Consider the following 124,125-nt stretch of genomic DNA (forward strand, 5'->3'; position numbering starts at 1 on the left):
CCTTTGGGGTCATCCCTGGCTCCTGGTCTCAGGAGGCCCCCTCCTACCTGAGTAAATCCCCAGAGAGTCACTCTGCTGCTACTGCCGCCGCCGCCACCACCAACAGGTACCGCCATTGCTACCAAAAGGCAACAGGTACAGAGGGCCTAAAGGATCAGTAGTGGGTCATTCCGAGGGCCTCAGGGAGCTGTCCAACGACATCAACCACTGATGCCAGCTCTGACTTGATTTCCCAGTGTGCTGGAAGCCAAAAGTGTATTGGTCACATGACTAACTGAACGGTCATCAGGTTTATTAAGGTGCTGTCTAGCAGTGAAAGCCTCATAGTTATGGTGCATATGGTACACAGGTGTAACTGGAACACTGAAGAGGATTAACAGCATTCATCAGATGTAACAATAAGGCGTAGACTCACTCTTCCAGTTTGAAAACTTTAGTAGTAAAACTAGGCAAAATATTTCCCTACACCTTGTTCATGTATGGTAGGACCCCAAAAGCATAATGCAATGGCTCTGGGGGCCCAAACATGGCCTCTGGGCAACCATTTGGCCATTCCCAATTATAGACACTTTCATTTCGGACTGATGTCCCAGAGAGAATCTAATTCTGCTTCAGAACAGAACTGACCAAGTTTCATCCCATTTTGCCTTTATATGACATGCTATCGTAGATGGTACATTGGAACAGAAGGAGAAAACATCAGTGGCTTGATGTTCCAAATGGAAATGTTTAGAGTGGTAAAAATACCTGTCACAGTGGTTCTTAATCATTTCTCCATGTTCCAGTAGGTGGCACCATGGCCTTCAAGCCACATCTGATCCTGGCCTTAGGTGGCACCATGACCTTCAAGCCACATCTAATCAGACTATGCAATATGTTAACCCTGTTTTAGTATTAGTGGTTCATGTGTTATATATGGCTGACAATAGCATTCCAGGCCTAGCACCATTTCCTTATGAAAACTCACATGTGCAGTATAATAAGGAAATATGACCATCTGGGACTGGGGTGGTCATAACTACCACAAGCAGCAGGTGTGCACAATAGAATCCCCCCTTCAGAAATGTCCCTCTGGTTTGTAATATGTAGCACCCACTAATATTCGCATCTCCCTTCTCCCCCACACCCCACATCTGCAGCTACTATCTCCTCCAAGAATGAGGAACTTATCTGGGGGGGCGGGGGGGTAGCCGTAGCAAGCATCTGGCTTACCAAGCATTCTAAGTTTCACTTGTGTTTCTCTCAACTTGAATTGTTGTCCCTTATTACGGCAATTTAATAAGGCAAAGAAGGCAGCATGTGTCTTGCAAGCAGCTGTATGAGGACAACAAAATCAGCAAAAAAGACTACAAGCAGAATTAAATAAGATTCTCAGGGAGGGGAGGCTTAATTCTTTTCAGACGGCTTGAAAGCATTTGATGTAGGATCTTCATCACCTGCCTTACAGCTGTCATATTGTTCAAAGAATTCAATAGCTGGCAGGTTGTTCATCCCATTTAATGGCAAGTTGAAAAGAAGTGCAAAATAATCTTCTGTAGGTAAGGGACAATTACATATTTCAGGCATTACAATGAATAACTCACCTGCACTTAGGAATTAATACAACCATCTGACAAATTATCCATTTATTAAATATCTTAACAGAAATTATATTATGTTATATTTATTGGATAGCATCCACAGTGGTGCTCACAGAAGGACTTTTTGCAGTTGTAGCACTCAGCAATGTTTACCACTAGCAAAAGAGGAACCACTGGGATGCATGTTGTACAAAGAACTCCCTTAATACATATGGATATGTGCTAGAGGTTGTAATAATAATAAACTTTATTTGTTAGCCACCCCATAACAAATTGTTCTCTGGGCAGCTCACAACACAGCATTAAAACAGAAAGGTTTTTACCTGGCATCTAAAAGAACAAAATGGTGGTGCCGAGTGAACCTCACTGGAGAGGCTATTCCATAAATGGGCTATACTAGTACTAGCAGAAGAACTAGTCTGGAACAGAGATGAATGTCTTCATGCAACTACTATGAGCTACCTCCTTACGTTAGCATGGCAGCATTTATGCTATTGCAAGACTAGTCTGGATGCTGCCCATTATTTATATACCCCACATGACATGACTGGCACTTTATAAAGTAACAAGACAACAGGTGCCCACCCCAAGGACTTGCAGTCTAAAATTCAACACTGGAGGATGCAACAGATGGGAAGAAGATGGAGGTGAGCGTAACTAGGGAAGAGTTTTATTGAATTAAGAAACTGATCCTGCTTTGCAGTAAAATAATTTTAAAAAAACTTCTAATGGTAGCTAACAACAATTTAAACAAGCAATCTATTTAAACACACATACAGCAATACATGCAACAAATTTAAAATTGGTTAAAATTTAAAATCAACATCTGTCAAATTAGATGAGATGAGGGGAGTTCATGAATGTATCTCCAGTCTCTTTACATTGTATGCAGATAGGAGCCATAGGGAGCCCAATCTGCTTAACCCTTTCCCTATTTAAAATCCTTCCCAGCTGCCGTTTGTTCCATTATGGCACAGGTTCTCAAACTTGGATCTGCAGATGTTGGACTACAACTTCCATCATGACCTCTGCTACCTTGGCAAAGAGGCACCTTTTAACGTGGTGACTCTATTTAGCAGGGGGAGAGTAACTGGCCCTATCCACTCCCCAGCACAGTACCTCCAGTGACTGATGCTGGTGTCTATCTGATGTTTCTTTTTAGAATGTGAGCCCTTTGGGGACAGGGATCCATCTTATTTGTTTGTTATTTCTCTTTGTTAACCGCCCTGAGCCATTTTTGGAAGGGCAGTATAGAAATCAAATAAATGATAATAAATAATAATCATCCCCAGCCACAAAGGCTTTCTGCAGAGCCAAGTTTGAGAATTCCTGAATTAGGGGGCTCGTAGCTTTAGGACTATAGCATAAGAGTCAGCGTGGTATAGTGGTTAGAGTGCTGGACTAGGACCAGGGAGACCCAAGTTCAAATCCCCATTCAGCCATGATACTTGCTCGGTGACTCTGGGCCAGTCACTTCTCTCCCAGCCTAGCCTACTTTCACAGGGTTGTTGTGAGGAGAAATTTCAGTATGTAGTACACTGCTCTGGGCTCCTTGGAGGAAGAGCAGGATATTAAATATAATAAATAAATAATAAATAATAAATAAATAAGAAAAACATTGCAGGAGAAAAGGTAAGCCCCTCTCTCCCATGTAGTTAGGATCATTTTACAGCTGAACTAGAATCATTTGGAAGAGTTCAAAAGAGAAATCCATATACCTCTGAAGAGAAATCCATATACCTCTGTTGTCTTGTTTAGCTCAGCCCTCAGTTACACACTTAGTCTTTACGTTGAGAAAGAGGATTATGAGATTTAGCTAAAGGTGTGTTGAAAAAGTGGATCTGAAGGAAGGGAAAAGGGCATCCTCATGAAGGTGTTCAGGGGACTAGTACAAGTGCAGAAAGGACAGAATCATTTAAAAGGAGCAAGAGACCTTGGGTGGCTGGAGATGCCAAGGCCCCTGGTGTATCAGGATATGAAAGGAGTGAAGTAAGGCCATGGAGGGCTTTGAAAGGAAGGATGATGGGGAAAGTGTGCTGAGACAACAGATCAGTGCAGGAACTGATGGGATAACCATTTAGTCAGAGCTGAATGGTTTGGCAAAGATCTGGCTAGAGGACTTGAGGAAGACAGGAGAGGAAAAGATTGCAATAAGGTGGGAGATGATCAGAGATGAATTAGAGGTTTTGCTGAGCAGATAGACAGGCTTTTTTTGTTTGTATGATGCTGAACATTCCCAACCTTAGCTTTAATTGCAGATGTTAAGAACAACTTGCAAAAGAGGTGGCGGGGAGAGCATTCAGAAAGCTTCCAGATGCAGAAGATGTTCATAGTTACAGTTCCAGAACTGAAGCAGTTCAAAAAAAAAAAAAAACGTTTGTTGAAACTGGTAATCTTGAACAGTTTATGCATTTGATTCAGATATATCATATTGGAGAATGTAATTTTTAAAAATATAATTCTAAACTTTATTGAACCTGCTTGCTCTCAAAATGCAAGTGGGGGGGGAGTTATTATTATTATTACATTCATATCCCGCTCTTCCTCCAAGGAGCCCAGAGCGGTGTACTACATACTTGAGTTTCTCTTTCACAACAACACTATTACTTTTTTCCCATTTTCCATTTCTGATTAGAACAGTAGACAACATTTTTGTATCAGCCTCTGTCAATGCAGGCTGAATCCGACCCTCTGCCAAACTCTCCATAAATCCTGGATAAGGGAGAGAAGCAGACAACTACTACTTCATGGTTGCAACTTTAACACAGTTCTACACTGTGTCAGGTTCAGTTAGAACTGCATGCAGAAGCAATCAGCAGCCTCTGATCACACGAGGAGAAAAGCATTACAGCACATGCCTCTTCCCTGGATTTCAATGCAGCTGTGGGAGTGTGGCAACACTTACCTTGTCACACATCCAGAGCCTGCTGCTGAGAGGCTCTCTCCACATGGCCACTATGATGGACATTTTAAAGCAGCAAGCACATGATAAACGGTTATCCTAAATTGACAGCTAGAGGCAGAGGAGGCTCATCTCTTAGTGCAGAGTTGGCAGCGCCCCCACCAATTTTAACTTGCTTTGTGGTTGTGCTGCCCTCCTGCCCTAGCCAAGCTGCAATGTTTACATAGAGTGGGCAATGGTAGTAGGATCCATTGAACAAGCTGAGCACCTGTCAATCATAATTTACATATTAATAAGGCAGCCGCCAATGGCAAAGCTTGGCTTTGTTTTCAAAAGGTGGACTGGGCTTAAAATGACCTAGGACATTCTGAAGGCATCATGCTGATCGACAGCTCGGACCGCCAATCAGAGTGGCCTGGGGGGAAGTCTTTTTCCTCATTTCCAAAGGAAGAAGGCGGCAGCTGTTTTCTCACACAGCAGAGTGAGTGCTAGTGTTTCCTTCACTCTCACATGGCTGGGCAGTAGGCTCTGAATTTCCCTCTGCCCCACTCTGCAAGAAAAGGCTGCTATGTTTGCTGTAGCCTGCAAAAATAATCACTTTCTTACTGTGTAGAATTATGCTAGCTTTGTGCTGGTAGTGATGCATAAAGTACTTGGCTAACTCGCAAATTTATAAAGATCCAGAAATAAGAAACAGTATATTAATTTGTAACAGTGAAGTACTTGGCTGAATCACAAGCTTATAATGATCTAGAGATAAGAAACAATATACTAATTTGTAATAGCTCATTTCTGTAACCCTATGAGCCATGTGATCTTGACAAATTAAGAAACTTAGGTAGTGCTTACAAACAGTATGTATGGAGGAATGCATGAGTGAGCAACATCAAGTGTGCCCCAGCCCCACTCCCTCTCGAACACGAACAATGTTGGGAAAGATGCCAAAGGCCTGAAGAATCGGTGAAAACCGGGGAGAACTGTCAAAGACATTGTAAAGGAGAAAGAACTGGGAATAGAACAAAAAGATAAGATGAGTACATCTTGTGATCACGGAAATGGAAGTGGACTGCAGATGTACCAGCCGGAGTGGAAACATCCCTTTATAAGTCAGGCAGGAAACCAGGAGATCCCTGAGAAGCATCACCACCCAGAGTGAGGCCTCCACGCTTCTTCCAACACCCCTTCCAAAGACTGATCATCTTTGGAGTGGGGCTGGTGAGTGTGTGTGTGTGTGTGTGTGTGTGTGTGTGTGAGAGAGAGAGAGAGAGAGAGAGAGAATTAGGAGCTAGCTTGCTGTTTAACTGACTATAATAAACATGAATCATTGACTGACTAAAACCAGCTGGCGTCTGTGTCCGTTTTCCTGGGGCTACCTTGTTGTTGGGCCGTGCAGTGCTAGAGGACTTAGAGTAAATAAAGGGTGGCACAACTGTGTGTGTGTGTGAGAGAGAGAAAGCAACAACAACAACAAAGGGAAGAGGTTGTTTGCTTGCCTTAACTTGTTTCTCTTGGCTTCTGGCTGAGGGGTCTTTATTGTTTTGTGGGGCAGGCAGAGTGAGAAGGGGCAGGTTGCTGCCTAGCAGAACACTTTTTCTTTATCAGGCTCTGCTGCAAGATTTTTGGTCTGATGAGAGGAGAGCTGGTCTTATGATAGCAAGTGTGAATTGTCCCCTTTGCTAAGCAGGGTCCATCTCCCTGGTTTGCCGTTTAATGGGAGACTGCATGTGAGCATTGTAAGCTATTCCCCTTAAGAAAGAGCATCTGAGGTTCCCAGTCCGCCCCCCCCCCCCCGCCGTAGCCTCTCCAGATAGGGCTGAGAGAGATGCCTGCCAGCAACCTTGGGGAAGCTGCTGCCAGTCAGTGTAGGCAATACTGTACTGAGCTAGAGGGACGAAGGGTCTGACTGTATTGCTTCTTGTGTCGTATAGCAATGCAGCCCAAGAGGTGGTGCTGCTAGTGACATGAAACAAGTGGGGAGAGGAAAAAGGTGCTGGGGGCGGGATTTTGGTGGTGAGGCAGCAGGAATTGGTAGGAAGGAGTTGCTGGGGTGCAGTTTTATTTTGTGGAGTGAAGGACAGAATAGAGGGGGAAGTTGATGTTTCTTTAAACTTAAAGGAGAAACTATGAAGGGACTTTGAATTCTTGGCTAGGGAGTTGCTACCTGTACTTATTCCCATAATAAGAAATGGGTCCCTGGCAGGACAGGCGGTTGAAATGCAATCAATAAGAAGCCTCTTTATCCCAGCCCCTTTGCTTTGGGGGTGGATGGCAGGATTGTGTGTGTATGTTCTGGTTTTGTATGCACTTTGCTGTGTTATATCGTGTATTAGACAGGGCTTATAAGACAGAACACAAAGGGGAGAAGTGTGACTAAGAGCAAGCGACCCCAATAAGAGGCTTGTCTGATAATGAAGTAATTCTTGGCATAGCTTGCAGCCCTGCAGTTCTAAAGGCTCCTGTCATTGCTTCTGCTCCATTCATGTCCTGCTCCTCTTCTGATATCTGACTCTCTTCTCTGAGATAGTCAAAATTGTGTAGTAGTAAGAGTTGGAGAGGAGAGCTGGTCTTGTGGTAGCAAGCATGACTTGTCCACTTAGCTAAGCAGGGTCCACCCTGGTTGCATATGAATGGGAGACTAGAAGTATCAGCACTGCAAGATATTTCCCTCAAAGGATGAAGCCGCTCTGGGAAGAGCATCTAGGTTCCAAATTCCCTCCCTGGTGGCATCTTCAAGATAGGGCTGAGAGAGATTCCTGCCTGCAACCTTGGAGAAGCCATTGCCAATCTGTGAAGACAATACTGAGCTAGATAGACCAATGGTCTGACTCAGTATATGGCAGCTTCCTATGTTCCTAGTGTTGGACTGGGGAGACCTGAATTCAAATCCATGAAACCACTGGGTGACTCTGGGCCAGTCACTCAATACATCTTGTGTATTGCTAATGTTGTCCTTGAATATAGAGTGCTGAGGAAGTGGGGGGTGGGATGGGGGGTTGATACTGCGCAAAGGGTAAGCAGCAGCCCATCTCTCTCTACTGCCACCCTAACCCCTATAAGCTTTTTTCAGTGGCCTGGCCATCTGATGTCCATTGCTATGCCAGCAAAGAGCCAAGTTCCAAGATGACAGCAAATTGCCCCCTTGAGATTGCTGTACAAAAGTCTATATACTTCTTCAAATGTTATATGAGGGCTGCTTCCAGTGGATTTGACACTATGACATGAAATACACAGGTTTTCAATCAAACTTAGTTGACTTTGTTGGGTACCCTGTTCCCTGGCTCACTCTTAGACCTCTTGAATTGTTTTTATGTGCCCTTTCATTTATCCCTTGAGTAATGTGTTAACTATGCTTCATATTGTGTCTTGGCCATCCTGACTTTGACTCTGCTTATTTGTGCTTTGTGTAAGAGAGAGTGTCCACTGTTCCCTCTAATCTTTCTCATCTGTGTGCAGAATGCACTTTGTCCTGGGCAGCAGTATCAAGGCAGTGTGTGTGCAAGTGCATTCAGGGTAGGGCCTTCTTGATTCATCCTGAGCGGAATCTAAAATTAACTGAGTGGACAAACATCAAGAAGCTTGTGAGCATGTGAGCCACCTAATGGCACAGCAGGGAAATAACTTGACAAGCAAGCCAGAGATTGCCAGTTCGGATCCCCACTGGTACCTATATCGGGCAGCAGCAATATAGGAAGATGCTGAAAGGCACCATCTCATACTGCGTGGGAGGAGGCAATGGTAAACCTCTTTTTCTTATGAAAGCTTCCAACATACTACAGTATGGAAGGGAAATTTCTCTGATCTTTGAAAATGCCCTGCACCATCCAAAAACATGCCCCTGAGAGTTGTGCAGCCCTCAGCTGTGCTGAGGAAACTTTTTCTCACACCACCCTATGCACTTCATGCTGCACAGCCAAGAAAGCTTCCCAGAATGCAGGCTTGTCCTCCCAGTATGTGGATGCTTCCTTAGTATGTTAGCCAATTATTTTGCTTCTGGAGTTTACTAGCAAACATAGCTGAGCCCCTTATTATCTGGACTTCCATAATGATCCATCCATCATTATGGACTACATACTGCCCATCTAAGCCATGCATCATTACCCCAAGAGAAAGGAACTGGATTTTGGATTTATCTATCTGTGTGCCACCCTTCTTTTTAGGAGCTCAAAGCAGCATACGTGGCCTCTCCCTTTTCTCCTCACAATAAGATAGTGACCCAACATCACCCTATAGGGTTAATGGCTGTATATGCTGCATCATGAGAACAGCCCTGCTGGATCAGGTCTATCAGGTCCAGTATCCTGTTTCACACAGTTGCCCACCAGGTGCCTCTGGAAAGCCCACAAGCAAGAGGTGAGGGCATTTCCTCTCTCTTGCTGTTGCTCACCTGCAACTGGTATTTTAGAGGCATTGTGCTTCTGCAGCTGAAAGTGGCCTATAACCACCAGACTAGTAGCCATTGGTAGACCTTTCCTCCATGAATTTGGCTAAGCCCCTTTTAAAGCCATTCAAGGTATTGGATGCCTAGCTTCTATCAATTTAAGATTGTGCATATTGTTCTCAAAATCATGTAGACTTAAAAACAAAACAAAACCCTAATGTCTTTCTCTGCAATAAAACCAATGGGTGGGAGCCCATCTGGGCACCTCTGACAAAATTTAGAATTTTTTTTGACTGAAAGCTTTTGGGCCCAGACAAGTGATTCTCTAGGGGCCCAGGTTAGATGTTACAATGTTCTACTTGCTGTGAAAAGCCATAGCAGCTGGTGTCTTCTTTCGTTCTCCTTTCTCCAGTCATTATGACAAAGGGACAGACTTGAAAGCTTGTTGCTTGAATTGAGCTATCAAAGCAGAGCTGTGCAGTGAACTTTCGACACAGGGTCACAGCGCTGATGAAATGGTTGAGCAACATTACAAGGGTTTATTATCATAATCATTATTAATCTTTAGCTAAAACCTTCCTAAAGTCCTAGGGAAAACAGCCTTTTAGCACGCGCACACACATGCGCGCGCACACACACACCCCTCCACTTGCCATCAAAAAACGTAACTTTTCACATTGAAACCATCATAACATTTTCATGTTTACAGTTAGGAACCTTTGACCACAAACCATTTCCTTCAGCTCAGAGGGCTATCTTTTTCTGGCAAGATGCTTGTCCCTGACAGGCAGTCATTCAATGAGTGAAATGTTCATCACTGCATTCCCCTATCAGGGAAACATTGCACCTGTTAGCTTTCTGCCTGTCACAAAATTGTTAAAGGTATGAGAGCTCTACTGGGGTGGGTGGGAAGAGGGGGGCAATTCTAGGGTCCCACTGACCTTTTGACTATTTGGAGCGTGTGGAATTTCTCATTAGTGTGCTCATTATGCTATGAAAAAGAACTCAAAGTAGTGAATCTTATACTGTCTTCAGAGAAGCTGAACAGTAGTACCCACCAAACACAAACATTCATTTTGCCTTGTCTGCTCTGTGAAGAGAAACAGCTGTCAATTTCCTAAGACACAGAGCCAATAAATTATACTCTACCACTCAGGGCTGGTAAAATTTCAACATTTTTATCCTCTATTTTAAACAGGAAGAACTAGATATGTATTATTATTCAAGGACTGCAAAAGCTAATCAGTTATTAGCAAATCTGAACCCTCTTCCACCCATGGAGATCTCCCTTTCTTGAAAGGAGTGAATATAAGCTACAAATACAACTCTTAGCACAGACAAAATGAAAAATAATTTGATTGTAATACAGAAAGGATATTCCTTTCCTGCTATACCATTTACAGGTTCTTATTGTTTTCTAGGTCCTGCTTCCTGTCAAAAGTCTGTTACCCATTCAAATAATTAATGTTTTTCAAAAAGGGGAAACAAAAAGTTTTGTTCCCGCTAAAAATTATGCAGTAGCATCAGCCCCATCGAGAGCCTGCCAGATGACCTGCTTGTCGCATTCATAATTGCATGCCATCTGGTGTCTGGCATACACAAAGCCTGGCCATTTGCCAGAACAGGACAAATGCTCACAAGTCAATTTGGTTCGCTTCTGGTGTGGCAGGCTCTGGGAAATGTTGCCATCCTGCTATTAGTGCTACTGAGTACACTGCGCTGACTCAGAAACTTCTGTTGACTTGATAAATAAAGGCTATGCTACCCTCTTTTAGAAACACTTCCAGTAGTAGTGAATTACACTTAGATGACAAACATCTGTAGACTCTTTTGTTCCTTGCAACCTGAGAAAGTTTGCATTGATCTGTCACATAATACTTTTAAAATACAATAGAATTCATTGAATGAATACAACTTCATTGTATAATCTGTGCAATTGCAACCAGATTAGAGACCAGGAGCCATCCAAGGAGTCATTTTTCCTTGCACACCTGGTGGAACTCATATGTACTATTTCCCAAGCCAATTCAGAGGTAATGTTTCTTGCTTATAGGCCAAGACTTTGATGTGTTCCTGTGTATGTCCATGTAGTCTGAGGGCATGGTCTGAAAACACATGATACAGCCACCTTCCTGAAAGAAGAAGAAACAGGAAATAATTGCTGAAGTCACAGCAAAACCAATTGCCAAAAGACCACTACAAGTAATCATAACTTGGATGGGGACATACACATACACACACACAAATCTGTTCTCTTTCTGTTTCATGCATCTGTACAATAGCAGGCAGCAGTCCCACCAGGGCACTTTCCAAATTAAACCCTACAACAGCGTCACTACGGATCTCCTAAATGTGCTTCCGTACTTCCTGTGTTGTGGCACCACAGTCAATATGGCACCGAGGGCAAGATGCCATTTGCATTTCTGATGCCAAATAGCTGTATTTTCCCATTTGAGATTCTGGGAATCGTTTTCAATATGATCCTGCCAAGTCAAAGCATTTTACCCCTGTTGTAAGTGCTATTGCTATTGCTATGTGTCACAGATGCAGAGCAGAGTGGTTTTGCTATCCATACTGGGTTAGCAACTAGTACTTTAAGTTTCCTTAAACTGCCAGGCTCTTTACTTCTGTGAGAAGAGAATGATCACCATGTGTACACTGTAGAGTATCCAAACAAGTCCAACACAGGGAGCAATGATAGTGAACTTTACAGGTGTACACATCTTACTAGAGATTTGTTTATCCGGGGCTCTGTCTACTCTACTAGGGGCTTACTATTCATCTGAGGCTCTACTCTAGACATATACGTATGTAGTGTGATCCCACATGTTTCAGAAAACACTTTTTAGTTCAACTGAACTTATTCCCAAGTATTGAATTCTAGAGTTGGAAAAGACCCTGACAGTCTTCTAGTCCAAGCCCCCTGCCCAGTACAGGAACTGCTAGAACTTCCTTGACAGATGGCTGTCCAACCTCTTTGATAACCTCTCATGAAGGAGAGCCCATGGCAACAAGAAAGCAGACTGTTCCACTGCCAAACAGTGCTCAAAAATTCTTCCTAATATCTAGCCTAGTCTGCTTCCTTGTAATTTCAATCCATTGGTTCTAGTTCTGCTCTCAGGAGAAACAGAAAAGTTTGCTCCTTTTTCTGTTTAACAGCTGTGACAAAATGGGGGTTACTCTTATGTTTTCTGGGAATCTACCCTCAGTAGAGAGATTGATCTGATCTCAGTTTAGCAACATGCCACTCTTTCAAGGTAAGCTGCCACCAGTTGAAGACTGATCTAAAGCCACTGACCGGGCTTAGACATGGCTTCAACAACCTAGAACTGTCTGGCTTGGGACTTGCAGGTACTCTCCACACAACGCAGCTCTAGACAACAATATATAGTTCAGAGAACAACTCAAGCATAGTGAATGACTTTATGAGGCACATGGGGGAGAGTTTTGTAAGTAGCCCTCCAGAACCTTTCAAATCAGACTGAAGCCACTTCTAAGTATATGAACTTTATTAAGAAACAAGGGTTGCTCACAGAATAAGGAATTGGGGGAAACAGGGGAAACTAGAAGTAAAGAAAGGTGCACAGAAATTCAAAAAGAAATACAAAAACACTAATTAACTAAAATAAAGTTATACCCTAGAGTCAGTGGCAACTCCTGGCGACCACAGAGCCATGAAGTTTTCTTTAGAATACAGGAGGGGTTTGCCATTGCCTCTTCTCATGCAGTGTGAAATGATGCCTTTCAGCACCTTCCTCTATTGCTGCTGCCCAGTATAGATGTTTCCATCAGCGGGGATTCAAACCAGCAACTTCTTGCTCGCTAGGCAAGTCATTTCCCCACTGAGCCATTAGGTGGCTTCAACTAATTATCTAGCACTGAGTTTTACCTTAGTCTAGCAGTAGGCAGGTTCTTGGCAGAGAGAGAGAGAGAGAGAGAGAGAGAGAGAGAGAGAGATCTACAGCTTCTCCTGGCACCCATTAGTAGATGGAAAATGGTGGACACTGGCCAGGCCCTTGCTGTCTATTTTTATAGCCCTTACGGGGGAGAGGGAGTGAGAAACCTCGCTGGGTCAAGGCAATTGTGAGTCTTGCACCTGTCCGTAGTTCAGAGTATTCCAATTACCTCCCCTCTGGGTGGTGAGATGCAAAGTGTTCCTATCTCCGGTGTCAGATAAAATTAGGGAATTGGTGAAGGGCGTGTCAGTTAGACATTGTGAACAAGATGCTTTCACTTCAAGGTGATGGAGGTCTGTGTTTTGTTACAACAGCCCTTCAGATATCTAAAGATATCTGTCATATCTCCCTTTAGTCTTCTCTTTTCCAGGATAAACATACCCAGCTGCTTGAACTTGATTTCCAGATCCGTCATCATCTTTGTTGCCCTTCCCTGAATCCATTTCTGTTTATCAATGCCCTCCTTCAAATGCAGTGCCCAAAACTGGACAGTGGCTGACATCTAAGAAAGTACATGGGCAGCAAAATAAGCACACGTATGGGGGCTATATTCCAGACTAAAGCAGCACAAGCGCTTGCTTGGGGTGGACAATGTTTTGCTGATCTCCTTTACCCTCTGAAGCACTCTGTGCCACCCAGAAGATATGTCCCTGAGGACTGTGCAGGTCAAGTCAGTGTTCACAAGATTAAGTCTGCAGCCTTAGCCCAGTGATTAAGCAAGTTCTGTCTGCACCATCTCAATTGACTAGGCTTGCATACACCTTTCATGGCCCCTGTGCCTTTAACAGCAGCTTAATCTACATAAAATATGGAGGCAGTTATGCTAACCGCCATGCTTTGCAAAGCTCTACAGATCAAGCTGCTGTTAGAAGGAACAGAAAAGGCAAGTTGCTTACCTGTAACAAGTGATCTTTAGGGGGATCCATTGTTGTTCACAACTGGGTAATGCCCATGCGCAGAAGCCTCCACAGAAGAGTTGCAAGGTTCCTTGAGGGTTCTCACTCTCATCAGCTCACGCTTGTGGCATGCCGTTTTTTAGGCAGGAGAGTGCCTATTTCTCTCAGTTCCTGAGTGGTAAATGCATAGATCGAAGATGGAGAGATAATGGTAAAACAGGTAAGCTAGTATTTCCATCACCAAACTCCCACTGTGTCATCATTTAAAAAAACCTGCACACATAGGCAGCATCCCAGAAGTGGGGCAGGCTGGGTGGGTGAGCGACCATGGATCACCTGTTACAGGTGAGCAATTTGCTTATCTTTAAGGGGATCCATGGTTCCTCACAACTTGGCGAGTAGCAAGCTCAGTAGAGCTGGGGAGGGAGCTAGGATGCAGTAACAAAACTTTATTAAGTACCACCTGACCAAAATATCCTTGAGCAACAGCTGTGTAATTAGCCTGACAAAGGGTTGGCCAGATGACTAGGTAGCAGCTTTACAAAAATGTCCTGCATGGAGATTCCAGACATGTGAGCTTCTAAAGTTGCCATAGCACGTGTGGACTTGAAAGGGGGCTCACAAGGTGTTGGAAAACCAGCAGCTGAAGAGTGTCCACTCCTTGCATAATGGATGGAATGTGCTGGCAACAAAGCTGGAGAAGAGGTGATTCCACCGGTGTTGTTTATGTCTGAACAGGTCTTGGAACCAACCAGAGAGAAGGCGACCTTGGACTTAATCCTGAGTGGTACCCAGGAACTGGTGCATGCTGTCAGTGTCATAGACTCCTTAGAGAACAGTGACCATAGTGCGATCAAATTCATCATACATGCAGGGAGAGAATCACCAAAGAAGTCTAACACAGTCACTTTGAATATCAGAAGAGAAAACGTCTCCAAAATGAGAAATATGGTGAAAAGAAAACTGAAAGGGGAAATCAAGAGAGTCACTTCATTCCAGAATGCATGGAGTTTACTCAAAACCACAATACTAGAAGCTCAGTTAGAATGTATACCAAAAAGGAGAAAAGGTATCACTAAGTATAAGCCGCTGGGTGAGGTCATAAGGAGATTTGGAGCTGGGTGTTATCAGTATGCTGATGACACCCAAATCTACTTCTCTCTTTCATCTGCTTCATCAGGAAATGGTGTTCATTCCCTAAATACCTGCCTACAGGCAGTAATGGGCTGGATGAAGGATAACAAATTGAAGCTGAATCCAAGCAAAACGGATGTGCTCATTGTAGGGGCTCAGAATCTGAGGGATTAGTTAGATCTCCCTGTGCTGGATGGGGTTACACTCCCCCAGAAGGAGCAGGTACGCAGCTTGAGGTACTCCTGGATCCAGGTCTCACTCTGGTATCTTAGGTGGAGGCTGTGGCCAGGAGTGCTTTTTATCAGCTTAGGCTGATTCGACAGTATGCGTCCATTCCTCGAGGAGGATGACCTCAAAACAGTGGTGCACCAGCTGGTAACCTCCAGGTTTGACTACTGTAATGCACTCTACGTGGGGCTGCCTTTGTTCGTAGTTCGGAAACTTCAGTTAGTTCAAAATGCGGCAGCAAGGCTGGTCTCCGGGGCAACCCGGAGAGACCATATTATGCCTGTTTTGAAACAGCTGCACTGGCTGCCGATATGTTTCCGAGCAAAATACAAAGTGCTGGTTATTACCTTTAAAGCCCTGAACGGCTTAGGTCCAGGTTACTTTAGAGAGCGCCTTCTTCAGTCTGATCCCCACTGCACGCTAAGATCATCTGAGGAGGTCCGGCTCCAGTTGCCACCAGCTCGTCTGGTGGCAACCCAGAGGCGGGCCTTCTCTGTAGCCACTCCTGGACTGTGGAATGCACTCCCTGCAGACATCCGTAATTTGAATTCTTTATTGGAATATAGGAGAGCCCTAAAGACCTACTTGTTCGGCCTGGCCTTCCAGTGCTCTTAAATTGTTAAAGGGTCTTTGATGTTTGTGAAACGCCCTGAGCTATTTTGTAAGAACGGTCAGTATGGCTAACAAGTAATGTCAAGGAAACCATAAAGGAGAAGAAGACTTCTTTCCAAAATTGGAAGGCCTGTCCAAATGAGGACACAAACTCTGGCAAAAGAAATGCAAGGTGACAATAAAGGGAGGCAAAAAGAGTTTGAGGAACATTTAGCTAAAAGCATCAAGGGGAATAACAAAAACTTCTTTAAATACATCAGAAGCAGGAAACCTGCCAGGGAGGTGGTTGGACCATTAGACAATGAGGGAGTGAAAGGGATTATTGAGGATATGGAGATTGCAGAGAAGCTAAATGCCTCCGTCTTCATGGCAGAGGATACTGAGCATATACCTGTTCCTGAACCAGGCTTTTCAGGGATGGAGGCTAAAGAACTGAGTCAGATAAAATTGACAACAGGATGTTCTAAACTGTCTGGAAACATTCAAACTAGCAAATCACCAGGATCAGATGGATTCCATTCAAGAGTCCTTAGATAACTCAACTGTGAAATTGCTGAGCTCCTTGCAAAAATATATAACTTATCCCTACAACCAGGGAAATGTAACACTGAATTTCAAAAAGGGATTCGGGGGTGATCCAGGAAATTACAGGCCGGTTAACTTAACATCCGTTCCAGGCAAATTGATGGAAAGCATTCTCAAGTATAAAACTGTGAAGCACATAGGAGAACAGGCCCTGCTGAGGGAGAACCAGCATGGCTTCTGCAAAGGTAAATCTTGCCTCACAAACCTTTTGGAGTTCTTTGAGAGTGTCAACAGGTGTGTGGATAATGGTGACCCAGTTGACATAGTATACCTGAACATCCGAAAAGCTTTCAACAAAGTTCTTCATCAAAGACTCTTTAGAAAACTTAGCAGTCATGGGATAAGGGGACAAGTACATGTGTGGATTGCTAACTGGTTGAAGGACAGGAAACAGGGGTTATGTATAAATGGAGAGTTTTCACAATGGAGGGAATTAAGAAGTGGGGTCACCCAGAGATCTGTACTGGGCCAGGTGCTTTTAAATTTATTCATAAATGATCTAGAAGCAGGGGTATGAAGCGAGGTGGCCAAATTTGCAGATGATACCAAACTCTTTCAGGTAGTGAAACCCAATACAGGTTGTGAGGAGCTCCAAAAGGATCTCTCCAAACTGAGTGAGTGGGTGACAAAATGGCAAATGTGGTTCAAGGTTGGCAAGTGTAAAGTGATACACATTGGAATGAAGAACCCTAACTTAAAGTATACGCTGATGGGATCTGAGCTGTCGGTGACTGACCAGGAGAGGGATCTTGGGGTCATGATGGACAGCTCGTTGAAAGTGTTGACTCAATGTGTGGCAACTGTGAAAAAGACAAATTCCATGCTAGGGATCATTAGGAAGGGGATTGAGAATAAAACTGATAATATTATAATGCCCTTATACAAAACTATGGTGCATCCACACCTGGAGTACTGCGTACAATTCTGGTCACCACATCTAAAAAAGGACATTGTTGAACTGAAAAAGGTGCAGAAGAGGGCAAGATGATCAGGGTGCTAGAGCACCTTCCTTATAAGGCAAGACTACAACATCCGAGGCTATTCAGTTTAGAAAAAAGACGACTGTGGGGAGAAAAGAAAGAGGTCTATAAAATCATGCATGGTGTGGAGAAAGTGGATAGAAATTCTTCTTCCTCTCACATAACACTAGAACCAGGGGTCATCCCATGAAATTGATTGCCAGGAGGTCTAGGACAAACAAACGGAAGTACTTTTTCACACAACACATCATCAACTTGTGGATTTCTCTGCCACAAGATGTGGTGACAGTCAACAGCCTGTATGGCTTTAAGAGGGGTTTGGGTATCTCCATGAAGGAGAGATCTATCAACGGCTACTAGTCGGAGGGCTATAGGCCACTTCCAGCCTCAGAGGCAGGATGTCTCTGAAAACCAGTTGCAGGGGAGTAACAACAAAAGAGAGGGCATGTCTTAAACTTTTCTCTGTAGGCTCCCAGTGGCATCTGGTGGGCCACTGTGTGAAACAGGATGCTGGACTAGATGGGCCTTGGGCCTGATCCAGCAGGGCTGTTCTTATGCCTCGCTAATCAACACTTTCTATTTTTATTGCAGTGCTTAGAGTCAGACTTCGAAGGCACTGCCAGCATTTTGAAAGCTGAATTGCCACTGTCCTTTGGATGAGAGATGGACATAGATGTCGAGCATCAATGGTCGGTCAACATTGATGTCGATGGAATCGGGGACCTCAGTCTTTGAGTCGAAGGGTGAAGCACCATTTCATGAAGGCCTGCTCTCAAGCAGAGTTCCCTGCTCTTCTGCGTCTGCTTAGAAAACATCAGATTTTGCAGACTTGCATGTTGTGGCAATGTCTCCCTACAGGAGGTACACCTCTTAAAGGTTTTCTTAGAGTCCATAGGGAATAGACAAAAAAGAGACAGCCAGCAGAATAAACGTTTAACAGACCATGTCCAAGCCGAGAGTTCATCTAATGAAGAAGTCATTTTGACGAAGCTAAAATGAGTCCAGTAGAGTAAACGCCAAATGGTCTGAGGTCAAAACTGAAAGTCCACTGACAAAACTAAAGTCCATTAGAATAGTTTAAAACGTCTGGAGGTCAAAAAAGCCAAAGAATTCATGAAAAAGCATAGTCAGAAATAGTCCGGAGTAAAAATCCAGAAGAAGTAACAGAAAAACACAATCTCTCTCCACATGAACAAAAAGCAAAAGTGTGGAACCTTCCTGAGACATCTAATGCGGCACTCACGAAGGAACTGAGAGGAATAGGCACACTCCCACCTAAAATAACGATACGCCACAAGTATGAGCCGGCAGGACTAACAGCACCTCAAGGAGCTTGGGATTCTTCCGTGGAGGCTTCTGCACACGCGCACATTCCAGTTGTGAGGGGCCATGGATCCCCCTTAAAAATTTAACAGATTTTTCCCCTCAGCAATTGGCAACCTTACTATGGGCTGTGTGCAATTCAGAAAACTCATGGGCATGCCATAATCCAATTGTAATCAATAGCATTAAGCTATAGTGTAAAGCACTTAACTTCCACTATTTTGAATATGAGCTGGATGCAATCATGTCTTGCTTTCTCTGATAACTTCTAACTCTTCCTAGTTTGCTTTCTATATGTCTCTCAGACCTGCCCTTCTTTCTCTCTTATACATGCACCAACCCCCTCCATCCATTTGCTTTGCATTTTTAATCCTCCGTCTATTGGCTTCCATGTTCTCAGTCCTCGCTTCAACCTGGATCCTAATTCTTTGCTTTCTTCCCCATTCTGTTTCTCAGTCCACCACCACAGCATCCCCAATTCTGGTTCTCTCCTATCCCTGATCCTTTCTTCTCCTTCACATCTTGCAGCTCTTTCTTACAATAAGCCCTCATATCTCCTTTTAGGTAAGAATAGGAAACTAGGTAAGAACAGGATTCCCACCAAGATCACATAAAACTGTTTAATGTGGCTTCTTCTGTTAGCTCAAAGCATCAACTGTGGAACTTAAAACTACTTATCCCAATGAATGTAGAAGTCTTCACACATCTTTGAACAGGCCACTGATCTATAGGAAAGTGTGCAGCATGTTCTGAGACATGAAAACAAAATACCAACATAGATTACACTTAAAACAAAGTGAAAGCCCAGAAGTGTGTACATAAATGTTTTATTTCTGGTGTTAATGTGGGCCTGCATTGTATGCAAAAATATGCTGAAGTAAAAGAAACAAAGTCAGCAGTACAATAAAAACACAACAGAATTTCACCAAGATATTCATCTTATAATTAAAGTTAAAACTTTAAAACAAAACATAAGTTTTAACAAATGCTGTCATTTTCCAACATGCATGTTTGGCTGCTGTAGGTATATTCGACTTAAAACACAAAAAGTTGCAAATGCACCTAAAACTGAAAAAAGTATCAAAAGGTATCTAAAATGTCAAAGGTTTAAAACCTCCCCCCCCTACCCGCCCAGCTAATGCAATACAAAAGCTTAACTGAAAAATTCAACCAATACCAACTCCAGTTTGTACTACTTACCAGAGACCTATGTTAAACCTTGATACTGGTGGCTTTGGTACCATTTTATTTCTTATTATCGAGTTATTTACATACCTCCTGCAAAGATCTTTTTAGGCATGAAAAATGAAGGCATGGAATGAGACCCAAAGAGCTGCAGGCAAAGCTTATGTGTGCACTGCAGAGCTTGAGTCTCTCCACCCCAACCCCACTGCTATTCCCTGTCTAGAGTAGCCTCCAATGCAGTATGGGAAACTGCAATTAGAAGACAAAAATTCAAAAAGTGTTGATGCACACATAAGACTCTAGATCTTGGCATATTGGCAACAATCCAGAAACCTCATTTTGGTACCGCTAAGTGCTTGTATACACTCAGCAGGACAGATGATTAACACACCCACCCATACAACCTTGCAAATAGCGATCAAGCTTTGGAAATGATTTGCCATGTAATGGGCATGTCAGTAGATAAATGGTCCTCTGGATTGTAGCCTTTCTATGTAAAAGAGTTAAGTGATGGCATTCACTTAACTCCTTTACGCTTCAGGTAGGAAGCCTTCAGAAGAAGCTTACTTAAAGAGTGAACACACCAAAACCAACAATGCTAAAGAGAGTTCCAAACTGACTTCTTACATTCTGAAAAAGAGGAATAATTCTCTTTTCTTCAGAGTTGTTCTGAAAAAATTAAAACAGTTTTTAAACTGGATAAAACCTTCTGTGCCTATTAAAAGGCAGCTAGGTGAACATTCTATATATAAATATTCCTTTAGAATAATAAATAAATAACTATGGTATGGGGGCTTGAGCTTTTTTTTAAAAAAAGAAGTATGCTATAACCATAGATTGCTTTACATACCACACAAAATATTAAAATAATGAAATTAATTTTAGAGTTTGTGGTGTTACGTGGTATCAAGTTTTTTGGCTAGTAATTGTTACTCCCCACACAGCAACGGTTGATATCAAGTTAACTTGAGAACATGCCATCATTCTATTTGTCATTTTACATACAGTGCATATGATGCTCGCTCTTTCCATCTCTCATAGCAGCAAGCAGATTCTGCTACTATCTATAGCAGCACACCCAGGAGTGGAGAGGAAGAGTGTCAGATTTATAAATCGCTAACATCTACAGTATACAATTCTATTTACCTGTCAGTATTTAAGTTGACAGCACACCATTATGTTCTGCAAGAAATCAACTAAAAACAGCTACAACAAAAGCAAAACCAAGACATTCCTTCAAATAGGACAAAAATAAGTGCAAATGTCTAAAGCAGGTAAACTGAAGCAACTGCTGCAGCCTGTGAGGATTGGAAGCATGGAGAAAGCTTAAATATCATACTTGCTTTGGGGTGGGGTGGGGTGCTTCTAGGGACAGATATGTTTTAGAAGCAGTTCATAACCTCAGTGTAAACAGCCATAACCCATGCCCTCATGAGGAAATGTTAATGTGACTGGGGCTGCAGAGAGATACAGCCAACAGCAAATTCTGTGACTGTGGCAGCACCTTTTCTCATCTACCATGATCACAAGAATAACTGACTGTAGCAGCCTACAGCCTAGTTTACAACAGCTTCTCCCCACAGGAAAGCAGCACAAAAGTGGCAGAGGAAGGCTCATGGAAGCAGGCACGTTGAGGGAAGCAACTGTGTGATCTGACCCTTACTTTCTCTTGGATGTGTAAATGAAATGCATTTGTATTAATTCCTGTATAGGGCCACAAGAAGCCACATAAGTGAGTCATCAGGCTCCATCCCTACATAAATATATCCCTTTATAACCAATTTAACTGGCATACTTGTAGTATAACTTAGTTGAACTTTTGAACTACTACGTAGACCAACATGATTTAAAAAGGGGATAGTGCAATCTTTAAGTAGATGAAATAGACATTTATGTACTTTGCAGCCTCTAACGTTGCTGCTATTCTATGCACCATTAAAATTTGCCTTTTCTCATTTCAGCTGGAGTTACTTTAGCAGGAAAACATCAGCTTCTATACAACCTGCATACATATAAATATCTACAAGTTAAGGCTGCAATCTACATATCATTTGCACCACATAGACATGCTTCAGGTGGTGGCATTTGCAGAGCAACTCAGACACTTCAAGCATCCTGCCACAGCAGATGATCCTCCCTCACTATCCTTCACAGAGAGGACACACATTCTTCCTTTTTCTTGGAGATTACACAGTGAAAGTGGGCAAACATCCTAAGCTTAAAAATGAGCAGGTCCACAAGTCTCCCGCACTATGGAATGTGATTATGCCCAGACCTGTGTTTCTTCATGAAAAAAAGACAATATTCATCATAATAATGAATTAAAATTAATATTCCTGCTCTGATCCAATCTGATAGCAGTAGGACAAGATCAGCTGCAACCATTTCAAAGACACCCTTCTTCAGTCAGCCAGTTCAGGTACCACACCTATTCCAATCTGTCTCCTTAAGTTACATGCATTTGTGGAAACAAGAAGAAAAACTAGAGCGCTTGCTGAAATATCAACAATAGTTGTCCTCTGTCCCCATTTTCTAGTTTGTAAACATCTCTTGTAGACAGTACAGTGTTCTACGACCCTTCCATGATAGTGTCAGCTAGGATGCCTTATGTGGTGCTGAGTTTACTCTCCTCTCCCTATCTGGACAAGTTGTAGAACTGGCAACCACCAGCAGCTTGCTCCTAGTTTTTCTAAGACACATATGTTAGTATATATGAGGTAGCAAGATGCTCTCACAGTACTGGCAAGAGTCCATTCTGCAGTCTTTCATTTCCACAAGCTGCTCACATCCCGTCACCTAAAGAAAGTCCCTTCATTTTTCCCCATGAAGCTGTGTCAGGACTAATACCACTCCATTCTTCTTTTGCTCTCTGCTTCCTTTAAACACAAAAGCAACTACTACAGAGTGTTTTTCTTGCTGCTCTTAATTGTAGAATATGGCAAAGTTCTTAAAGGCCTTACTACATGAAGACAATGCATGGGTCCCCAAGACTTAAGCAAGGTAGCTTCAAACTTGTCAGAGAAAACCAATGACCTTGTTAGGACTGATAGGCTGCTGCTTCTACTGTACAGTTATTGAGATGTATGGATATGTGGGGGGTGGGGGTGGGAAGGGATGTGGGAAGGGATGATGTGGGGTGGCCAGAAGGAAGATGTAGCTCATCTCAAGAAGCACTAGAACGGGCTAAGTGTGAAAACATTACACAAGGCAGAGGTCACAATCAAGGAAGTGGGAGGTGACACTATGTATCCCTGTTCATCTCTGAGCAGTGGGTGTTAGAATACTCCTACATCTCTCCCCCTCTACAAGCAAAGAACTTTCACCTAAGGTTCATGGTGCTTTGTAGAGCAGCAGGAACATGTGGGCACTTGGTGAGATTGCAGCCTTAACCTTTAAAAATGAAAAATAAATAAAACACAAACGCCCTTCCAATTTACAAAAGCTTTCCGATCCCTACATGCTGTACAATACATTCAACAATGGTCTCAGATTGAGATCCATGAATACTGATGCTTTACCCTAATAAAAATTAAATTGATCCCTTTGCCTACTATCTTATTAAAAGTACCATTCTCAAATAAATACATTTAACACTGTAGTTAATTTTGTGCAGCATACCTAGAACTAGTAGTGCAACCTTCTATTCCTTTAGTTTCCTTTCTTTTGTGTTTCTTTATAAAAATTGCTACATAAGCAAATAAGCATTTCAAAGAATTGTGTAGGTTATTCTTTCATAGATCACCAAGTACCTATAAACCTATTCTACAGTAAAAATTTCTTCAAAGGAGTGTAGATGTGTTTACTAAAGAACATCACAAAAAATGGCTTAAAAGCAAAAAAAAAAAAGTCAGTTATTTCTTTCACCGTTTTCTTTAGATTGTTTTAAAATATTTAAAATTTCAGTTTAAAAAAAGGTTTACATATGACATTTGTCATTTTCTAAAAAGAGACAAGTTCTTCCTTATAAGGTAGTCTCAAATCTAAAAAAGTATCAGCACACACATCACTGAAAAAAAAAAATCAGCATAAAGTCCGTAGCAAAAAGGAAAAATAGATTGGTACATGTGTGACAATCACAATATCAGAGCCCTTGAAGTATTGCCAGTTGCTGCATAGGTGCTCAGGTATCTTCTTGCTTGCTCAGTCATGATAAGTTGATCTTCTGTCTTCCCATAAACAACAGCTTCCCATTCACAATTTGCCTGTAACATATGATTCAGTTGATAATTACTTTTGTCAAGAATCAGTGTTCCTTAACTCTGCTAGACAGTGTCAAACAAGCAGCTGTTCTCACCCTCAATATCCCCACCACCATCAATAATATGGAGTTAATGCTGGCCGATAATAGTTTTTAGTATAATATAATATATAATAAATTTATTATTATAGTTTTATAATCATAAAACTCTTTATAATAAGAGTTTTTATAACTCATTTTTTAGCTTTTAAAATAACTTTTAATTTGAAACGTAATACTGATTGTGGTTTTCAGCCTGACTTTTAACTTGTTTACTTAATTTGGTTAATTTTATTACTTTTATTTTACATTGTATCTATTTATATTATCTATATCTATGTTGTTGTGAGCCGCCCCAAGCAGTAGTGTACTGGAGGGGCGGGGTATAAATTTTTTTAAAATACAATACAATACAGGCCATTATAAACACTGCTGATAATGTATGTGAAGCACTTTTAACACTCCAGTCCACCAGAGGCACAGTCCTTATATGCTGAAGACTCCCAGAGGTTCAAGAGAGTTTTACCCCCACAGATATATGTGTAGGAAGCATGAAAAGCCATCACGAAGGCGTCTGTGCATGCCTCCCACATCCTCATCCAACACTCCCTTACAAGTTCCTTGAAAGTAATGGGACTTACTTTGTTGTGTCTCTAGGTTTCAATTGAATTTAGTCATATGTGACTCTATCAGTATGGGACTGGTATTGTTTTAAGGATAGATAAGGAAGCAAACAGCATTCCGTTATCTAGGATTCTTTACCTAGGGCCAGTTCATGTGGCCTTAGAAGTGGCAGGGGAAGGGGAGTCCCTTCCAGCCAATTCTTTAGTGAGGGCCTGTGTGATCATCCAGAAGTTTACGTATCTTGGCTGCACAGTTTCCAAAATCGTGGCAGTTTGTTGCCACCAGGATAAACAGGTTGCTCATCTGTAACTTTTGATCTGGAATCATTCACAACATGGGCTTTGCACCTGCAAAATAGTCTCAGCTGAAGGATTTCAAGCTCCTCAAATCGCTCTGAAGCTCCACCTTCGCTCATGAAGCATGCTTGGTATCCTTGGCTACAGAGTGCTTTCTAGCTTAGTTCCTGAATGACTGCTGTTAGAAGAAGGACCTGGCCAAGTCATTAAGCTAAGGAAGGTAAGTACATGCAAAGAGAAGGGAGGTGTTGTGAATGATAACAGATCACCAAAAGATCAACAGTTACAGGTGAGCAACCTGTTTATCTTAGTGGTGATCTGGTATCCTTCACAACATGGGCAACTAGCAAGCTCTCCTCGGAAGGAGGTGGGCTTGAGGATGCATTAGAGAACTTTCTTTAGCACTGCCTGCCGAAAGGTGGCCTCAGCTGCAGATTGGATGTCTAAGGCATAATCTTAACAAAAAGGTACATTCAATGACCAGGTAGCGGCTTTCTTTATCTCAGATAACCCCGCACCAGAGAGGTGAGTGACGGAGGTGGCCAAGGCCCTAGTGGAATGGGCTTTAACACTGTCAGCACACTTTATACCTTGTATAATTGTTTGTTGCTAACAGGTGTGGATCAGCTGGATTAACCATTCTGAGAGACTTTGCCAGGAGTCCCTTGTTGGCTCCTTCAAAGGCAACAAAAAGTCTACTGGTCTGTCAAAAGTCTTAAGTCCTATCCAGGTAAGAGAGAAGAGCCCTATGAACATCCAGGGAATGGAGGGAGCGTTCCAAGGGTGAGGCAGGGTCCATGAAGAACATAAGGAGGACAATGTCCTAGTTAATATGGAAGTCCGTTACCACCTTGGGGTAAGAATGCAGGGTCAGTCCGCATGACAACCCTATCAGGGGAGAAGGTAGTAAAGGAAATGTCAGCTCTTAAAGCAGTCAGTTCACTAACCCTCCTAGCAGTGGTTAGCATGATTAGGAAGGCTGTCCTTTAGGGAGAGCAGTTTAAGAGAGGCCATGGACAATGGTTCGAAGGAGGCCTCAGTGAGGGTGGAGAGTACGAGAGAGAGACTCCAAGGTACAACTAGCGGCTGTACTGATGGAAAAAGATGGTTCTGTACTTGTGTACTGGTGGTCGTACTTACAGAAGAAGAGATTGTTCAGCCCTTTTTGAAATCTTTTGCAATCTGGATGGTAGAACAATGTTTTAGCATCCCACCCCAAGGGCCAACATATTAAATTTTATGGACGAATTAGAAAGGCCCAAATCCTTCAAGGAGGTCAAGTATAGTATACAGAGGCTGTGGTTGGTTCTAAGCCTTTTGACTTCCCATAGTTGATAAATCTCTTCCATTTGCAGGAGTAGTTATGCCTGGTGAAAGCCTTCCTCTTGTGCAACAAGATCTGATCTAAAAATTCACCCTCCAGGCTGTCATGTTCAATGTGCAGAGGTTGTGGTGAATGACCTTGTCACTGTTCTGCAAGAGGAGGTGTAGGTGCTGATTCAGGCGATGATGAAGGCTGCCAGAAAGGGAAACCACGGCTGTCTTGGCCACCAAAGTGTATTATGCATTTTGTTTTTTGCTCACAACACAGGACAGGAGCGGGAAAGGTGGGAAGAGGTAATATAGGTATGTGTCTCAGGGGATCTGGAAGGTATCCCCCATGGACCCCTTCCCCACTGCCACCCTTGAGCAAAAGAGTGGACACTTTTTGTTGAAGTGAGTAACAAAGAAGTCCACTTGGGGAGTTTCCCATGGATGGAAGAAATCGGAAAAAGCACCGTCGTCAACTTCCTACTCATGTTGGGAGTATAAGTCGATTTCTCTGCTGAGGCTGTCTGCCAGAGTATTGTCGGTGCCCCTGATGTGAATGGCTGGAGGGTAAATGTGGTGTTTTATGTACCAGTCCCAGAGTTGCATGGACAGGTTGCAAAGGGACCTGGAAACTGTGCCGCCCTAGTGAATGTTCTAAGCAATGGTGGTGATGTTGTCTAGTAGGACCAGCAGAGGCGTAACTAGGGAAAATGGCGCCTAGGGCAAGCACTGAAATTGCCCCCCCCCCCGCATGCTAATGTTGTCATCTGAGCTAGATGTACCTATGGTCTGACCCAGTATATGGCAGCGTCCTATGTGGGCCTACCAAGTCTGGGGGCAGAGCAGAGACACTCTTACCCCTGGACTTCAGGGCTAAAGTCCAGGACTTTCACACCTCCTGGGGATGCCCAAATTTTCTTTAGTGTGTCCTGAGTGGTGTGATAGCCACACCATGGCGCTGGCCCATGATGTGCCAGGTGGCCAAGTGCAATTGTGAACTGCGCTGGGTGATTTAGAGACAGAGGGAGGAGTGGGGAAATAAATATGTGGGACTAGGATTGATTCTCACAATCAGCTCCATAGAGCTCACTAATCCTGACTGACTGTTTAACCAGGATCCTTACAGTTGTGAAGATGCAGCCAGAGTTACATTTTACTGGTATAGCAGATAATCATACAATTACGTTAGTTGAATATATGTTTAACCAAAAGAGCAAACACCCTCTTCGCTTTTAAATCAGTGGAAGGCTGGGCTTTTGCAGAATAGAATGTTTCAAGCATGTCTCACTACAAGCATTTATTTTATTTTATTTATGTTTACATTTTATATCCTGCTCTTCCTCCAAGAAGCCCAGAGCAGTGTACTACATACTTAAGTTTCTCCTCACAACAACCCTGTGAAGTAGGTTAGGCTGAGAGAGAAGTGACTGGCCCAGAGTCACCCAGCTAGTATCATGGCTGAATGGGGATTTGAACTCGGGTCTCCCCGGTCCTAGTCCAGCACTCTAACCACTATACCACGCTGGCTCTTTGTGAAATAGTGGAAGGTCTGCAGCATGGATTCTTAGTTGGCTAGGTCTGATTTTAACAACTGAAACCTTTAATATTCTCCCCCCATTTGTTCTGGTACATCATTGTTTTACTTCTGATTACAAGCATACATATATATTGAGTCATGATGCTTATTTTTTGTTTTGTTCATGTATTTATGCTTTGTTTTATGTTATGATTTCAAAGTTAGAAAAACTATAAAATGGCCATTTTAGAGAAGATATGCACTGCCTTAGTTGCAAATCCTGCTTTTTTGAGATTCCCTGCAATTGAATAAAGCTATACTATACACCTTTGCTATTTAAATTGGTTGGAGATTATTTATGTCAATAAAAAATGAGAGGGAGAGGCAAGCATACTAAGAAGACCTCTATCTGAGCAACTCTGGTCACACCTTTCCGCTTCTGTGCTCCCTCCTCCTTTAAGATATTTGAATCTTCCTCATTTAGATTCCTCATGTGAAGGAGTGTTTGAAAATCCCCCATCTGCTCATTTATTTGTGTCTCCCCTGTATGTCCAGAGGTGCACCCAGGTGATTTTGGAGCCTGGACCCCCACTACCCTGCTGGAAATTAAGTATCATCCCCCCCACACACACACTTTGAAACAACTGAACTCACAAGAATGTAAGAATATAAAATAGGTGTATTAGTGCAAAGATGCATTAGCAGAAACATTTCAAAGGGAACTCCAGATATCCCCATCCCACCTCTTTCTTTCCCCCCTCTGGCTCTAAAGCACCTCCTGGCACAGGTCCTAATCATCCCACTGGGGACAACCACACCACTCCGGACAGGCTCAAGATGATCTGGGGGCCCAGGACTTGGGCCCCGAAGGCCAGGGGTAATCATCATCACCGCCGCCGCCACCCCAGTGGCAGGCAAGGGGGCTTCCCGAACTTGAGACGGGCTGTAGCCGTCCCGCAACATCTAGGGACCCAAGCCAGAGAAGAAGCCCTGCCATGGGGGGACGGACTGCTGAAGAAGGGCAGAGAGCTGGCGCCGTCCCCGAGGGAGGCAGCCGGACACCCCGCCAGTTGCTCACGGCAGTGGCTGCCCACTCGAGTCGGGCGCAAATGCGGAGGAGACAGACAGGGAAAGCGCAGCTGCCGCCGGTCACTCTGTCCAGCAGATGGCAGCCCGCCCGACAGGCACGCGCGATCCTTGGGGTGGGGAGAAGAAACCCGAGCTGGCCAGGCAGACACTCCCCTGGCTTGGATCTGCCGCGGGGGGGGGGGGGGGGAGCGAACAGGGAAGCAGGAAACACGAGCTGCTGCTTCGCTCTGGCGAGGCGCTCTCCTCCTCCTTCTCCCGAGAGCAGCGGAGGAGAGTTCAGCTTCCAGGAAGCTGAGGTCCACACAACTTAACAGCCCAAGGGCCCAGCCAGGTGCAATGCCAAGCCCGCCCGCCCGACCAAGTTCACACACACACATCAATCATCACACACACCTTGTCCACTCCTGGTGCTTTATGTTGCTTGTGTTATGCGGCCGGCCGTTAACTGAATCCCCTAGTGCTTGTGCTCAGCAGCCTCAGGCAGCAGCAGAAACGCTCCCATCGCTTCGAGTCCGACTCCCTGCCTCATCGCCGACGCACGTGCTGCAGACGGCGAGCTGGGAGGAGGACACCAGCACTACGCATGCGCGACTGGTGGCGGGGCGGGGTGAGCAGCTGCAGAGTACTTGCTGTTCCACAGCTTATGCTGTGACGAAGATTGAGTGAGTCGACGAGGTCGAAGGCAAGCAGGCAGGCACTGCAGTGCAGTGCAAACTTTAGGCACCCGCGCGCCGGAGCCGAGCAATGGGGGGGCGGGGGCGGCACCGGGGGAGGGGGCACCACGCCACCACGCGGACCGGAGCGGTCGAACTGCTCTTCACTTGACTGCTGCACTTAAAAAAAACACCGGGAAAGGCAGGGGATCGGCGGGGGCACTTTTTGGCACCCCCCCCACATGACTAACCAGGGTGGTGCCCAGGGCACGTGCCCTGCCTGCCCCCCCTATCGTTATGCCCCTGTGGACCAGGAATGTTTTGCCCTTCAGTATTGGTAGAAAAAAGACTTCATAGCCAGTAGTATGGCTAAGAGTTCCAGAAAATTTATATGAAGAAATGACTGATGGTGGTTCCAGAGGTCTTGGGCCCAATGATCCACACAATATGCATCCCATTCTATCAAGGAAGCAGCCGTTGTGACAGTAAATGTGGCAACAGGAAGATTATTATTTGTTTGATTTCTATACTGCCCTTCCAAAGATGGCTCAGGGCGGTTTACACAGATAAATAATAAATAAATAAGATAGATCCCTGTCCCCAAAGGGCTCGCAAGCTAAAATAAACATAATATAGACACCAGCAACAGTCACTGGAGGTACTGTGCTGGCGGTGAATAGGGCCAGTTACTCTCTCCCTGCGAAATAAAGAGAAACACCACATTAAAAGGTGCCTCTTTGCCAAGTTAACAGGGGTTAGCAGACGGAATGGGACACTCATTGTGAAGTTCTCCGTAAGGGTCTACCACAGCAAGGAGTCCAGTACTGATTGTGGCAGCAGAGTTGCATGCACTGGCTATCCACATTTGGTCTGAAAGTTGAGAGGAGTCATATCTAGGAACATAGGAAACTGCCATATACTGAGTCAGACCATTGGTCTATCTAGCTCAGTATTGTCTTCACAGACTGGCAGCGGCTTCCCCAAGGTTGCAGGCAGGAATCTCTCTCAGCCCTATCTTGGAGAAGCCAGGGAGGGAACTTGAAACCTTCTGCTCTTCCCAGAGCAGCTTCATCCCCTGAGGGGAATATCTTGCAGTGCTCACACATCAAGTCTCCCATTCATATGCAACCAGGGCAGACCCTGCTTAGCTATGGGGACAAGTCATGCTTGCTACCACAAGACCAGCTCTCCTCTGGTAGGCATCACATGCAAAGCCTGGCATGCTGGATGGTGGCCATGCAAGAAGCCATCAGACCAAAGAGGAGTTGGATGGGCTGCGCCTCCTGAATGGGTTTGGAACAGAAAGAACAAACCATATGTCAGTGGGAGGCCTATCTTTCTTCTGGAAGAAAGGAATGCTTCAACGTAGCATCCAACACTGAGCTGATATATGTCAGACATCTGAAGTATCAGGACGGACTTCTTGAGATTCACTTGGACACTGATATCCTCTAAGAATGTGAGCACTAGTTGGATGTGGCTGATCAGCAGGTATTTGTCTGGGGAGCTGATCAGCTAGTTGTTCAATTACAGGAAGCCCAAGATGCCATTCATTCTGAGGTGGGCGATGATGGCACTCATATATTTGGTAAAGATGCATGAGGCCATGGAGAGACGAAAAGGAAGAACTGTATACTGGTGGACTTGATCTCGCACGGTGAACAAAAAGGTTTTTCCTATGTCTCGGCTGAATCCCCACATGAAAGTAAGCTTCTCTGAGGTCCAGTGTGGTGAGCCATTTTCCTTCTGCTAGAAGGGGAAGGAGCTGGTGGAGAGTCAGCATCCAGAATTTGTTCGGAGAACTTAGAACTAGAATTGGCCAGAGACCACAATCTTTTTTTGGTACATCAAAGTACCCGGAGTAAAAGACTGCCCATTAGTTTTTTTGTGAAACAAAAATCTAGAGAGCGCCTTGTCTAAGAGAGTGTCTTCTTTTACATGATCCCCACTGCACCTTAAGATCATCTGAGGAGGTCCGTCTCCAGTTGCCACCAATTCGTCTGGTGGCGACGCAGAGGCGGGCCTTCTCTGTAGCTACTCCTGGGCTGTGGAATGCACTTCCGGCAGAAATTCGTAATTTGAGATCATTGCCGTCCTTCAGGAGAGCCCTTAAAACCTACCTATTTGGCCTGGCCTTCCAGGGTTTTAAATGATTAACTGTTTTTAATTGTTGCCCTGATTTTCAGGGCTTTTCGCTGTTTAATTGGTTTTATTGTGTTTTAATAGTTTTTAATTGTTAATTTGTTTTAATTGTTTTTATCATGATGTGTCCTGCCCTCTGCCATTTTGGAAGGGCGGTATTTATTTATTTATTTATTTATTTGATTTTATTAGATATAAATCTAATAAATAAATAAATAATAAACAGATGCTATTGCTCTTTTGGACAATGGTTATTGGACTTCCACTAGCAATGCAGAAATTGCTGGGGTGGATTTTATCCCTAGGAATAAAATAAAATAAAAAGGTATGGAACTCTATGGCATACCCAGTGGAGATGATTCTTAGCACCCAGGCATCTGATATGATAAGATGCCAAGCTGGAAGAAAGGGTACAAGTCTTGTGGATGCTGAAAGTCCAATGGGCAGGGTAGCCAAGAAGTCAAAGGCCCTGTTTGGGTTGGACTTGGTGTTTGCTCTTCAAGTGTGGTTTGTTCCTTTGTGGGAAAGTGTGTTTTCGGGAAAATGGCAATTGTCATCTCTCCGGTCAGAGCAGACATATGGGTATCTGGGTCTGTCTTACTGCTTAAAACAATGAGAGTAGGCTTGAGCAGTTGAAGACAAAGTACACGTTTTGGCTGTAAGCTTTGATCTGGTGTGGCCAGTTGAACAGGCAGTAATGGTACAGGAGGTAGGTACAGCAAGCGTTTGAGTGAAGTGTCTGTAGGGGGCATAGGATTTTGTGGTGTAAAGGATGACTAGAAGTGTGAGCACTGTAAGATATTCAGGTATATCCCTGAATAATATAATAAACAAACAAACAAACAACAAACAAACAAAGATATTCCCCTCAGGGGATGGAGCCACTCTGGGAAGTGCAGAAGGTTTCAAGTTCCTTCTCTGGCTTCTTCAAGATAGGTCTGAGAAGGTTTCCTGTCTGCAACCTTGGAGAAGCTGCTGCCAGTCTGTGAAGACAATACTGAGCTAGATAGACCAATGGTCTGACTCAGTATATGGCAGCTTCTTATGTTCCTATGACTTGAGCTGGAATAGTTTCCAGAGTTGAAATTCTTGATAGTCATGCGCGTAGGGATAGTGAAGACATGAAGGTGAGATCCTTGAACCTCTCCATCCTTCTCACACAGCCTGGGTCTAAAGCACATGGGGAGCTCCAGTAATCAAAGCAGTTGCGATAGGGTTAGTATGCAGGCAATGAAGAGTAGAGCCTTAGCTTCCATGGTTGGGTAGAGAGTAATGGCAGTGGTGCGCACACCGACGGGGGATGCTAGCGGGAGGCACCTTTAACTGTAAATTACTAGGTGCTTATCTCTCCTCACACCGCACCTGAAAGCTGTTTTGAGCAGCAATGCGCTGCCCAGCACCCAATGCGGCAGAGGATTGGCTCCGCTATTCAGCAGGCGGAAGCCATTTGCATGGCTAGAGAAGTAAGCACCTAGTGATTTACAGCTAAACGTGCCTCCCACCACCGGCATCAGCCGCGGCTGGTAGAGAGACGAGATAGTGAGCAATGAGGGGTTTACTATCTCTGGAGACGTTGATGGAGTCTTTGGGATGACCATCTCACTGGAACTGTTTATCTTTGCCAGTGTTGAAGCCATGGAGTGAAACACTTTTAAATGTGGACCCCAATGGCATCGTTACTGGAGAGGCCAGGACAGAGTCAATATCTTGGAAGATAGGGTATTCCCTCGACATCGATGAGAAGTACCTTCAAAGACTGGTGTTGAATGAGCAGCTGAAGGAACGGGTGCATTCTTGGGCTGAGAGTAGTAGAGTCACCAATGTCAATGAAGGACCAACACTGGCAGAGACTGACAGCATCGGAGGCTCTATGGTCAATGTCGAAGATGCCACCAGCTGAGAAGGTGAGGCTGTTGAAGCCTCTTTGATAATCTCAGGTGAAGGGGACAATGAATGTGAACAGACAGCTTGGACAACTGACAAATGGCATCTGGAAGGCAATCAGTGTCGATGTCAGCAATTGACCACAAAGTCATGTCAAACACGATGAGTGCCCCGACACCAAACTGGATGTCGAGGATTGTGTCGGCGATGGTGTGGGTGCTGGAGAGCCAGATTTTGACAGAGTTGAGTGTGTCAACATCAATGATCCAATTGTGCAATGTCTGGAATGAGAGAAGGTTCCTCTTCCTGATGTTTTAGCTTCTTCTGGAGAATACATCCATCTTTTGACACAGCACGAGGCTTTTTGAAAGTAGCATCTATGATCATAGTAGACAAAGTTGATGGAGCCAATCCTGGCTTCAATATGGTCGATGTTGATGGAGTGAGCGATGTTGGTGAATGTGACATTGATGTCGATGGTTGAAAGGCCTATTCATAGAGAGCTGCTCTCAAATGTAACTCTCTACTTTTCCGTGTTTGCATGGAAAAAGATAAGCAAATCTTACAGTCATGGATGTTATGGCCTCCCCTCAGGCAAGAACAGATACTGGTCGAGTTTGTCTGAAGAGGGGAGGGTTCCACAACAAGTAGAGCAACTTTTCAAGGTCTTTTTAGAGTCTATTAGCAGCCAAGATTAAGGAGTGAGGCAGAGAATTGTCAGAAAACAGTCTGCAGTCAGATAAAACAAGAAAACGGTAATTTTCCTTTCAGAAACCAAGCACGAGGAGCATAAATCCAAGGGAACTGTCCACAACAGCGCTCGGAAAAGAACTAAGCTGGGAAGCGTTCTACTGCTGAAGATACCAAGCACGCTCCATGGGGCACACTCCATGGGGCTTAAAGGGCTTCAGAGCCCTTTAAGGAGCTTAAAATCCTTCCAGGCAAACGTTACAGGTGAGCACCCTTTTTATCTGTCTATGAGTACCTGGCTCAACACTTGGGTATGGACTATGGAATTCTCTGCCATGGGAAGTGGCAATAGCCACTAGCTTGGGAAGCTTTAAAAGGGGCTTAGCCAAATTCACGGAGGACAGGCCTATCAATGGCTACTAGTCTGGTGGCTACAGGCCACCTCCAGCCTCAGAGGAGAGATGCCTCCAAATACCAGTTGCAGGGGAGCAACAGCAAGAGAGAGGGCATGCCCTCACCTTTTGCCTGTGGTCTTCTCTGAGGCATCTGGTGGGCCACTGTGTGGATAGGCCTTTGGCCTGATCCAGCAGGGCTATTCTTATGTTTTAAAGACTCAGAGGCTGGGGGAGGGACTGGGAATTAAGGTAAGACTATCCTGTTTGCCTGCTCCCAACTTGTTTTGTCCACCTTCCAAGAAGGGAGAGATGCTGCTCTGCATGCTGACTCCAGCAGAAGCATGTGCATTCTATGAGATTGCTGGGGGTTTTGCTGTTGCTACTGCCTGTGTTTAGTGTTTTAATGTTTTATTTTATATATGTTTTTAGATTTAAATAGAGATATATTTTTATATTTTAATTTAATATTTGTACTTTTATTGTGCATTGTTTTAATTGTGCATTGTTTTAATCATATTGTAAACCACTTTGGGACTATTTTAATGAAAGGTGTATAAAGCCAATGTGGTGTAGTGGTTAGCGTGCTGGACTAGGTGGGGAGACCAGAGTTCAAATCCCCAATCAGCCATGATACTTGCTGGGGGCCGGTCACTTCTCTCTCAGCCTAACCTACTTCACAGGGTTGTTGTGAGGAAAAACTTAAGTATGTAGTACATTGCTCCGGGCTAAATGTAAAAAAAAATAATAATAAAATTAACAATCAACCAAGTTTACCAGCCGGAGCCAAATACAAAATAATGGTTGGAGGGAAAGTGAATGAAAAATGGGATATCAGGGGCAAAACCAAATACCTACTTGCCCCATACACAGTAATGTTCTGCATATAGGAGTACAAATGTACATTTGAGTTTATCGAGCAGAGCAGAGATCCTAACTCTACTATTGTGGAAGGAAGTTTTTGTTGGTGTGGTTTTGAGTTTCCATGACTAGGAAATTGGGACCAGTCTTGCCAACCGCAACCCGAGTATCCATGGTTTGGCAAGATTTTTTTGTGATGGGGGTTTGCTATTTGGAGGAGTTCAGAGGTTTAATCTGCTCATTCCTCTTGCTGACTCTGCTGACAACTCATGAAAGTTATTTTTACCAATTTGGGGGTGGTGGTGGTTCAAAAGTACCTTTTAGCTTTTTGGGGGGGAGGGGTTAAAAATGTCCAGAGGTTCAATCTGTGCACTTCTCTTGCTGACTCTTGGCAATTTTAAGGAAGTTTTGGGGATTTTTAAGCATTTTCCCCTTTATTTTTCAGTCTTTCACAACTGCAGTTCTCCTAACCCCGTTTCCCATAGACTTTAATGCCTCTCCAACCACGAATTTGCCAATGGCAAGGTTTTGCCACAATGAAACCCTCACAGCTGGCGAGGGATGACAGTATCAGCTAGGCTTACTAGCCAAGTCTCTTTATTTACTAGCCAAGCATCGATCTTTCCCCCCATGCCCCTTACTTCAAACTTACTCCAAACATACATAAACCAATAGTTTCCCCATACTCACAACCTCTCACTCTCTCTCACACACACCATTTGTCTACCAAGCAACGCCCCACACACACAGGGCTCCATGGCTGTGAAATCTAATTCCACCATGATCCTGCAGCAAGTAATTTTCAAAATGGGTAGCAGTCACATCAAAATGAGTATAGTATATATTAGCTCAATCTTTATTTTAATGAACACATAAAAATATAAGTATTTACTTCTAAAACTGTAATTTCACAGCTTTTTACTGATTCTTTCTCCTCTAATTTGCAAGGCTGATATCTTATCCCTGCCAATATATTTACATAATAATAAAAGCTTAAATATTGTTCAATGTTTACAATTTATGGTGCAAAAAAGCAGGTTGCTCACCTGTAACTGATGATCTGGTAGAAATCTGTTGTCCATAAGAATGGGTTCTGCCGCAGGAGTCACGCGGTAGCCATGCCTGAGCTTGTCGAAGCGCCTAGGCCATGCCCCCATGCTAGAGCGTGCTATATAAGGCATGCCCTTGGCACGAAGTCCCTCAGTTCTTGGACAACCACCGTGGAGGACGACCATCCAGGTAAACCAGGTAAGTTCATCCAAGGTAAATACTAAATGTCAATGCAAGGGGCTGCACACCTGAACACACATAGAGTCAGTACTACTGCAGGAGGAGGCCGGGAGGGTCTTATGGACATCGACGGATCTCTACCAGATAAACAGGTTGCTTACCTGTAACAGATGATCTGGTAGTGATTCCACGACATTCATAAAAATGGGTTCTGCGCCTGCGCAGACCTGCTTCGGGTAGCTATAGCTAGCTCCTCGCGACGCCTTCAACCGCCTGTGCGCGAGCATGCAGTACCTCAAATTGGCGGTTAGGCGTCTCCATATTCAGTTTCTAGCTTACTGACGAAGCCCCTAGTACCGAGGCCTAGTGTCCACTAAGATGTCCCTAAAGTGTCCAACAGTGTATTCTCTGCTGAAGAGTGTCAACATGTAGTATGCAGCTTGCAGGGGGGCTGGATGGGCGGGTTTTATGAATGTCATGGAATCACTACCAGATCATCTGTTACAGGTAAGCAACCTGTTTATCTGGATAGTGATTCCGACGACACTCATAAAAATGGGTGAGTAACGAGCTGCCAACCTAGGTGGCGGGCGCTGCATGCTACTGTAACACCCTTTTCAAAACTTCCCTGCCAAATTTAGCCTCCGCTGCAGACCTCAGGTCTAAAGCATAATGTTTCACAAATGTGTCTTCTGTTGCCCAAGAAGCAGCCAAGCAGATGTCTGACATTCTTAGGCCTCCCAAATGAGCAGCCGAAGTTGCGTAGGCTCTCGTCGAGTGCGCCCTAATAGACTGTGGGGCAGTCTTGCCCTGGTAGCTATATGCGTTTCTAATGGCCTCTACCAGCCAGGCAGACATATTCGGGCGAGAAGGTTGCTCGCCCTTGTGGGGTCCTTTGATTGCCAAGAAAAGGCGGCAAGTTTTCCGGAAGGGCTGTGTCCTTTTTAAGTAGAAGAGGAGAGCTCTTCTGACATCTAAGGTATGCATTGTTTTTTCTAATAGTGACGTTGGATTTCTAAAGAAAGTTAGTAGAACCACATCACAGTTGACATGGAAGTCCGACACAATCTTAGGGCAGAAATCCAGATCTAAGCGCATCACCAATTTCTCTAGATGAATTCTAGTATAAGGCTCATCTATACGAAGAGCTCGGAGCTCACTCACCCGTTTTGCCGAGGTGATGGCCACCAAAAACAGTGTTTTCAAAGTCACAGGTTTTAGGGTAGTGGTCGCCATAGCTTCAAATGGTTCCTGTGTCATAGCAGAAAGCACAAGTGATAGGCTCCACTTCTCAACTGGATGCCTGACGGGGGGATATAAATTATTAATTCCTTTCATGAAGTCTTTAGTGCGTGGATGCGTGAACAGTTTTACCATACCATCCCTGGTGGTGAAAGGAGATGGCTGCCAGGTGAACCTTAATCGAAACATTTGCCAATCCCTGCGACTTCAGAGATGTGAGGTATAGGAGGACCTCCCTTAAAGTGGCATCCCTCGGTCGAAACCTCTTGGATTTTGCATAAGCAATAAACCTTTTCCACTTCGCATCATAATTCTTTCTAGTGGATTCCTTCTTGTTGTTCACAAGAATGTGTCGCAGAAGCCTACCCTCCACGCCATCAGCTTGAGGGTGGATAGGTTTGAGTGAAGGGTTGCTCCGCCATCCTGACTTATCTGATCTGGCCGTTGAGGTAGTCTCTTGTAATTGAGGCCTGCTAGATTTCTTAGTCTTGGAAACCAGGGTTGCTGAGGCCACCAAGGGGCAATGACTATTGCCTTGGTCTTGTCCTGTAGCAATTTGGCCACCACCCTGTTCAGGAGTGGGTATGGTGTGTATAAATAGAAGACACTCTGAGTCCATTGGAATTGGAAAGCATCTCCTTTGGAATTCTTTCCCAGACCCATCCTTGAACAGAACTGTGTACACTTTTTGTTGTCGGCTGTTGCAAAAAGATCCACTGATGGAGTGGTCCACGCTTGAAACAACTCGCTCACCAGAAGTGAGTGTAGTTCCCACTCGTGTTGAAACAAAGTCTTGTCCCTGCTCAATGCATCCGCTATAACGTTATCTCGGCCTCTTATGTGGATGGCCTGTAGGTGGATCCTTCTGGCAATGCACCAATTCCAAATCTGTAGACTTAGTTGGCAAAGTGACATGGACACCGTGCCCCCTTGATTGTTCACGTATGCCACTGCCGTAGTGTTGTCCATTTGTAACAAAACTGTAGCACCGTGCAACATGTCTTGGAAGCCCTGCAGCGCCTTGAACGCGGCCAAAAGTTCCAGAAAGTTTATATGAAGGAGTTGCTCTTGGCGACTCCAGTGCCCCAACTTTTGACGTCCATGCAAGTGAGCCACCCATTCTTGCTGAGACGCATCCGTGGTCAGCTTCAGTGTTGGACTTGGTAAACGGAAGGGTTCTCCTTCCAACAGATTCGCAGCCTTTGTCCACCACAGAACAGACGTCAACACCCCTTCCAGGATTAGCAGCCGCTTGTTCTGCGGGTCCAAATGTGGGTTGAACAGCTGAAGAAACCACATCTGAAGCTTCCGCATGCGTAGTTTCGCATATCTGACCATTGTAGTGCAGGAGGCCATCAAGCCCAGCAACACCTGGATGGATCTGGCCCCTTGCAGCGGCTCCAACCAAAAATGATGTGCCATATTGTGGATGCATAGGTACCTGTCCATTGGCAAAAAAGCCCTCTGTACCATCATGTCCAGTATCGCACCGATGTAAGGCAACCTCTTGGCGGGCACAAGGTGTGACTTTTTCTGGTTGACCCATATTCCCAGCTGTTCTAGAAGCGTTGACACCGCTGACACATGAGACAGGAGTTCTTCCTTTGTCTTTGGTGTCAGAAGCCAGTCGTCTAAATATGGAAAAATAGAAATTCCTTGAACCCTGAGATAAGCTATTATCACTACCATACATTTAGTAAATACTCTTGGCGCAGTTACTAGCCCAAAAGGCAGCACATTATATTCACAGACCTCAGAACCAAGCGTAAAACGCAAGAACTTCCTGTGGTTTACTTGTATGCCGATGTGAAAGTAAGCATCCTTTAAATCCAACGTTGCAATCCAGCCCTCACCATGAAGTAGAGGGAGGATAGCTTGCAAAGTAATCATACGGAATTTCTTCACATCAACATACTGGTTTAGCTCTCTGAGGTACATGATAGGGCGTATGCCTCCATCCCTTTTAGGAATTTGGAAGTATCTGGAGTAGAACCCACGATGGCACCGTGACCATGGTACTGATGAAATTGCTCGCTTTTCTAGCAAGGAGCTGACCTCCTCTCTGAGAGTATCAGTCTCTGGGGTATACTTAACTCCTGTGAACTCTGGCACAGCAATGAACTCAATAGCATAGCCTGTTTGAATTATGCGCAAGACCCATCTGTCAGATGTTATGTTGCGCCATGCAAAGGCATGACTTGCCAGATGGATGGTATTATCGGCTATGCGCAGGGCGATGTTAGGCCCTGGCGTGTGCAAGGCAATGTTGTGCCCTACAGGGACCGCTAGTCGGGTCTGTGGATTTTGAGGGTCACCCAAGGGGGCTGCAGATCTCAGCGCCCTTTGGGATCACAGGTGTTGCTTAGTTTGCGTGCCAGATCTATTTTTATTTTGCTGATCATTTCTATTCTTGTTAGCATAGGCCTTCTTGTTGTAACGATTCCAGGGCCTGCAGAAATCTTTGCGTTCCCCATGCTGGTAGTTGTTTTGGCGTCTGTAATAAGGCTGGTACCTATTCTAATTGTCCCTTTGAGATTGTGTCATAAAGGTTCTTGCAGTGGTTTTTGACTTCCACCACTGTTCCATTGTCTCATCAGTAGCCTCCGTGAAAAGGCCCTTGCCATCAAACGCCAGAGACTCTATTCGATCACGCATGTCCTGCTGAAGGGATGTGGAGCGGAGCCAAGCATGTCTCCGTAGCATTACAGCCGAGGTCAGAGTTCTCGACTCCGACTCAGCCAGGTGTTTCGCACTGGCCAACTGTTGGCGCGCTGCAGTCGTCGTTTGCTGGAAAGTAGTCTCAAACTTCTGTTTAAATTCCTCAGGCGAGAGGTTAGCTCTTTCATCATACAACCTCTCCCACAAGCAATGTGTGTATTTTGCCAAACATGCCACGTAATTAGTGATTTTAATTGAGAGGCACACAGTTGAATAAGTGCGCCTCCCAAGGACGTCCAGCTTCCGACCCTCTTTATCCACTGGTGTGGTATGATGCCTCCCTGATTTAGAAGTAGAGGCGCAGTCTATCACCAGGGAGTTTGGAGCCGGATGTTTATGCAGATAGACATTGTCAGCTTCTTGGATCCGATATAATGTCTCTAGCTTCTTTGATGTAGGAGTAGAGGTTTGCAGTATTTCCCATGCGGACTGAGCCGCATTGGTAATAACTGGCAGCATTGGAAGATAGACCGGTTGCAGACCTGGAGTCTTTTTCATAAAATTATAGACAGGGTCATCCAGGTCTGTGGTCTTTGGGCGCAAGTCTAGTCCTAGAAGTTCCGCCATCTCAGTCACTTGTTGCTGATATGTTTTCAATTGTTCGTTTGGCGAGACTGATAACGGAGGAGCGACCTCTAGTGGTAGATCTGGTAAGGATGGGTCTGGTAAGGAGGGTTCCGAGTCCCCCCTGGTGGAGTCAGAGTCGTAACTTTCATCCTCAGATGAATCAGGCAGGACAGTCCTTGGAGGATGAGAAGCAGAGGTGGAGTAACCATGAGTGTCTGATCCCCCTGCAGTCCCTGCGTTTCCTAAGATGGGCCGTGGAGGAATGTTAGTCTGTATAGACACAGTCCTCGCAGAAAGAGGCATAGTTGCTTGCACTGCCACGGTTTTTGCCTGCTGGGGTTGCGTCATAGTAGCCTGCACTGCCACGGTTTTTGCCTGTTGGGGCTGCGTCCTGGAGTCGCGGGTGTGTAGTAAAGGTTCCTGAAAAGGTGTGACTTGCGTGGCCACAGTATTGCACTGCTGTCTTTGCGACTGCCACTGCCTAAATAAAGCGCATTCCTCTGGTGATACAGTTAAATTTGGTCCCCATCCACCAGTGGGCAGTAACCCCCCGGGCACCCGGTGTCACAGGGATACCTGGCAGAGCAGGGTCATCATCCACCGGATCATCCTCCTCCAGGTCTAGTCCGGGGTGCAGAAACCCTTGGAATGCTGAATTGGAGGGAGTAGTCTCTTCCGATCAGAGAAGGTGTGCCATTATGGGATCTTCCTGGATGTCGATGGGGGAGCAAACGGCTTCAGAGACTCCGTCGGGTGGCATCACCTCGACCTCCACAGCATCTTGTCTGTTTGCATTCCAGGCACTTTCAGTCGATATCGAAGCCACGTCCCTCGATGTCGACGCAAGGCTTGTCGATGTCGTAGCCTGAGTTTTCGAAGTCGAGGTGTTGAGGAGTGCCCCCTCGAAGTCGAACGTTTACCGAGGGCAAGCTCCCTTGAAGTATCCTCCCTCGTGGTTTGCACCTTCTGTGTCGAGGGAAGCGAAGGCAAGAGCTGCGGTGTTGGAGCAGGAGACAGCGAGACCGCCCAATGTCGCAGGCAAGTCTGCTGTAATCCAGATGGAGAGGGAGTAGCCTCATTTGGCTTTAAATGATGAGTCTTTTTCTGTTTCTTTGGCGGCTCGCCGGTTGACTGTGAACTCAACTGTTGTTTAGAGGCAACACTTGGCTTTGATGCCGATGTCAAGAGCATCCCCTTTTCACCTGGGAGTTTAGACTGCGCATATGTGGCAGTTCCCTGGGTTAAGCTTGAGGTAGACGGGCGCAAGGCATCCTCCATCAGGGCAACCTTGAGGCGTGCCAATCTATTCTTAAGGGTCTGTTTGGAAAAACCTGCACAGATGTCACAGGCTGTGGCAGTATGACCCTTGCCCAAACAAAGGAGACAGAAATTATGGCCGTCATTCGATGGAAGCTTGCCGCGACAGCCCTGGCACCTCTTAAAAGTTGTCTTTTCACGAGCGCCACCTTTGTCTCCTTTAGAGCCAGTACCTCTTCCTGAGGCAGCAACAGTAACAGTCCTGTTGCTCATGGGGTTGAGGGATATCGGAGGGTAGAGGGAAACGCTAAGCAAAAGCCGTCGCCGTTAACCGTTTCCGTAGTCTGCTAACGAAGCAAGTGTAGGGGTTGTTTTTTTTGTAATTCTGTTTTAAGCTTTGTGTAAAGGGATATTCAGAAGAAGTTGTCAGTCAGTCCGAAGTCTTTAATTAAACCAATTAAATCAGTCCGTGAGCTGAGGAGCAGAAAGTCTTTCCGAAGCGTCTGAGCGCATAGGCAGTCAGAAAGAAACTGAATATGGAGATACCTAACCGCCAATTTGAGGTACTGCACGCTCACGCACGGGCGGTTGAAGGCGTCGTGAGGAGCTAGCTATAGCTACCCGAAGCAGGTCTGCGCAGGCGCAGAACCCATTTTTATGAGTGTCGTCGGAATCACTATCCAGACCATCAGTTACAGGTGAGCAAGCTGCTTATCTGGAGCGAGATCCGTTGATGCCCATAAGAATGGGTGTTTAGCAAGCTCCATAAGGAGGAGGGGAGCAGTAGAAGTTATTGCAACACCCTTTTCAAAACGCTTCTCCCGAATGTAGCCTCTGCTGCAGAATGCACATCTATGGCATAGTGTTTAATAAAGGGGGACTCGGAAGACCATGTGGCTGCTTTGCAGATGTCCATGAAAGTCACCCCTGCAAGGTGTGCAGCTGATGAAGCGTGGGATCTGGTAGAATGGGCCCTTATAGATTCAGGAGGTGTCTTGTTATGCAGTTTGTATGTGAACAATATCAGCTCAACTAACCATCTTGACAACCACTGTCTGGAGACTGGAGTCTCTTTGGAGGGGCCCTTGTAAGATATAAAGAGCTGATTGGAAGCCCTAAAACCCCTTGTGTGGGACATATAGAATAACAAAGCATGCCGTACATCCATGGCATGCAATGATCTCTCCAGGGCAGTCGAAGGATGTCTGAAAAACGTAGGGAGGATAATATCCTGGTTGAGGTGGAAGGAGGACACCACCTTAGGCAAAAAAGAAGGATCCAGGCGCATTTGGACCTTGTCGGGGTAAAAGACAGTGTAAGGTGAGTCAACCCTAAGAGCCGTGAGCTCACTGACATGCCTAGCCGTAGTAACGGCTATCAAGAAAGCAGCCTTCAAGAGACCAGTTTTAATGAAGATGTAGCCATGGGCTCGAAGGGAGCCTGGGTAAGGGAAGAAAGAACCAGAGATAGGCTCCAAAGTTCCACTGGAGGTCTAATTGGTGGATACACATGTGAAAGTCCCTTTAAGAAGGCCTTGCTCAATGGATGGGAGAACGAAGTTTTTCCGTCACTGCCCGGGTGTTGTGCAGATAGGGCAGCCAGATGAACTTTTAAAGAGACGTTGGCAAGACCTTATGACTTTAGTGTTGTTAGGTAACGCAAGACCTCTCTGAATGAAGCCTGTTTAGGTAGAAAACCCTTTGATCTTGCATATATTTTAAAACGGCGAGGGAGTCTGAAACAGGACTCCACTGAGGAGGTTCTCTCGCCGTGTCCACCAGGATAGAGAGCGAAGCACCTGTGGTGGGATCAGCAAGCGCTTTCCTTGGTCGTGTCTGGTTGGGTGGAAGACAGAGAGAAACCATAGTTGGAGTTTTTGCATTTTCAGGTGTGCAAAGTGTATTACTGCATTGCATGAAGCCATCAGCCCCAACAGGCACTGGATGGACTGAGCTGGTTGGGTGGGTTGCTGTTGGAACAGGAGCACCAGGTCTCAAATGCAAACGTATCTGTCTTCTGGTAAGAATGCCCTTTGCACCTTGGTGTCCAGAATCGCCCCTATATAGGAGATTACAGGAACTGGTTTCAGATGTTACTTCTTCCAATTGATTTGAATGCCTAGGTCATGGAGAGTATCTATTATATAACAGATATGCAAAAGTAACTCTACTCTGGTCTTTGCAGTCAGAAGCCAGTTGTCTAGATACGGGTAAATGGTGACCCCCATGGTATGCAAGTGTGCAATCACCACAGCCATACATTTTGTAAAAACCCTCGAAGCGGTGGGCAGTCCGAAGGGCAATACATTGTATTGGTACACTTCCCGTCCGACGGTGAAGCGTAGATATTTCCGATGACATGGTCAAATACTTACATGAAAATAAGCGTCCTTGAGGTCCAGCATTGCAAGCCATTGTTCTCCTTGGAGGAGAGGTAGGATGTGCTGCAACGCCATCATGCGGAATTTCCTGACGCAGATGAACTTGTTCAGGCGACAGAGATCCATGATGGGCCAGATGCCCCCATCCCATTTGGGAATTTGGAAATAACGGGAGTAGAATCCGTCTTGCCTGTCTGCCCACGACACTGGGGCTATAGCCTCCTTCCCTAGAAGTTCCTTCACCTCTGCCCGCAGAAGATCTGTCGGAGGAGTGAGTCTCAATCCCGTGAATTGAGGTGCGGTCTTGAATTCGAGTGAATAGCCCGAACTCACAATTTTCAGGACCCGCCTGTCTGATGTTATATGGTGCCATGCGGGGGCATGGCTGGCCAGCCTGATGGAAGGCTGGGACGGAATGGTCGGATGAACCGTCGAGGTTGATGTCAATACCCCCGGTGGCGGGAAAGGGGAGAGGAGAGGTGTCAGTGGACAGTCCCAAATTTCAGAGACGCTTCTGGGTATCCTGCACCTTTGAACGCTGGGCCTGAGACATTTTCTCTTTGATGGTAGGCTCATTTCTGGTAAGAGGCATAAGGTTTCCTGAAATCTCAGCGATCTTGACTTTGATAAGGAGGTCGATATTTTCCATAACTGGGCTGGAATTTGGATGCTTGTACAGAAGTCGAAGGGGCAGTGGTGAAGGTTTTAGCTGTAAATTCTTTATTCTTTAACTGTTCCATGGTGGCATCCGTGGTCTCGCTAAAGAGGCCCGAACCATCAAAAGGAAGACCTTCAATTTTTTCTTTCATATCCATCTGGAGACCCGTGGACCTCAACCAAACATGCCTGCATAGAGTGATAGCTGCTGTCATAGCCCTGGACTCACTTTCTGCCAAGTGCTTGGCAATGCTGAGTTGACGGTGAGTTAGATCCCCAGAACTTTCCAAGGTCTGGCGGAATTTGGCTCGGAAATCATGAATGGACAATACATTCAGGTCCTTCTCCAGGAGCTCCCAGAGACCATGGGTGTATTTAGCCATGCAGGCTGCGTAGTTAGCCACCTTTATGGAGAGACAAGAAGTAGAATAAACTTTTCTCCCTAGAAGGTCCAACTTCCTACCTTCTTTGTCAGAGGGCACTGTGTGGCGTTTGCCTGTCTTTGAAGAAGAGGCACAGTCGATAACCAAAGAATTAGGTGCCGAGTGCTTTAACAGGTATTCATTGTTCGTATCTTGTATCCGGTAAAGGCTCTCACGTTCCTTGGAAGTTGGTGTGGAAGTGTGAAGAACCTCCCAGGCGCATTTAGCGGCTCTTGTAATTACTGGCAGCATGGGCAATGCTACAGGAGCCGTAGATTGAGATTGAAGCATAAAATTATATACTGGATCATCTATTGTTGCTAGATGCGAGCGGATGTCCAGTCCTAGGGTATCGGTCATGATACGAATGTGCTTATGATATGCCTTAAGCTCATCATTTAGAGAAACATACGTAGGAGGAGCTACATCAAAAGGTGGGTCGACAATGTTGCTGTCCTCATCGGAGTCCGACTCAAAGTCGGATGATCCACAGTGTTCAGAAGGGGAGCAAGGTGGCGGTCTGTCTCCATCCGTGGGTACAGTGGTCTGCGTTCCTGCAGTACCCAGAAATGCCCGCGGAAGAGGGTCTGTCTGAGTAGAAGTGTAGCGGGTGATGCTTAATGATGTTTGGGAGGCACGTTGAACCATTTCTAGACAGCACGTCTGAGTAGCTGTAGTGTTGTACGAGGATACCACAGGCTGCAGATCTCTCGGTGGAGGAAGAGGCCTATTGTCTTCATAGGCATATGGTTCCCCAGGCGACGTAGCGCCCATGGAAGCATGGACGTAGCCACAGGTATGCCAAGACAGCGGAGACTGAAGTTGGGTAGTAGACAGGTAGAGTGGACTGTGCTGTGGAGGCAAGAAGCACAGGCCGAGTCGTCTCCGAGTCTGAAGGCAAGAAACCTTTGAAAGTAGAGGTGGAACATTTACTCGACGTCAAGTCCAATAGAGAAAGGAGCGAGCGAGTGGCCGATGGCAGAGTATCTTCGGCATCGACATCGATGATTTTGAAGGCAGGAGCTGTATATCGAGGTGTCACCTGGGTGGCAAGGACTGGGGTATGCAGCACCGAGGTAATAAGTCCAGCAGCCAGTGTCGAAGGTGAAGCCAAAGCTAGCAGAGTTGGCGCCAGAGAGAGAGACCAAGCTATCGGCATCGAGATCGGTGTCGATGTAGGTGGTCCGGGCTCAGTAACGAGCACTGTCGACATCAACGCTGCCGTCAAGTCCAAATTCAAATGAGCTGTATGTGGAGACGGCGGGGGAACCGGCATCGAAGGCTGCCCTTTAGGCGGCGACGCTTCAATGTTAAGTATGGAGATCTACGGTGTTTGCAAGGTGGAGACGAAGCAAGGTCCACATCTTGACGCTTAGAAGGAGATCAGGCCTTCTCCCTTGAATGATGGGTAGATTTCGACGAGGAAGATGACGACGAACCTCCGGACGTCAATGTTGACTTCGAAGGCTTCAACACTGAAGCTGACGGTTTTGATTTGGGTGTCAACACGGGAGATTTTTTCGATGCCAAATGTTTCTTCGATGCCGACAGAGATCTCGAAGTTTCGCTTCTCGCTGTAGAAGAAGAAGAAGACGACTTCTGGTGGTGGTGGCTCGATGTCGATGGAGGAGCAGCCGATGTCGACCTCGGCGGCATTCTTGAAAAGGAAGCCGACGTCGAGGGACGAGGTGTACCCGGAGTCAAAGGGCTCAGGACCTCGTCATAAATAGCCACCCGAAGGCGAAGAGCCCGGTTTTTTCTCGTCTGTTTTGAGAAAGATAGGCAAATCTTACAAGCGGAGACGTTGTGCTCCTCACCGAGGCACAACAGACATAGGTCATGAAGGTCTTTTGAGGGGAGTTTCGCCCTGCAGCCTTCACACCACTTAAAAGACTTTTTCTCCTCAGCCATGTCTAATCTCAATAGTCAAGTCCGTTCCAGGTCGAAGTCCGAGGATCGTCGATAACCAGTCCGTATAAACAGCCAGAGAGTACCGAAAGTCGTTCTGAGTCAAAAAACCAATCAAAGTCGCTTTCCAGTCCGTAGTCTAATTCCGGAAGATCAGTCAAAATGTGGATGAACTTTTTTAAGAGAGGAACTTTCCGACAACTGAGGCGGCAGACCGAGGTCCAAGCACAAAGGCGCTTGGAAAAGAACTGAGGGACTTTGCGCCAAGGGCACACCTTATATAGCACGCTGCAGCGTGGGAGCATGGCCTAGGCGCTTCGACAAGCTCGGGCATGGCTACTGCGTGACTCCTGAACAGGCGCAGAACCCATTCTTATGGGCATCGACGGATCTCGCTCCAGATCTAAAGATATGTGGAAAATATGAACTTTCGTCAGTAAGGTAATTAGTTTAATTCCTTGTTCGGGAAATTTTATTCAAAAGAGTGAAAAGAAAAGTTTTTCAAAAAGAGGGAGTCCAATTGCTCCTTAAAGACTAACAACCATCTTGTGGCATGAGTTCTCATACACTAGAGTCTATTTGTCAGAGGCAGGTTTTTTTTCCCCCAAGCAAGAATACACCCCACGTACTAGGCTTAAAAAAGCACTACACAGTATTCTGGATTTGTTTGTTTGCTTAGGATTCGTGATTCTCAGAAAAGTTCCAGTAAGAATTTGAGTAAAGATTAAAAAGGAGGAAGAAAATACACTGTATTCCAGTTATAATTCTTCCTTATTTCCAAATATGCATGACTATAAAATTTGGTTCCTTATGATATTCTTCTAAAACTGCAATCCAATGCATTTTTACCTGGGAGTAAGTTCAATTAAAATCAATGGGACCTACTTCTAAGTAGTCATGCATAGGTTCAGGCTGTAAAATATGCTGAGATTTGTTTAACAAAGGCTCGTTTCCGTCAGCTGTAATGCAGCCTTTGCATTTCTAGCAAGCCAAATGACTGCAAAGAACTGTTGCCATTGACAAATCCTTTATTTTTCTAAAGACTAATTGCCAAAGAAATATTCATTCTACTTAAAGTTGGAAGGGACAATTGCCAGAACAAGCATGGTGAGCAATTTTGTGGCATTCTGGAAATATGGTAAGGGTGCACAGGTATGTGCATTCATGCTAATAGCTTCTTGCATTGCCTGCACATGTGTAGGCAGTGATGGGGGGGACATGGAGTTATGGCTGAGCCCATGGGAATCCTCTGCATGCAGGTTTTGGATCCAAAGCAGATGAGACCAAGTCCTTGAAATGCACTATGTTACAATATCTTCAAGGTGAATATTGTGTTCAATTCTGCAATGAACCTCAATGTCTTCCTTGCTGTTCTTTGAAAAAGCCTCCCCAAATATTTGTGTGATGCTATCTCTCATTTTATTTAAAATCCTTCTCCAAACCCACCTTTTCTGTGAAGACTTTGGCCCACGCCTCCTAGTCTTTATAATATATTAACTATACCCAACAGTGTTCCCTCTAATTTTTTTCATCAGTGACCGGAATGAGTTTTGTTCTGGGTGGTATTATCAAGGCAGTGTGCACACATGTGCATTATTATGTGCTGCTATAGATGCAACACAAACATGCACACACCCCATAAATTTGGAAGGAAAGAAATGAATTTTACAATTTTATTCTATTTATAAAATTTGATTGTTACTTTTTTCTGCTTCACGTTTAAGCAGGAGCGGGGCCAGGCTGGCGGCGGCCTGTGTGCAGCCACCACCATGTCCCCTGGCCCCCGCATCTGATGTCAGACATGCCTAGCTAGCCACGCCCCTGTGTGATGTCAGGTGCGGGGGCATGGTCTCCTCACGTGGCCCCGTTTAGAAAGGAGCCTGCTTGCCTCTCTCTGCCCTCCCCCCTCCTCCATATGTCTGGCTAAGCATCCCTCCGCCACCCACCACTCACTCATCCTAACTCTGAAGCCATGCCAGTCCGCTTCTCCCGAGGAGACCACTACCCTGCAGGCGGCTGCTGCTGCTGTTCTGTCTCTGAGAGCCTCTGCATGCTCTGTCTAAGGATTAAGCCCACCACGAAGCTCCCACAACTCCCAGCTAGCTTACTGGTCATTGATCAGAATACTTTTCTGTCAACTATTCTGACTTCTCATTGGTAGAGTACGTTCTATGCTAATGCCCTCAAGAAGGGAAAAAAGGGAAAAGGAAGATCCGGATTGGTGCTAGGGATCTAAACATGAAGTTTAGTAGTGGCGGACAATAATTATCCCTTTTGGGTGCGATGGAGCCCACCGAACACCCTGAGAGGGAGGAAATTTATTTTTAAAAGAGACAAGGAGTCAAAGGAGGAGCCCTCTAATGGCAAGCACTGAAGTTAGCTTTACTGGACAACCTCGTTAATCACGGATTCCTTATCCATGGCTTCATGTATCTGTGTTCGGGTAATAGACACCCGACCTTGGTTTATGCAGGGGCAAAAAGGTTTTTAAAGGGTTAAATCTGCATTTGGCGGGGGGGGGGCAGAAATGACCCCCAATGTCATTTCTGGCCTCCATTTTGACATCGGAAACCATTTTATGGCATTTTAAAAATTTTTAATGGCATTTTTTAAAACTGGCAAAATGCCAATTTTCAGCCAATTTTCAACTCTTGGGGGCATTGCTTGACCGTTGTGGACTCACAGAGCAGGCAGGCAAACCCCCCCTCCCCCCCCCACTCTTATAGAGCCTTTTAGCTCCTTTTAAAAAAAGGTAAAACAGTGGTGATTTTGGGCCTATTTTCGACTCCGGGGGGGGCATTTCTGGATTGTTAGGGACCTGTGGAGCACACCAGGCCACCCCCCACCCATACTCTTTAGGGCCTTTTAGCTCCGTTTTAAAATGAAAAATGGCAAAAAAATTGGCAATTTTCAGCCAATTTTTCTCTCTTGGAGCTTAATCCTTGCAATCCCATTGGACCAATAACCCAGTATTAGCAGTTTCCGTATCTGTGGTAGTAGCAGAGGACGGAACCCCTGCAAATATTGAGGTTTTTTTGTACAAGAGAAAAAGAAAGCAAGATGTGAGCAAGGAAGAAGACTAGATGGAATGTTCAGGAGAACTGGAGGGGGCTGACAAGGAGAGGGGTGTTGCCCCTTAAAGACCAGCCCCCCATGTATCAAGTACAAGAACCCTCAAGTTTCTTAAATATCTAGACCATGGATTCTCAACGTTGGGTCCCCAGATGTTGTAGGACTTCATCTCCCATAATCCTCAACCAAAGGCTATTGGGGCTGGGGATTATGGGAGTTGAAGTTCAATAACATCTGGGGACCTAACATTGAGTATCCCTGATCTAGACTGTACTATGTATTGGATGAACACAAAATAGGAAAAGGTGCAATTCAGAAAATGTTTTCAAAGAATATATTGCCAAACACAACAGAATATAAAGACGTCCTGAATACAGACCTGAAGTGTCCTTTCTGTTTTGACATTTTTTGAAGTGCAAGTGTTTAGTTTTTTTTTCATTGCCACATTCAGCTTTGATGAACTGGAATCCTGTTTCTCTGGAGTCAGATTACCTCTATTGTCATGTATTTCCAATAATGGTATCATTAGGAGTGATGTAGTATAGATATTTTCTGACTATATCAGAAAGAGGGGGAAAAATATTATTGAACTAAGATGGAGATTAAGAAGCTAACACAGTTAAAGAGTTTAAACAGTAATAAAGTTTAGTGGATTTGCATCTAACGATTATGGTAATAAACTTTAGAAGAATGTAGCATCCTTTTAAAGCTGGTATACATGAATCATAACAACTTGTTTGTTTTAAATCTCACATTTTCATTATCAGAATGCACAAGGTGCCTATAGTTATCTTAACTCCAAGATCTCTAGTTTAAAATGGTCTATATATCTGGATTGAAGTGCTTAAGAAACTCTACCATACAACTACTGCCATGAACAAACGATATAAGACAGCTGTTTCCTCCTACCACTACAAATTGCTACAAGCAGTATTATTTTTAAATAATAAACAATGGACAAAAGCCAGTCATAGTTGTGCTTGTGTTACTACACTGAAGGACATTAATGATGATAGTAACTTAGATTGGGAAACCACAGTAACTTAAATTGGGAAACCTATCAATTTATATTGGTTTCCACTTTTCCTCAAATATTTGTATCTTTTGTATTGTGCTGCTGACCTGTACATCCAAAACACCGTCTTCTGTGAAAAGCTGGGCATCAAGTTCTTCTTTTTCCCAAGGATCCAAGACTAATGACTTCCTGACTTTCTTGGCAGAAGGGTTCTATGACCAACATTTTAAGAGGAGAGAGGGAATTGCAATTACTGTTAATTGTCCCTGCCATTTCAAAGGTACTGAGGTACAACCTGAAGGTCAGCATTTATCACTTTGGGAGGGTGATTAACTTGCGTCTGCATCTCCTATACCCATCTGTTACAAACTGCAGACTTTGGGGGCTATTTCACCATGCCCAGTTTCCCCTCCCACTCCCTTTTTGCTTTGCTTAACATTCAGTGTGATTGAGAGTTCTCAAGAGAACTCAAAAGCTTGCTCAAGACTGTATGCCATGTTGGCTGCTTCCAATAAAAAGTATCACTAAATTATGGGGTTAAAAAAATTTCAGACAATCCAACATAGCTAGCTAGGATTTTTACCTCTAACCTGCAGCCCTTATAGACAGACTCCTCCTCTTCTTTGAAGAATATATCTGTTCCAGTTTCCTCTTTTAAAACCTCTCTAATATCTTCTTCCAAATAGGCAAGTGGCTGTGACTAAATTGGTTGAAAGGGTGGAGAGCATGAAGTTAAAGGTTATATTTTTCATATCCCTATACTCATTTTGACTTTATACAGTGGAGAGACAGTTCCTCTCCTATCTATACATAAAGCAGGTTCTAATCTGTTTTATTGTCATGTGGTGATTTAAATGGTATATTTACTCTTTTAGGTAGCTGGGGAGATATTATATAACTAAAAGACAACAAGGAATGTTTTTTCCTAGAGATCAGAGCATAAATAATATTACTTTAATACATATTTCACTCCAACACACAAGCAGTTCAGTTTATGAAACATGCAGAAATGTTTTTGAATTTTCAGACATAGGACACAATAAATTTTGGCATAAGACTTATATAACCACAGGATACTGCACTATGTTGCACAACTGCATTTCTTTATACACTGGCAAGGAAGTTTTCCATTAAGCTTCCAAGCTCAAACTTTTTAACCAAGAAAGATGAAGTAGAAATAACTGGTTTTCAGTGTGGACTATGCTTACTTTTTGGCTTAGAAAAGAACATTTTTCTAGTACTGTTAGTCATCAATTGTTATAGCTCTGAAAAATGAAGTTTAGATGTGCAGTTAATAATACTCAGCACTCCTATAGTGTGCAAAGTGCTTCATATGTATTGTACCGATGTAACAACCCTGTAAGGTTTCATTATTCCCATATTTCAGTTAAGGCTAAGAGGAAACAGCTTGCCTAAGGCCACCTAGTGAATTTGTGGCAGAGGAAAGATATGAGCCACAACAATCCCAATTTACAGTTTAGAGCCTTAACCTATATCAGGGGTGGAGAACCTTGGCCCTCCAGCCGTTTTTGAACTACAACTCCCACCATCCCCAGCCACTGTGGCTGGGGACGGTGGGAGTTGTAGTTCAAAAACAGTTGGAGGACCAGGGTCCCCCACCCCTGACCTATATGATACCAGTTTTTATATGTAGTGTATTCTTGCCGTGATTTTTGAACACACTGTAAAGGGAAGTAGTAAAATGTAACATACCACAATTTTCAGAGGACCATATTTTTTTTCCTGAGCAGCTAAAGCATTCTTAAAAGGAGTTGGAGTCCTTGGGGTTGAGCCTAGTAAAGATCGTCTAATTGTAGGCGTCCTAAAACTATCCAAGAACCAAGAGAAATTTGTATTACAAGTTAAATCACTAGTACTTTAGGTAAATATTCATGGACAATGAATCTGCTCCTCTTCCCCCTTTTATAGTATTTGTAAAATCACTCTTTAGTACATCAAAGCATATTGGCCAACATCTGCATTAACAGTTCAAAAGGACCACATCCAAAATATCTGAACAATGTTTAGTAGGGATGTGCATGAATCGGTCCGGAGGCCATTCTAGAGGCCTCCGAACCAGTTCGAAGGTGGCACCGGCTTGAAGGTTCGACGCTGGGTGTGTGTGTGTGTGCACTTACCCCTCCCGCCACTTTCCCCCCGCCGGCACTCCATTTTTAGGGCAATCCATGGGGCAGCAGCGTACCTCCCTGCCTCCTCTTCCCCCATTCTTTGCCGGAAGTGGCACCTGCGCACGCATGTGCGATGGGTGCACACGCAGGCACTACTTCTGGCCAAGAATGGGGGAAAGGGCAACAGGGATGTACGCTGCCGCCCCAAGGATTGCCCTAAAAAATGGAGCGCAGGCAGGGAAAAAGCGGTGGGAGGGATAAGTGCACCCTCCCGCGCCCTTAAAGAACCACCCCTGGGCATTGAACCGCACCTCCGTGATTCCGTGTACACCACTAGTGTTTAGTATTCCACTGTACACTAAACACTGCATGGGCGGACCATTTTCACCACTCCTCTTCATCCAGAAGCACTCTTTAACACTCCTAAATATGTCCCCGAGAGCTGTGTGACCTTCCCCCCACCCCCAGATATACGTAAGGGTATTAAAGAGTACTTCTGGGAGGAAAGAGAAATCAACAAAGATCTCCCCCGCACACACATCAGGACTCTGGATTACTAAAAAGTGAGGAGGCACTTTGCCTGTAGCATCTCCACACTGTTATTGGGATATAAGCCATATTATCTTAATTATAAAACTGGTATAACAACCATTTAAAATCAAATATGTAACATCTGCCTACCCTGCATTTTCCTTTTGATCTTTGGGTGTTACTTCCTTATTATACAAAGGAGTTGTAATAAGAACTTTTTGGCCACAAACTGGAGTGGACGTAAATGCAGGATTTTCAAGGTTTAACTGCTCATTTCCAGAACAGGTATTGAAGAACTGCACAAAAGAAAGAAGAACATGAGTTGTTACTTCCTGTCCTGGTTTAGTTTGGTTTTTATGTTTTGTTTTTAAACTGTCAGAGTACATGTGTGAGAAACGCACATACGTTTATGATGAACTCAGCCTATATTACCAACTCATACTATGCTGGCTCATGAAACACAGTTAATCTGCATATGTGAGCTGTACACTGTTTGCATAAAACTTATTAATATGGTGGTTTTTAGGCCATGATTATGGAACATACTCCATTAACATAATACTGTTTATGCACTTTGCTACAAATGGTAACTCTTCAAAATCTTCTCAAAGTAGCCTATGAGAGCAATTTAGTCTAGATGTCAGCCAGTATTCTCACACCAGAGCAAGACAATTAGCCAATAGGAGTATTTCCATTTGTCATTACAAACAATGAGATCTTCCATTCACCCTACAGTTTTACTAAACTTTAAGGCATCTTCCCTATATTTACAATGCTCTTCTCTAAAATCATCAGAACTAGAGACAAAACTGCAGTTTGTACAAAAGCACGGCAAGCAATTCATACAGCCAACCTGAATTCCTGCCTTAAAAAAACAAATACGCCTCAAAACAGGTTTGATCCACTTTCAAGAAAGCAAAGCATTGGTCAGGAAAGAGTTGACCTATCAGACAGAATGAGGAAAATGAAAGTGAATTAATCCTCATCTGAACAATTTTTGAATAGACGGCATAACACTTCTCTAATCCATTCAACATGAACTTGGTTATTATAATAATAATTGGAATAAGTGCCTTTACCTGGGAGGGAGAAAAGGGTAGTGTTTTCACTGGTGTTTGTTTCAGTGCAATAGTAGGAGCATTACTACATGAGCCATCATTTTGTTCACTGACTGGCGACTGTCCCATTCGGAGTTTCTTCTTCTTGCGCAAAATAGCAGGGGGAGTGCTGAACTTTGCTGCATTTGGGGATGTTGACAAAGTTGCCTCTTCTTCATCGCTTGTTTTTTTGTCATCAAGTACAACACTTACATTAAACTGACATTCCATGGCTCCATCATTATGCTGAATCCTCATTAGCTTTACTGGAGCTTGATTAATAGGTGAGGTAGCTGCATCAGAGAGGTCAAAGCTGGTGACATCACTCCATGCTACAGGATCCTGCAATATTCAAGTCACATGGAGAAAAAAACTTCTTCATCTGCTGCATTATTTTAAAGAAATAGATTTGAGGGGCTGTGTGGAAAATTATCAATGGATTGTGCATCACCATTATAGCATAAGATGACATTTAATTTCCAATATGTTTATTTTATTGGTATTCATATCATTTTTCTCATATTATTCTAGAATTTTAGATATTTTCTAATAAACAGGTTGCTTACCTGAAAACCTATGATCTGGGAGTGATCAGTTGACATTCATAAGTATGGGTACTGCGTCTGTACAGGACCTCGTGGATGGATTCTCTAGCTCCTTGTGGCACCCACATTCTGCCTCTCGTACTCGGCAGTTTGGGCACCATTTGTTGGTTCCTGGACAACCGTCATGGATAGATGATAATCCCAAGAGTCAAATGACAGAGTTTTTTTAAAAAATTTACTTTAGTCTACTGCAGCAGGGTGGGAGGGTCTTGTATATGTCAACCGTTCACTCCCAGTTCATCAATTATAGGTAAACAACCTGTTTATTTGAATCGTGATCTGTTCCCATTCATCAGTATAGCTGATTAGTGAGCCTTCCCAAGAGGAGGGTTCAGTAAGCTATTTTAAGACCCTTTTCAAACCACGCCTCCCAAAATTCACCTTTGCATAAGAACAAAGGTCAATTGCATAATGCTTTCTGAAAAGTAAGTGAGAGGACCAAGTAACTGCTGCACAGATGTTACTAATCTTTATGCCAGATAAATGAGCAGCGGAGGCAGCATAGGCCCTAGTGGAATGAGCCCTTACACAGTATGAGGCAGCTCAACGTTCTGAATTTTATAGGTTAAGGCAATCAACTCAACTAGCCTATGCAACAGATGCTGTTGAGAAATAGTTCCTCCTTTGGCCTTGCCCTTAAGTGCTACAAAGAGCTGCTTGCTCTTATGAAAGTCTTTGGTTCTCTTAAAGTAGAAAAGGAGAGACCTCCTGACATTCAACGCATTTAGTGAATGTTCCAGAGAGACCTTTGGATTTTGGAAGAAGGTAGGTAGCAATATGTCCTTTTTCTAATAGAATTCAGAAACTATCTTTGGTTGAAAACCCGAGTCCTGTCGCATGAGGACTTTGTCTGGGTAGAACCTGGTGTAAGGAGCATCTATCCTCAGCTCTGTCAATTTACTAACCTTTCTCACAGTGGCTATTGCCACCAGAAAAGTAGTTTTCAAGGTAAGTAGCTTAAATAGTTGTAGTAGCAAGAGGCTGAAAGGGTTTTTCAATCAAAGTAGAGAGCACTAAGGAGAGGCTCCATTGCTCCATAGGCTACCGCAAGGGAGGAAACAAGTTATTAATTCCCCTCAAGAACGTCTTGCAGTCAAGACGGGAAAAGAGTCTTGCCATCCCAACCAACATGTTTGGAGGAGATCACAGCAAGATGGACTTTAATGGAAACATTAGCTAAGCCGAACTCTTTTAAATTAGCCAAGTACAAAATCACCTGCCAGATAGTTGCCATTAGTGGATCAAAGCCATGAGCGCTAGCATAGGCTCGGAAACTCTTCCACTTACATAAATAGGTGTGTCTAGTGGATGCTTTCTGATTGAGGAGGATTCTATCTAAAAGCATACTCTCCATACTTTCAGGTGCAGAGTTTTTAAGTTGGGATGGAGAATCTGCCCTCCATTCCTTGACAGCAAGTTTGGATGCTGAGGAAGGTTTCAAGAGTTTGAGTAGCAACGCAAACCGTGGTTGGTGGGGCCACCAGGGGGTGATCAAGATGCAGGACGCACTGTACCGAAGAAGCTTCGCCATTACCCTGTTGAGGAGAGGGTAAGATGGAAACATATACAAGAGACCCTGGAGCCAGCTGTGCTGAAACATGTCACCCATGGCCTTGCCCTGCCCTTGAACAGTACCTTGGCATTTCTTATTCCATTGTGTTGCAAACATGTCGATCTTTGGGGTCCCCTACATCCTGAAGATATGCGACAGATGATCTGAATTGAGCTCCCACTAATTTTGTTGCATTCTCACAACAGACCTGCTCAGATTATCTGCACGATTATAATCCTTGTATGTATGGCAGTTGGATGAATTTGATGGGCAATGCACCAGTTCCAGATCTGGAGAGCACACAGTGAGCGGGAGACAGTCCTGCCCTGTCTGTTCAGGTAAGCTATAGCAGTAGTGTTCTCGATATATGGATATGCCATATTCCACCTGGACCACATGTCCTTCCAGTACTGGTACGAACTACTTCTGAGCCAGGAATACAGCCAAGATTTCCAGGAAATTGATATAGAGCTGGTATTTTTGCATTGTCCATGAACCTTGAATCAGACACTCCCCAGTGAGTCCCCCATCCTGATAAGGAAGCATCGGTTGTGAGCTACCTGGTTTGAGTCAAAAGTTGAAAAGGAACCATTGCTAGGAGATTGGCCTCTGTTGCCCACTATCTCAGAGAATGTAGAACTGGTTCTGGGATGGTGATAGTCATTTGTTGACTGTCTACATTCAGTGAGTAGACCATGAGAAACCATAACTGAAGCTTACACATCCTGACACACAGTTACATTGCATGAAGCCATGAGGCCTAACAATCTCTGTATGTATCATGCACTTTGAACAGGCCTGTTCCAGAAGGACATGATCAAATCCTGTATCAGATGGTAGCAATCTCTTGGCAAGTATGAGCGTGTCCAACACTGCTCCAATCTACATTATTTGTTTTACAGATCCCAGGTGTGATTTTTTTCCAATTCACCTAAATCCCTAGATCCTGGAGGAGTCCCAGCACATATTGAATCTGAGAAAGTAATTCTTCTCTGTCTTGAGCTGCAATCAACCAATTGTCTAGAAAAGAAAAATAACTATTCCCTTTTTCCTCAGATACACAATAATCACAGCCATATATTTGTAAACACCGGAGTGGTTGACAACCCAAAAGGGGAGTACCTTGTATTGGTACACTGCACTTCCTTCAGTGAACTTCAGGTACTTTCTGTGATTCTCTTGTATGCCTATGTGGAAGTACTCATTTTTTAGGTCCAACATGGCAAGCCACTCCTCCTTGTGAAGGAATGGTGATATCCCCTGCAACATTATCATCCTGAACTTCCTTGCAAAGACATACTTGTTGAGCCAACCTAAGTCCATGATAGGCCAGATCCTTCCATCCCATTTTGGTATATTAAAATAACGGGAGTAGAAACAATCCTGTCATTAAGACCACCACACTTGGTCAATTGCCCCCCTTTTCAACAGAACTTTAACCTCTTCCATCAACGTAGGTGTTGCTGGTGTGTAATTTATGCCCAAGAAACCCAACAAAGCCCCCAACTCTATTGCATAGCCAGCAGTGTGTAGCACTCACTTGTCTGATAGCTTTCCAGCTGATGGAAGCGGCAATAGCAATTGGCGGAATTAGTGGTGGTGGACTGATCTGCACATAAAAAAATTCTGCTTTGAGGAATCTTTGGTGTTACACAATCCCTGATTATTCTTGCCTTTAGGACTGAAGCCCTTTGTTGTCAAATGGCAGACCTTCAATTCATTCCTTCATGTCCTGCTGTAAAGCAGTTGACTTCAACCATGCATGTTATAAAATGGAGAATGGTGCTGGAAAAAGAATAGGACTCTGTTTCAGCCAGATGTTTAGCTGTGCTAAGCTGTTGGCGGGTCACTGCAGTAGATTTAGCATAAACATCACTGAAGCATTTCTTGAACTTCTCGGCTGACAAAGAGGTAGAGTCCTATAGCAGCTTGTCCCACAGAGAGTGGTTATATCTAGCCATACTGGCAGCATAATTAGCAATTTGGATGGACAAGCAAGTGGCAGAGTAGACCTTGCGGCCCAGGACATCAATCTTCCTAACCTCCTTGTCAGCTGGAGTGGTATGGCGACATCTTGATTTTGAAGAACACACACAATCTCTAACTAAAGAATTAAAAGTTGGGTGGTTCAGCAAGTAAGAGCTGTCCTCCTCCTGGACCCTATAAGGGCCTTGCAGATTTTTTGAGATTGGTACCCAAGTCTGCAAAATTCCCCAAGCGGATTGTGCGGCATCGGCAGAGTCACAGGTTGTGCAGATTGAGCAGACACTATGAAGTCAGAGACTGGATCTTTTTTTCACAGTCTGCTTCGTAAACTCCAGGCCTAAACCCTCTGCCATCTCAGAAATCTGGACATGATAAGCTTTTAGCTCTTCAGCAGGCAAGGCTGAAGGCTTCGATTGTATATCAGATGATGGATCTGATGGATGTTCTGTGCTGACTGACTTGCTTTCTGTGTCCAAAGTGGAATCATAAACATCCCCCAAAGAGGGCAAAGCACCTGCACCGGACCCCTGAGGTGTTCTGGTAGTAGCTGAAGAAGCAGCTACTAACCTCTCCACAGTCCCCATAGCATGAGCCAGTCTACTGGGGGTGTTAAGGAGCGGAGCACTCACTTGAGTAATGGGATAGGGCACAGGAAGAGGAGATGCCTAGGTGAAAACAGGCATGTGAGGCATGGCAGTCTCAGGGTAGTGACTTGTTGAGATTGTAGAAGACATCTGTGCACCCAGACAAGGCACTACTAGACTCTGAGGCAGCTGAGCACCAGTTGCCACCTGTTGACCAGACAACTGCCGTGCTTTCCAAAGTTGATAGTCAGCACAGACAGCCCCAGTGAGACAGAGTAATGGAACCCGCATACATACATCAATTCTCTGTGGCACAATAAACCTTGCAGTCTTACATAGTCCCTTAGGGCTTCCAAGTCCTGGAACAGTTACAGCAAGATGGTGCAACTGTTGACACAGTAGAAACAGGGATCTGAACTGGTTTTGTAGTTGGTGGTTGTTGAGGGGTTGGTCACAGAGATAAAAGGTGTCTTAGGTATAGACACAGGCATCTCTTCGAAGTCAGGGTCCACATCCAACCCATGACTCAGGAAGCCCCAGAAATTGGATGCAGAGGGGGTGTTTTCTGTGGAGTTAAGTAAAGAAAACAGATCTTGAAGTGGTAGGGTCCAATCCACCCTCAATATCCCAAGGATCCTCCTCAGGCTCAAAGGCAATCACAGATTTGGGCTCTAAGGCAATTATAGACCTCACAGGAGAAACGGTCTCTCAATACTGAGTATGCTCCCTCAACATAGAGGGGGATTGCCTCGGTGTTCTAGTAGATGAAATTGAAGATGAACAAGCAGGTGCAGTTGGCAGATTGATGTGGAGCCCCCGAGGCTGATGTCAAAGGCGTTTGATAAACCTAAGTCAACCCCGACAAATCATCACAATGTCCTCTCTATGTCAAGTGGGTGGATATAGACAAGACAGGTGTTGGTATTGGTGTCGACAATGAAGGGGAGAGGTCCATGAAGGAGGCCCTGCACTCGACCTCGAAGGAAACCTCAAGCTTTTACTGATGTTTCTTTGGAGACGGAGGCAAGAGTCCATCTGAAGCTTTCCTCTTCATCTTGTACTTACGCCTATGTGTTGAGGAAGAACTGTTCAGTATCTCCTTTGGATGCTTGAAAACATGATCCAATGTCCATGGAGAGTGGTGCATGTTGAGGGTTTTGACTGCACAGTCATGGCAGTCCCTGACATAGGCTTCGATATAGACACCGACAGTGACATCGAAGATGATCTCAGCATCAGGGTAGGCAGCCGCAGAACTGGCTCGTAAAGCACTGCTCAAAATCAGAGAGCAAGGTTTTAAAGAGTTTGTCTGGGGAACAACATGCAGATCTGGCAGGATGTCGTATTATGGTGATCACCCAAATATAAGAGGCAGGTGTCGTGGCAGTACATTGATGAAAGTTTCCCACCACAGTCCATGTACCTCTTAAATTTTTTCTTAACGTACACTGGTGGGACGAAAGCCACTCAACAAAAACAAATCCGACATCCAGCAATCCAACAATAGTGAGTCCAAGTCAAAACCTAGTAAAAAATCCAACATCCAACAATCCAAGAGTAGTCAAAAAAGGTCGGTCCAAGTCAAAACCTAAAAACTAATGCTTTTTCATTCACAGATCCAATCCGATAACGGAGGAGCAATAACCAACAAGGTGTTAAAGCTTTAGTGGTCAGAAAGGAACTGTCAAAATGGTGCCCTAACCACCAATATTAACAAATACGCCGAGCAGGAGAAGTGGAACCCGAGTGCCATGAAGAGCTAGAGAATCCATTTAAGAGGTCCTGAGCAGGCGCAGTACCCATACTTATGAATGGCAATGGATCACAATCTGGATCGTATAGTTTCCCCCTCATGAAAGCCAATAAAGCAGTTGAAGTCATAATATGGATTTTTTTTAAAATTGGATTGTGTACAGCTTCATGTAAAATAACTGTTTATTATATATTGGAAATAAAATCAGACTTACGGACTCAATGAGTTCTAGTGTCTCTGCAAATTCAGGAATAGTCTGTAGAGATGACAATACTGCATTTGCCTCCACAGCCAAAAATTTGGTGGGTGAATTCTGCTGAGCTGTTCCAGCCTGGGTTTCATCCATACTGTAAAAGTCATTTGTCTGTTCCCCAAGGCTATTTAGGGTATTTGCCATGCTACCTTCCATGATGAAGCTTCCAGACCAGTTAGGAAAATTTCCAGCTTGCTAAGAATACAAAACATGTTGCCATTTATTGAAATTAAACATGAAAGAAATCAGAATTACTACAGGGGATTTCAAGAAATAATTAACTAAGTTCATTGGTAATGATGAAAAAATGGTACAGAAAATCTTCACCTACGTCGATTTTGTTTTTCCCTATAATTTTCTATACAAAATTAGGGTTATAGGCAGTGCAAACCAGAACAGGAAGAAAAAAAAGTGATCAGAATACTATTCCTCAGTACAAATAATTTTTCTTAATTATTTTAGGAATCTCAGAATGTGAGGCCTATTCACATAAGATAATCAACCGCAGCCACCACAGCTTTCCTGCGTGGGACATACATAAAAATGCAGTGTATGAAGAGTTAGAGTAATTTTATTTATTTAAAAACAAACAGGCATCTGGGCTCTCTTACATATATTTGTGTGGAGCTGACTCTTTAAACAATGCATTTAAGATGCATCACTTACGTGTTTTATGTTTTGGTACAGGAAAATCTCAGTATTCGTCGGGGTTCAGTTCCCGGCTAGGGCCATGAATACTGAAACCATGAATCCCAAATAAATGGGGCAATAGAATTGCTGGGGTTAGGTTTCTAAGGGGGGGAAATCAGCAAAAAACCAGCCCAAAATCAAGCCTTTTCCCCATTAAAAAAAGAAATTGGCTGAAAACCGGCCCCAAAATACAAAAAGAAAGCACTACAAAGTAACCTCCCATGCTCTGCGGGTCTCCAGCAGTCCCTCAGTGCCTCCCCAAGGGCCAAAAATGGCAGATTTTTTTTCTTTTTCTTAATAAATTGCCCAAAAACCAGCCCCAAAACAAAACAAGCCCACTCTCCCAGCAGAACCCTCTTAGACTCTCCAAACTGCTCATGTAGAGAGCCTATCTATCTATGGCATTCATTCACTCACTCATATATATTATGTATGCTAGAATGACATCATTAACAGCTACCACTGCATAGCCGGCAAGAAATGGGCACATTTATACAAGAAGTTCTTACAGATGAAACTCTCTTTCTTCTGATTTCATTCTCAGCTGACATAAGTAGCAACTCGAGTTCTTTTATCTTCTTCTCTTTGTCAGGATCATCATCAAATGGCTGCTGAAGAGTGAAAAAAAAAATGACAATAATGCACCTACACTTGGTTAACTTCTGCCCATCCAGGGGACACTTGTGGGAATGTCGCACTCCCTACTCTCCCTTGCCCCTCCACTCTCTTGCAGAAATTAGTAACTTCTGGTCATTGTCTGCAGAACACCAGTTTATTCTTTGGTAGCTTCCAGTCCAATAATACAAGTAAGCACTATCACAGTTTGCCTGTTTTAGGCAAAACAGCAAACTATGGTTGCAAGTTCCTAATTGCCATGTGCAAGATAAACAAGTTGTTCTAGTAAGAACTAATCAGCCTACTTTCCTTGAACTGTTTCTACAACTGGACTATATTTGGTTCAAATTGAGGTCCACAAGTTAGATCTCTTGCACCTCAAATATTCATGTCAAATATTCATGCATCATATTTTGGATCGGGGCGCATGACATCATAACAAACTACACCATTGAGGTGTCCCTATGTGTCCATACAGCTGTAGCAAATTTGGTTCAAATCAGTTAGACTGTCCACAAGTTAGTGAACTTGCAGCTCAAAGGTTTACGTGTCCACCATCCTGAATCAGGGTGGATATCATCACAAACTGCACCACTGAGGTGCCCCTGTGTGTCACTCACTGCAACTGTACCTAATTTGGTTCAAATTGGTTAGGCAGCCCACAAATTAGCCCACTTGCACCTCAAATGTTTACGCGGCCTCCATCTTGAGTTGGAGTGGATTATATCATCACACACCATGCCATTGGGACATCCCTATGTGTCCCTACAGCTGTAGCAAATTTGGTTCAAATCAATTAAGTGGTTCACAAGTTAGCACACTTGTGCCTCAAACGTTTATGGTTCCACCATCTAATCAGCCTACTTTCCTTTCACTGTCTCTACAACTGAGCTATATTTGGTTCAAATTGAAGTCCACAAGTTAGAGCTCTTGCACCTCAAAAGTTCATGCGTTCGCCATCTTGAATCAGGGTGGATGACATCATCACAAATTACACCAAGGTGTCCCTCTGTGATACTCACTACAACTGTACCTAATTTGGTTCAAATCAGTTAAACAGTCCATAAGTTAGCCCACTTGTGCCTCAAAAGTTTATATGTATATGTCTCCCATTTTGAATCAGGGTGGATGACATCAATACAAACTACGCCATTGAGGTGTCCATATGTGTCCCTACAGCTACAGCAAATTTGGTTTATATTGGTTAAGTGGTTCACAAGTTAGCCCACTTGCACCTCCAAAGTTTATGTGTCCGCCATCTTGAATGACGATGCATGACATCACCACAAACTACACCATTGCGGTGTCCCTGTGTGTCACTCACTGCAACTCTACCTAATTTGGTTCACATTGGTTAGGCAGTCTACGAATTAGCCAACTTGCGCCTTAGATGTTCACGTGGCCACCATCTTGAATTGGAGTGGTTGACATCATACACCAAACCATTAGGGCATCTCTGTGTGTCCCTACAGCTGTAGCAGATTCGGTTCAAATTAGTTAGGCGGTTCACAAGTTAGCCCAGTTGTATCTCAACAGTTTACACGTCTGCTATCTTGGATTGGGGTGGATGACATCATCGAGGTGTCCCTATGTGTCACTAGAACTGTACCCGATTTGGTTCATATTAGTCCAGGCATTGCGAAGTTGATTGGGGGTGGGGGTGGGTGGGAAATACACACATGGATGGACATACACAGAGTGCCGGGTGCTCTCATAAGCCTACTGGAAAGTAGGCTAAAAAGGAGTGCATGAGACTCAAAGCTCATTCTTATAATGCCAAATCATGGTTTTGCATGGCATCTGCCAATACAATTCCTTTCAAAGGATCACATCATCAGGATGCTGACCAGTGCCACAATTCCCAGGACATTATTTCAATGATGCTGAACACATTCCTGCTAGACGTTCCCTAGGGGATTACAACCTTGAATCTTCAACAAAAACCTTTTGCACAGAGCTCTTAAGCGGCAACATGGTTTTCCAATTATTTATCTAAAAACAGTTTTCCAATTTATTTATTTTTTAGAAATGTTAAACATTCACTATAAGAGCCAGAGTTTACCTGAATAAAGTTTGGAGAAGCTGGAATATGGTCTATGCAGTTGCCTTCTGATGATACATACTGGTAACCTGGGATCTAACAAAAATGACTGTTCTTTATAAATTTGTTTCTGATCACCTGCTTAAGCATTTTTAGCAAAAAAAATTATATTTGACATAGTTTATTTTCAAAACATATCAGTTTTTATCATAAACATCCAGATTATCAACACATTAATGTAAGTATGTGCTTTATTAAAAAAAATTAAATAGCAATCTGATCAGACCCCCCATGAATTGGGTAACAGCAGGGGAAGGGGGCTTTAACTCCACCCTCCATCATAGTCATGTCAGCCCTCTGACAGCCATTTGTCAAGGGGAATATACTCTGCTAAAAGGCTCACTGGAGCCATGGACGGCGGGGTAGAGTTAAAGGCTCCTTCCGGCCATTGTCTCAACGCAGCTGCTATTTAACATTAGAAAATGCTCTTAAATTAACTTGTAGTTTGATTTTTCAATACCCAATTTTCTTCTGAGCTTCCGATAAATCCTAATGAAGACAAAAGCCCCTTGTTAAAAAACAAGCAAGTTACGTTGATATGTATCAATACTAAAGTTTTAAATACATGTTCACTCTTTCTGGTAATAGAAAGCTACCATCAATAGCTCATCTCTGTTTGTACCGTTTTTTAAGCAATGCATGTGCATTTTAAAGTCAGCTGCTTTTTAGGAGCTTATTGATAATGGTATTCACTTGATAAAATCCAATTTCTGAAAAATTTCCCCAACGACCTTGACTCCCTCTCCTACTAGTTTTCTTGCAGTAAGTAATACATTGTTAGCATGTACACTTTTATTCAATTTTAATTAATGGATTTTTATTTGAAAACAAAAAGTTTTGGAGAACTTACATGTGCTTGAACTGGTATGTAAAACTGGTTCTGGGTATGAAGATGGTCCGCAGATGCACAAGTTTTGTGTGGCAGTTTTGATGAACAAGGTCGCTCAGTCTTTATCCCATCTTGTAAGTAACCCTCTTGTTCAACTTTTCTTCGCATAGTCGAGTTCCAATGATTTTTGATTGAATTGTCAGTTCTAAAAAAATCATAAGACATAACCCAGCCAATGTTAAGCACCTTAATGGGAGGAAGTTAATCACATGCTTAAGAAAGTAATCCTATGCACACTTGTGAGCAAAGTGCATTGTTAACACTGGGACTTATATGCATATGATCAGGCTGTGACTCTCTCACTGAATAAATAGGATATAAAAACAGTACTTATCTTTGGCTGGACAATGTAGAAATTATGTGTATTACATGTTGTATGGACTTTGAAAATCAACTAACAAGATATAACCAATGGGGGGGAAAGAATTCCTTTTTAAACTAAACCTTTCTAAATTGAAATTTTCTAATTTATTTACAAGCACTGACAATTCTATGAGAGCACCTATTACCATAAGAAAACAAGAACACACACACGTGTATTGAAGCTTCCCAACAGGAACTTGTGTATGTAGATTTTTCAAAAAAGATCTTCTTTCAGTAAAAGACTGCTTCTGAAACTCCACAATTTCAAAAGCAGTTAGCCTCAGAAAACAAGCTTCATAGTTTTTTGGATTCTAGCCAAGGATTAGATGCAAGTTATATTATTTTAGCTATCCTAGGTGTAGCATTCATTATTTGAAAGTCTCTAAATCATGTTGGCAGAATGAGTGGTCTAAATTAAAACACTGGAAGTAGATTATACTATGATCTTTTCTCACAGTAATCAGTGGAAACATTTGTGAATTAATTCACTTGCTTGTATCAGCAAGTAACTCACAATTAGAATTAGGCAGGAAGTACTGAATATTTTTTGTAAATGAGATTAAAGAAAAAATTGTATTAGCACTTCCTGTTTCAGTCAAGAGCTTATATTCAAGCACTTCCCTGTATAGGAGTAATAAAATCCAAGTAGCAATATCCAGAGTACATACCTAGTTTTAGATCTGTTCACACACAGATCACTCTGATTTTATTGCTCCTGTACACACCCCTTCAATCTCTGCATCATATCACACTATTCCAGGAAACAACTGTCTGCTGGTTGAAAGTACTCTCTGCAATCCAGATGTAAAAGAATTCAAAAATGAAAGGTGAATTGCAGCGGAGGTACGGCTGAAAATCAGAGGGTGTGATATGTGATGTACATGCAGTTCCCTGGTTCAACGTCTAGAATAAACTTTAATAAATCTATCCCTTCTGTGCTGGATAGGGAGCTAGCAGATGTGCACCCCAACTGGCAACATAGCAAAAGAGAGTATCTGATGCTGGTGTGAGGGGAAGGAGAAGAAAGATATGGCAGCCCCTATCAGGGCTATTGCATCAGTAGACTCATCCCAGAAACTTGAAGATATTGTGATGGTTCAGCAGATTGCATGCTGCTTGCTAGAACTAGGGAGACTAGAGGGCAACTAACCTACCAGGAGGTAGCTGGTGACTCAATTACTCCTGTATACCCTCTCCTTCCACCCCCAGGAAGCGTTTTCCCCATACACACAGCAGTCTCACCAATATGCCCATGGGAACTACCATGCTGCTGCCAGAGGATGCTCTGAAAGAGTAATTTGGGCATGACAATCACACTATGCCTTTGGATTGAAGAATTATATGTCCCCGTGGGATAGAGGAGTGGGTGGGGCCCTGGAGTGGAAGCTGGATGCAGATTCTGTCAGTATTGCATACCTGATCCTTGGGATCTTTCCACACACTCAGAACAGCTGCATCCCTCCCCCACATGGTTCAGGGCCAGATCATGCCTTTCGGTAGTTTGCACAGCAAGTGTTTGAAAATATCTATTAATACTGTAAATACGACATGCTGTGTAGTTATTAACTGAATCAACATTATAGGTTAGTGGCAATGTGTAGGGTTTGGGGATAAGCTTCAGAGATCTAGGAACATAGGAAACTGCCATATACTGAGTCAGACCATTGGTCTATCTAGCTCAGTATTATCTTCACAAACTGGCAGCAGCTTCTCCAAGGTTGCAGGCAGGAATCTCTCTCAGCCCTATCTTGGAGAAGCCAGGGATGGAACTTGAAACCTTCTGCTCTTCCCAGAGCGGCTTCATCCCCTGAGGGGAATATCTTGCAGTGCTCACACATCAAGTCTCCCATTCAGATGCAACCAGCTCAGACCCTGCTTAGCTATGGGGACAAGTCATGCTTGCTACCACAAGACCAGCTCTCCTCCCCATCTAGAAATAACCTTGTACTTTGCATGCACAGCACACTGTCAAATTTAAAAATACCTTCCAGGAAGGAGTTTTGCAATTTCAGCCCACCGGTTTCCCAAACGTTTGTGAGCTTCATAAATGATTCTGTCCTCCTCTTCAGTCCATGAAGACTTCTTGACCTCAGGATTAAGATGATTATGCCACCTCTCTCGACACTGTTTCCCTATTCTTCCCTTTAAGTGCTTTGCAATCAAAGACCAGCGCTTAGGACCATATTTCTGAACAAGTTCGATAACCTGTAATGCAAATTCAACAAATTAGCCAAGGGCAGTGGGGGAGAAATCAATGCATTCATTCTAAAGCAGAACATCTCAATAACATTTAATGTATTTACACCTGAAAAACAACAAGGTAATGACTATGTCCAACCTAAAAACAAGATAGCAAAGCCCCATATCCCAAGTGTCGTGCATCACAGACACTCAATTATGCTGATATCTTTATTGTGTGATTTGTACATAACCTAGTTGATTATGAGACAGAGAGCACAAATATTTTAAAAAACAAAAAACCTTGAAGTGCTAGATTTCAGTATTCCAAGAGAAGTGAGAAAGAAATTAAACAAATTATTTTTAGCACAAAGTTAAATATTTGTCTATGTTGAGAGCTGAATAAGAGACTGCCCTATAGAAAACAAAATTCATTTGGTAAACAGTTTTTTTTTTTAAATTTAACTGTTTCAAGAGTTATTTTTGCTAACATCCAAGTAAATGTTGCCACTTTCAGTTAGCAACATTTCACTGATGAGGTACATTTCATGCCAGTACATATGTGGGTTTTTTTAAAAGAAAGACTTGTAACTCAGTGAGGAAATAAACAATAAGCTATTGGTTTACACCAGTTATCTTTACTAATTTTAGTGGGGAGGCCGCAGCTGCCAAGAGGGCTCCTTCTGCAAAGGTGGGGGGAGGGGAGAGAGAGAAGGAAGGCAATGGCTAAGGCAGAGGCTGCAGGACCAAGGAAAAGAGATAACACACCCTCAGGGACGAGGGGGAGGAAGAGAGCATGCACTGGTGTGAGAGTGGTGGCAGCGAGAACACACAAGTGTGTGGAGGCAAGAGGAGGAGGAGGAGGAGAGCGAGTGTGCACCATGCGAGTGTGGTGGCAGGAGCAGAAGAGGCAGAAAGCACGCACAGAGACAAGAAGAGAGGAGAAAGAGAAAGAGAGGGAGCATATGCCTGTGCAAGTATGGTGCCTACGGTGTCGGGAGCAAAGGAAAGAGAAGGCAAGCGTGCTGAAGCAGGAGAAGCAGGAGAGCTCAGTGGCCAAGGGTATTAGAGGTGGCAGGAGGATGAGTGCCACTGGGGTCTGGGTGAGCTAATGTTGGCCCATAGGCCACACAATGAAGAACAGTGATATTGACTTTGAAGATTATAAGGTAGAGGGCAATGGGACTAGGATAGACAGAACTCTTTAAGTACCCCACGATGGAATGGCATTTATCTATAATGAGTATATTGTTTTCCATTTACAACCTTCCCCATCCTATATTTGAGAGAACCAGAGCTAAAGACATTATAGCATATTCTGAACTGACCTTACAGTAATTTCAAATAATCAGGAACAATTTAAACAAGTTACCCTTTGATCCTCTTCCTTAGTCCAGGGGCCTTTAATCAGTTCTGGGTTCAGGACTTTCTGCCATCTATGTTGACACTGAAAATCAGAACGATTCTGAAGAAGATGAGGGAGAAACATTATTTTCTATTTAGGCTGTCACTTCCAATTCAAAACTCCATCCCATATGTGTGTGTGTGTGTGTGTGTGTGGTGAGTAAGTGATAAGTGATTTTTGAATACTTGTGTTATGAAAAATCTCAGTACAACATTCATTTTCACTTACTTGTAAATGACTAGCAATGAATGTCCAGTCACTTGTGCCATGCTGTTCTACCAGTTTCTTTAGCTTTTCATCCTGTTAAAGACAATTTACAACAGAAACCCATAAATAGACATGCAACATTAAGGCAAACATCAAGAGCAATGATCTGGTTAAGCTTTACCTCATCACGTGTCCATTTTACTCTATTACATATCTTCTTTGCCCCTTTCTGTTGTGGTACTTCATAGTCATGATCTGCATAGTGAAGGTCATCATCTTCTTCTTCACTGCAAAGTGCAAGCTAATATTAAGTTAACATTGACAGTGAAACTATGCTTACGTAAGTTCAAGAAACAACAGGTATTATATTTATATATAGTATATATGTATGTATGTATGTATGTGTGTGTGTGTATATATATATATATATATATATATATATATATATATATATATATATATCCAAAATATTGAAAATATATTTCATATTCTTAATAAATATATTTTTATAGTTTATATAATATTATACACACACACACATATATATACTTGAAGACACTCATCTGGTTTTTATGCAACTATCAATGCATTTTTCTCAGCTGACACGAAATCTAGCTAAATAAAACACCAAGAAGGGCTAAAAGAAAGTCAATTTTTTTTAAAAAAAACTGTATGGACATGTAAGTTGGTTAGATATCCAAAAGCCCAAATGAACCGGTACACAGGGGTTGATCAACTTGGCATAACTCCAAATAGGAAAATGTTAGTCTCCTAAAGAATAAAGTTCAGCTAATAGGAAGATGCTGAAAGGCATCATCTCGTTCTGCATGGGAGATGGCAATGGTAACCCCCTCCTGTATTCTACCAAAGACAACCACAGGGCTCTGTGATCGCCCAGAGTCAACACCAACTTGACAGCACACTTTACTTAATGGGGCCAGAAGCAGGGGCGTAGCTATAATTGAACGAAAGGGTTCAAAGAACACGGGCCCCCAGCTCCTGAGGGCCCTCTGCAGCTCCATCCCTCCCTATTTTCTTCATTGTCTCCCTCACTCTGGGGGCCGCCCGAGAGAGGGATGAACACGGGTCCCCTCTCCCCTAGCTATGCCCCTGGCCAGAAGTAATAAGCTCTAAGCCCTAAACAGCACAGGACCTTGGAATTTAAGAGAAAATCTTCTTTGCCATGAGCCCCACCGCCAGTGTTCTAATTTTTCTCCATCTGTGCGTGGAATGGGTTTTGTTCTGGGTGGTAGTATCAAGGAAGTGTGTGCACACATGCATTCAGAGTGGGGCCTTCCTGATTCAACCTAAGCAGGATCTAAAATTAACTGAACAGACATCCAGAAACTTGTGAGCGCGCGCACGTGCGCATGCCTTAGAGGGAACTCTGCCCAATGCCCATTGAGATCATCTGAAGAGGTTCCTCTGCAGTTGTCACCCACTTATCTGGTGGCTAAACAGGGATAGGCCTTCTCCATTGCAGCCTTGAGGCTTTGGAATGCACTCCCTGCTGAAATAAGAGCTACCCCATCTCTGACAACTTTTTAAAAGGCAGTTAAGACACACTTGTTCACCAGCTTTTAATTAGACTTACAGTTTTTAACATTGTGTTAAATTTTAAATTATTTTAATGTTTTAATTGTTTTTATCTGTGCTGTTTGGTTGTAAACCACCCAGAGATATGGGTTTGGGGTGGTATATAAATATGTTAAATTAAATAAATAAATATATTTTTGAAATGTTTATTGGAAAATTACAGATACAGGCAAGCAAGTCTCCCTGCCCGTTCACAAATTCCTCATTCCTATAAGGAAGTTTCATATATCCCCCCTCCTTCAACGAACGAAAAATGGACTGTCGAACGAAAAATGGACTGTCGTGATGAAACCTTTATACTTCAGCATTCATCCGGTCACTATCATTAAATAAAGCAACAGAAAAGATTGTCACCTTCGTACCTACTTGAGAGCTGTGCGCCATCTACTGGCCCAATGAAATGCTTCAAATGGAGATTAGATTGTTTAAACTGAATTTGAAGAACAGTTTTCATGGTGAAATTCACATTCCATAAACACTCAGATAAGGCTTATACTATAAATTTGTGCAAAAACAGATCTTCCCTATTCAGTACTGGAATGGAACAGTACATTGATAAGATATGTATTCCTATGTTTATATTTTAAAGAGTTCCCCTGATCTTCTATTAAGGATCAAAATGACAAGAACATCTGAATATTTTATATTTAGCTTCTTCTTCTTCTGTAAACAGCATTTTCCAAGAGCCTATACCTTTTAGCTTATATGAAGTTTAAGGTAATCAGTGGCTGAGCACACATGTTTGTTACATACAAAAGGTCCCAGGTTCAATCCCTGGCATCTCCAGGAAAAACTAGTAAAAACTCATCTCCAAAACTGGAGAGCCACTGTCTGGCAGTGTCTAGTAGACCAGGGCTACACAACTGATGCCCTCCGACTGCTTTTGGACTATAACTCCTATCATCCCCAGCCACAGTGGCCAATAGTCACGGATGATGGAAGTTGCAACAACTGCAAGAGGGCCAAATTTGTGCAGCCCTGATGTAGACAGCAGTGACCTACATGCACCAATGTCTGATTTGGTATAAGGCAGCTTATGTTTAGTTGGCTGGGTACAATAGCACTGGAAGTTTTAATTGGAGCAGACGACAGATCTATGTGTATAGTGCACATATGTATGAGATGATAGGATTGGGGTAAAAGCTGCCAACACTCAGCAACAGATTTAGAAAAAATAGTAGCTAGTCTAGAATAAATAGAACATCTGAGATATGAAATATTGATGTTTATGTTTTAATCTAACTTTTAAAAAATATATTTTATTACTTGTATCTGTGTCTATCTTGTTGTCAGCCACCCCGAGCAGTATTGCACTGGAGGAGCGGGGTATAAATATTTTAAATAAATAATAAATGTTATATGTCCCATTCCATCTTGCACAATAATCATATTCACAAGAAGCCACTCAAATTAAACCTACAGCCAATTCTATCTAGATTTACTTGGAAGCAAGCCCCACTAATTTCAAAGGGTGTAGCCTGTAAGCAGTTATACATACTTACAATTGCAATCCAAAAAACGCTAGCCAACTACCTAGCTACACACCTAACTAATAAGGCACGATTCATATTGGACTGGTGTATCCATAGAATAAGACAGCCAAACTAACAAGCTAACAAAGCAAAAAATAAAAATAAAATATTATCCTTTTTCAATCAAGCCAAAACACAAAAATGGTGAAAATATTTGAGGTCTATGTGGTTTTGCTACATCACATAAGATACAGATTTTGAACCTTTAGATTTAGGTTCTTTAATTTTAAAAAAAAAAACTTGTACTGTACCACACACTAGTGGCTTTATATGCAAAGACATCTCTTCAGTTTCTTCTTTAACGGAGGACCACAGAAATACGATTTCCTTCCCATAACAATAATTAGCTTATTTCCACTGTATCCCCTCAAACCGGGGCAGTGGAGTTCATTTAATGTCAACTGTATGTATACACAATCCACAGCTACACGCCCCCTCACCGGAGGTGGGGGGGCGTCTCCAGAAAGAAAGAGACACGGGAGCAAAAATAGGAAGAAAGCAGTGCCAAGGTGAGAGGGTCTGAATTGCCAGTAAGAGAGAAGTTGTTGGCAATTCAGCGCCAAGAAAACAAGAACAAAACGAGATGGGAGAGCAGAAGGCGGTATAGGTTTTCAAACCGCAAGAAATCCGAGCAGGAGGAAGAAATCCGAGTAGTCCAATTCTACATCAGCTGAACAGAAGATCACCACCGGCATGGGGAAGATACAGTTCTACACACCAGGGAGCAATGCAGAAGGACCAGAGGATCTGGGTAGCAGGGCTCGTGAAAGGGGCAGCAAAGATCTCCTGAGGCAAAGGGAGGCTGTGAAGAAGGCAGGCAGGCTGTCAGAGCGGGCGGGTGGGCAGGCTGCGCCAGGTTGCCAATGCAGTGGCGGGCGGCTGTGGAAGTGCCGAAAGAACGCAGCGAACTCACCTGCGTGGCCTCTTCGCCATCCTTCGCACGCACCATAAGGCGAGAAGAGGGGAGCAGGCGGGAGGTCACCGGCCAAGGGTGCTCACCCGGCTGTGGCGGGCAGACCCCGACAGGCGGCCGCGGCAGCAGTGGCGCAGCTGCCCCCTTAGCCCCGACCGCGCCTGGCCCCCCGCCCGGGGGACATGGCCCTACACCCAGCCCCAGCTGGGGGAAAAAAGAATTAGGAAGGAGCCCGAACCCCGCTCCTCCTGTCACTCCCCGGCGGCGGCCTTCCTCCCCTCCCACGACTTTTCCTGGGCGCTACTCCAGTCGCTCGTCGCCCTCGCTGGTTTTTGTCCCTGCCGCCGAATCTCGCGCCCAGCCTCTTTCCAGAGCCACCGTTTGAATCTGCGCACGCGGACTGCCACCCCATTGGCTGCTCCAGAAAGCACGCGACCAAGCAGAGGGGCTGGGGAGAGAGAGGAAGGGGAACGGCCAGTAAGGGAAGATCGGTGGCGGGATGCCGTGAGGGGTGGGTGGGGCTAAGGCGCAGGGCGTGTTGGGAAAGAGAGTTTCCCCCCTTCCAGCCGGGGCCTGCTTTGAATGTCTTCGGCCGCGGTCCAGCAACGCGCGGATGGGAAATGCCCTATGCACCCTCTATTGCATTAGTTTGTTGTACCTCTTTCCCTCCCTTTCCCGCACGTTGAAAAAAATAACGCACAAAAAAAATTAAACCTCACAATTACATTTTCAGCATGTTACCTGCTCTTCCTGCGGGTTGTATAGAAGGCGGCTCAGACTTAAACTCAATCCTCTCATAAAGAAGAGAGGTGCCCATATTAAGAAGAATACAAGTGCATTCAAAATATGAGACGTCGACAGAATACCGAGGGAGATATTTAAAAGTGTCGCCCCTTCTAATCAATTGTAGACAAAATCAAATCTCCTTCGAGCCGGAATCGAACCAGCGACCTAAGGATTCCTGCTTTAGAACAGCGCCTCTACAGTCCTCCGCTCTACCAGCTGAGCTATCGAAGGGACGTTGAGTTTTTTGCTCTGTTTTCTCTACATAAGGTTTCCATAGCACAGATACTGAAAAACAATACAAAGAAGAGAGAAAAACATCTGAAAGTTTTCGGAATTGTTCCATTTACGAGACAAAAAGAAAACTGTCCCCATCATCGTTCATACAATACCCTAAAGGCCGTTTCAGTTATTATAAATAAATGCGAGCTTAACTTCTGTCAGTGTTCACCACGCGAAGTATCTCGAGCCTTTTGACATTTGAAGCCGCTTTCTGCAGGTTACTGCTGCGGTCAAAGTTACGGTATTTTCAAGTATACACAGGATTGTATACGTTAAGGAACAGAGGCGCAGCCCTCCCACAGCCAGAGATTACTGCTTCTTTCAGCGAAAAGAGAGACTTGATTTGGAAGGGCTGTCAGAAAACGTACAAAATGTGTTTACTGTATATGAGCGTCTTCTATTTTACTTTTTAAAATGGGGACGATTTTTGGTACCTCTTTCTGTGTTTGTACTATGTTTACCTGAATCCAGGACAAAATATTTCCAAATTGGGGGTTGTGTTTAATTCAGAGTATTGATCCTTTGGATAAATAAAGGTATAACCTGTATTTAACCTTATTTTTCAAGCGCGTCATCTTACATTCAGATAAAAAATAAATACTTCCTTTTGCCCACTTTTCCCTTCTCCACACTTCCTTCCTTCCCACCCAAAACCATCTGTTCAACAGCCCAGATGTGGTACTTGTAGCTCCTTCCATATTGAAAAGTCCATTATTGCCCAGGCTAACTGGGCAAAGAGGCACCTTTTACCGTGGTGATTCTCTTTATTTAGCAGGGGGAGAGTAACTGGCCCTATTCAACCCCAGCACAGTACTTTCAGTGACTGTTGCTGGTGTGTGTCTTATGTTTCTTTTTAGATTGTGAGCCCTTTGGGGAAAGGGATCCATCTTTTTTATTTATTATTTCTTTGTGTAAACCACCCTGAGCCATTTTTGGAAGGGCAGTATAGAAATTGAATTATTATTATTATTATTATTATTCAAAATCAATACACAGAGTCATGATAGCCTACACTACATCTGTGCCAAATTTCTGAACTCAGAGCAAAGCTATTCAGGAAATATAAAAAGGGCCCTCTTTTTCCTTGGGAAAAATAATTGGGCCCTCTAGGGGAGTGGCCACACCGCATGGACCTGTGTCCCCAAGACTGTGCCTCATGGTGCCCCTGGTAAGCCAGTCAGTCACCATCCCAAACACCATATTGAAAAGTCCATTATTCCCATTCATGTATGTAGGAGAATCAAGAACAGAACTACATAGTATATTGAAAACTGACAAAACACCACATTCTTAATATGGGCAAAAATTACCCTGAAATAAATAATAAACTAATATTTATATACTGCTTTTCAACAAAAGTTCCCAAAGTGGTTTATATCTCTATAAATGAATGAATGAATGAGATGAAATCACATCAGGCCTTAGGAATCCTTCTCACGCAAGCAGATCTCATTCAAACCGGACACATTCTTTAGGGCAAGTTACACAGGATTTCAGAGTTCTTGTCCTTTATGGAGAATACCACCAGGTAACAAGTATCAAACAAGAAAAATCACACCAGAATTGTCTCTTGCAAGGTTTTAAAGTGCGATAATACTACTAAAAATGTTTTTCCAACAAAGTATTAGCAAGTTTACATAATAACCAAGGCATTGTTTTCTTCTGAGCTAGCAACATTTCCATTTCCCACCTCTAACAACCAACAGCTGGTGAATGACACCTATCTGTATGCTATTCACTAGGAATACAACTGTGCTTATGCAACCAGGATTAAAGCCTGTTACTCTGTAAGATCACACTGAATGTTTCTAGTTTAGGTGCAAACCTCAAAATAGTTTGATTATGAAATAGGGTGCATGTTGGGAATGTTCTGCCTCATAGCCTTTTAAAAGTTGTATTTTGGCATCAAAGCTTGCCATAAAGTTTGCAGATAAGAGCTATATAATCTTAGACGGATCTTATAACTCATGAATTATGGCCATTTCTATTTTTGAACATTTCATGCAGACTCATGAGTTACAAGCTCCATAAATAGGTTAAAGAACTTTGCAATATAGTCAGCTGAGCAGAGCATGAAAATGTCAAGATCCTGTTTAGTCACTGTGGAGGGGCCTGATGAAATAAATGCATGGTAGGGAAATATTAATACGCTAAAACCATGGAACTGGTAACAAATTTGTACTTTTGTAGGAGCACTTTATTCTAGTCTCATATGTGGCTAGATATGGGAAATATAGCTGACTCAGGCAAACTACAGTCCTTATATATTTGCAATTTTCACAGCAGGTGCTGAGACAAAAAAAAAAAAAAAGGTCTGTTGCTCACAGGAGCAGCTATAAAAATTCTAGCCTCAGTTCAAGAGGAAACTCATATTGACATGCCTGTAATGAAACCCAGCCCTGGCTTAGTAAAGGAGCAGCCATCAATTCACATGCCTCCTACCAATTCACTGCCTCCTACCATGACACAGATGTGCAGTGAAGGCTGGAATGGAGAAAGAGCAAGGACACCCCTCCCCCAGCTCCCTTGCTTAGCATCTATTTGCTTCTTTGGCCACTTGTTAGACACAGGATACTGTCTATAGTGCAGCAAGTAGGGGACAGTTAGCACCACTACAGCTTAACCCATGAGATCAGGCTGCCCAGTTGTGATCCACAAACTTTCAGCCGACGCACTTGGATAATGTTGTTAGTTTGCGTGTGAGACAGTGGGGCAAAAGCCTGGTGAAATGCAACCATCTACATAGCTGGTCACTTGAAAATCACATCATTGTGAGTTATTTTGGGGTGTAGCTCCCCCTGTGGTTTGGGCAAGCTTAATCACACCAGAACACAACACGTCTTTACAGGCAATTGTAGTAGAGTGGTTAAAAAGAATCCAAACTGCAAGTGGAGCTGCACACTCAAAAGGTTTCCTGCAGGCACAGGCAGCTGTACTCATGCTATTCTGTTTCAAGAAGGCTCCCAGTCTACATGGATGGCAGCATGTAAATCAGGCCTAAACTGTCATCTTTGTGGGTATTTCTCTGAGTGGTGCAACACGTTGATAGTGTCCTACTACTGATGGATAAGAGCAGGCCAAAAAAGAAAAACTACATTCACCAAAAATATTTGTATTTTATACTTAAATGCTTTAAGTGCACCAAATATATCATTTAAAAATCTATTTTACCTACCTTATGTCCCCAAGCATCAAGCTTTTTTATTTTACTTTTTTAAAGGTACAAACCCTCAACTGCTCCTGAAATATCAACATCAGATAGCTTTTATAATAGGTTCTAGTACGTTCCCATTTGATTAGTCTTATCTGAAGACATTTGATGTAGAATTATATAAAATACCAGGGCGGAGGGAACTAGCACCTCTTCATTAATGCATCTTTGTTCACAATAAGAATGAAGAGAATCTGCTAGTCTGTTTAGTTTTTTACCCTACCAGGCTCAGGGCAACTTAAGGACACAGCCTGAACTCAAGTCCAAGTAATAATATAAGAGTACATAAAACAGTTTTGTCTTCAGAACCAAACAAGTATAATAGACACCCTTAATCTGCTTTTTACGTAGGCACCTGAACAGTTCAGTGCATGCCCTTGGTTAATAATCCAGCTATTCCTCCGCTCTCCTAGTCTTTCAACCCAGAACATGGCCTGAAAGCACGTGATGGTACCATATCTGAAGCTAAGCAGATTTGTGCCTAGTCAGGTACTGGATAATGACCCCTGGAGCATAATAAATATTTTAAAAGGAAAATGCATACATCTCAGCTCAATCAAATCTCCTGAAAAATCATTCCAATCAGCCCAACTTCTATTCACTTTCTTGCTATTGAACTTAGCATATGTTCATTAACACGTGCTGGTCAAATTGATATTTTACTTCTCAAGTCTCCAATAATATAAGGATGTCAGAGGTCTCCCTATACAGCCAGTGCCCTGAGGTAGCACCATATAACTTGACAAACGGTATTGAAAGGATTTAACCATAAACACAATCTTGGAAGGGAGGGGAACAGCAGAAAGCTCTGTTCAAGTGCAGACTGTGGTAGAAGCACGTGGGTTTGCACTGGAGGGTGGTGATGGTGCTCTGCTCCTTTCTATCCATACAGAGCAGCTAGTTCTAATAAAAGCTGTTCATCAATGAGATGGGCTGCACACCATTTCAACAACAGACTACTTCGGTACAGAAACTAGAAAAAGTAGTTTAGCTTATATTTTTAATATAGCAATCAAAGAAAATTCCAAATACTGTACAGTAAAGTGGAATATAGTACACTTATAATACACTATTGTTACATTACATATAAAAAACAAATTAGTACAGCAATCACAAGTAAAATCCCAGATGTGCTGAACTACCAGCACTGTGAACATGGTATCATTGCTATTCTAATTTAATTCAATATGTAAAGCACTTGCTGTTTTAAAAGGTTTCCTAAATATATACAGCACTAATGCTTATTTATATATATATATATTATATTTACTTCCAAAGTGCACTATTTCTCTTCCTGGCAATCATCCTCAAAATAAAATCTAAAAACATCTATCATAGTTCAGCCTTTTAACTTTACTACAATCATAGGGGCCAAGTGAAAATTCTGTTTTTTTAATCAAAGTCTAAAATGCTATGGGAGATTCACAAATATTGTACAAAGCCTTTTTCTAGATTAGAACATAATGTCAATCCTCATACTGAGGAGGCCATATTCTGATTAACATCCAGCAATTCAAAACAATCAGTGGGGAAAGGTAACCTAGACTGGGATTTCAAGCGCACAGACATAGTTCAGTTCCTTTGGAAGTGGCGGGGGGGGGGGATTGCAGACAATTCACACATTTTAGAATTGCATGAAGTCTATGCTAAATGTTTTCAGGTGGGCTGAATGTGCATATGGTGACACAGACATCCACTCTACTACACAGACTAATCCCAATTTATTCCTTTTGAAAAAGCCATTTTGGTCTTCAAAATATACCCTTTGATACAGCAATGTTATTATACAACTACAGCAATGCTTTTCTGTGGTCTTTGCTAGTGCAGAGAATAGAAGCCTTAACACAGCAAATCTGACATACTGTCCTCTATAACAGGTCATTTTCAAATGAATATGTACTCTTTAAACTAGCCACAAGAGAAACACAATATACAGAAAATAAGTGGTGAGAGAAGGATAGTCTTCTATCTTTTTTTAATTTAAAAAAAATCAGAATCTTCTTTATGTCTTCCTCCATTATTTTCTATCTGGAAAAGAAGTAGGCTCTAATAAAAACATTCATATATTATATGAGCAAACCATTTTGTAGTTGTGAAGCAAATATAGGATGTTAATTTTTAAAGCTACAATGGAATCAAAATGTTAAGTTTCCAGAGAAATAGAGTAATGTATTAAACAGCACATTTTATATACTAGAATATTGTTTAAGATTTGAATGAAAGCCATTAGAATGTTTTAATTCCAGCAGTTTCCAATATGCACCTTTTGTTTTCACATATTCCCTCCTAAGTGAACCAATGTATTGAATGCTGCTGTGTAATCACTCTAGACCTATTTTTGATCCATATTATTTATACACGAAACTCCTTGACTATTCAAGAACAAGCTTGTTTGACCTGTAAAAAAAAAAGTGAAAGATAGTGTTTGATTTGATAAATCCATGACCTTCCAACTGTCAACTGGATAGCAACATATATCAGAAAAGCTGATGTCAATGATGCAGACAGAACATTGCAACTTCTGAAGGAAATTCATCCCAGATGTTCTTAACATTCTCCTTACCAGATGACATTTTTAAAAAATTCACTTGATATTTGCCTCTCAGTCTTTAAAGCTGCAGTCTTGTAGCCAGCTTCATGTACTCTCTATCCCATGAGGTGCAATCCTCAATTAGTTGCAAATAAGATCCACTGAAACCAAAGGGACTTCAGCCCTATTAACTTTGGCAGGGATAAACCTAGACAGTAAGTGTACAATTGTAATACTGAGTTTAAATATAACCTTTTCCAACACTTAGACCCAGCAGTATTTTACACATGGCTCCTGCACTTAAGATCTTTTCTTATTATAAATTGAGCATGGCCAAAACCTGTCAACATGGCTGACAGAAAAAGAGGATGATAAAACAAAAACAGTACTTGCACTGTTAGCTTTGGTAGAAGAAAAAGAAGTTAAACACAACATGCAGTATTCCTCAAGGGAAAGAATTTCCACAAGAGCGAGAAAGAGCTTATTTAACTCTTAGCCAAGACAACCAGGTTAATTAAGTTATAAAGCCACCCATGCCCCTCCAACTTCACAGGTCTCTCTCATTTCATAAGTCAGTTAAGAAAGTGGTGCTGACAGTATTCCTCTCCCTACACCAGACAGAAGACTGCTGCAGTATTTCTGATCTAGAACAAGACACCAAGCCATCAAGCTATTATCAACACTATATATTCAAGTCCATTTGGGACTTGCAATTGAGATGGTTCTCACCCAAAGATTCTTGGGAATTGTTGCTCTGTGAATGGGCTAAAAATTCCTAACAATACTCATCACTCCCCAAATATGGCAAATCCCAAGTTTCTTTGATGGAAGCTATAGTTGTCAACCCAGTTTCAAGACTATTTCAGTATTGCCATAGTCAGAGACAGCATAGATATTTTCTTCTTGAGCACACCAACTTACACGATATCATAAGCTATCTTTGAAACTTGGGCATAGGCAATTGCTATGCCAGAAAGAGCCCCCTTTGCAAAATTGCTTATACATGCATAAATGGAATCTTTGGGTCAAGGCCACAGAACTAATCATGTGCGCATTAAAACTTATGGTGGTTTTCTATATGTAGCAGGGGTTATCCTGTTCTCAGTATGGCATCAATCAATTTTAATTTACATTTATGTTACATTTCTTGACCAAATTAAGCAGCACAAACTTAGAAAAATTACATATTTAAAATCATTTATTCATGAAAGTGTGATTTGTACGCTTTATATATAAGCAGTGTGCTAAATAATAGAATATGTATTCCTTGTATGAGGAAAGCAAAAATGATGTTTGAATGGATTAATATATTTGAGTAAAACTGAAGCTGTTGAACCTTCAGTTAATTCCCCATATAAAAAAATAAACCTTCCCTTATTTGGGACATTTAATCATAGCATTGTTGGGAAGATGCTTGTGTGATTATAAATGCAGAAAGTAGGAGCATTTTTTCAGAATACAAACATTTATAATACAAACTTAATATTTGTGGACTGGGTAAAACTCATGTGCGTGCAAGCACTGGCTTCAAATAACTAAACTAAGCACTTGAAATTCCTGTTCCATATTTCTTCTATATTGCAGGTCTTTCACCCTTTCAAGTTTATTTCCATCAGATGAAGCAGTAATAATGCACAAAAAATAGAAATATGTAAAGAGGCAAAAGTGCAACATTAGTATCAAGATAAACATTCCATCTTTATGGATCTCAGCAAACACAATGGCTGCTTCTTAAGAATTAGCACTGTAGATCTGATGAATATGCTGTTTAAGTGGATGATAGTTTAATCAAACTGGTGCAGAAAGATTTCCATCATAAAGTAAAACACTAAATATTTCCCATTTCCAAGGAGGTTAAGAGGAGCCTTTACTATGTCACTGAAAAACTTCTGAAGCGACAACTGTTAAATTTCATTAATTCAACATGCTCAGAAAATATTAATAGCCAGCACTGCTAACCAATTGTTACTTATCAAAGTCTTCTTGCACAAAACCAACGCCGTATTGGTCTGCTGTGCTTCTTAAAATACTTGCCTACTGTTGTCTTTGCAACGTAAAAACAGGCTGTGGTACTTTCGCAGCTCAGAACAAACATGCAATCACTTGCCAACAGAGCAATGAAAAGGTTGTGCTGGCTCAGACCACCATGCATTACTAAATCACCTTTGCTTTAGCAAATCTTATACTATATAGCCCTTTCTCCTATCATTCCTCAAATTTACAGCTTAAAAGATCTCAATATACTTGTGTATTTCAAGAAACCTGATAAATCTAAGTGAATGCAAAGTGTTCAGGTCTAAGGGAATGTTTCTCTATGCTGTAATTTTGAATGGATCAATATCTGACAAAAGATTATATTTGTCAGGTTTTATTTTCACTGATACCAGTCTTTAAAACTTAGTAAGAACCTCACATGGGCTGGAGGATTAAGACTTTAATGGAATTAAAATTACAAAAAAAATTGGATAACCCACATCTACAGCAGATATTCATCTCAGTGCATATTCTAATAACTAATTTACAGGTAACTGAGAGCTAACCTGGGCAGCAGAATGGTATATTAAAAGCTATTGTCTATCACACACTTGCTATCATGCAATGAGTAAGATATAATTTTTGAAACATACAAGATTTAATGACTAAGTTTATGTGGCCCAGCCAACAACATTACATTTGCACAGTAAACTCTTGTATCTTATCAGCTGTTAACTATTCATGAATGATCCATTGGCTCAGCTGTATTAGCAATTTCTGCATCTTGACTATCCATCTCTTCAGCCTCTTCAACAGAATTTTCTTTTTGCGCTTTTGATCTTGTGGGGAATGCTACTCCCACTGCATTTGACATGTTACTATCAGTTGTTTCTACATTCAGATGTCCACTACCACTTGTTAAAGAAAATGATTCAGGCAAACCAGTCTGAGGGCTCCTTGTTTTAACAGATGAACCTGCTGCTTCTAGTTTCCTTTGAGAAAAATCATTTGATGCTGATTGCTCTGCATTCTGATCCCGTAAGTGTCTGTCCATTGAAGCCTGAATCGAAGAAACCATTTCCTGTAATTTTTTTCGCTGCGCCTCAATCAAATTAGGATCAAGCTGCCTGCCGTCTCTCATTGTCCCTACTCCAGGAGCTATCCGTATAAGCTCACTGTTTCCAGAATCACCTGTGTACACAGAAGGCTCAGATTTAGCAGAACTGGGACTAAAGTCTGTGCTGCTGCTTTGCTTTCTTGTAAGCAGAGCTTCCCTGGCTCTTTGATGATGCTGTTGAGTACCAGTTGCAGTTCCTAGAGAATGGCCTTTTCCTTGAAATGCAGTTACATTGTGAAGTTGCTCCGATTTCTTTTTAACTACTCCACCACTACCTAGTTTCAGGATTCCATGTGAAGGACTTGCTTCCCTGCTTCTGGAAGAAGCCTCTGCTCGTACTTGACTGAGTGCCTCCTTAACCAAGTCTTCCACGTCTGAACCCACAGGGAAGTGACCAGCAGCATCCACACAAAGTTCCAATCTATCTTCTGCTGCATTGTACACAAAGGTCTTGCCCGGCAAGTATGGAAAATTGCAGTGCCTCCCATCAGCCAGGCCTATTGAAGGGAGAAAAATAAGATTTCATACCTTTATGTACTGCTTCTTAAAGTGGTTAAAAAAATGAAACAAAACGCTAACTTCAAATTATACCACCCAATACAAGGCAAGGGGGAAAACACACATTGTTCTAGTAGTTCTATCTGCTACATCAAAAGTTAGTTGATTTCTGGAAAGACAAATGCTCTCTGGAACCAAGGTATTATCAGCTTTTTAAGGGTGGAAAGTAAAGTGGATAAGTGGGCTCTCTGGGCAGCAAATCCAATAACTTACAGGATTGTGTAGTGAACAACCATATACCCCCTTATTACCTTTCCCTCTATAAGTACTTTTTGGTATCCAAGGTGCTTTACAGCAAGTCTCACTGATAGCCAGCAAAAGGTGGTAAAGAACAATAGAACCATTCAAGCATCACTAGATATTCTATCAGATCACCTATAATGTCATTACACTAGATGAGATCACTATTTATGTGCTCCTCTAGACCAGTGTTTCTCAACCACCAGTCCGTGAGGAGTTGAGCACTGGTCCGTGCTGGTCCATGAGGAATTAATCCCCCCACCAAACAATTTAGAGCCGGTGGGTGCCACTGCTGCTGGGAGCTCTCCGGAGCTAATTTCTAGGCAGGCAGCCCTCACTGCTGGGATAACTTTCATTTCAAGGAAGTTAAATGAGTGTTATCCCAGCAGCGAGGGCTGCCTGCCTAGAAATGAGCTCTGGAGAGCTCCCAGCAGCGGTGCCCCCCCCCCCAGCTTGAAATTGTTTTGGAGGGTGCCTGAGGGTGAGGGGGGGACCCCTTTACAAACTGCTGGTCCTGGAAACTGCGTGCAATGGAGGTACCAGCCTATGACTCCAAAAACGTTGAGAAACACTGCTCTAGACTATCGCAAACTTGTAAGAAAACAGTATTTGAAACTTAAATAGTAACCACACATAAGAAAGCAATAACTGTATGTTCTTATTCAGTAAGATGACATGGAAAGAAGATTCAAAGTAAATCATGTGCTACCTTTATTAAAGTACTGCCTAAGAGTGGAGCCATTCCAAAGTCTATGCACTATGTTACAAGAGAATTTCTTAATATTTAAATACATATTAAAGTTACAAGTAACACACTTGTGCTCCATTTAAAAAAAAAAACAACTGACTTAAATACTGTGACTCAATAGCTATACTGGGGACTGGGAAAGACTTCTTTACTGGAACAATGATCCTGGAGAAATGTCACTTTGGAGTGGGGCCTCTGCAGTTTGTAATCTAGTGCAAGCCTCCTTCAGGGATTATTTTCCTGCAGCAAGCATCGTGTTCTTTTCCAGAGTAGGTTTTTTATATTTTGAGGGGGGGGAGGGGGAGTGAGTGTGTATAAGATTCAGAGTTCTAACTGGACAACCAATATTTTCAAGAGAAACATCAACAGCATAAAAACAGCTTAACAGAAGCTGAGCTGCCAAACAAGGTCCTTTTCAGTGATGGCCCCTAGGTTAAATAATTCCCTTTCCTTTCAGGAGACACAAAACAATCCTGTTCTAGAAAGCTTTTGAGGGGAGATGGCGAATGAATATTGTGCACTATGGCTGTTTATTTTACATCTATTTGCTACAATATTGTTTTATTCTGCTTTGATAATTTTATGCTAAATTGGATCTATGTGATTATACTTTTATTTATTCAAAATATTTCTATACCACCCAAAACTTGTGTCTCTGGGTGGTTTACAATTAAAATAATTTATAACACATTAAAACATTTAAAACCCAACATTAAAAATATTAAAACTATAAATCTAATTAAAAGTCTGGGTGAATAAATGTGTCTTCAGTTATTCTGGGACTACAACTCCCAGAATCCCCAGACATGGCCTTTGTGGCGGAGGATGATGGGAGTTGTAGTCCAACATCATCTGGGGGCCCAAGGTTAAGAAACCCTGATCTAGATAATCAGTTTCCTCCAAGACTGCCTGGAACTGGGAGGCCACCACCTTCTCAATTATCTTGCCCAGTTATGGAAGGTTGGAGACAGGCCTGTAATTGCTTAACTCTGAGGGATCCAAGGCAGGCTTCTACTTCCTATTTTTATGTTATATTTTATTAAGTGTTAGTTTTGTTTAAGGTTGAAAGGCAGGATGCAAATGTTTTAACAAAAGACAAACAAATGGGGACCCACACCAAAATATTGTAGTGTGCACCCTCTGCCCCAACGCAAATGCTCCTGTTGGAACAGCAGCCTTTGTAACACTGTTTGGGCTTGCAGGCAAGGGAAAAAAGGACACTTTGATCAACAAGAAAAAAGTAATAAAAGAGTTAAAATGAAAAATAATCTGAAAGCCAAAATATGGCTTATTAAGAGAATTATGAAGTCAAGCAGGGGCATGATCATTTCAAGGCTTTAAACATGTCAAAAATGAGAAGAGTTCTAATGGAGAAAGGATGAACAATGAGATATTTACCTTAAAACCGCTTTCCTGAAATCTAAACACCTGGCAAGATTTAAGGTTTCTTAATGTATAGATAAAACAAATAAAATCAAAGATCTTACTAACTCAAGCAAACGCATTTCAATGTTAAAACATCATTGTTAATGCTCTATCTCAAATAGCTGGAGACCTTAAACACCTAATACATCACCTTAAACACGGGGGGGGGGGCTTTTTACAAGGTTGTTGGGTACGGGTGTGCACAGACTGATTGGTGTGGCTCAGTCCAAATTCAAACCAAATCTGGACCGAACCATGGGTATTTGAACCGGTTCACTCGAACTGATTGGTTGGGCTGGTCGGTTCAACTAACCAGCTCGAACTGGCCCAGTTCGCTATTGAACCAGTTCTGCACATCCCTTTTGTTGGGGTTATGGAAGTTTTTCCAGGTTTGGCTGGATGAGCATCTATTAGAGATGCTGAAAAATGTATGATGTCCACCACAGGACATTCACACCAGATCAATGTCCCCTGCCAATAAGGCAAAGAGGCACATTTCAAAGTGGTGTTTCTCTTATATTCAGCAGGGGGGAAGCAATTGGCCCGATTAAAACCCAGCACAGAATCCCTTCAGTGGCTGTTGCTGGTGTCTACCTTGTGTTTATTTTTAGACCATGAGCCTTTAGGGGACAAGCAACCATCTTTTAAATTATATTTTTGTTACTGCTCTTTTTCTACATAAACCACTTGATTTTTTTTTTTTTGCTGAAAAGCAGTATATAAATAATAGTAAGCAAATAAGATGGCAGAGTATACATTCCCCTACTACTGTGAATATGTATATACTGCTTTCCAACAAATATTCTCAAAGCAGTTTACAATAAAATAAAAATGGCTCCCTGCTCCAAAAGGGCTCACAATCCAAAAAAGGCCAAAAGGCACACACCAGCAACAAGCACTGGAGGGATGCTCCCCAGACAACTGGCCCGCACTAGATTAGAATAGTATCCTTATGATTGAAAATGGAACCTTCAACTCAGGCTCCAAAGCCTTAAAAATGAAACATTTTCTTCATGACTCTTAAAAATCCTTTAGCTGAAATCAGTTTTGATGCAGTCGAAATTTCATAAACAACATTCTGTTTTGAATATTCCTCCAGTATTTTATTACTGAGTAGCATCTACAGTTATAAAAACTGGATTTAAAAGTACATGTTTAGGTTACACAGGCAAACCTCATTACTCGCGGGGGTTCAGTTTCTTGCCTACTACTGCGAGTAACAAAACTGTGAGTAACAAAGCATTATGCCTATGGAGAAAGGGGGATTAGGTTCCTGGATTGATTAAAAAGGGCAAAAGGGTTTTTTAAAAGGTGAAAAAAGAAAAAGAAAAAACTACTGCACAATGCTCCATGGGGCCAGCAATACCCTCCATGTGCCAGCAATGCCCCCCAAAACAGCTAAAATAGGGCAAAACTGGGCAAAAACATGGCAAAAAACCCAACTGCAGTCTCCAGGGTCTCCTTGTTCCCAGCAATGCTCCCCAAGCAGCAAAATGTCCCCCCAAAATACAAAAAAAATCACAGAAAAATGCCTGTTTTTAATAGAAATGAGCCACAAAATGTCTCTTGCTTACATGCTCCTTAGTAATGCATTAAAAATGGCAGCAGGGAGTGACCTCGTGGTCATTTCTGACCCTCTAGGAACCATGGTTACATGCGTTTAAACCTTTTAGTATACACAGATAATGAAATCTGGTATCATTTAGACACCTGAGGATATGTGAAAGCGCAGATGGCGAGTCTGCGAATAGCGAGGTTTCTCTGTATAAATGTATATTCTTTGAAGACAATTGATACAACTTGCAAAAACTGTATGCATTTTTATGCTTATGTTTTTAACTTTTGTCAAGATCTATGGTCAAAGCATAAAAATATTTTATCTCTCTAGATACAGTGGAAATAGCAAAGAAAATTATCTACATTAGATAAATTGTGGGTCAATGGCTAGATGTGCGAGTCAATGGCTAGAATGTTGAAGTTGGGATGGGTTGAAATGGCAACTCAGCTCTGAAGCAAACTAGATAGCCTTGGGCATGTTACTATTTCTCAGCCTTACTCACAGGGAAGTTGTTGGAAAGTTAAATCACTCCTTTGATTTGATAGGAAGAAAAACAAAATATAAATAAAAGATGATTGATTTTTAGCCAAAGATTTCCACAGTAAGGAAGTGTAATGGTGCTCAAGCCTTAAGAACTCAGGCAGTAGTTACTTCTAAAGAACAGGTTATTTCATTAGAAAAAGTTTAAAAGTGCTCAGACCACTGTTGGTGTCGATCTCTTCTCACAAGTAGAGGACAAAAACTTTATGAGTACTTATGTAAGTTCCATGGCAATGTTACTTTATATGCTTATGGAACCTATTGTAAATATGAATCAACATATCTTGAACATTAATGGTCTAAGTATGTGCCAACTAACTGGTTACTAACTAATTTTGGTATTGATTTAGCATTTATTTACCTCTGCAGGCATCAAGTTCTATGGAGGTTGCTTGGTTCTACAACAGATACAAACCATGGGCTAGGATCTAAAGTGGCCCAGGGAAGCAGTCAATTTCAGCTTTCAGCTTCAGCATCTCATGCCACATCAAATGCTGCTCTGAAGGATGCCAACCTGCAGCAGCAGCAGCAGCAGCAGCACAAACCCCAGTTTGTATTTGGGGGTGGGTGGAGTGGAGTTAAAATGAGAATGCACACACAGCTCTTTGGATCTTGGCTTCTTTAATGCTATAAAATCTAAATGTGCTTCATGTTTAGTTATAACACATTCTGTATTTCAGTTCTTAATGTACTTCATTATTCAGATTTTATTCTTCCATCAAGAAACTGAGTATGCATACGATTTAGTTCTATAAACCAAAAAACTAATTTGAATTAGCCTGTAATAAAAGTATATCTGGATGATATCCAGACTAATGTTGTGCTAGAACAATGAGAGAAACTGTGAGCACTTAAGAAGTCTGCAGAGCTGTGAAAAGCTGTAGTGTTCTGCAACACTGCACAACCGTAAACAGGAGCTCTCTGGGACACCTGCAAGGTTCACAATGGATACTGCAACATGTCATGATCTTCCACTACCACAACAGCTAGTCTGGAATTGATGTTTTTTTTCTTTGCATGCAACACCCCATGCTATATCTTTGCACTATACTAACAACAGCATTATACTAGCGCAACACTAATTAGGATGCAGGCCACTGACTTGGAAGTCCTTATATACCTCAATCGCAATGTCAACTTCCTTTAAAATCTGAAGTAATATACATTCCTCTCCATACACATTATCAAAACTTGCTGATTATTTTCTGTAAAAAGACAGTCTGTATAATATAATTTACAACAGCAGCTTATATTGCCAATTTCTCATACCAGACAGAGGAAATTTACATCTAAGTGTCCAGTATAAGAGCGCAGCTTACAGGGAAAACATATTAGCATAGTTAGAAACGTTTACCCATTGTTTTCTTCATTATATTGTAGAACACACCACCCTGCTGGAACAAGTGAGGAAGCCCCTTTGCATAAGACCAGACATCTTCTCCTGTGAAACAGAAACAAAAAGTTAGTTAAAATAGCATAATCAGTGCAAAGTATGAATTAATGTCACTTCATGTATGATAAAACATAAAGATAAAAGCAGTTCCCAACGTGCCATTAGGGTCTCCTACTACTGCTATGTAAACTGCTTTGAGATTTTTTTTTGTTGAAAAGCAGTATGTAAATAAATAAATAAATAAATCTACCCATCACACCAAAGAGAAAAACTTGAGTTCTAAAGGAGAGAACAGTTTCCCTTACTGTTCACAGACAGCTATTCCACCTGAGGCTGCTGGAAAAAATTGTGTGGTTTTTAAATTGCTTTAAGTCTGGATGTAAACCATCTTACAAAGACTGGCAGAAAGGCTGGTTATAAATCTTTTAAAGCCGAACAACCCAGGCTCAAGCTATATAGATGAGAGCAAGATGGCTCTTGAAAGGCCAAATTCATTTGGCATCACCTGGGGCAGGAAGCCAATGTAGCCCTAACCCCAGCTGTGCTTCTGAGTGCACCACATACTTTCTACAATATAAAAGAGCTTTTCCTACTCTATATGGTGTGGGTTTCCCTTGTAAACACTATGAAGAGCAAAAGCTGCCCTCTACCCTGATAAATGCTTAGCTGGACCTTCACTAACAGACAACCTACAGTGGACTGTACCACACCGGGGTCCTTGCAATATGCAAGCACAATCTCTACAAATATCTGTCCTGTGATAATAATTGACATATCCCTCATCTATAATAATCTGTTTCATCCTTGCTGATGCCATTAAACAACCCATTGCATACAGAGTGCAATGACATTTAACATCTAACCTCCAACATCTAACTCCTGCTAATTTGGCAAAGAGGCACCTTTTAACATGGTGATTCTCTTTATTTAGCAGGGGGAGAGTAACTGGCCCTATCCACCCCCAGCACAGTACCTCCAGTGACTGTTGCTGGTGTCTATCTTATGTTTCTTTTTAGATTGTGAGCCCTTTGGGGACAGGGATCCATCTTATTTATTTGTTGTTTCTCTGTGTAAACCGCCCTGAGCCATTTTTGGAAGGGTGGTATAGCGATCAAATGAATAAATAAATAAATATTGGCTTGTGACTACTCTGATACTTATCACATATCCCTAGCATCATGGATAAATGAAAATTTCTGAATTCAAGAAAATTTCAATAAAGAACAAGTATATAAAATAGACAATAGACAATAAGAACTGAAACGACCCACAGGATTTCAAAAGGTGAAGCATCTAATGCCAGTTCTCCATATTAAAGTTAACAAGAACAAGATACTTGCTTCTGATCATACCAAGTTTGCTTATTTCATCTAAACAGAGGGTCATTTCACACATTATAAAAAAGCAAGCATTATAAAGAGAATGCATATGACTCACTCATTACCAAGTTCTACTGTAACATTGAAAGCGAGACTCAATCTTCTCTATGAAGAGAGATCAGCAAATCTCACTTACCACATTACAATAGCAGGGAAATCAGAGCATGAGTCACACTTCCTTTTAGTTCTATCAGGAACTTGAGGGCTGTTCCACATATTACAAAGAAGCAGAAAAAGAGAACGGAGTGACAGATATTGAAATGAAGATGAACAAAATCCAATTTTTTAAGGAATCCCCATAAACCTTGATCTTAAGGTGCTAAAGAGCCAGGATGCACAACTTTGGCCCTCCAACTGTTGTAGGATTACAACTCACATCATCCCCAACTTCAGTAGTCAATAGTCAGGGATGATGGAAGTTGTAGTCCAACAGCAGCCAGAGGGCCAAAGTTGTGGGGCTCTGACCTAGATGAAGACATAGATCACTTTTCAAATGATGATGCTCAGGGGTATACTAGAACGAAAACTCAATTTTCAATAGCTTACAGCATATTGCAGGGGTCCCTAACCTGTCATACAACAGATGTTGCTGAACGACAACTGTTATCATTCCCAGCCAATACACTGTGGCTGGGGATAATGGGAGTTGTTGTTCAGCAACATCTGGAATACCATAGATTGGGAATCCCTGGTATATTGTATATGCAAACCCACACACTGAACTCACACACACTGAAGGTACAATCCTCCAGTTATGAGGCATGCCTCTTAAAGAAAGAGAGGCACAAGCTTCCACTCAACTGTTCCTCATTTAGTTTCCATGCTTAGATAGTTTAGTCATTAGCTTAGACCAAACATATTTACTCGTTCCATTTTTCTTTTGCAATAATTCTGTCCAACCAACTCCCTTGCACTGGAGTGCTGAAATCCATAAGGCAACCTACAGGGGCTGTTCCAGGCTGTCCGCTTTTCAGGGATCCATTTTCAGGAATGTGACATGCATGAGGTCACATTCTCTTCTTTGTACAACCTTCCCACCTCCCACTTCAGATAAGAACAAGAGCAACTAGTAGATATTTGTATCTTTGTTACGACATTGTTATATTTGGTTAGATACAGTCACTTTTCTGTGAGTTACAGAAGACTCATGATGATAAAGCTTGACCAAAAAACAGAACAAAACAGATCCCTTGCTCTCTGTTAAACTTGACATTTTCACTTTTGTTTCTTAGTTTCTTCTCAGTTTCGTTTCCCATGGTAAGCTTTCAATTCACAAAATTACAGCAAAACTTTTTTCTTTATATAATTATTTGAAACATTTCACTCTGTCTTGACAGGCAAGCTTAATTTTCAGATGTAAGAAATACACATGACTGCATCGACAATGCTAAAAGTGGTCAAGGTAGAACTCATAATAAGAGTCTTCTGGAAGCTCTAGGCCTACAATCAACTGAGGGGTTTTAGTTGCAGCAAAACAATGCCTAAAAAATACATCTTGCATCAACTAGCTCAAAGCCAAGCAATACTTTTGATGCCATTCCCCCTGCAAAGTTAATAGCAAAGGCTGCAATATATTGATTTAATCTGTAACACTGCCAATTAATCTGGTTTAAAAGGCTTCTTAAAATATAACTTTCCACAGATCTAGCTGAGTAGCAGAATGGCATTTGACATAAACACTATGGCAATACATCTGCATTATGCACATTCTCTGACAAGCAATTTTGCTTTCAAATATAAGTCTCTCTGAGGAACACCATCTCCCAACATAAAAGAATCATACCCATTAAAACAGTAAACATTCTGCCTGCTTGCCCTATTATGCAGCAAACAAAGTAGAATACTTTGACAGCAAGCACACAGTGAGGTGTTGCAATGAATAAGGCAAAAGGCATTCCAAGATCACACAGGCATAGTTCAGGGGCAGAGCAGAACAGTACACTGTACAAAAAGAAGCAAACATTCAGCAACTGAAGATCCAGCCACACAAAAGTATATATATATTTTTTACTAGTCGCCATTTCTATATAAGGAAATAATAGGTCTAATTTATGAGAGCAATTACAAAAGTGAGGACATAAGATGAGAAGTCAGAGAATATTAGACAGAAATTCCCTTAACTGGAAAATACCCCTCAAAACCTAGAAGTTAGGAACAAGATGTGTTTTATTTTTAAAAGGAGGAACTGGACACATGTACACTCACTCTGAAGTTCATGTTACCAACATGTACTTATCTTACAGTTCATAGAAGGCTGTTTTGTCACCTTTGATTTTATAAAGCTGGATTTAGGCTTATTTCTAGCAAGCAAACCCTTTGAAAATGCAAATTAAGTTTTGTCTTACCCATAAATGTTGCTAGAAGACACAAAGAGTACATTTCCTTGTCAATCTGCTCCTGTAGTTCCTTGGAAGCAATTTTACAAGTAACTGCAACATCGTCATGTTTCGCAGCATGGGCTGAATGCACCATAGCAGTCTGGCTACTATCCTCCTTCCCTTTGAGGATCTCTACAGTTATTCTGTCACCATGCAGCAGAGGAACAGGTTCATTTTCCTGCCCTTCTTTGGGTGGCAGAAGCTCTTTGGGAGGAAAGCCAACACGAATACATTGCAAGTGGGGAGGAATATTAAATTCTCTAGCTATACTTTCTTGCAGTTCTAAAAATGTGGTTGTGGACTTCAGTGTAAGCATGGCCTGCCGCCCATCATTTGTTGTTATGCGTATTTTCTTTTCTTTTGTAGATGTTGGGGAATAAGGAGTCTTGGTAGGTGTAGCAGGTGCAGACGATGGTCCATCAGGAACAGCACCAGGGGAAGTAGTTCTAGTTGACCCTTTGTGCACTTGTTTTAATTTTTCTGTTTTTCGTTTCTGCATTAAAGGTGCCTGTTCTGAAATGTTTTGCTGAATAGTTCTTTCAGTTTTACTCATATTCAATTCTTCTTTATGCAATGTTTTTGTTTTCTGTCCTGTAAGAATAATTTTGGTTGGAAGCTGAGATTCCAAGTCTTGTCCTTGTAACACATCATCAACTCTTCGGGCATGAGCACCATCAATATTTACAGGTGTATAGTCATCAGGATTCTTTTTGGCTGTTTGATGTAGTATTGTATTGACAACTTTCTGAACGAGAATCTCACTACCAAATTCTCCAGGAAAATGCTTAGTAACAAGTTTCATTGCAACATCATACACATTGCTGTTCAGAGATGGGTCACTTTCATATTGGAACCAATATACCGTCTCCCTCACCACTCTTCCACCCCATTCTAAAGTAATAGGGAAAGCTTCAGGAAGATTGTCATACTCTTTGCTTTCCCAATAATGCTTGAATCCACAACCACATTTGCCACCTGTAGATCTAGTATTGGTTCTGTCTCCATCCAGATACACAACAGAGCCATCACTCCTCACACGACGCACCAAAGTGCCATGGCACCAGTTACAGGCAGTCAAACTACTCAAACTATAGTCTGGTACTAGAACATCCTTCACAGGATTATATGAACATACCAAACTGTTAAGGGGGAAACTATAGTTTTTATCAGGTCTTAGCTGGCCATGGGTACTTTTTGCTAGATTATACAGTTTTCCTCCAGGAGCCAGCCATTCTGGAGGAACATGAAGTTCTGAAAGGGCACCACAAATCAGACACTTATGAAGGCGGTTGTCCATCACTGCTTTTTTAGCAGCTGCTGTGACATCTTCAGGCTGAACTCCTATTACACCGGTCCGTCTATAGAAATATTGATGTACATCAGCTACTAAACTGGGATGAATACCATGCTTATCCATAAAAACTTCCTCCATGGCAGCAACCAACCTCATCAAATATTTTTCTTGCAAACTTCTGTCTCCTCCTATCACACAGCCACCATCCTCTTCCAGTTTGATGTACTTTTTAATAAGGTCCTGAGGTACTCCCCAAGCTTTTGGAAGCAGTTTCATAGGCAATTTAGGCAAAGCAGCACCTTTAATTCCAACAAGAGGAATATAGTGGTTTCGTCCAGAACTACTCCAGGCAATACAGATAGGCTTATTCAACATGCCATCTTTCCCCATGCATTTTTCTTCTGGTATCAATCCAGGAAGGAAAGTGGCTGAATAGTCTCCTGAACTGCGCATTCCACTCAGGGAATCCAAGAGGATGATGGGCCGGTGTAGCACATTGGCCAAGCCAAAGATGTGAATGTTTCGAAGGCCCATTGGCACACCCTCTGGAGGAATGAAAGAAGGGTCACATTCATTTATGATGTCTTCCCATTCCGCAGCATCAATGAAGTCATGAAAGAGAGCTTTGTAGCGGCTGAGATTCTCAATGAAGTGTTTTTTGAGGTTCTCCCGTAATGCATGCCAGAACAGCTCTCTGCCCACCAGCGCCCGGGAGATTGCATGGACCAAGCAATGGCCATCACCATCTACATGGACTGGGATGAGGCACTCCTGGCTGTTATTGGCCTTCTTAATATCCTCCAGGGTGTCATGCAAGTAGAGAAGGCTGCCAGACCGATCTTTGCCATAGCCTACCGTGTCAACGTGCTCAGGCTCAATAAGAAAGGCACGGTCCCCGAGAAGAGCACAGTCAAAGACGTCTCCCTGGTTCATCTCAGTTAAGAGCTTGGCCTTGCCCGTCTGTTTGTCCATGCCGTAGCGAGCCAGGATAGGAGACAGCAGCTTGCAGTGGTAGTTGGACAGGCCCATGACTTTTACCAGCTCTGTGTTCTTCCGAGGAGGGCCCGCCCCGCTCACCCCCAGCAATGCGTTCCGCAGCAAGTTGTGCAGCACCAGGTCCGGGTCCGTCACCTCTTCCACCCCCAGCAGTTGCCGCTGCTCATGGCGCTGCCCGCAGTCTGTGCACTCGATGCTCCCGCTGCTCAGAGGCCCGTGCGCCGGGAAGAACAAGCGCGCCTGGCACTTGGGGTCCGGGCAAGTGCCCGAGAAGATACGCCGGTCCCTCTTCTTCGAGACCGGCGCTGCTACCGGCTGCTGCTCCTGCTGAGGCGGATGTTGCTGGGGCGGCTGAGACATCGCTCCGCGGCGCCGCTGCTCCCGCTTGCCTGTCTCCTTCCCCACCCCCTTCGGCTGGCGGCCCCTCACTGATTCATCCCCTCCTCCCTACCCGTAACGGACGAAGGAGCCTGACAAAACCCTCCCTTCCCCCTGCTGCTCAAGCACCAGCCTAACAGCGAACACGGAAGACTCTGGCTCCACTGCTGACTGCCTCTTCACTCTCCTGGCCGTTGCCCGCAACGTAACGGCCTTTCCCCTCCCTCCTCCCCTGCAGACGGCGCAGGCGCAGGTGGCCGAGGCCGCCGGGAATTGCAGTTTCTTCCGCCCAGGAAGCCCAGTCATTTGGAATCAAACGCCGAGGTACTCGTAAACTACCAATACCGACGTGCAACGCAATACAGGAAAAAGCGACAGAGACGAAGCGGGGTGTTTTCCTACAAAGACATCTGGGAAATGTAGTGTTTTTCCATAGCGAACGCCCAAGCAGGCGAAGGGACAGAACGCTAGAGAGTATATCTTTCCTAGAATGCTTTGCGGCCGCCTCTCGTGGTTTTATGTGTTAATAGGTTGGTAGGTGAAGGCCCTTAAGAGCGTTGCGGTTCAAGTTACATTTACAGCGCAGTCCGGTACTTGTTTACCGGAAATAAACCTTACAGGGCAGTGCGACTTGCTCCTTGTTAAATGTGCCTTGGGAACTAATTGCGGCCTTGGAAACTATTAGGCATAACAAAACAAGTGACATGAACTGTATTTGGGATCCAGCTTCGTTTCCTCAATTTCTCCGTTAGGGTTAACCACTACGTATTTAGGATCAACTATTTTGAGTCATACACTGATTGTTAAACTTCAACATGAACCTTTTTATTCATTCTCTTTTGTTTGGATGTTCAGTCTTTGTATAAATCAATTCCATGAAGGTGCCAGAATGGTTTTAGCATCATATCTTGATTCTAGGCCTAAATTGGACCCTCCTACACACTTTTTGTTGGATTTGTTAGATACTGTTTTAGAAAAAAAATTTTTGTTTGGAAGAGAAATATTTTCAAGTCCAGGAGAGGTTGAATGCACAGCCCAGTTGCTCCCAGTATTGCAAATTTTTATATGGCCCAGTTAGGAACTATAATGTCTGTAAAAAGTTCTATTATGGCAGATTTATTGATGGCATTTTAATCATTGTTCATTCTGATTGTTCTATATTCTCATTTGTTGATTGGATTAATTCTATTGACCCACATATATGGTTTACTGGGCATGTAAATGATCATTCTATTTCATTTTTAGATGTTACAGTATGTAAGGAGGCTAATAAGATCTTGGTTAATGGATATCGTACAGCTACAGATAGGTTCTCTCTTCTATATTATAAGAACTTCCAAACTAGACACATTAAAGATAATGTCCCATTTGGACAATTTTAAAGATTAGAAATAAATTGAGTGGTATGCTTTTTAATAATCAAAGGGAGGTATATTCTGAGGGGTTAAGAAATAGGGGTTTTCCCCAACATATCATAGAGTTTGCTGCAAAAGGAACAAAGGAAATTGCCTGCTACTCGATCTTAGTTGTTTTGGTCTATGGAATTTAGTTCTTTAGCAAGTTCCATTAAAAAGATAAAGAGACATTGGCGTATTGTACGAGATCTTCAAGATTGTGACGCACCACTAGGTATGGGCTGTCACTGAAGGATATCCAACTTAAAATATTGATTGGTACATTAAGATATTAATCATACTATGATGAATCCAAGTACCACCAGACCTATAAGACATTTTAGGTATGGCAGTTGTTCTTGCTGTCCTCAATCCTTGCAGATTAAGCAATTTGTCAATCTCAATAATGGCAATTTGGTATTTATTTTATTAATTTATTTAAAATATTTATACCTTGCCTCTCCAGGCATGTCTAATGTCTCATGTTATTTACATAGTTATTTGCTCCTGTCCACTTGTTTATGTGGATCAAACAAGTAGACCATTAAAAACTCATAATTGAGCATAAAAGTAAAATTACGACTGGCAATCTGCAGGCTCCATTGACAGCACATTTTGTGGAAAGTAACCACAATGTGCATGATCTGAAGTATTCTGCTATCAAAAAGGCTATCTTATCTGATAAAAAAGGAATGGATCCAGTAATTAGGTTATTTCAACGTGAAGCATTCTGGGTTTTTAATTTGAACACCTTAAGTTAAAATTAGTTCACGAATGAAAAATTGGATAACAAAACAAGTGACATAAAGTATATTTGGGATCTAGCTGCGTGTCCTTAATTTCACCGCTATGATTAACCACTATGTATTTAGGATCAACTATTTTAAGTCATACTGAGACCCGGTTTCTCACGATCAGTGAGACCTGGTTTCAGGAGCTCAGCGGGGAGAAGACTGATCTCTCCACACACGAGCAGGACAGGAGCCCTGGGCATCCAGATCGGCCGCCCACACGATTGCCGGCTCCATGATGGAGCCAGCAGGGGCTGGGGAGAGTGGGGGCTGATTGGCCCCCGGAAGCTCCAGCATGGCCTGCGCGAGTGCACAGGGCATGCTGGAGAGACCCCCGGAGCCTGGAGGCTCCCCTCCCCTCCAGGGGGTCTCCTCGTGAGTAGCTGCAGCTACTCATGATAAAAAAAACCCAGGTTTGCGGAGTGCTCGCTCCACAAGCCCACTTTTAGGGGAGGGGTACTTAGGTAGGTTAACCACCTGGGAGCCACTGGGCTCACCTGCGAGCCCGGTGGCTCCCACGATCAGGCAAAATCGGGCTAGGCTCCCCTAGCCCAATTTTGCCTGATCATGAGAATAGCCCCCCTGACTGTTAACCTTCAAAATGAACCTTTTTATAAAAATGTATGATTGTTCAATCTGCCAAAATTTGTGAAGCATTACAAATCTAGAACCAATAATAGAAGACTGATCTAATAACAACTCATAATCATTTCATAATAATTTTATTTTGTTAGATTTGCGATGGCCCATGCTCACTGGGTAGTGTCAGCTTTTAATGTGACTTTCTTAAATGTTAGTGGGGTGCTGGGGAGAGAGAGCAACTGTCCCTATAGCGGCTGTTTATTTATTTAACATATGTATATACAGCCCAAAACTCACGTCTCTGGGCAGTTTACAACAAAACAGTACAAATTAGACAGGCGCTTGGTGCCTGTCTACCTACAGACCCACCTCTTCCATCCAATTACATCCCATCCAGTTAGATAACCTCAGATGGCCCTCTTGTTGGTCCCTAATTTCTGAAAGGTTTGGGGCTCTTGGACCTGCTAAATGGCCTTTTTGGTTGCTTCCCCACTTCTTTGGAACTCTCTTCCCCTCCAGATTCATTTAGCCCCTTCCTTACTGATCTTCAAATCTCTATTGAAGATTTTTCCTTTTTGCCAGGCTTTTGCCCTGTAGATTACCTATTTGTTTTTTGTTAGTTATTTTAGTTTTTAATTTAGAATGTAATTTTTAATGTTGCCTTGTTTGCATGTTTTTGTGCACTGCCTGGAGTCTTCAGAGTGGGCGGTATATTAAATGTTTCTAATAAAATAAATAAATAAATAAAACAAAACAAAATTAAATCTTTAAAACAAGTTAACATTTTTTAAAAAGTTAAGATCTATGAGTCTGTTTAAAAGCCTGGGTAAACAAATGTGTATTAACCACCTTTTTAGCCTACTTTCTAATAGGCTTATGAGATCACCCGGCATTCCATGTGTCAGTCTGTATGTCCATGTGTGCGGGTGTATGTGGGTGTCCCTATCAACTTCGCAATGCCCGTACCAATATGAATGAAATCAGGTACAGTTGTAGAGACACTTCAATGGTGTAGTTTTTGATGGTGTCATCCATCCCAATTCAAGATGGCAGACACATAAACATTTGAGGTGCATGTGGGCTAACTTGTGGACCATCTAACCTATTTGAACCAAATTTGGTACACTTGTAGTGAGTGACACACAGGGACACTTCAACAGCATGGTTTGTGATGACATCATCCACCCCAATTCAAGATGGCGGAAACGTGAACATTTGAGGTGCAATTGGGCTGTCTTGTGAATCACATAACCAATTTGAACATAATTTGCTACAGGTGTAGGGACTCATAGGGATGGCTCAAGGGCATAGTTTGTAATGATGTCATTCACCCTGATTCAAGATGGTAGACATGTGAATATTTGAGGTGCAAGCGGGAACTGATTTGGACCAAACTTGGTACAGTTGTAGGGACACAGGGAAACATCAAACTCATAGTTTGTGATGATGTTATCCACCCCAATTCAAGATGGCAGACACATGAATATTTGAGGTGCAAATGGGCTAGCTTGTGAACTACCTAACATTTTCTGTATAACATTTTCTTTCTTTCTTTCTTTCTTTCTTTCTTTCTTTCTTTCTTTCCATTAACCATGAGAAGAAGAAAAAGAGTGCCTCAATCCAAAGATCCTTGTATGCAGCACTAGGCTGTGCATGAGGATCTAGATGTGCATGCTGCTCACCTAGTAGATGCTTGGTGCTGCCAGCTTTAACAAGATTGGCCAGCTGTTCTGGGAAGTAGGGGGACTCAATTCGGTGTCCCTCCCAAAATTACAAGGTAATTGGAACTCTCGTAGCTGACAGCAGAGACTGTAATGAATCTCCGATACCAGTCTGGAAGAGTGGGGAGCACATGTACAGACTTGGGTGCTGGACACAGAGAGCCAGCAACAGCAACTGATCACACAACACATTTTGTACATATAGGATCTAATCCATGTGCAGAAACCACCTTCCATGTGCACATCATCTTTGCTGGATTGGGACACATATCCACAGCTCTCAGCTAGGTGTGTACAATGCAACAGCAGACCTCAGCTTTGCTCATCTAACTTTTTAAAGGGCCATGACTTAGTCACTTCAGAATAGAAGTAAATGAGACTTCTCCTGACCAAGTGATGTGTACTTTAGCAGATTAGGATATAAACTGAGAAGTCCCTGGCTGACCTCTTACCTCACTAAGTAGGTTAATTCACTAGGTAGCCTTAGGAAAGTAACTCTTTCTCAGCCGTCCCATCTCCTAGGGTACAGCATGAGATAGTAACAATAATCAATCTTACAGAGCTACTCTAAGAACTAGAGAGCCAGTGTAGTCATGTAGAGGTCAGAGAGTCAGACTAGGGCCAGGAAGACCAGGGCTCAGATCCCTCTCCGTCATGAAGCTCACTAGATGATCTTGAGCCAGCCAGTCATCCTCTCTCTGTCTAACCTACCTCCCATGGATGTTGGGATGCTATAAGGGAGGGGCAGGAAGAACTATGGATGTGGCCCTAAGCACCTTTGAGGAAGGAGGATATAAATGCAGAGTAATTATTTATCTTGCACAAGTGATTACACAGAAAGCTTACTTTAACTGAGAAACAAGAGTCTGATATTGCTAACAAACTAACTGCAGTGAGAGAGAGAGAGAACCTCTCAGTTTGAAATTCAAGACAGCAAGTACAAAGCCTAAACTGAAACAATGTCTATGGAAAAACCCCAACATTCCCCTTCTCATTGTCTCATTCTTGTATTCCAAATCCTAATGCTTCTCGCAAGTTCTCAAATTGATTTCTTGGCAAGGGTTTTGTGAGAGTGTGCGCTATAATTTCTTCTGATGCACAGTACTTTACATGAACTAAGTTCTTTTCTTGTAAGTCCCTCACAAAATGACATTTTGTGTCAATATGTTTGGTTCTATGTGTGGATTTCTCACTTTAAGGAGAACACAACTTTGATGACCCTTATACATGATAGTTGGCTTTGCTTCATTTATTTTAAAGTCTTCAAGAAGACTATGCAACCACAGAAATGTATTCAGCCTCAGTAGAGGACAGAGCCACAATTGACTGGTTTCTACTCATTCAAGTAATTATTCCTCTTCCATTGAAGAATGCATAGCTGCTAGTTGATTTTCTGCCCTTTTGGTCTACAGCCCAGTTTGCATCCATATAACCTATCAATTTAGGATCCTTGCAGGCTGGCAACAGCAATTCCAAATCAGCAGTTCCTTTTAAATATTGTCAAATCCTTTTCACAACATTCCAGTCCTTTTTCATTGGTGAGTCCACCCGTCTACACAATATACCAACTGCTGCTGCAATATCTGGTCCTGAGACATTACATATGTATAAGGGCTTTCCAATTCCTGTTCTGTTCTTTTTATTTTTCTCTAGAGATTCACTGTCCTCTTATTCTTTTAGAAAACCCACTTCCAATGGGGTGTTTGCCTTATTTGCCTTTTTTGGACCACAACATTCTACTAAGTCTGCTATCTTTTGTTTTTGATTGAAAGTGAAGCTTCAATTTTTTCACCTTTTAATTTTAATTCCTAAATAATAGATTTCTCCCAGTTCCTTAATCTCCAGTTCTTTATTTAAATTTTTCACTAGCTCAACAAGATCTTTCTTATCTTGATGACTAACGATAAAATAATCTACATATATAAGTATATATGTCCATCTGCCATCTCTGAGCCTTGTATATAAGCAGGGGTCAGCGTCTCCTTGTTTGAATCCTTCCTTTTCAAGTAATTTTTCAATTTTTCATTCCAAGCCCTTGCTGCTTGTTTCAGTCCAAATATGCTTTTCTGTAGTTTAGACACCAATGTTTCTTGACCTGGTTTTTCATAACCTGGTGGTTGTTTCATGTATATATCGTCCTTAATATCACCATAAAGGAATGCTGTTTTTATATCCCGATGATGCAAATCTAATTTTTTAGAAACAGCAATTGTTAGTAGCAATCTAATGGATGTATATTTTACCATAGCTGCAAATGTCTCTTTATAATCTTCTTCATATCAGGGTTTCTTAACCTTGGGCCCCCAGACGTTGTTGTACTACAACAACCAGAATCCCCAGCCACAAAGGCCATGTCTGGGGATTCTGGGAGTTGTAGTCCAACAACATCTGGGGGCCCAAGGTTAAGAAACCCTGCTCCATATTTTTTAGCATATCCTTTAGCAAATAACCTTGCTTTGTATATTCTTTAGGCAAGTTAGGCAATTCTTTTTCTCATATTCTTTAGGCAAGTTGTTAAGCAAAAGTCCCATTTTTGCTGGTTTAGGCATATTTATCTTTTGCAGTTCCAACTCTCTCGGTGTGTTCCCCAAAATGAGCATATATTTATTTGATTTGATTTATATATGTTACTGCAGACTCTCTCCCTCTTTGAATCTTTTGTTACACAGCTGCAGCATAATAGAAACTTGAGTATTCATGGTTCTTTGTTGAAAGCACTCCTTTAATCTGGGGGTGTGTACTAACCAAAAAACACGATTCGGTTCCAATTCAGGTCAAATTTGAATTGCTGAACTGGTTTGGTTGAACCAACTGGCCAGTCTGGTCCATTTGACTGAACTGGTTTGGTGGTTCAAACATGGCTATACTTGTAAAGGGGAAGCTGATGAAGATTCCCCTTTACAAGTAAAGGGGTGAGGGTCCTTGGAATCTCTAAGGGGTGGCAGGAGCACAGGAAGCTTACTTTAACTGAGAAACAAGAGTTTGAGATTTGTTACTAATTAAACAAGAGCTAAGAAAACAATAAACTAACAGTCTCATGCAGTGAGAGGGACAACCACTCAGTTTGAAACCCAAGACAGCAAGTAAGAAGGCTAAACTGAAACTCAGACGCCACCCGAAGCCTGAACCCAAACACATACACATAGACAAGCATGTCCTGGACCAGAACAGAGACAATGTCTATGGGAAAATCCCAACAAATGTAATAAATAATAATCACCAAAAAAGACAGGGTAAAAGCAGAAATAAGGATGGAGAACAGCAGTATACCTCGACAACCTCAGCTTTCCTACTCTCCAGCAACTTAAGCAATGCACGCCCCCTCCCCAGCATCTCCGGTAATGCATACGAATTATGTTTACGCACCACACTGTTGAAGTCCAGTACTTAGCAGCACAAGTCCTTTGGCCTGATTGGTTGGTAGGTTGTCCAGAGAGGCAGGACAAAATTAAATCCAATTCAAGTAAACACACAGAGAGAAGTATGTGAGAATCAAAGAGTGAGAGGAGAATCAATTTTCAATGGATAATTAAAATCAATTTTAATTTTAATTGCAATTTAAATTAAAGAATACAGTACTGTAATTATAAAACTTAAAATTTTGATTTGAAATTTTTAATTAAAAATAAAAATTTCATTAAAATTTAATTTATAAAAGTGATAATTAGCATCTTACTACGGTAGCACAACACTGCAAGAGGCTCCAGAAAATGGTTCCCAGACACTCCACAGAAATGGCTCCTGAAGGCTCCCTAAGGATACCAAATGCTGCCCAAAATGGCTTTTAGAAGCATAAAAAACTCTAACCATGCAGACCAAAGCACTCCACTGTCCTCCTCCAAATTTCTCTCACAATCCATGAGCACATGCAGCTAGAACATGACCATGTAAGGGCAGAACTGTGCTGCTGAAAACTGCAGATATGCGAAGCTGCATACTACGGATAACAAGGTCAAGTACATAAGAACATAAGGCCAGCCCTGCCGGATAAGGCCCATCTAGTCCAGCATCCTGTTTCACATAGTGGCCCACCAGATACTGCTGGAAGCCTACAGTCAGAAGTTTAGGGCATGCCCTCTCTCCTGCTGTTACACCCCTGCAACTGGTACCCTGTAACTGGTACTCAGAGGCATCCTGCCTTTGAGGCTGGAGGTGGCCTATAGCCCTCCGACTAATAGCCGTTGATGGACCTCTTCTCCATGAAGTTATCCAAACCCTTCTTAAAGCCATCCAGGTTGTTGGCTGTCACCACATCTTGTGGCAGAGAATTCCACAAGTTGATTATGCGTTGTGTGAAAAAATACTTCCGTTTGCTGGCCTTAGATTTCCCGGCAATCAATTTCATGGGATGAACCCTGGTTCTAGTGTTGTGTGAAAGGGAGAAGAATTTCTCTCTATCCACTTTATCCACACCATGCATAGTTTTATAGACCTCTATCATGTCTCCCCGCAGTTGTCTGTTTTCTAAACTAAATAGCCCCGGGTGTTGAAGCCTTGCCTCATAAGAAAGATGCTCTAGGCCCCTGATCATCTTGGTTGCCCTCTTCTGCACCTTTTCCAGTTCTACAATATCCTTTTTTAGACGTGGTGACCAGAATTGTACACAGTACTCCAGGTGTGGCCGCACCATAGTTTTGTATAAAGGCATTATAATATTAGCAGTTTTATTTTCAATCCCCTTCCTAATGATCCCTAGCATGGTATTGGCCTTTTTCACAGCTGCCACACATTGAGTCAACACGTTAAACACCATGACCCCAAGATCCCTCTCCTGGTCAGTCACCGACAGCTCAGATCCCATCAGCGTATACTTGAAGTTGGGGTTTTTCGTCCCAATGTGCATCACTTTACACTTGCCAACACTGAACCACATTTGCCATTTTGTCACCCACTTCCCCAGTTTGGAGAGATCCTTTTGGAGCTCCTCACAATCCGTTTTGGATTTCACTACCTGGAAGAGTTTGGTATCATCTGCAAATTTGGCCACATCGCTGCTTACCCCTGCTTCTAGATCATTTATTTATGAATTAAAAAGCACCGGACCCAATACAGATCCCTGGGGGACCCCAATTCTTACTTCCCTCCATTGCGAATACTCTCCATTTATACCTACACTCTGTTTCCTGTCTTTCAACCAGTTAGCAATCCACACATGTACTTGTCCCCTTATCCCATGACTGCTAAGTTTCCTCAGGAGTCTTTGATGAGGAACTTTGTCAAAAGCTTTTTGGAAGTCCAGGTATACTATGCCAACTGGATCACCTTGATCCACACACTTGTTGACACTCTCAAAGAACTCCAAAAGTTTTGTGAAGCAAGATTTACCTTTGCAGAAGCCATGCTGGTTCTCTCCCAACAGTGTATGTTCTTCTATATGCTTTACAATTTTATCCTTGAGGATGCTTTCCATCAATTTGCCTGGAACTGATATTAAGCTAACTGGCCTGTAATTTCCCTGATTGCCCCTGAATCCCTTTTTGAAATTCACTGTGACATTTGCTACTTTCCAGTCCTCTGGTACAGAGCCTGATTGCAAGAATAAGTTATATATTTTAGCAAAGAGGTTGGCGATTTCACATTTGAGTTCTTTGAGGACTCTTGGATGGATGGATGCCATCTGGCCCTGGCAATTTGCTAGTTTTCAGTTTTTCCAGACAGTTTAGAACATCGTCACTTCTATCTGACTCAGTTCTTTAGCCTCTATCCCCCAAAAGCCTGTTTCAGGAACAGGCATATGCTCAGTATCCTCTGCCATGAAGACCGATGCAAAGAACTCATTTAGCTTCTCTGCAACCTCCATATCCTCCTTAATAATCCCTTTCACTCTCTCATTGTCTAATGGTCCAACCGCCTCCCTGGCAGGTTTCCTGCATCTGATGTATTTAAAGAAGTTTTTGTTATTCCCCATGATACTTTTAGCTAAATGTTCCTCAAGCTCTCTTTTTGCCTCCCTTATTGTCACCTTGCATTTCTTTTGCCAGAGTTTGTGTTCCTTTCTGTTCTCCTCATTTGGGCAGGCCTTCCAATTTCAGAAGGAGGTCTTCTTTTATGACTTCCTTGACGTTACTTGTTAGCCATGCTGGCATCCTCCTGGACTTAGTGGTACCTTTCCTCCTTTTGGGTATAAAATCTAACTGGGCTTCTAGTATTGTGGTTTTGAGTAAACTCCACGCACTCTGGAGTGAAGTGACTCTCCTGATTTTCCCTTTCAGCTTTCTTTTCACCATACTCCTCATTTTGGAGAAGTTTCCTCTTCTGAAATTCAAAATGTTTGTGTTAGACGTCCTTGGTGATTCTCTCCCCACATGTATGCTGAATTTGGTTGCAGTATGGTCACTGTTCCCAAAAGGGTCAATAACACTGACATCATGCACCAGGTCCTGGGTGCCACTCAAGATTAAGTCCAAGATTGCCTTTTCTCTGGTTTGTTCCAACAGCAACTGTTCTAGGGCACAGTCATTCAGCATATCTAGAATTTTGACCTCTTTGTTATTTCCTGACTGTGAATTTACCCAGTCTATGTGTGGGTAATTGAAGTCACCCATTACTACCGCCCTGCCTCTCCTTGAAGCCTCCCTGATTTCCTCCTGCAACTCCCAGTCACTATCAGTGTTTTGATCCAGAGGGCGACAGCACGTCCCCAGTAGCACATTTCCTTTCAGGCCTTGTATTGTCACCCACAGAGTTTCTGTGGAGGACTCCGGTCCACCTAGGTTTTCTACCTTGTTAGATTCTATCCCTTCTTTAACATACAGTGCTACTCCACCTCCAAGGCACCACTCCCTATCCTTTCTATAGAGTTTATATCCAGGGATGTTCCACTGTTTCTTACTGTTCCACCATGTTTCTGTTATGCCCACTATATCTATTTCTGTGTTAGCAACCAAGCACTCCAGCTCACCCATCTTGACTCAGAGGCTTCTGGCATTGGCATATAAGCACTTATATGCTAATCTCTTCTCTGGTGTCTGCTATCTTTCTTTTGACTCTTTGACCAGCTGGCACAGCCTTCTGTCTGCTCTTTATGTGGTTCTGCTCTGTCCTCTTCTGTTTTATCTGAATCCTTTACACCCTCGCACTTTAAAGTACGGTATTTGCCCAACTGGATACTGCACAGCTGCTGTCGGCTATTCTCCAGGCATCATTTTAAAAGCTGCTCTGCAACCTTTTTTATTTTTAAGTGCCAGCAGTCTGGATCCATTTTGGTTCAAGTGCAGCCTGTCCCTTTTGTGCAGGTTGCCCCAAAATGTATCCCAGTGCCTAACAAATCTAAAGCCCTACTCCCAGCACCAACATTTCATCCACGCATTGAAACCCCTCAGCTCTGCCTGTCTCACTGTACCTGCACGTGGAACAGGTAGCATTTCTGAGAATGCTACCTTGGGGGTCCTGGACTTCAATACGCTACCTATCAGCTTAAATTTGGCTTCCAGGACCTCCCAACTACATTTCCCCACATCATTGGTGCCGACATGCACCACAACAGCTGTCTCCTCCCCAGCACTGCCTAAGAGCCTATCTAGATGCTGCGTGATGTCTGCAACCTTCGCAGCAGGCAGGTAAGTCATCGTGCGGTCAACACGCGAGTCACAAACCCATCTCTCTATACCTCTAATGATCGAATCGCCCACTACAAAGAGGCCTCCACCCCTGGAGGAGTATCCCTGTGTGACAGGATATGGGCTCATCATCCATGGAAGGGATTCCTTCTAAAGGAGCATTTCCCTCTTCCTCAGACTGATATCCTCCTTCCCCGAGACCTTCATTCTCCCTGAGAGCAGCTGAGCTATCAGCCCTGGAGTGGGATGCCTCTACCACGTCCATGAAGGTCTCGAGCGCATGCCTCTCTGTCTCTCTGAGCTTCTCCAGATCTGCCACCTTGGTCTCGAGGGGACGAACTTGTTGAGTTTGAAGCCTACTCTGGGTAGTTTGAAGCCTACTCTGGGAAAAGCAGAAGCAGCTTCAGGAGGTGAGCAAGCTTTTCTAATCAACAACATCTAGCCCTTCCCCCCTTTAAACTAACTAACAGGAGGAGGGGAGATTTTGAGGGGCTGGTTTCTCTTTAAGGAATAAGTCCTAGTCTCTGTGTGTATATTGCCCAACTGCAGATATTCCTCAGGTATCTGCAGGTATATATTGCCCAACTGCAGATACATGAAACTGCAGATAATGAGGGCCACCTGTATATACATTTCAGCACAAACCCACAGGTCTGGACCACAGTGCATTTGGGGATGGGAGGAAGGACTACACAACCCCCAGAGGATCCATACATCTTCTTGATCATTCATCACAAAGGCACAGATCTGGACCATAGTGCATTTTCAAAACAAACACACAAACACACAAAATAACCTATGCAAACCCCAGTGGATTCATCCTTCATTACCTTTCACAAACTAACTGGGACATAACATGTGTTCCTTGCTCCACAGTTAAAATACAAAACCAACTTGGACATATCATTCATAAGGAAAAAGAATTAAAACCACAACACATGCCTCTTGCTTCACAGTTCTCATGCAGACCTTTTGGATCACAAGCCAACTTGAGTATAGTGCATTTGTTTTAAAAATGTTGTTTATTCAGATGTAACAGTTAGTTCCACCTTCACTAGATGTGAAATATTCTATGGCTAGAGATAACTCTTTCCGGCAGTAGAGGGAAAAAATCATTAAAAAATCACAGGATTTACCAATTTCCTTGAAATGAAAATAGACCGAGTCATATCATCTTGGACTACATATGTGCCCAATTCTACATGTGTGCCCAATTCTAAGCCCAGCCGTAATGGAAATCTAAAGGGTTAGGCAAAGGTGGGGCTTGTTGCACTTTTTTATGAAGGCAAAGGGCAGGTTCCTTCACATGGGGGTAGAATAATGCCCCAAGAGGGTGGGGTTCTGTTTCAGAAGTTTTTCTATTTTTTTCTGCCTTGAAACAAGCCACTTATAGGACTTTTTTGAAGTTTTTTGTTTTTTTAATTCAAAAAATCATTATAAATCAACAGATTGACTGAGCTGTTTCAAATCAATTTCTAGAGTCCTGATAGCTTGTCTGACATCTGTGCCAATTTCAGAACTCTTAAGTCAAGCCAATTCCAGAAATATAAAAGGGATCCTCTTTTCTCTTAGGAAAAATAATCGGGCCCTCTACAAGAGTGGGCACACTGACGGAGGCCCAGGGGTTGATTAACCTTTTTGCCGCCCGTAGGCAAGCAAGGATTGCCACTCCTTTTCTCTCCCCAACAACATCATTTCTCGGGTGTGCACAATAATAATAGATACAATCAATATATATATTATATATAAATATTCATCATGAAGCATGTACTAAAATAAAATTGGGCCAGGCCAGGCAGCACCGCCTCATCTCGGTCTCCTCCTCCTCCCACACCCCCAGCGGTGGCAGTACATTACATGATAGAGGTGGGACTCCGGAGTGGGCCAGAGCTACCTGGATGTCCTCCCTATCTGCCTCCTCGCTCCTGCTCCACCCACCCTGGTGGTGTATGTGTGGTTGTTGTCCTCCAGTTCCCAGTGCAGCCTGGTCTGGCAGTGGCAGGCAGCACCACCCGCAGCCCCGGGACTCGAGGAGGGATAAGAAGCCACCAGCCAGGCCTGGTCTGCTGCAATGCAAAGGAAGTTCTATTCTGAAGTGAACCAGCATGCCAGGGGTGGAGCCACCATTGTGCGAATGGGTTCAAAGAACTCGGACCATGCTCCTCAGAGGCTGCACCTCACACCCCAGTCACGCCCCCTATATCACACGTCAGATGCAGGGGGCGAAGTTTGTTCACAGTGTGGCTGAGAGTGGCTCTCCCTGCTTAAAAAAGCAGGGAGATGCATTTCCGGCCAGGCTGGGAAGCTGGCGCTGAGCTAAGCTGCTCGAAAATGGAGCCACGCAGCTGCGCTAAGCTGCTCAAAAATGGAACTTGGCTGGGAACGCATCTCCCTGCCTTTTAAAGCGTGGAGAGCCACTCCTGGCTGCACAGCAAACATGGTGCTGGCTGGGAATTTGCGCGGAAACGGGGTGTGCGGCCCCATTTCCTAGCAAAACCCCACCCCGTGTGTCTGACGTCAGATACCGGGAGTGTGGCTAGGGGAGCCGACATTGGTGGGCAGAACAGGGGCCACTGCTGGCCTCCCTACGCACCTGTGGCAGGCAGTCCACCCTCTGCGCTACCTCCAAGCCAGGCCCGCCCCCTCAGTTCTTCCCGCACTGGGGGTTGAATCCAGCTAAAAAACCCAACAACTGTTTTCTACTAACAGTGGTTTTTAGCCATTGCTCAAAATGCTTTCCACAATATTCAAGGGCAAAATGTATGGGGATACCTGGTTCCTTCTAAACCTATAGCTGCCCCCTGTTGGCTTGGTTATGCTCTCCAACTCTGAATAAAACCGATGAATTAATAATATGCTCTCTGAGAAAGCCAACGATGAAACAAATAGTGACACACACACACACTCTCTCTCTGTCGACTGGAGAATCTGAGAGACTGTGTGTGCCACAACAAGCAGAGCCGATTGGTTGCCGCCCAGCCAGAAGCTGATGGGATGGTATGCACTGCTGCTCCTCCCCCTGGCTTTGGTCTGCTTCCTGCCTCAGATCTTCTTCCTTCCCACCATGTGTCGCTGGTGCCACCCACAGCTGCTCTCCACCCGCACCCACACTGCAAATTTGAACTCTCACTGATGGCAACAAAAATAAAAACAAATTGATGTGAGGCAGGCAGGCTTGATGTAGGGCCATTTATTTCCTCTTGGAGTTGAGTGGTCGGGGTGATTGATTCACCAAAATTTGCCACCATAGGCAAGTGCCTTCCTTGCCTCTCCATAAATCCGCTCGGGCCCGGGCCCCAGGTCCATGCCTAATGATGCTCCTGATTTTGTGAACAGAATAAGTGACCTCAGAATATGGGGTTTCTGTTCGCTCCGAGTGACATTGCTTTTTTGTCTGTATGATCTCTATTTTTTCTCCCTTGTCTTCTGTTTTATATAATTTAATCAAAAGGGATTGCTGGCTATTCTGCTGGCTATTCCTTGGCCCTTGCCTGGACAAACAAGGGCCAAGAATTCAATTAGGAAATTACGAACAGCAAGATGGCTGAATCTTACCACACAGAATGTATAAATAGCTGGAATAAAGCTACAAGCTCTTTCAGATGATGGCTTGCCTTATTCCTGGTTAACTTCTGTAATATATTATTGAGATCATCTGGAGAGATCCATCTGCAGTTGCCACCAGCTCGCCTTCTACTTCAGAGAGGTATGAAGGCAAGAACAAAGAGCAAGCTGTCACCCAGGCGGCAGGCCTGTTCCCTCAGGGGCCCAGGGCTATTTGTTCCCCCTGCCCTTGTTCATTTGTCCCCCTTTGTTCAACTGTAGTCATGCCCATGTAATCTGCACGTGTGCCACTTTTTATCTTTCATGTGGTCCTATAGAGCCAAGATAGGCAGTTGAAGCACCAGAAATCCTGAAACAGCACTCTCAGTCCTGAACGTGAGAACCAGATTTGGACAAGCCTTCCATTTAGCATTGTCAACTTTTTTTCAAGCAAGACTCCTTTACCTTTAGCAAGAGTGTGTGACAGGCAGAAATTTGCAAACCTTTCCTCTGTTGATGTGTGAGGGGAGAATCATTGGCGTAGTTCAAGCTCCTCTTTCCAAAAAGAGAGGGAAGAAAGAGCTTACATTGCAACCTTAAGCTCAAACCTTACCTCGATTTATGGAAGGAAGGAGCTTCAGTTCCATTATAATACACATTTAACATAATTATTAATTTCTTTTAGCAATAATGTGCTACAGCAACATCCACTTTCCAACCAACTCCGCTTACTTTCGGAGTCTGACTAATACTGTCCTACATAAAACCATTTCCCTGTCTCGTTCTGAAAGACCCTCTCCCCTTTACCTGCAATAAAGAAGCAAGTTCATAAAACAGTTACTAATCCACACATGAACCTGTCCCCTTATCCCATGACTGCTAAGTTTACTCGAGAGCCTTTGGTGGGGAACTTTGTCAAAAGCTTTTTGGAAGTCCAAGCATTCTGTGTCAACGAGATCACCTTTATCCACACATCTGTTGACACTCTCAAAGAATTCCAAAAGTTTAGTGAGGCAAGACTTGCAGAAGCCATGCTGGTTCTCCTTCAGCAAGGCCTGTTCTTCTATACGTTTAACAATTTTGTCCTTAAATATGCTTTCCATTAGCTCTAGCCCAAACCCTGGATCAATTTTTTAAAATCGGAGTTACATTAGCTACTTTCCAGTCCTCTGGTACAGATCCTGATTTGCTAGGAGATGAGCAAATTAACATTTGAATTCCTTCAGAACTCTTGGGTGGATGCCATCTGGCCCTGGTGATTTGTTAATTTTTGGCAATTGGTTAATTTTTTCAAGACAATTTTGAACATCCTCTCTTGTCACCACATACAGTGGGTATAGGAAAGAATCACCCCCTTTAATAGACCTTAAATTCTGGTTCCCTTACATCCTGAAATGAAAACACAAAGAAAATTCCCTTCACCAGCTGTACTTATCCAATGCAACCTATAACATCCAACTGAAAAACATCACAATTACAGTCCAGAAAAAGTGTCAGAAATAAAAAACAAGAATTACTGAGATTGAAAAAGGATCACCCCCCCCCCAATGTCAATATTTTGTTGAACCACCTTTTGCTTTAATAACAGCCTTGAGTCTGTTGGGATACTTCTCTATCAACCTTGCACATCTAGATGGAGCAATATTTGCCCATTCCTCCATACAGAACTGTTCAAGTTCGGTCACATTGGATGGTAGGTGTTGGTGGACTGCTATCTTCAAATCTCTCCACAGATTTTCTATGGGATTTAGGTCTGGGCTCTGACTGGGCCACATGAGGACGTTCACTTTTTTCTCCTTCAGCCACTGTGTGGTCAATTTTGCTGTGTGCTTCGGATCATTGTCATGTTGAAAGGTGAATCTTCTGCCCATCCTCAACTGTCTGGCAGAGGGTAGCAGGTTTTCTTCCAGAATCTGACGGTATTTTGCCCCATCCATTTTTCCTTCTACCCTAACGAGAGCCCCAGTCCCTGAGGCAGAGAAACACCCCCACAACAGGATGCTGCCACCTCTATGCTTCACTGTAAGTAAGGTGTGTTGTGGATGGTGAGCTGCGCTGGATTTACGCCAGGTGTACTGTTTGGTGTTGAGGCCAAATAGTTCAATCTTGGTCTCATCTGACCATAAGACCTTTTTCCATTTGGCATCAGAATCTTCAAGGTGCCTTCTGGCAAAGCTCAAACGAGCTTTAATGTGGCCTTTCTTGAGAAGTGGCTTTCTCCTTGCGACCCTCCCGAACAAGCCACATCTGTGGAGCGCTCGTGAAATTGTTGTCACATGCACAGAACAACCACTCTTTGCCATGAAGTCCTTTAACTCCTTCAGAGTGGCCATTGGCCTCTTGGTAACCTCTCTTACCAGTTTTCTCCTTGCTCTTCCATCCAGTTTGGAGGGCCGACCGGATCCAGGGAGGATAGCAGTCCACCAACATCTACCATCCAATGTGACCGAACTTGAACAGTTCTGTATGGAGGAGTGGGCAAATATTGCTCCGTCTAGATGTGCAAGGTTGATAGAGAAGTATCCCAACAGACTCAAGGCTGTTATTAAAGCAAAAGGTGGTTCAACAAAATATTGACATGGGGGGGGGGGTGATCCTTTTTCAATCTCAGTAATTCTTGTTTTTTATTTCTGACACTTTTTCTGGACTGTAATTGTGATGTTTTTCAGTTGGATGTTATAGGTTGCATTGGATAAGTACAGCTGGTGAAGGGAATTTTCTTTGTGTTTTCATTTCAGGATGTAAGGGAACCAGAATTTAAGGTCTATCAAAGGGGGTGATTCTTTCCTATACCCACTGTATTGTTTTTGTTATTCTCCTTTGTACTTTTAGCTATATGCTCCATTTTCTGAAGGAAGTTTTCTTCCCTTTTATAGCTTCCTTGACTCTACTTCTTAGCCATGCTAGTGTCCTCCTGAACTTGGTGGTACCTTTCCTCCTTCTTGGTATACATTCCAACTAAGCTTCTATTATTCTGGTTTTAAATTTTAGAGGTTGTTGATTTTTACCCACAATAGGTAAAACAGCAGAGCACTAAGGAATGAGCACACACTCCAGTTACAGAGTAGGTAGCAGAGGATGGTTTGGATATTGCAGCTATATAGAGAAAACACATGAAGATCCTTGTGTGACTAAACACTAAACATTTATTGGTTAAATACACTTAGACAGGAAAGACTTATATCTAATCTTAAGGACTACATAGTGGATAGGTAAGGAGAGAGAGAGAGATGTTTCCATCTGCTCTCTAGGAGGAAAGGAAGGATTGTGACTCAGTACAGGAAGTGCTGCAGAGTCAGTTCAGGGGTCATAGAGTAGGGACAGATAGGGAGACCCTTACTCACTGTCTCTACTCCCAATGTCCCTAGTGGTCATTAGGACAGTTGGTGCAAAAAGTTGATGCACTGGAAGTTCATCTCCAACATAAATAGGTTCCATGCTTTCTGGAGTGATCACCTTTCTGGAGGGTGATCAGACCCTCCTGACTTTCCCTTTCAGCTTCCTTTTCAGAAGTCCTCTCATTTTTTAGAAGTTTCCTTTTCTGAAGTCCAGCGCATCTGTGTTAGGACTTTCTTGGCACTGCTCCACTTGCATGTAAGCTGAATTACATCACCTTATGGTCACTGCTCCCCAATGGTTCTACAGCTCTGACATCTCAATCCAGGTCCTGGGCAGCACTTGGGATTAAGTCCATGGTCACCTTCTCTTTGGTTGGTTCCGCAACCAACTGTTCTAAGGTTCCGCAACCAACTGTTCATTTAGCATGTCTAGAAATTTGGCCTCTCTGTCAACACCCACAAATGAATTTGTCCAGTCTAGAGGAGGGTAACTGAAGTCACTTATTATTATAGCTCTATCTCTCTTTGATGCCTCTCTGATTTGCTTCTCCAACTCCAGGTCATTCTCAACGTATTGATCAGAGGATGATAGCACACCCCTAGTAACACATTTCCTTTCACTCCTCATATTGTTATGTTCTTATATGGAGTCAGAAAGGGAAAAGAAGGGAAAGGATAAGGAGAAAATGGATTTGTTTCTGAATAAACTCTTAGTTAAATAAGCATAAAATTACTTTGTGTTTATGAGGGAAGCAGCTAAATACAAAGACGTATTTTATCTCATCTGTGAAATACAAATAATACAAATAGATCCATCAACAAAATAATTTTATACACCAACATCCAGAGAAAGCATTTAGTGGTTTGCATAAGGAGGTGCATAATACATTGGGATACTGACCTGTTTTATCTGAAAACACATTAGCCAGCAGTAGCCTGGGATGTGCTCAGAAAATAAAACTGAAAGTGAACAGTAATTAGAGAATTAGTTTTGTTTGTTCAGCTTCAGAGTTATAAAAGACTTTCCTGATACCAAACATTTTAGCATTTAACTATAAATTACTGCTGGCCAACGGCTGTAATAAAATTGACTGACTGACTAACTATAAATTAGTCAGATGTGGGTGTGTATTTATACTGAGCATAATGAAATTATGAGGGCTGGCAATAACAAGCATGCATTCACATTGTGGGGAAATCACTCAGGATATAAAAATCTCCTGAGATGTTCTAAGTAGGCACATTCTAAGTAGGCACATTCCCTTCATCCCACTGAGATCTGACTGCTGCTTTGGACCTATTGGGGGTAATTACTTATATAGCAGAATATTTCAGGAGCTAACTCAATCCCATTACAGCAGAAGTTAACAGGGTCTCAGGGTAGGGTTGCCAACTATCCCACACTGTGTGGGATGTCCTGCATTCCTGGGGAGAAATTCTCATCCCATTCGGTACTCAATTTCTACCGCTTTTTTTACCACTTAATTTTTTTTTAAAAAAAATCAACCTCCGTTGAGTGGTGGCAGCGGCGCAGGGCGGCGGCCAAACTAGCTCATCCACCTCCCAAATGATGTGAATGGCTTCCCTGGCTGGGGCAGGCTCGCTGGGAGGGATGGGCATGCTGCAGCTATGAAGAAGACTGAAAAAGCAAAGCAGCACTCACCAGTGGCAGTGAGTGACTGAGACTGACCGAGTGAGGGAGTGGACAGAGTTGGAAGAGAAGGCAGCAAAAGTAGGCTTGTGCAGTACAACACGTTTTATGCCTGAAAATGGCAATTTCAAAGGTTTTGTAATTGAAACGAAATCAAGAATTTAAAAAATGGAGATTTTTGTTTCCAAATCGAAATGACCCTGTTTTGGGACCGAATGCTTTGTTCTTCAGAAAAGTCAGTTTCAGCATTGCATGAAATTGACTTCTCTGACTCCTCTCTACTCCAGCTGAGTCACTGAGTGATTAGTAGAAGGTAAGATATGCAAAAAGCGGGCAGAGCTTCCCTGTTGTGCATGAATGATTTAGTTAAGAATGTGTTGTATTGTAATACAATGAATTGTGTACTAAGAAATTTTGAGGAACCTGAGTAGCCATTGCCAGCACAATGCCCTGAGATTCCACTCTAAGCTGCTTGCTGAAGAAGTGCGCCAACCTGGAATGGATTAATCAATTTATCTGCTGCCTGCCAGTGCTAGCCCTAGACTGACTGAGTGAAGCCCCATTTACACACACACACACACACACACACACACACACATACACACACACCATCCCTCTGGAATTCTGGATTCTTGGGTTAATTGAAATTACAAAGTTGTGTGTTGTTTAGTTTAGAAGAATTTTAAACAGGGGTTCTGTGGGTGGGATCCCCCTAAAAGTCAATTTGACTGTCAAAAATCCTACCTCATCAGCAAACACCTTCAGTTTGATTGAAATGCAAACTGACCTTGCAAAGGGATTTGAGACCTTGCAAAGAGAAAATCAGCCTGGGACAAGCTGCGGTGGTAAATTAAGAGGCCGGAGGGGGGAGGGGAAACCTTTGCAGATACACACACACACCACGGCCTTTAAGAAGCCCCCCGGAGGGGGCTACAGGTAAAACAGGTAAAACAGGGGGCTACAGGTAAAACAGGCTACAGGTAAAACAGGGGGCTACAGGTAAAAGCCGCTGCCTGTCAGAGTAGACAATGCCAAGCTAGATGGAGAGTCTGACTCAGTATAAAGCAGTTTCCAATGTATCTAAGTTGCTTCTGTAAATCTTCAGGAAAGCCAACAAGCATCAGAATCCCAGTGTATGACTATCAGAAGTTTTATTTATTACTTTATGACTTCTGAGGGTTGTTTTTTTTTTTTTTAATCCAATATTTCTCTAGTCAAAAGGAATAGAAGGGCACTTCCAGACTTGGTGTTTAGTCTGGAACTGTGATATTGTGTTTATTGGGTACATGTGTGCGCTACACAATGTAGTTCTCCATCCTTTGTCAGCCTATACTATTGATGGAACTGCCTTGGGGATGATTGGCCAACACCCCAGTTTGGAAGAAAGTGGGGAATTTAGTTCAAAAGGGGAGAGAATTCCAAGCAATTTTAATTTGTGCAAGTGTCTGAGCTCAAGAAAACTGGCTTGGGAGAGAGGTTTTAATTAACAAAAGGAGTTTATTGTAAGAACAAATAGAAGTAGTTTTTGCTACAGTAAGAATGCAAACCCTACAAGTATCTTTACTCAAAGTCTGAAGAGCTTGTGATAGGTGGATCCACTGCAGCTCTAGCCTACATATTCATTAAAATGATGTGGAATAGCCCTGAGGTGAAAGATTGGACTATACCACTTCAGGGTTGGTAAACCCCTCTTGTATTCTATCAAAAGAAAACAACAGGACTCTGTAGGCAGCAGAAGTAGAAATCGACTTAACTGCACACTTTACCTTTACCTTTTACTTCAGGGTGCATGTGGGAATCAAGTTTTTGAATGTTTTTGAGCATCCCCCTTTCAAGTTTGAGACTAAAATGTGGGAGACCATATATGCCATCCGGAGTTCCTGAGAAGAAGAGTGGAATACAGATGTAAAAAATAAATGTCAAAGTAATTATTTATTTGTTTCTCGGTTGTTGAGCGGAGGGGGTTCTCAGACATGGGTCCCCAGTTGCTAGACTACAACATCCATCACCCACAGTGGTTTTTTGCTGTGGGTGATGGGAGCTGTAGTCCAGCAACATCAGAGGGCACACATTTGAAAACCTCTACTGTAATGAATTATGCTCCCTGTAGGGATCAATCATGGATGGCTCAGTCAATAGGGAGGAGACAATTTTGGGGACTGTTGGAAAACTCATTTTACTGCTGAATTCTTACAGGAACCTTGTGCTGATTTTGTGTGGGAGGTGGGCTTGTTTTTGTATTTCCCTACTAAATTATTTTTCCCCACCCTACTGGAACAAAGCAGTTTTTATTCTAAGTTTGTGTCAGATGTTTGGACAGGGGCACAATGTCAGTGCTTGCCCTGGATGCTATTTTCCATAGATACGCCTCTGAATACTCCTGTCAATCTGTTGACATCCCCAGGAAACTTAGTTGCTTCTCTCTTTCTTGTAACCATAATCCATGGTTTTGCACTTTCTTAAATGCAGTGATGATAAATCTCAACAATTCTGAACAGTAGGCTGATTTGTTTGGGCTACTGCTCACTCCACTTCAGTTAAATGAACATTTGAAGCGGTTCCATAGTACCAAGGCAGGTCATTGGTCTATCTTGCTATCTCAAGTGACCTGTGGTCACTGTTCCATGGGGAGGGAGCATTTTTATTGAAGGATTGCTTGAATCCACACATGGCTTGTACTGCTGTGCTAGTACCACAGGGACAGGCTCCCACCCACTGCAAAATTCTCAAATAACTGCAACAAAAAAATAAGTGTCATTGTTGTTCATCATTCTCTTCACTCTTTCATTTTGTTTATGTGGGGCTTCAGGGGCAAAACAGTGGGTTGGGTTGCAGTGCCCCAAGGGGTGGTGGTGCACCCAGATTCCAAATAGGGCAAAGGGCTGATTCCTTAGGAAATTTTGAGGTTTACATGTCTTTAAGATTTTTCCCCATAGGGAATAATGGAGGTTTCAGCAGCCCCATAATTCCACCTGGGGGGGGGGCACTGGGGTGGCCCAGAGTGAGAGGTGGTGTAGTGCACATAGGGTGCCAACCACCGCCATGGGGTTCTGTTGTTTCTGAGGTTCTGAGTGTAGATTCTCTGATAGTATATGAGATTTTCAATGACAAACCATGAATCCACTCTCATATGCTACCAGAGAATCTACACTCAAAACACCGCAGAAACAACAGAACCTAGTACTCCATGGGTTGGCAACCCATGGGGATGGTTGGCACCCTATGTGCTCTACACCCCCACTCGCTGTGAGCCACCCTGGTGCCCCCAAAGTGCAGTTATGGGACTGCTGAAACCTGAGGTACCTTTTTTTGTTGTTGTTGTTGTCCTTTATTCCTTCTCCCTTTCTCTTGCCCCCACTTTTTTTCTTTCTCTCCCTCTTCCTCTCTTTCCTTTTCTCTCTCTCCCTCTCCCTCTTTTCCTTCCTTTCTTCCACTTTTTCTCAATTTTTTTCTTTTTCTTTCTCTTTTCCTCTTTTCTTTCTATAATGGGCGCGCTCTTTGGGGCTGGCGGTTTGTGGGTTTTTTTGGTCTTTCTCCCTCACTTCTCCCCCCCCCTTTGTTCTTTACTTCTTTCTTTCCTATTTTCTCTTTCTCCCTCCTTGTTTATTTTGTTCTTTTCTCTCCCTTCTCTCTTATTCCTTCTTTTTCCCTCTCTATTGTCCTGTCTCCCTCCTGCACTCCTTCTTTTCTGTCTGTCTGTCTGTCTGTCTGTCTGTCTCTCTCTCTCTCTCTCTATCTAGTAGTCCTTTGGTGCCGTCTATTTTCGTCTCCTGTGGCTGCCTCGTGCCCTCCTCCTTATGGCTGGGCCAGTGCCTTCTGTGCTGTGGAGTGGGGTAATTTTTCGGAGGGCAGAGGGGAGCCCTGGCTTTTCCTCCTCCTACTCTCGGCTGCCAAGATGCCGCCGGGAGGGAATCACCTCGGGTTTGCGAGGGGTGCTTTGCAGGCGCTTTTCTAAGGCTGTGGCAGCAGCGGCTTCTGCAGGTGCTGCTGGCCCTGCTGCCCACGCCCCGAGTGCTGCTGGGCGACAGGCAAGCGGCACGCACCATCTCCTGCTGCTGCCCGGGAACGTCTGGCGGCTGCAGGAGGCGGAGGAACAGCAGCAGCGGCGCCGCTGGCTGGGTAAGGCGAGGGGCCGGGCTTGGCTGGGCTCGGCTCAGCAGGGCAAACGGCACTCAAAGCAAGGCAGGAGGCCGCGGCGGGTTCCCTTTGGGTGGCCACGGAGCTGCTGGCGGGATCCCTTCCCTTCTTTGCTTCTTCCTCCCCAGAAGCGGCTTGTTGTGTGCACAAAACACCCCCACGCCACCCACCGACCTCCTCCGCCTCCTTCTCTGCTCCCCCCGCGGGCCCGTTTTAAAACTTTTTTTTCCCCCTGCCCGTTTTTTTTTGTTCCGGCCTCCGTGCCACCACCGGCCTCCGTTGGCCTCCGCTCCATCCCCCGTCTTCCCGGCTTGGGCTCCATCTCTTTCGGCCGAGGCGGCGGCTCTGCCGCCGCCTCGGCCAGTTCCTCCCGCCACCGCTTCTCTGGCTTCTTTGGGGCGGCCACTTGTGGCCGCCCAAGATGGCCGCCGGGTGCTGGCGGTCGTGTCTCCCTTGCTCTGTTCTGGGCATGCGCTCCGTGCATGCCCAGAACAGGCGAGGCACGAACGCACGCTTGGTGTCCGTTCACGGACGGACACCAAGCGTTTTATTAGAGAGGATGCTGAAAGGCATAATCTCATACTGTGCAGGCGATGGCAATGTTAACCCCGTCTGTATTCTACCAAAGAAAACCACAGGACTCTGTGGGTGCCAGGAGTCGACCCGACTCGAGGGTACAACTTTACCTTTACCTTTTACTGTTGGCTTCTCCTCTTGCCTCACAAGAAATGGCCACAAGAACTAAAAGTCTCTGGGACTCATTACTGAGAGAATACGTCCCATAGGATGGCACTTTAATCTGAATTGCAAACTACAAATCCCAGCGTTTTCTGAACAAGCACACACTCACTTTGTTCTTAAGGAAGGCCTGGACCAACAGCAGTACTAAGACTGCTTCTGATTGCCTTGAGAAAATCCCACAAGATCTGGATATCCCATATATATGAATGGAAAGCACCCTCAGTTATGATCTACAATTGAGTCTACCCCCACCCCCCATGGGTTTGTTGCCCAGGCTAGAACAGCAGGCCCCAGTAAAGTATTGTGTTATTCCCCCGACCTCATATTTGAGCCCTGACCCTACAAGCTTATTATTGTTGTTGTTGTTGTTGTTTACACAGTCAGACAGGTGTTATTGACTGGTTTGTTTTACCCAGACATCAAGTCCTTCCCAAGGACCTGGGATGGCTGAATTTTATTATCAATATTGTTATTATTATAGATATCGTCGCAGAATATAGGCTGTTCCCAGTAAAGTTGCTTTTTGTAATTGGCTGGTGGTGATTTCTGTGACCCCTATGGTGTTGAGGTGCTCCTCAAGGTGTTTTGGAATTGCATCTAGGGCACCAATTACTACTGGGATTATTTTGGTTGTCTTCTGCCACAGCAAAGATTTGTAGATCTTTGTATTCTGTTATTTTTTCTATTTCTTTTATGTTGATTATTTTAACTTGTTTTTCTTTCTTCTCGACTACAGTTATATCTGGTGTATTGTGTGGCAGATGTTTGTCTGTTTGTAGTCGGAAGTCCCATAATATTTTTACATCTTCATTTTCTACAACTTTTTCAATTTTATGGTCCCACCAATCTTTGGCTACAGGTAGCTTGTATTTTTTGCAGATGTTCCAGTGTATCATCCCTGCTACCTTGTCATGCCTTTGTTTGTAGTGAGTCTGTGTGATCTTTTTACAACAGCTGATTAGGTGGTCCAGTGTTTCCTCTGC

The 124,125-nt window shown here is 43.1% G+C and overlaps 2 protein-coding genes and 1 non-coding gene across 5 annotated transcripts; all 3 read right to left on the reverse strand.

Annotated features, from left to right (window-relative positions):
• Positions 1–19,385: 19,385 nt before the first annotated feature.
• Positions 19,386–75,299, reverse strand: MYBL1 (MYB proto-oncogene like 1). Of its 3 annotated transcripts, none has more exons than XM_053248868.1 (16): positions 74,902–75,299; positions 71,042–71,161; positions 70,882–70,953; positions 70,621–70,713; positions 69,055–69,275; positions 66,669–66,852; positions 65,780–65,854; positions 63,612–63,710; positions 62,374–62,607; positions 55,662–56,021; positions 54,733–54,878; positions 53,636–53,750; positions 52,506–52,622; positions 52,030–52,134; positions 51,287–51,463; positions 19,386–23,961 (listed from the first exon to the last, which is right to left on the reverse strand). In XM_053248868.1, exons 1-16 carry the CDS (start codon positions 74,935–74,937, stop codon positions 23,833–23,835), a joined length of 2,283 nt encoding a protein of 760 aa, XP_053104843.1. In that variant the 5' UTR covers positions 74,938–75,299; the 3' UTR covers positions 19,386–23,832. The 3 variants fall into 3 exon arrangements, with proteins under 3 accessions (XP_053104843.1, XP_053104842.1, XP_053104844.1); XM_053248867.1 differs by having other exon boundaries at positions 63,612–63,713; positions 74,902–75,298; XM_053248869.1 differs by having other exon boundaries at positions 63,612–63,713; positions 71,042–71,147; positions 74,902–75,297.
• A 525-nt stretch (positions 75,300–75,824) lies between these two features.
• On the reverse strand, positions 75,825–75,918 carry TRNAY-GUA (transfer RNA tyrosine (anticodon GUA)). The gene is made up of 2 exons: positions 75,882–75,918; positions 75,825–75,860 (listed from the first exon to the last, which is right to left on the reverse strand). It is a non-coding gene; the product is annotated as a tRNA-Tyr (tRNA).
• A 4,245-nt stretch (positions 75,919–80,163) lies between these two features.
• VCPIP1 (valosin containing protein interacting protein 1) lies at positions 80,164–97,941 on the reverse strand. Its single transcript, XM_053247865.1, has 3 exons — positions 94,985–97,941; positions 91,222–91,308; positions 80,164–85,295 (listed from the first exon to the last, which is right to left on the reverse strand). The coding sequence occupies exons 1-3, from the start codon at positions 97,665–97,667 to the stop codon at positions 84,421–84,423; spliced, it is 3,645 nt and encodes a 1,214-aa protein (XP_053103840.1). The 5' UTR covers positions 97,668–97,941; the 3' UTR covers positions 80,164–84,420.
• Positions 97,942–124,125: the final 26,184 nt, after the last annotated feature.

Source organism: Hemicordylus capensis, chromosome 4 (assembly GCF_027244095.1).
Source record: "Hemicordylus capensis ecotype Gifberg chromosome 4, rHemCap1.1.pri, whole genome shotgun sequence".
NCBI classification, from domain to species: domain Eukaryota; kingdom Metazoa; phylum Chordata; class Lepidosauria; order Squamata; family Cordylidae; genus Hemicordylus; species Hemicordylus capensis.

Coding starts and splice junctions, on each gene's coding strand:
- MYBL1 (XM_053248867.1), bottom strand. CDS start 74,937: ATGGTGCGTGCGAAGGATGGCGAAGAGGCCACGCAG. Junction 62,608..63,611: donor GAAGAAAGAGAGTTTCATCT/GTAAGAACTTCT, acceptor TTGTATTCTTAG/CAAGCTGGAAATTTTCCTAA. Junction 52,135..52,505: donor ATAAGGGCTGCAGGTTAGAG/GTAAAAATCCTA, acceptor TGTTGGTCATAG/AACCCTTCTGCCAAGAAAGT.
- VCPIP1 (XM_053247865.1), bottom strand. CDS start 97,667: ATGTCTCAGCCGCCCCAGCAACATCCGCCTCAGCAGGAGCAGCAGCCG. Junction 91,309..94,984: donor TCTTCTAGCAACATTTATGG/GTAAGACAAAAC, acceptor TCTGTTTCACAG/GAGAAGATGTCTGGTCTTAT. Junction 85,296..91,221: donor TATAATGAAGAAAACAATGG/GTAAACGTTTCT, acceptor TCCCTTCAATAG/GCCTGGCTGATGGGAGGCAC.